Genomic DNA, 143,517 nt, shown 5'->3' on the forward strand with positions numbered 1-143,517 from the left:
CCTTATTTCTGCAGAATCAGGGGAATTTCTTTGGAAATCTATTTACTTTGAACCCTGCCAGGAGATGTAACGAGCCGTACTGAGGTGATGTTGACAGTTCAGGGTTAATAACTGTAGGAGTAAAGATCACGGTCCTTGAGCAAACAGTTACCATGTAAGACCGGTGATCTCTCAGGAACTCTCTCTTGCTTTGTGTGTGTCCAGCACGTGGCAGAATGGGCTCTTGGTTCTGACTGAGGTCTTTGGGGGCTCCTCTAATAGAAATAAATAAAAACAAACTCCAAACTTTGGGCCTGATCCTCCAGTCATTGAAATCAATAGGAGCTTTGCCATGGACTTCAGTGGGAATGGGAATGGTCCTCTGGGAGCAATGGGTCTTTTCTGCCCCTTTACATCTGTCACAAACCTGAGACACCAATAATTCAGCTTACTGCTATGTCTGCAAATTCCCATTGCCATAAAAATCCTTGTCCCCATAGGCCTGGGGTTTCCCGTGGATCCCTGGGATCTGCCAGGACTGGGGGCAGGCCCCGTGGGGTTTTCCATGGCACAAGACCCTCAACCTTCCACATCCCAGTGGGATCATGGGAGAGGATCATTCTTCAGGGACATCCCCTCCCCCTGGAGCCTCCCCCTGCTCCGAGCCTTATTGAAGGTGGATGTGTAATGATCTGGACCATTGTAAGCTCTTTGGGGCAGTGGATGTCGGCATTATGTACCAGTGACATTTACGGTGCTGTATACGTGATGAATAGTAATCATATAATCCTGCAAGCGCGTGGTCATCCCAGCAGCCAATGTGTTTTTGATTTGCAACTTTAATTTGAGATTGGCTGGCTCCAAGCACAGGCTATTTACATGCTGGTTCATAAGACTCTCTGCCATCTGCCCTGGCTGGTTCAAAGTACTGTGTGCAAGCATGGAGAGAGATTGATACCCCCTCCGGTCCCCATCCACGCCTCTCCCCACCCCAGCCCCCAGCCCAAACCTCTAAGGGAGTCTCTTATAGGAACTACGGCCTGGAAATGTAATTCCAGCTGTGTTCCTCATCTGCTGAAAACAGATTATTGCCGCTGAACGGTATGCGGGAGCTGGCTGTGCATTTTTAAACGCCATTATTTCTGTTAGTGGGGTATTTCCAGTCTCCCCTCTGCCACGCTGGTGTGTAAAAATAAGAGAACAAAGGGAGGTTATTGAAAAAGACATACACAAAAGGCAGCTCATGAAAAGGGGCAATCTCACAGCCATGGGAGGTTTTAATTAATCAGATGTAAATTGGGACACGTCTTAATGTAAGAACTACTCGCAGCCGCGGCATATCAGAGGGCTGATTCACATTTCTTAAGGGGAACAAGGATGTGATTTGTGACTTCTCGCTCCTGCTATGATCCTACTATCTTTGGTGGGGTAAACAAGCCACGAGCCACCTTGCCTTTGAAGGCAAACGGCTTACTAATAGAATACGCTGCTGTCATCCCTACATTTGATTCTATTGCAGAGTGAAGAACTGGATTGTAAGTCGCTTAGGGTACGTCTGCTGGAGATGTGATTTCCAGCTAGGGTAGACATGCCTGCCTGCAGCAGTGCAGACTCGCCCCTGCGGCGCCTCCTGCTGGTCTCTTCTGGGAATTAGCTCATCGACCCAGGAGCGCCCTCTGCAGGCCGGTGATCCGCCTTGCCGCTGGCCCCGTGTCCCTTCCACGACCCTGGTGCCCCTTTCTCTGGGTGCTGCCCCCTGGCAGTACCCCCACAGTTCTGGGTCTCCCCTCCCAGAGGAACCCCCACCCACTATCCCCACCTCGCCTCAGTATACGGCTACTGCCAGTCATCGTCTAGCCCCCGCGCCCTGGGGCAGACTGCAGTATCAGCCACTCATCCTTGGCACAGTTGGGTTTGGACCTGCTGCCTTGGCCTACCCCTGGGCTGCCTTCTGCAACCCCCAGTACCTGTTAGCCCAGTGCTAGGCCGCAGCCTGGGGCTTTCCAAGCTGGAGCTCCCCAGCTCCTCTGCCTTTCCCCAGCCCTGCTCCACTCAGGTACCCTGTCTCTAGCTCCCTGCAGCCAAGCCCTTCTCTCTCTGAACGCAGAGAGAGAGATTGGTTGGCCTCTGGCTCACAGCCTTTTTATACAGGCCGGATTGGGGCGTGGCCCAGCTGCCGTGGCTTCCCCAATCAGCCCAGCTTTTCCCCTGCCACAGCCCTCTCCCAGGCCTGTTGTTAACCCTTTCAGGCCAGGAGCGGGTGACCACCCCGCTACACTGCCCTACCCCAGACCGCGCTAGCGTGCTAAAAATAGCATGTAGCTATGGCTGCATAGGAGCCGGGAAACGCTAGCAGCCCCAAGTACGTACCTAGGATCTCCGACGGGATCAGACTTGGGGCGGCTAGCCCACCCTGCCACTAGGGTTGCCAACCCTCTGGGATTGGCCTGGAGTCTCCCGGCATCGGCATCAACCTCCCGGTGACTATTGAGAGCCATCCAGGAGATTTTAATGGGCTATTTTAAGAAAACGACATTATGTCATGTTGGGGGGAAAAAATCTCCCGGAATAGCTTCAGTCAGAGCTGGCAACCCTCCCTGCCACCCCCGCTGCTCTGGTTACACTGTTATTTTGAACATGGTAGGTCAGTCGGAGCTAGTGCGGGTACATCTACCTGAACTGCGAATTTCACGCCCAGCGCCAGTGTAGACATACCCTTAGATCCCACAAATCAGACCACTCCACCCAAGTGGCAACCTCAGTGACATGTGACAGCCCCTTAGCCCCCCAAAGTGATTGTTTTTTAAATAATACATTTGATTTGCCTGCTGGTTTCTGAGCGTTTAAGGCTGCGTTCAGGCCCCATTTTCAGTCTTTTCTCAACAACCAGAAGGGCTGGAAACTTTGAAACGAAAGCTGAGATTCTCACGGGCTCACGTGTCCCTAGCAACTGGGAGGTCCATGAGAACACAACTACAATGCAACTTTTGCTAAAGTTGTGCAAATTGGCAGCAGTGACTCAGCTGTGGGATTGTTAGTCACTTTGAGAGCCTGACGACGATCCAATAGATTATGACTCAGGAAATCAGGTGACTGTTTAAATGCTCAACAAACCAGGGGCAGGGCCGGCTGGAGGCGAGGGGGGAGCAGGCGGAGTCAGCACTGGTTGGGGGGAGAGCCCAGGGTTGGGGCAGCAGGGAGTGCGGGGGGTGGGGGGGGGAGAGCCCAGCGCTGGGGCGGCAGGGGGGTGCGGGTGGGGGGGGGAGAGCCCAGGGCTGGGGTGGGGGGCAGCTAAAAATGTTTTTGCTTGGTGTGGCAAAAAGCCTAGAGCCGGCCCTGCTTGGGGGTGATGACATACGATGCCTGCACAAAACCTAATGCTTGCGCAGTGACAGTTTGGCTGGGAGGAATTAAATGCTCAAAAAAAAAAAAAAAAAAAAAAAAAAAAAAAAAAGGTCTGCAAATTTACCCCTTCAGAGGCTGGGTGAAGTCTCTTTGAGAATGTAGCTTTCATGGTTACTGCGAGGTAAGTTTGGCTCTTTTTACAGTGGCTGATCTATTATTAGGGCCCTGCCAAATTCACGACTGTGAAAAACGTGCCACGGACCGTGAAATCTGGTCTTTTACCCTATACAGATTTCACGGGAGAGACCAGCATTCCTCAAACTTGGGGTCCTGCCGCAAAAGAGTGTTGGGGGGGGGGGGTCGCAAGATTATTGTAGGGGTGTCCTGCTATTGTCACCCTTACTTGTGCGCTGCCTTCAGAGCTGGGTAGCCAGAGAGCAGCAACTGCTGGTCAAGTGCCCAGCTCTAAAGGCAGCGCCCCACCACCAGCAGCGCAGAAGTAAAGGTGGCAATACCGTACCATGCCACCCTCACTTCTGAGCTCCTGCCTTCAGAGCTGGGTCAGGACTCCTACAGTTACACCACCATGAACTTTCAGATTTAAATATCTGAAATCATGAAATGTATGATTTTTGAAATCCTATGACCATGAAATTGACCAAAATGGACCGTGAATTTGGTAGGGCCCTATTTATTATTATTTATTATTTTTATTACCGTAGCGCCTAACACCCCTAGTCATGGACCAGGACCCCACTGCGCTAGGTGCTGTACAAACACAGACCAAAAAGACAGCCCCTGCCCCCAAGAGTTTACAATCAAGCATGGGAAAAATGCTACAAAATAACAACTTGCCTTGTAACCTACTGGGAAGTCCTGGTTTCTCCTGCATTCAGACGGGAGCGGAGTTTCTGGTGTCTTACTCTGCAGCGTTAAATTGAGAGCTCATGCTGGGAATCATCAATAAAACTCTCCCTGGGAGACCATTCACTGTGAAAGAGAAGGCAACATTTGGCTATTGCGTTCGATTGTTAACCGAGCTAATCACTGGAGCTTTCCTATAAGATCTGCAGCAGAGCCTGGAGCAGAGGTGTATGCTACCTTGTGGGTGGTTGCTTCATGTCTTACAGCAAAATGGTTCTGAAGAGGGACCTGCTGTGAGGAAACATTTTCATTTCAGAAGCTCTTCCAGAGCCTGCATCTTTCCAGTACTTTGCTACACTCTCTGTCACCAGTTCAAATCTGGCCTGGCTCCAACAGTGATGGTTGTTTGAGGCCTTGGGGTCAAGTGAGCGTGGTGGGTCTCACACCACAGCCCAGAAATCACCTCCAAAATGGGGCCTGGCTGTCCCTCTGGTTGGCAGTCCCATCAGAGAGGCCAAGGCCTGAATGAGCCATGAAGGCCAGACTCCTCTCTCCCTCCCTCCAGGGCAGGGCGGAAGGACGTTGGGCCTTGCCTACATTAGCCACCCCAGGGGAGCAGTTCTGTCAGTGGTAGCAGCAGTGGGTGGCGTTGCACAGACAAGGTGCAGGTATTTGTATGGCCGGGCCAGCCAACCCTGCTCAGAATAGGACCAGATGTCACAGTGGTAAATATGCCTGTGTCCCCATCTCCCCTCCCCGCAGTGCTACCAACCGGTGGAGCTGCCCCAGTGATAGCGCTGCAGTGGGAGATTTCCAGCAAAGGCCTGGAGGGAAGACACCTGTGGACCGCCACTGTGCCTTTTCTGTGCACAGAGCACTCCGGACTCCAGGGCTGCCAGTCAGGCACCTTCCCCCAACACGGAGTTAAAACAAAACCAGGCTCCCTCCTCGTCCCCCCAGCTGAGAGACACTTCCTTTGCCCATGGCCCAACACGCTGGCCCAGCACAGAATGGGGGCCCGACGACCTGTATCAGGGCGCTAACCGTCACTGCAGGCCCAAACCATCTGTCATTTCCGAAGGTGCCTCTTTGGCTGGACAGGGGTGGGAAATTAGGCAACTTAGCAATAGCGAGACCTCTGCATGCCGTCCCCCCCCCAACCCCAGCCTACCTGTCTTCCTTGGCTCCGGAGCAAATCCATCTCCTGGGGAGAGCGTAGGCCTGGAGAAGGGGCGATTAATTAGGGTTACCATATTTTGTGCCTCCCAAAGGAGGACACTCCACGGGGCCCCGGCCCCGCCCCCAGCCCCGCCCACGCCCCACGCCCCAACTCTGCCCCCTCCCCAAAGTCTCCGCCCCCTCCCCTGCTTCCTGCGAACATTTGAGTCGCGGGAAGCCTGAAGCAGGTAAGGGGGAGTGTGGGGGGAGGAGGCGCGGCCCAGGCTGGCCCCGGCCCCCGGGCCCCCGGCCGAGCACCCCCGGCCCCCAGCACCGCACTGCCGGTCCCCAGCCCGTCCCCTGGCACCGCCGGCCCGTCCCCCGAGACCCCGGCCTGGCACCGCCGGCCCGGCCCCCGAGTCCCCGGCCCAGCCCTGCCGGCCCCGCCGGAGCCCCCGAGCTCCCGGCCGAGCCCCCGAGCCCCTGGCCCGGCCCTGGAGCCCCCAGCCAGGCACCGCACTGCCGGCCCGGCCCCCAAGCCCGACCCCCGAGCACCCGCACAGCCGGCCCGGCATGTCCCGATTTTCCCGGACATGTCCGGCTTTTTGGGCTTTCCCCCCGGACGGGGATTTGGAGCCCAAAAAGCCGGACATGTCCGGGAAAATCCGGACGTATGGTAACCCTAAATCAATCGAGATGAGTAAAGCAAAGGCTTTGAAATACATCGGCCTGGGTGTCTTAATTTTAACGGGAGAGGAAATCCAGCAGCTGGGACGAGGCCCCAGAAAACCGAGGCAAAGTTGCATAGCGCCCTGCCGCTTTCCAAGCAGACCCAGACGGAGTGCTGCTAACCCAGCGCATTAACCCCAGCCTACAAGCTCTTGACAGTAAGTAATATCACTTGCATCAATTACCTAATTGCTACTTTGCACGTAACCCAGGCTGTGTGCAACACGGTGCCCTGTGCTCTCCAGGGTGTGATGGCTCAGCCCTGGAGTCAGACGCAAGAGACCACGCGGCTTCTTTCCCCAAACTGTTTATTTCCGACTCTGTGTGTGGTTTGCATTCACCCGTGGTTCCTGCCAGACCTGGCCCAAATTGAAGGTGTTGGGACCTGATCCTGAGCGGTGCGGAGTTCCTCTCTGCCCCTGCTTCAGTGGGGACTTGGGGGTGTTCAGCACCCTGCTTAGTAATTTCAGACCAGTTTCTTGTCTAGACGGATTTTCAGGCTTTCCTTTCCAGATGTGTTAATAGCGACAATGCACTTGGCTGGCTCCTTTCATCAGCAGATCTCCAAGTGCTGTGCAAAAATGGTGCCAATCACCCCGTCTAAATCCAAGCAACTTGTCCAAGGTCATGCAGCATGACAGCAGCAGATTGGGGAGCAGGACAGAGGTCTCCTGACCACGGTTCTCCTTCTCGAGCCACTGGCCATCTGTTCCTTCCCGTGTGTAGGCCTTTGCACTTGTGTAGTATCCACCCTGGTGGAAATGTCTGTGAAGAGCAATGTGGTGCTTTCACACACAGACCCTCTGGCTGATCAGTGTTGGCCTTTTGACATTTCTTTGTCAAATCAGGGGCTCTAATGCTCTCTATCGGCACCACAAGAACCTCTCTCGAAGAGCCACCGTCAGGTATAGGGCCGATCCCCTAGGTTGTCATTCTTGTCTTCTTAAAAGACCCATAGCCACGCTGGGAGGGACACCAGCTCAGTAAAGTCAGAAGAGGAACCCATGGTTCCAGAGGAAAGACTGACACCGCCAATAAAATCTAGGAGAATCTCAAGAATTTCTAGAATTGCAAGGAGGAAAAACAAAAATCCAGGGGAGTGAGGGTGAGGTTACAAAGCAATCTCAGAAAAAGGAGATGGTCGTAGGGTCTGAAAATAAGAGATCTCACCATGACGTAACTCCCTTTTCATCTCCTAAGTAATGCAGTTCAGATAGCCTAAGGATGGCCTGTGGTGCCTGCAGACCTAAGCAATCCTCTTTTATTTGGAAACACGACAGTGTGGTGGCATCCTGAAAGCTTGTGACTTTCACTACAAACAAAAGTACTGGCAGCAGTTGATGGAAATCCCAACTGAGAAGATTTTTTTTTTCCCACGGAGGCATTTGCTGTGTGCTCCCGGCATTAATCTCAGAGGAACTGACAGTGAGACAAGAGGCGAGGTTATACAGTGGTGCCTTGACACATCTACTGCTTGCTGCTTCCCATCACGCCGGCTCCACTCCTCTGCTGTGCAACGTTTCACCTGCAAATCTTCTGATAGCACGGCCAAAAAAATGGAAACCCAGAATCCATGGCCAAGATTGTGTGTGAGCGCATGCTCCATGTCCAATTGCAGACAAGGGCTGCTCTGGGCTGTCAAGGTTTTCCCCACTTTGGAAGACAAACATTTCTGAGCTTTGTGGAGGAAATAGGCCAAGAGGTGTTGCTATCTGTCAGGTGCCAGTCTCCCATCGAGAAGTCCCGTAAACTCCTACCTATGCCTCAGAAAATCTCTCCCTACACCATCTTCTAGGCTCTCTGCATTATCCTCAATAGGCAGGAGGCTGTGAACCCATGGTAGCCTATGAAACAACCTGGAACCATTTATATTATTATCTGTATTACTTTACAGAGCCCCAGACCATGCTAGGCAATTCACAGAGCAAACAGTGGGATGTGATCTCTGCCCCAAGAATCTCCCAACCTAATTTTAGAGTTGGTACGACGAGTGTGGTTAGCAAACTGTAAAGGAGGGTACAGGCGAAGATGAATGAGGTTATAACAAGACTGCATGGTTGCTTTGCTTAGGCAAGTACATGTATTGATGGTTCAGTTATCCTGTACTGTTAGTATTGACTCAATTCTAATGAGCAATGAGGCAGAAGTGAGTTGTAAGGAAGGGATTTTGGTGGGGAAAGGATGGTGGGGCAATAGCACGTTTCATCCAGAAAGATCTTCAGGAAATTACTTCACCCAGCACTGAAATGCAGCTGCCTCTGGGCTGGAACATGGCAGTGATTTGAGAATGAACAGCAACGGTAGATGACAACTCGGGAAGGATGTGAAAGAGACTGCTCTATTCCATTTGATAGGGCAGGGGGAATTTGGGCAAGCAGAATGTAATTAGCTGGGGCTGGAATTTAGTCATGATTCTGTGATTAACACCACTGTGCCATGGAATCTTTAAAATGACAACCGTTTGACCTTTCACCCAAAACACGGCACTTTCAGCAGCACAGGTCCTCTAACGGACACCGTGCTGGGGTCAAGAATCAAGCCTGGATCTCTTCCATGGTCATAAAGAACCATGGGACCAGTGGTCGTTAGTCAAGTGAAAGGGAATGAAGGGTTAAGTTTGTTCTATCATTTGTCACACCCCGTGCGCTTTGCTCATTGCAATACGTTCAGCATCGACTTCCCTGCAAACTTAGTCACGAACATATTTAGTTTGTAAAATGTGGCTTCCTGACTGCAGAGATGACATTAGCCATAAAACAGCTCAAATTGTCCCTTGGATTTAAATACGGCCTGCTGCATAAACCATCTTTTATGAATTTCACTTAAGGCTGACAAGTGTCCCTCCCCCTGTTCCCCCCACATCCTTTTAATAACATCAGCGATCTGCACAAAGCCCTTAACTGCTCTCCTTCGGGAAGCAAATAGCCTTAAGTGCACTTTTGTCATTATTACTTCTCACCACGCCGTTTAATAGGGGATTGTACTGCCGAGTTCTCAGGCTCTTGATACGTTCTTATCCTTTTTGGAAAGAGTCTCAGGGTTCCGTTTCCAACAGGTTTGGTGGAGGGGCACCAGTGCAGGAGACTTGTCCTTCAGATAGTGCTTGGGGCATCAGAGAGGATGTTGACCTTTTTTCATTCCACCCCATTGTCAACTTATGGTGAAATCGTTGCAGCAGCTGGGTCAGAAATCAGCAAACAGAGCTTCATCATGGGGAATTGAAGAAGAGCTCTGTGTAAGCTCAAGAGCTTGATTCTCTCACCAACAGAAGTTGGTCCAATAAAAAAATGTTACCTCACCTTGTCAGGGTGACCAAAGACGTTTATAACATAGGAGAGTCAGCCGTGCAAGCTTCTCCCACACACGGGGCCTTCAACCTTGGAGCCGCCCCTGGGGAATTGAGGGCGGGCAGGGATTTACAGACTAGGCAGAAACACCTCCCCCTACATACACCTGAGCCCCAAACAAACCAGAACCCAGCCATTTGGAGCCATTGGTTACATCAGTGGGTGCCAACCTCTTGCATAGCGTCATCAAAATTCCTTGCACTGGTAATGATCCCAGTTCAGCTGGTGCCATGCTCTTTATGACGGGGCATGGTCAGTGAATTCCACCAGGGAAGATGCTGAGCGTAGAAGAGACCCGTGCAAAGTTTTGAAATGTGTTAGGTAATCATTTGTAGTAACAACTGCAATAACACTAATGGCTTGCCGTGCCCGTCTCCAAATAGCGATCAACCCAAAGTGATTTACGGTCAGACTGACAAGCCGTAGAGAAATAGCTTCTCCCTGCCACAGAGATCCAATGACTCTGGTAGCTGTTTAGGACAGGAAGGGAAGAAGCTGACCGTAGCAATTTGAAACGGCAGGAGGAATTAAGGGAGACAAAATACAGTTACCCAAATGGGGGCCTGGAAAGAGCCAGCTCGTACTGAAAGAGCCTTGGCCTGGGACTCAGGAGACCTGGGTTACTTTTCTGGCTCTGCCACTGGCCTGCTGGGTGACCTTGGGCATGTCATTTCACTGCTCTGTGTCTCAGTTTCCCCATCTGTAAAATGCAGAGAATGCTATTTTGCAGAGCACTTTGAGGTCTACTGAGGAGTGTACTGTCAGGGCTTGGTATTAGTAAGTCATCAGACATAACATCGATTAACATTTCAGAGTGGTAGCCGTGTTAGTCTGTATCAGCAAAAAGAACAAGGAGTCCCTGTGGCACCTTAGAGACTAATACATTTATTTGGGCATAAGCTTTCGTGGGCTGAAACCCCCTTCACCGGATGCCTGTATCTTCACGTATCTCCCCCTGAAGACATCACGTTATCTCCAGTTGCACGGCACCATGCTGGGACATCAGGTTGGAACCAACTCAAAGGCAAAATGTGCTGCTAGTGCCTGGAGGGGGGAGGAGGCTCCTTTGGGAGTCTCCCTTCCAAGTACAGACCTTGCGAGAGCTGACTTGAGCACAGCATCATCCGTACTGCCAACAACAATAACTGCTGAGTTCATTGCCCCGTCGGAGCACCAACCTGCTCATCGCCAGGTCTGCAAACTTCTGCGTCACCTGGCCGCTCAACTGAAGCTGTCTCTCAGCAGCTGTTGCCGTGTGACGGGAGGAGATGATGGAAGTGGCAGGGAGCTTTTTTTATACTCAAACTCTTGGAGTTTTTACAAACCTCATTATTTTAAAACTCCATCAAAAATGTACCAGAAAATCTGTATTGCCTGCTGTTCAGTTAAAAGGTTCCCATCTTGTCATTAGCTGTGAGAAGTTGGTTTATCAGAAAAATTGTGCATCTGTAGAACAATTGCTTTCATCGTAATGCCCCTGGGCTCTCAGCCAGAAGCTCAGTCAACATTTGGCCATCTGTGCCCTCCCCCCACCCCGAGCATTAATATTTCTGGCAGCCCTTTCTCTAAGACGATTATGAGGTTGCAGCCTTCAGCGCCCGAATGGGAGAAGTGGGTTCTGAGATCCCAGCGGTGCGTCACTAGTTTGGAGTCTCAGGCCCCAGCTTTGCGGTTGCAACCACGGTCTGAGCTACCTTCGGCATCAAAGCCAGGGAGAAACATGGTTCTCTGGGCCCTACCCTCCTGCAAAGGTGCTGAGTCAATGGGATCTTGAAGTCAATGGGTGTTTGACACCTCCCAGGAGGAGGCCTGGAGGGCACATACACTGCCGCTGGGTGGTGTGATTCCCGGCACAGGTAGACAGTTTCACGCTAGCTCAGCTGGAGTCAGGGCACTGCAAAGAGCAAGGTGGCTGCTGTGGCACTGGCGATGGCTTGGACTAGCCACCCCAGTCCAAGCCCACCTCGCCCCCGGCTAACCAGAGCAACTGCCAGCGTCACAACTTCCCTGCTGCTATTTTTAGCACGCTAGTTAGTGTGAGTCTGTCTTCCGGGCCTGGGAATCCCACCTCCCAGCTGCATTGTAGATGTGCCCTGTGTGACAGCCTGATCCGGTTTGATTGGTTTTTGTTCACTGCCAGGAGCCCGCATGGCAGCTGTGCGCGGGGGAGGGATCTCTCCCCTGGAGGGAGGGGATTGGCTGGATGCTGGGTACCAGGTGTAGCTGTTAATTGGATACAGAGTGTGACCCTACGAAGCTTTGAGGAGGGTCGCGGGTCAAGGTGATTTTGAGGTCTCGAGGGGATAAAAAGGGAGCCGAGCCGCAGGGGGAAAGAAGGCAGATCCTTCTGGAATGGGAAAAGGCTGGCGGAAGGGAGTTCAAACAGCTCTTTCCAGAGGGAGGCGACCCTTTTAAACTATCAGACCTCCGGCTATTGTCCCAGAGTCACAGAAGAATGATTCCATCAATATCTCCCGCCTCGTGCTCACTTGATCTCTCTCTCCTCACCAGTGTCCTATAGGAGTGTGTTAGCCTGGCAGCGACTGGACAAACCAGGGGCTACTGAACTGCTAGACGCAGACAACGCAGTTTCGACATACTGCCCACCATTCACTGCTGCAAATGAAATACATCCACAATGAGAGGCCAGCGGACTAGCTCAGAGCTATCTGTTTTTGGATGGGGCTGCAGCTCTGTAGGAGAAGCAGGCTAGCCAATCAGTTCTCTGTTCTTATCCCCTTTTCAGGTAGAATTTTAATATCTCTGTAGGTCTTTTCTGCTATAGCCAATGTCAATCTGCCCCTCTCCAGTTTAAATTAGCACCCCCTGTTGATCACTCGGGAGGTGCAGATTCAACACAGCAGGAGCAAGAGACAGACAGATTGAAGTTAGCACCAGCTGCAGTGGCAAAATGGACCGATGGATGCTTTTAATAACTGCAAATGCTGATAGATGGTGCTGATAGAAAAGGAGTTAACATGAAGCAAAGAGAGCACTTACTTCCCATCCATGCTTGCCTGCTGCCCACTGGCTCTGCTCCTGATCACACTACTAATGCATAGCGATATCCCACTCTTTAGCTGGAAGAACTGAAATATACAAATCGCTTGATTTACCAGCTGGACTATTGTAGCATTGCTTTGAGGTTGCTACCATTAAGAGTTAGTTAACGACCAAGGGTTTAAACCTGGTAAAAAAACCCAGCCAACTCAGACACAATGAGCCAGCTAAAAACAGAGTATATTTGTTATGCCATTCAGTAAAAAACACTTTTAATGGCTCACATGGCATTTTAGAACAGCTCAAACTGAGAGAAGGTGAATTTTGCAAATGCAAAATCTTATTCATGGATTGGTGTGTTCCTAGTCTTCGAAAAATCTGTATATCAAATGTATAGCCATTTTGACAGATGGGGAAACAGGTATAGAGGGATGATGTAACTTAGCTTGGCCGGGGCAGAATAGAATCAAGCTGATGGTTAAAGATTTCTATTGTGGTAGCAACGAATCAGGACTAGGGCCCCATTGTGTTGGGTGCTGTACAGAGAGAGAGAGAGACAGTCCCTGCACTAGAGGACTAACCATCTGAAAGCATCTCCAGCCTCTAGTTCCTAGACCTTGACCCCGCCAAGATATGTAAAACTAGTTGGGTTGAGTCTATTATTCCTTAAGGTTCCATCCAAAGCCCACTCAAATCAAGGGAAGTCCTTCTGCTGAAGAGATTGGATGGACAGGGGATCAGGTCTTAGGAAAGGAGCTCTTCAATTTGCATTGAAAAGGGTAAGTCCAGTGCTCCATTTCCACCACACCCTGCTCACTCCAGAACCAGCCACGAGGGCGGGGAAAACGGGGTGTTTAACCTGCATTAACTAAAGGATGTTAAAATCCTGGGGTAGACATAGCAAGTTGCGGTTGTAGTGGGCTCCCCCTGGGATTTGCCGCCTTGAATGTTAGTTAATGCATTAAAAATACACCTTTTCCCCTAGTGTCGACATGGCCTTCTAGAGGACGGGGCAACTCAGACTTCCTGGTTCTTACCATTCTGTTTCTCTGCTTTACAAGTGTGACAAAGTGGGGTTTCATTCCTCTTGTTATGCTGCATGGGAGTCTTACTATCCTATACTAATACTGTGTGTACCTCCGTTTCCCTGTGTACTGCACCAATATTTTGGGGGTGGGAATTGGGGGTGTGATTTTTGCTGAGGCCCTGGGGGCAGGTGAGGCTGCCCAGATGTCTGCATGTAGCTATGGCTGGTGCCCTTCCTAACCTGAGACCCAGGACGGGGGGTGCGACCAGGTGACACCTTTTGCCCTGGAAGCAGGACAAAGAGGAGGAGGAGCAACCGGGGTGTCGGAGGTCGGATGGCTGGGAGCTTGGCAGTCTGCTTGCGGGGACAGGAAGAGGGGGAATCCAGGCCGTCTGGCCCAGAACTCCCCAAGGTGGACTTGGCTGAAAGTCACTGATTTCTGTGATAGCAAGCTCTGTTCTACTGAGGCCCTGTAATAAACCCTTCTGTTCTATATGTTGGCTGAGAGTCACTGCTGACTCCAGGAGCTGGGGTGCAGGGCCCTCCGACTCCCCCTGGAGTCCCGCCTGGGCGGACTTGCTGCGGGAAGCACACGGGGAGGAAGGGGCTGCTGAATGCTCCGAGGTCGGACCCAGGAAGATGGAAGCTGTGTGAGCTTCTTGCCCTGGTGACAATCTGCTCCGAGAGAGGAGGCTCCCCCAGAGTGCTGACTGGCTTTGTATGGAGTAGTTCCAGAGCCCAGTAACTCTGGGACAAGCTTTTCATATTTGCATTCATGTCAGCACTGTCTAGTCTTAAAACTACCACTTATCTCATTTCCTCGATCACCTGAGCCCTCTTTATTATATTCAGCCCTCTTGCCAACCTTAGCTGTTGTTTCCTCTCTTCCTACTCTAACCCTTTTCGGGCTGGGACCAGCACTCCTTGCACACCCCAGAACCCCCAGGGATCAGGGGCTGGGCTATGGGATTTAGGACCCAGATCCAGCGGTGCTAATACCCTGCACAGAGGCGCAGCAGGCACTATTCCAGTCGATAGGCTGGAGGGAAGGCTGCATGGTAGACCTGGTCCCTTTCCCCAGGTTCATGTGTCCGTTTCATCCCCACCCTGGCAAGTCGCTCACTCCCTGTGGCTGTAGAATGCAGCCCTCTTCCCCACCCAGAGGGCAGGGATCGCTTTATTTATTTTAAAGCGGTAATTTGCGTGTGGAACATTTAACACCTCCTAAAGACGAGGAGACACTGTCACTGCCTGTGCTTCCATGGCAACCGCCGTTTGGATGTGTTTCTCAGGGCTGTTTCATAATAATTAATACAGCATGTCCATTCACACGACCCATGTTGGGCGTGCGTGGAGCAGCCACGCTGGGGATTTACCTGGGTCACATGGAAATATTCATGCTAATGAATTAGCAGCAAGAACTTTTTGGGTGGGTTCTGGTGGCTGTGACAAGGCGGGGACACGGCCTGTGACAGGCCCATGGCAGCAGTCCAGCTGTCCCTAGTGTTCAGCCATTGAAGCAAACTGGGTGCGAACCTATTTGATATCTGGGATTGGTGGGCGGAGCCTGGCAAAGCAACAAAAGCCCCACCCACTCAGGTGAGGGAGGGGTCGCAGAACCCAGAAATCAACCAATTACAGGGGGACACAAAATGAGGAAACAGAGATGGGGGTGCAGGTCCCAGGGTCGAAACAAGGGACACACAGCCCAGGAGACAGAAATGCTGCATTTTGCTGGTGAGCATTGAAGCGTGAGAAGAAACTTGTGTCTCCATAACCCATTCAGCCCTGGGCCTCTCAGCTTGGACTGAAAATTGCAGCAATGGGTATGGATGTCAGTGGGCACAGGCCAGAAATGGGACCGTTTCTGGAGCTGGGAGAATAATATGGAACAGATTTATAAACAACCCTCCCCCAAAAATCACAAAACCAAAAACCCCTTTTTTCTCTGGCAGTTGGTATGTACCGGGTTCCTGATTGGATGAGTCTAACTCTTAGAAGCAGGTGTCCTGATTGCAAATTCAAATATTGATGATTTGTGTGAATATTCAACTATTCAGGGACCATACCCAATGTGCATTATATGAAAAAAATATCCTTATGGACAAACTCTGCCTTCATATATTCCTATTCAGGCTGGAATTTGGTCTATAATGATTAGGAAGAAGCACCATAGAGATGACAAACTTCTTGTCAGTATTCACACCCTTATCTTAAAATGGGCCATTTGACTTTCAGCCAGGAACTCCTACTCAGAGGTCAGCAAATTTTGAACTTCAGTGGGAGTAGAGGCTGTTCATCGTTGACAGGATTGGGCCCTACATTAATTGTTTGCAACATAGGCCAGAAAGAAGCTGTCATGTTAATCTCCAAATGGGGATAAGACAGCATAACCATCACACTCAGGATCAGATTCCAAAACTGTTGTCTAGGGCCAACAGATTTATTCTATATCCATTGCTTTGTTATTGGTCTAAGGCAGGACACAGAGAGTAACCTGCACGTCCGACCACCCGCCGTCCCTTCCCCACCACCAGAGTCTGTCAGGGAACAACGTTCCACTTCTCTTGGGCGAAGTGGATCAAAGTTCCAGCTGCCTTCTAGCTGCAATTGCAATGATAAAGGCAAAGGTATAATAAGAGCCTACAGCCATACCACCTCAGGCTGTGATCGGATCAACTTTCATATGCTAAACAGGAGCAGGCTGTCAGTACTTGGATGGGAGACCACAGAGGAAAACCCAGATGCTGCAGGTTGCGGTGTTAAGAGAAAGTGGAGGGGAGGGGAGGGGAGAGGAGGGGGCTTTGCCTTCTGAGCCATGGCCCCAGAGTGGGGCGAGGGGCATTGGCCTTTCAGAGGAGACAAAATCCAAGGATTAAACCCATTTCAGTCATTGACAGTCCCATGGTACTGCTCACAAGCGGAGTGCGAGCAGCGGTCCCCTGGCCAAATTCCAATTTGGGTAATTACGTTCTGCCAACCTTGATTCCCCTGCTGTCTCGATTGGCTACGGCTTTCAGAGGCAATTCTCTGCCTAGACATTTTTCTGGCCTTTTTTCCCCCTGCTGACTAAACTCAGAAAAGAAATCTGGCTGTGAAGAATGGCTCAGGATCAGCCTGAAAAGCCCCGAAAAAAGGAACCCTTCAGAAGTAAACTCCGGGGGGGAGGGAGCGTAGTCTTGCGGCTGAAGCACTACAATGGGAGGCAGGAGTTCTGGGTTCGGTTCCAAGCTCTGTCCCACACGGAGGCGCCTTGGGCAAGCCACTGCAGCTCTTTGTGACTCATTTCCCCATTCATGAAGGATTGTGTGTTTATTTTATATTGCGCTTAGCATCTCCCGGCTGGCCCCCGATGCGCTAGGCGCTGTACGAACCCATTACAAATGGTAAAGAGTGTATAATCCAAAATAGCGACCGACTTCACGGAGTGTTGTAAATAGGGTGACCAGACAGCAAGTGTGAAAAATCGGGACGGGGATGAGGGGGGTAATAGGAGCCTATATAAGAAAAAGACCCCAAAATCGGGACTGTCCCTATAAAATCGGGACATCTGGTCACCCTAGTTGTAAAGTCCGTTGAGATCCACAAAGGACAGGCCTCTCTGCAGGGCAAAGAATTACTGATGTGCCAGCCAAGAGCTCTGCCTCCCCTTCCTGACCCAACTGCCTCATGCTGAGTGAAATGGTTGAGTCCAGGATGCTGGGTGATCAATGGCCAACGTAAATTAGATCGGAGAGAGGGGGAGAAAGACAAGAACCTGGAGCTGTGCCTTGGTAATAATTTGAAGAGGGCTGATAGAGCCTAAAAACAAACCTAAGCAATGGAAGGACCAGGCGTTATACTTGGCTCCCAAGCTCAGGAAAAAGAAACCCACCCCCCTCCAGCTCAGGGAGTCAACTGGTTTTCCAGTGCCTGATAATGCCATTGCAACGGAACCATTCCCATGTGCCTATGAATTTTTGCAAGAAGAGTGCGGATAAATCTCAATCAGGCTGCATTTACTGTGTGTATTTTTAATTAAAAACTGCCACGACTTCCATTTATGGTGTGGGCAAGATCATGCCACAGGGAGGATGCCGTTTTGAAGACCAGGACACTCCACCCCATCGCCATGACCTTGCACACGCGGTGTGTGCCAGGGTCACACCGGGGGGGAGGAGGCAGGACGCACTTCAAAACGGTGTGGTCCTTGTGTGATACCGGGCAACGCCACAGTCAGGTTTGTCTCGGTACTGGACAGAGGGCAAGCCAGAAAAAAACAGGACTGTCCGGCTTAAAACCAGACAAATGGCCTACATCCATTCTAGCTGCCAGAATCCGTCTGGACGTTTCAATTGATCTAAGACGGGAACCTTGGATTCTATGTGATTATTCTTTGCTGTCTAGGTTAAAGTCATGGAATGAGAAGAGGTTAGAGCTGCCTGGTAGAGCCTTCTTACGAACCGCCAAAAGGTTAATCGAAGAGATCCCCAAAGGTTTTCAAACAATTTCACTGGCAATCCATCAAGGGCAGAAGCATTCCTCGGCTGAAGGGAGTTTTCATTCTGTCCCCGCTGAACGATCTCTCCCGGATTGATGCAGCGTCGTCTAATGTCACCTGTCAAAGGAGATGGGTCAGGCAGCTTCATCTGCTCTCTCCTGGGGCGCACTGTTTCCATACTGAGAGCTTGGGAGGACCTTATTGGTTTTGATTGGTGGGATAATAGCATCGCCGTGCTTTTATTGGCAGACTTCCCTCTTTGTCAGCAAAGCTGTCCCTTGCACCCCTTTCTGATTCAGGCTCCTACACGGAGTATCCTGCTTAGGGCAAGAAAAAGATCAAACCACTGAATTCCTCCATGATTATTCGTATTGCCACAGTGCCAGGGGTGAAAGTAACTTAAAGGACTTACTGGTATGCTGGAGTCCTGAGCAGGGGGTGTGGCCTCATCCGGAAGAGGCGGGGCCTTTAAATACCCAGGCCCTTTAAATCAAGATTTAAAGGCCCCGGGGCTCCAGCTGCGGCTTTAAAATCACCCCCAGAGGCTGCAGAGGTGGCTGGGAGCCCTGGGGCTCAGGGGCGATTTAAAGGGCCCGGAGCTCCGCTGCAGTAGCAGCAGCTGGAGCCCCGGGCCCTTTAAATCACCGCCGGAGTCCTGCCGCTGCTACCCCGGGGCTCCGGTCGCTGCAGGGAGCCCCGGGCCCTTTAAATCACCAGCCTGGGGAAGCTGGTCCAGTCCAGCACGGCGTACTGGCTCTTGCTGGTATGCTGTACCGTACCGGCTTACTTTCACCTCTGGCTAGTGCCTTGGAGACCCGTTGTGCTAGGCGCTGTACAAAGACAGAACAAAAAGACAGCTCCTCCCCCAAAGAGCTTCCAATCTTATTTCATTGCGATAATTCACATTCCTCCCGCACCTCTCCTCCTACGCTCTCAATGTGCGTTACAAGCATTGGTGGGTTAAAGCCTCCTTCCACCTGTGTCGTTCACATTTTACATCCGGGGATATTGAGGCAGAGACTCCTGCCTCCCAGGACAACAGCAGCAGCAATACGTTAGACAGTAGAGGTCCATAGCGCCGCATGCCGTGACCACGTTGTACGGCTTTATTCCGGGCATCTAAGAGCGCCATGGATTTATTCCTGAGCTGGTGGAGCCAGGTGAATCACATGTCACTGCTGCCAGTACTCGAATGGGCACTGTCCCCACCAGTCTTCGCAGCTCGATGTGCCGGCTGGCCGTGACCAGTGATGACTTCAGTGCTCTCAAGGCCAGATCTCACTAGCCTCCCAGGCTAGCGCGTTAAAGCACAAGACCCACCTTTCCACTGTAGGCAGTCATTCTCCGCAGCATGGGTCATTCTTGTCCAGGAAAGTGGAAACATCAGTAGCTGAAATTTAGACCCTCTCCTTTGAATTCTTCCAGTAGGAGCAAAGTTTGTCCTTTATGGAAGTGGTTAAGCCTTCCCCACCTCCCCCATAACCCACAGATATCCAGGCCTCAATTCGGAGGGCCCTTGCCATGCCACTCCTAGACAACATAGCTCCTCCAGGAATTTGAACAACCTGTGGCTTCCCTGATCACAACTCCCTGAGGCCAGGTTTTTCGGATGATGGAGAGGGAGTTGGTTGATCTGCCTTAAATTTAGGCTGCTGATCCTGGTGCGTTTACGGCTGGGGAGATGAGCAGAATCTGGTGATGCCCGGCTGATCCGCTCCTGGAACTGGAACCCCATTTTCAGGTCCCCCTTTACCCAGAGCTGTGGCGAGGATCAGTATCCGGGCTGGCACATGCCCCTTTCCTTTCAGAAGCAGCTCCTCCCATCCCCTTACTGACAGCAGACTCTCACCTCTTGAAGTCCATTCTATTATTAGACTTCCTCCCGCAAAACACTGCGCTGGCTTCATCCCTCAGCTAAAATTAACATAATTTGGGCTGTTCTTGCAAGAGTTTGTAAGATCGTTAACACCTAAAACCAAGCAGTTAAATGCAACTCTCTGCTCTGTTGTGAGGAATCAGGGAGATAAACAGCTGTTGTTGGGAGCAGGGGAACACCACCAGGACTTGGAAGCTTTAGAATAAAGCCTTTCCTGAAAGGATCTCAGAATGCTCTCCCCAGGGTGCCACGTTTACACAGCAGACAGTTAAAGCAGGGGAAATTAAGTGACTTGCCAGAAACCAGGCAGTGAGTGAGTGGCAGAGGCAGGAGTAGAACCCAGGTGACCATCCACCATGCTCTAGCTGCTAGGGGCACCAACTGTTGTCGCAGGAAAATAAAAACTTTGAGCTAGCTTCTTGCTAGGTCGAAAGGCCCTTTCAATTCAGCTTCAATAAAAGAAAATAGTCAAAGAAGAGTTTAAGATGGCCTGCTAAACCCAGGGTTGTGAGTTCAGTCCTTGAGGGTGCCGTTTAGGGATCTGGGACAAAATTCTGTCTGGGGATTGGTTTTGCTTTGAGCAGGGAGTTGGACTAGATGACCTCCTGAGGTCCCTTCCAACCCTGATATTCTATGATTCTATATTGAAGTACTATCATGAACTGATGGCTAGTCTGTATTTGTACCCTGCCCTCCACAGGACGGAATCATACCAGCTTAACTACGTTATCGGCCCATAATGTTAACAGAGGAGATTCTCCTTTAGCTGAGGTGTTAGGCACCTGGACTTTTGGAGGAGGATTCCTGCTGTTGCCATGACGTTCTGAATGACCACAGCATGCAGCATGGTGACAAACATCAAATTCCTAGGTGGGCAGATGTCGGTCTAGGTTTTTATACCAGACTCATCACCATAGCAGAGGAGGGCCTGGATTTGTTACAACATATAGAGAAAACTGCAAGGCTTTGGTTGTTTCCGCACAGATCCTGGCTGCGAAACGTGACATCTGCTTGTGTCTTCTTCACTTCTGCCGTGTGTTAAATCAAGTTCTTTGGAAGTCGCGTGCTTTGCAGCCATTCAGGGACGCTGCTGCAGCCGCCCTCGGCTCGCGGTTCATTTCCAGGTAGGAATGCAGAATGAGGCCGCCACTGCTGCAGGAGGCACATAAGCAGATGTAATTGTGCCCACCTAATTAAAAGGGTGACCTTTCTAGTTGCAGCTGTCTTGTGGCAGAACAGCTCTCTTTCGGAGAGATCATTGTTTCGGAAGGTAGATGTTCAGGAGACCGGGGAACCCTGTGAGAGGAACCAGCAGGCCGCACGAGGAGAAGGTAATTGTGCTCTCCCCTGTTAGCACAGAAACAGTTTTTCTATTCAAGCTTGCAAATGACCTTCTCCAATCAAACATTAACTTTGCAGCAACACAATCATTAGGGAGAGTTTGTAGTCTTTAATAATTGACGCTTTTATTAATCCACAAGCTCCATTTTCAATCACAAGTCTCTCAAATTAATTTCATTGCCATTTCTGATCCGTCGGGGAGAAGCCATTTCAAGATGGAGAAGGGAGGGGGGGCAGCGATAGCCCATTGCGTTTCCTAAAGGGACTGGATTCGCTCCTAGAACTGTAATTGTGTAGCTCATTAACTGAACCGCCAAACATAAGGGCAAGGATTTCTGAAGCAGAAACTCAGAGAAAGGATTACTGGCAGCCACGCCGGCCAAAATCCAGATCAAGAAAGGCCACAAACTTTCAGAGATCCGACGCTTCAGCAGTCGCTTATTATCGGTGAAAGAAAGGGAAACAGAGGGGGACATCAGCACCTGGGGGACTAATTAGCTCCTTTAGGAAGAAGGGTCATCTTCTTTACAGAGCAAACCGAGAGTGGAGAGAGAAATACCCAAATGTATACTGTGCACACGTGGCACAGGTAAGTCCTACCTGCAGGGTGGCAGATAGCCTGAACTAAGCAAGAAAAGGATTTCACTACTTAGATTGCAAGTGTTTTCAAGCAGGGACTTTTTTGTTCTGTGTTTGTACAGCGCCTGGCACGACGGGCCCCTGGTCTGTGACGAGGGGTCCTAAAGGTGGCTGCAATACAAATGTAAAAGCAGTTTAATGAGCTTGTAGAGAGGGAGTCACTTAGTCCTCCCTCCTTGGAGCTGGGATTGGGCAACAAATCTCCACCAGTCTCCCATGCGCTAGACCTCTTCACCATCTCCCATAGGGTAGCCTATAAAAGGCCCCTTTTTCTCTCACTAAGACAGACCAGCAGCAGGGACAAGTCGCCTCCCCCCGCTCCCAGCAACAGGGCCACTAGCAGCCCCTCCAGAATCACACTGTCTGGTGCACATCAGTAGTTGCCAGGTGGTGGCCAACAACAGGGCCTTGTGCTCCCTTCCCCACCGAGGTGAAGGCAGACTCGGCTAGCTGCAGCACGCCCCAGTGACGGCAGCAGAACCTGGCTTCACCGAACAGCTGCTGTGCATTTTGCAGTGGGCTTGGGAGCAGGCAGGATAAGCAAGGACCAGGCAGAATGCAGCTGAGCTCATCTTCCCTGCCTACGGCTCTGACCTCACTGCACCATCTTGCTCTTCTTGAACCCGTCCACTGGTTCCCGGTTCTCCACCGCATCAGGTCCAAGCTCCTTGACATCCGCCCAGGACCATCAAAATTCTGTCCCTCCCCACTTATCACCCCCTCTTCCTGCCCCAGGCGCTTGGCTGCCCCACTTGAGTCTTCTACGTTAGTCCCTGCATATGGAACACGCTGCTCGTACTGACCTGCGAGGCCGCTCGCCCCCGGCTCACCTTTTCCACAATGCCCACAAAAAACTGGCGAATAAAAAGAGTAGGTGGAGGGGCCTTGTTATTGGAAGTGGAAGCCTGTGGAGTGGGAAAGCCATCCGTTGAAAATTCTCCCTCGTGGTTTCCTGCCGCTGCCAGGTAGAGCTGAGGTGTGTTTAACAACAACAAAGCCAAAACATAAATGGTGAATATAAAAACCGGGCACGATTCAATGTATCCACTTCCCCCCACCCTGTGTTGCTTGTCACTTAAAGATATATCAACACCGCAGTCAACCAGGGGTCTGACTGCAGCACCTGCAGACGTAGCAAGCTCAGAGCTAGATTGGCTAATCAAATAACCATAGCAGGGAATCAGGACAGCCCGGGCTCGCCCCTCGAGTGGATACCCAAAGTCTTCGGCAGCCCTCGCTGCCATGGCTTCACTGCTATTGTTATCGGAGCCAGCTAGATCAAAGCTAGCGAGGACATGTCTATGCGTGCTGCGGTCAGACCTCGGATTGCAGGGGAGACGTTCCCTTAGATTGGAAGCCATTCAGGGCTTGGCTGTGTGCACTTCATAGATTCTAGGACTGGAAGGGACCTCGAGAGGCATATTGTGGCACTGCCAGAATACAAATAATAGGCTAGAGATTGCTACGCAAATTGACAGGTGAGGTGAATAACAGGGTAAGCAGCAGTGGTTAATGGAGGTTAAATAACTATTAAACATCAGAGGGGTAGCCGTGTTAGTCTGAATCTGTAAAAAGCAACAGAGGGTCCTGTGGCACCTTTGAGACTAACAGAAGTAGTAGACTAACTTCTGTTAGTTTCAAAGGTGCCACAGGACCCTCTGTTCCTTTTAACTATTAAACGTGGATTAGACTGAAAAAAGAAACAAGGAAAAAAGTTCTATTGTATCCGTGCCCTTCCTTCATTGGTCTTTTTAGATTATAGACTGCAGGGCAGGGATCTGTCTTCCTGTTATCTGTCTGTAAAGTGCTTAGCACAGCAAGTCACAGTGACAGAAGTAAAAATGGCACCTACATCGCAGGACTTTGCAGACCTATACTTTAGCCCCTAGATAATTCTGCGTTTTTAGTATGAAAGTTGATTGGGAACATGCCCAATAATTATTGAGCAGAAACTCCCTCAGCAGCGACTAACCTTTGCCTTTGTGTTGAGAAACATTTTGTCTTTCTAAGTATTGTTGCCATTTAGAATCACAGCGTGAGAATCAGATTGGTAATGCATTACTTCATGCCATAAAAACGTAGTCACTCATGGTTTCAATTCCTCCAGCTTCTCCCCTGTCAGTACCTAAGTGGGACTCCCGCTGCTCTCCATCACATTGCTGCATTTCCTTCCCTCCTTCTTTTGAGCTATCGTAAATCAAAAACAAATTAAAATAGAGGCACCAGAAGGCATCAAACTCTTTTGCTAATATATACATTTAGTTTTTTTCTTCTCAGTAAATTTTTTGCTGCTGCGGGCAAGTCAAGTCACATCACATGGGAAAGCCAAATAGTCTTCAAGGGAGATAAATTCCCTCATGTAGACTAGTATACAATCCCTCATGCCTGGTTCAGTAGAATACCCCCTCATTAATACTTAGCACTTACCCAGGGTTCTGCACCTTTAAGGCGCTGGACAAAAACATTAACTGATCTTCCTAACATCCCCAGCATCCCCTTCCCGCCCCCCACATGAAAGGCAGGTAAGTAGATGGGGAAACAGATACAGAAAGGTTCAGTGGCTTCCCTGAGATCACCCAGCAGTCAGTGAGGGAGCTGGGATTAGACTTCAGAAGTTCCTGGCTCCTAGTTCTTATTGAATGTTGGACTCAACGCTCTGCAGCCCAATATGTAACAAAGGAATTGTAACAAATCCAGAACAGATTGGACATCATAAAAATGGATTTTTAATTATAAGTCTATAGGATGAGACGATAGAATGCTAAGGACTAGATTCCTGTTAGCTGAACCACTCAGTTCAACAATTACAAAGGATTCTTTTAATATATATTTATAAACAAGGCCCTATTTCAAACACCTGTGTTATGTAGCTATGCAAAAGGCAGGCAGATCCCCTTTATCTACACATTTGTAGTGCGTCTGGATACCATGGTGACTGGCACCCTAGAAATCTATAGGTTTATATCTACACACAGACTAATGACCCTTGACTGCATTCTGCATAGCTGAACAACATGCACTTGAAAAACGTTCTCACTGAAAACTAGCAGAGCTGCTTGTATTTATTACGCCAGCTTTGCCCAAATAGAGTGAACTTTAAGGCCTCACCTTGTTAGTTCTATACAACACAAGGTTGGGGCTCGGAGATTTTTGCAAACGTAAGTCAGTCAAGTTTTTACATATGTACACACTCTGCTATGCAGAACATTTAACAGCAGGACGGCTGGACAATGGTGAAACATGCTACTAAACCCAGCTCTGCCACAGACTTCCTATGTGAATCTGGGCAAGTCACTTAAGGCCAGATTTTCAGAAGAACTCCGCTTACATCCAGGCACCCAAAGAGATGCTGAGGCTCTTCTGACAATCAGACCACCATGGTAGCAATTTTGTGCGGAGCTCTTTAGAAAAATCTGGCCGTGTCTCAGTACCTCAATTCCCAATCTGTCAAATGGGAATTACTATTGCTTCTTTTGTGTGTCTTTTCAGACTGTTTTACTCTTCAACGCAGGGGCCGCTCTTCTTTCTGTGTACATACAACACTTAGCACAAAGGGGCCCCGATTTTGGTTGAGTCCTAATCTCACATGCACTGCTGTGTTGGTGTTGCACTGAAAAGGTTTTAAAGGCCTGAGTTTTGCACGATTGCACTGGAGAAGCCAGGAGTGAGCAGATGTAGATCACCCCCATAAATGCCAATAAAACCATCATACAAGAAGAACTTTGTGTATTTTTAATGCTATGGAGGGAGACTATTTTTGAATTGTTTTTTTTTTTTAAATCTCTGTACTTTTTGGCTACTCCACCTTGAAAGCTGATCATCTTCATTAGCATGAGTCCAACTGGTACAGACCTTGTAGGAAGAAAATTAATTAACCATGACAAATATTTGAAATGGATCTAAAATAGCTTTTCTGTATAAATATGATTAAACTCAATTATCCCTCAAAGCTAGAAAAAGTGCTGTATCCCATTGCAAATGGAGGAGATTCCCAGCTCCTTTCCACCTGTTTCTAGCCCTCATGATGCATGAGCTATTGGGTCTTAAAACTAGTCACTGATCCCGGATTAAATATTGCCCATTTGCACTTCTGAACAGTAACTTCCTTCTGGGGAAGGGGCCACATTTTGATGGAAACAGCAATAAGGCTGGTGGGTTTCAAAATAGCCACAGCTCTTTGAAGGCTGCCTCTGACTAGGGGGTTTGTAATGCTACAAGTTGTCCTGAGGGAGATAGATAATGGGCAGAGTGCAGCTGAAAAGGGCAGAGGTGCAAAATAAATGTGATTTATCATATGGATACTACCACTATGTATGGGAGACGTGTTTGAAATTCATCATATACAGCAATAGAATTACCAGCATTAACTATTAACTCTTCAAACAAGAGTCTATATTTGTTTCCATTGCTTTAAAAGAAAGTTTCTGACTATACAGGGGGAAGCAGTTTTTAAATCAGTACACAGCCTCATTCATAAAGGAAAATGTACTTATAACAAAGGTATAATCTATACACAAATCAAGGCATGGATTTACCGGACTGAATTTGACACTCCGTCACCTCAAAAGTTTCTGTGAAATAAAATGTTGAGATGCCGGTTTAAAAAAGAAGGGAGTTTTAAAAATATTTTAGCTATTGAATAAGTGTTCATGATTCACATTTTAATCAGACGGTCTCATCTACGATAGATGTTATGGGCCCTCTTGTGGTTATTTCTGCAACTTACAATTTCCAGTAAAATCCCAGGTTGTTTCCATGATACATGACAATCAGAGATAGGTACAAACAGCAACATTTAGATCCAGATCCAAATGTACTCCAAGTTCAGAGGTGTTCAGATCTGGGGTTTTGGTTTGTGCTAATCTCTGATAACCACCTACTACTACTGAGAGCTTCTATAACATTTTAAATCAGAAAATCTCAAAGTGTTTTACAGACAACTAAGCCTCAGAATACCCCTATAAGGTAAAGCAGTATTAGACTCATTTTACAGATAGGGAAACTGAAGCAGAGAATTTAAATGACCTACCCTAGGACTCACAGGGAATCAGAAGGGAACACAGGAGTCCTGAATCCCCACAGGTGGATATAACCACGAGGCAAACAGTCCTTTAGTATCAACATCAGTTTCAACTTTTCCCAAAAGCAGTGACTCCCTAAAACACAGGGTACAAAACCAAACTTTATAAGACATCTCCTTTTCCTCCTTCCATCTTCGAAAATGTGTGTGGGTCCAACTGGACAGGAGAACTCACTGAAGCAAGATCTACAGGTAAATTTATCCTGCTCTTACTTCTGCTTAGTTTTGACCCTTCAAAATTTGATAAGCAATTAGATATTGGTTGGGATTAGGTCCAAGTATAATACCCTTCCTTCCCACTGAAATAATCTACCAATTCCCATGAAAGAAACAGAGTAACGTTTGAGTAAAAGTGTTAGAGTTCCATATGGTAGCTGTAGGCTCTAAATGTTGAATGTACACTGGATGTATCAACATTTTCTGGAAGCAGAACCTTTCTTTAGTCATGGGAATAAGTCTCTGTAAGGTGTTCTACCTAGTCAATTTGGTAAGCTCTTTTAAAGTCTGCTTGTAATTGCAGATATCAAAGTCTTTTAATGCTAAAATTGTTTCCAACCATTCTATATTGGATTAAATTCTTTTGGAGGAGAATCTAAGTAGAAACAAAGGTATTTAGAAGGAATTATGGATCAGGAAATGCTTGGAAAATTAAGATGCACCTAAAGAGTCTAAAAATTGGAAAGACTGCCTGAAAAGAAGAGCATAAAGAGATCAATTGTTGAATTAAGATTATTGAAAATTAGGACACAGTAGCAAATATGGCAGAAAATACAGCCCGGTTTAAGGCAGCGGTTATAAAAAGAATGGGAGGTTTTGAAAGTGCTAATTAATGTACTTGTAAGAATCCTTTTGCTTCATTATGGTGTTGAAGGAGGTGATCTGGTGAATTTGAAAGGCTTCCTAGACATTTGCCATAGGAACCATCAGAATTGGACTTTGCCCCAATAGACTGATACTCAGGAGAAAGCACAAGAGAATTAATCTGGATCTTTCTGTGAGACCAAGGCAGTTGATCATGTCAAAGTCGGTTTGTTGGGTAAGAAAGATACGTTTATTAGACACAAGAGGCTTAGGTTTATACTTCAGGGTACTACATGGAAACCTGAATTCATGGTAAAAAAATAATATTCTTGGAGCATTTCCAGATACCTAAAGGGAGAAGAAAGCATTTATCTACCTGAAGCTTTTATTTTGTGTAATAGAGCCGTCATTACCCAAACCCAGATAAATTGTAAGGGAAGTAACTGTATTTTAATTATACAAGAAGGATCGTAGACACAATTTAAAGAGAAAAGGAATTTTCTGTAAGCAGTAATGAGGATTTCCAGAACACGACAACATGCCCCTATAACTGAGTCCAAGTGCCACACACAGGGAAAATTATACATAAACGAGCCACTTAACTTCCAATTTGATTGGATAGAGTTCTCTCCTTCCCCCTCCTTTATTAGAAATGATTTGCTTGAATGCTTTTGTGGCATTGCTACAGTATATTATAGCAGCTCTGATTCAATTAAGATACAAGACATCTCAGATTCCCTTTTTGTAATCTATTATACATTAATTAGTATTACAATTTGCTTAAGTTCTCTCTCTTTTTTTTTGGCTTTGATTCTAGAAATACTAATAAAAAGCAAGTGCAGTCTTCAAGGAAAAGAGCCGCTTCCTCTCCCACGCACTAGGCAAGAAGCACTTCTAGGTGATCAACTCTGACACGGTTTTGATAATGAACTTCAGCAGTCGGTTCATACCTGCTAGTCATAGTCCTGAAGGTATGAAGCTACGTGCTGCCAGGCTATGCCACTGGAATGCTGGCAGTATGCAAGCCCACACGGGCGATGTCAAATGAGGTGGGGGTTTTTGGTGTAAGAACGTCTTCCACCCTATAGTGACTCCCTATAAAGTTTAAGGGTGCTAGTCCTAATCTTGGAAAGTCTCATTCTCCAGAGCAATCACAATAAAATAATAATAATAAAAGGCACTACAGTATTGAGTACAGGAACCTTGGGTTAAACTTCGAGGCCAGTGGAAGGCCTTCTGGGGAACTCCTTACTAACTGAGATCTGAATGAGCCCAACTCTTATCATCTTGAAGCCAAAAGCCCCATCTCCGCATACACCTTTCGCCAATAGTGGCAAATATAGGAGAGCCTGCTGCCAGAGATGATCAACAACAATGCCATTGCAGAAAGCAGTTTAATGAGGAATGGTTGGAAAGTATGGTCCTTTTGGCTTTAAAAACTGTCTTGAACCTAGATATTAATGTGATTGGCCCCTTAGAATTGCCCAGATCAAGTGTCAGAGACTAAGTAACTTTCCAACCTGCTTTGACCATCAGAAGAAACCCCAGTTTTTTAACATTAAATATTTTCATTGAGGCACTGACATTAAGTTGGATAGAAAAGTTTGCTTACAGCCATACACTGAAGTTCCATACTGCCAGGCTCACAAATTAAGTCCCATTTTCAGCTGCCCATAAACGGTGGTTCAGCCGAACCAATAGCTTTTATTCCTCATATTCCTCAGGGTAAGCTGTTTAAGGCAGTAAACTGGAATTCACTATGCCTAATTCCAAAAGAGTTTTAAAAAGGGAGCTATAATTTATCCTAATAAAATTAGTACAATGGCATCTATGAATCAAGGAGGATAATTTCTTTCAATATACAGTATAAAATTATGTATGTTGTTCAGATTTCATTTAAAAATTCAATCAATGAGGTGCTCATCCAATCCTGAAGTACTTAATTAAATGTTACAAATAAGGTTGATAGTGATTCTTTCTTCACATGATTTGGTTTCCAAGTACAGGTAAAGTTTTGTTTGGAAGTGGTTAGTGGTTTTGGAGAAATATTACATTTTACTTTGGTAAATACATTTAAAGAGATCTGTTAAGTGCAATTTCCAACTGACTTGTCAGAATCTAAGCCCCTTCTCTAGTCTTAGTTTCTTAAATCCACTGCACATTAGCACGTTGGTCTTACAAATAGAATTTATGATCAACCATTAAGCTATTCTCCACTTCAAGCAGTTAAATATTTACAGCTCAAAGGCTGGTCAATGTAAGTTTTGACTGTTTAAATGATCTCATTTCACTCACATCGCTTATCTTGGTTAAATGATATAGCTGGCAGACTTCTGCAAACAATTTCACCTTTCTTAAGTAATTGGAACAATGCAAATTATCCTTCCCAATCATCCAGAGAGAGATAGTGGAGAATTCAACTTCCACTGCAGTGCAATGTGATTTTTATCATCACAAGTTTATCTAGAGTTTATTTATAAACTTATTTTCTTTGCACACTTTGGTGGAAAAAGCCCTAAAGGAATGACACATCCCCTAGCAGATGAAAAGGAAAATGGATCAGAATTCCCCCCCCGGAATAAGGGGGGTGTATTGGCATTGCAGAATGTAAAGGAGCAAGGCAAGTCTCTCTGAGGAGACCTAACTGCTGAGAATCAAAATGGGACCAAGAGCGGGAGCTCAAAGTTTGAGGGGCCTAAGAAGAATTTCCAAACTAGGACCACCTACAACAGCAGCCAAAACAAGAAGATGTACTTGACAGGCAGCTAGCTTTCCTAAAAGAAACTAACAAAGGCAGATGAAGAGGTCTCAGTATAGAAGAAGCTAGTCGATGGGTGAAAGCAACTGAAGATCCAATAGTAAAGGAACCCCTCAGGCAGATACAGCCAAAAGCTGGTTGTCTTTCATATCTTGTCCTAGACAAGGACGATGATTATACTTCAAAGTTTTCTCCATGTGTTTGAGATCAGGGAAGGAAAAGGACTATAACAGCAAGGGCTTGGATCTGCCACCCAACCTCACAGAACATGTTGTTATGATTCTAAAAAGAGATAATGGTAAAAAACCCTCCACACACAGAAATGACCTGCTGGGTTTATACAGCATATCAGGATACAAGAAACATATGCTCTTCTTTCTGCTTCATAAGAGTGAAGTCATACTGCCCAGATGACTTCTTACCTGGAGTAGCAGAGAAATAATGTGCAAAAAGATTAATCTAAAATTGGTAACTAAACAAAATGCACTCCTCATATCCAGCTAATCAGGTCAGTTAAAAAGGCAAAGTTTTTTTTTTTTTTTATCTGCAAGAAAATGTTTATTCTTTGTAAACCCCACAGAAAAAATAATGCAGCCAAGACCAAGTATTTAACGAAAGTAGTGCCAAAAAGGCAGCAAAATGGGGGAACCTCAACACAAAAAGGCAGTGACAATATTTCATGTTTTGCACAAAGATGAAAAACCTATGACATTTCTGAGTAACACTTTCATGGTGACAATTACACAAGATGATTCAAAAATGCAAAATGACAGCAACATGCACACCTGGCTAAAGCTAGAAGTTTTATCCCAAAATAATATCTGTGATTAAAATGATGAATCTTTAATACTTCTATTTGATTGATTTTCTTGTCCTACTTCATTTTTTAAATGAGGCATACATGCCAATTAATATGAAACCTTTAATTTTTTTTTTATTTTTTTTTTTAAATAGAAGAACTTTGTCCTTCCAGAGTCCACTGCAGGTTTGCAAAATCATGTTTGGTTTGTAATTTTGCTAGTTCCCAATACAATTTTTCTTCCTCCCCCCACCCTCCCCAATCTTAAACACTTCAGAAGTTGCCAGTGCAAACACTTTCTACCAATGTATAATATACATTTTTACTTAAATCTTTGTGCAATTTATGAGTTGCTTTTAAAAACTCTTAAAAACTCCTTGGCACAACAGCTGAGAAATATTCAACTCCATTTAAATTGTCAAATACAAGATGTTGTAAATATAAATCACAGCTGAATAAAATAAAAAAAACCCAGAACTGCAGATTTATTAGCCAGCTTTGCAGTCTCTTGTATACAATACGTTGCACAATTCCGCCTTCACAATAACGCTTCCTATATTAATATTGTGCCTTCTCTGATGTATTATAATCAAGGCAAGTTACAGAACACTGCTGATTTTGTATCAAAATAAACAGAAGATGTAACCGTGGTTTGTAATGAACATCCAAATTACCATGAACAATTTGCAGTAGACTCTGTAATGAGCTTGATATATAAGCTAGATGACAGCGAAGGGGGAAAAAATAGTTTAACTATCAAGTTTCCTCTTGAAATGTCTTCTCCCAAGGCACTGTGAACAAGACTGTTAGCAATTCTCAATGACTAAAAACACCAATGGGAATATTTATATTTCACACAACAACCACCATCACATCATCTATTCTCGTTACTTATCCTTTTCCTTAAATGATGCCCCTTAAATTTGTTTGGTCCTTTGAGGGGTAATTAAATTATTTTCTGCAACATTACATACCTTTATTTAATATAGCTATAAATCAAAGCTTTGTTAGATTATTTAACCCTTTCACTCTAAAAACGAAAGATTTTCATCATTATCCCTTATGACTCCGATTTGCAATTTTAGCTTGATTATTTAAAAAAAAAGAAAGGGTTCAGAATCAAGCAAAGCCCTGTGTTTTTCAAGAGGAAACCATGCAAGAGTACATAAAAAGGCAAAATCGGCTACTTGAAAACCAAGAGTTGTTTTTAATGCATTGGCCAAGAAAAATAAATTGCAAAGTTCTGTGAGGTTTTCTAAAAATTTACAAGAAAAACCGATGGGCAGTTCTAGTCAAATATTGATGTTCTTTTTTTCCCCCCTTTCTGTTTTAAATGACAAATACAGTCTCACACAATACAATTTTATCTTGACTGCAAGAGATACTCCTGTGCGATGCCTTCGGTCGGACAAAACTGTTGGGCAAAAAGAAAGTTGGCATTCATTTTTTCAAGGGTTGATAAACGGAGGCATTGGGATCAAGTCCAGAAGGGCTGGTCTCCACAAATTTGGAAGAGTAATGTGGGGAAACAGGACTCAGGGTGCTGGTGGCTGCATTGTATGTTATGCTGGGCATCACTGCCATAACTTCTGCTATCCTCTGTTTTAGGTCCTTGATTTCCTGGTCTTTTTGAATGATTTGCCCTGGAACAGCAAGGAGTGTCACTTAGAACAAGCAGCACATTTTCATCCACCACTGGCAGTCCCCCCCAGGCTATAGTTTGAGAAAAGCGGAGACAGAGAAACTGACCGAGCAAAACAGTCAAAGGAAATTCACAGTTCTCTTCATCTTGGCAATCCACACAAATACTGGTTTATTACAATTGAACAAAAGTTAATGTAGATTTGTACTCCTCCATAACTACTGTCAGAGTTTAAACTATTAGAATTCAGTAGCAGAAATAATCTTTCAGCACAACGTTATTATCATCTTGATGTCCACACTTCCTAAGTTTGCACTTCACTAGCACCCAGATGGAACAAGAGTATCTACCTATTAAGACTGTATTTTACTTTTTATTTAAAAAACACTTTCCTATTTCCACTCTCCATTTTAATAAATCCATTTGAGAAATGCGAAGGTATTGTTTTTCCTATTTTAAGTGTAGAATATGTTTATGGATCCTTGCAAGACCATTCTGACTATTTATAAGCCCAGGCAAAAAAATAACCCCATGACAGAAACCTGACAAATATCTACCTTACTAGTAAAAAAAAATTTGCTGCAGGCAAGTAAACTTCTGCAAGGATGCTCTGAAGAATATTAAATGAAAAATCCTATTAATTTTTCTTCCTTGTTTGCACAGTAGAGACAAGTAGCTATTAGCACAGGTCTGGGAATGGGTTGGTTGGTTAATGTTTTGCTCCCTCTTCTGGCTGCAGGGGCAGACTACAACAGTGCACACATCCTAAAAAGTCTGTGTTCTTTCCCTCTCCTCAAAGATATCATGGTGGCCTTTTTTTTTTTTTAAATAACTAGAGAATATTTGCCACAGAGTTATTAAAATATTATGGTAATTAAGATGTGAGAACGGGGTATTAAAGTATTTGTTTATATTATAAAATTCGTTTATACTTTCTAACTTTTTTTTTTTTTTTTTTTACGAGAGAAGGTGGGCGAGCTCTCTTTCATTGGAGCAACTTCCGTTCATGAGAAGGAGACGCTTTCGAGCCACACAGAGCTCTTCTTCAGGTTTGGGTAATGACTTCTTTCGAAGAGTTCTGGGGTGCTCGAAAGTTCGTCTCTTTCACCAATGGAAGTTGCTCCAATAAAAGATATTAGCTCACCCACCTTGTCTCTCTAGTATCCTGGGACTGACACGACTACAACGACGCTGCATATAACTTTTTTCAAAGCTTTTCGTTGCTCTGGGTAGAGAGATTTCTACAGTATGAGGAACGTATGCATTCAGATATAACTAACAAACACCACTAACAGAGGATTTTATTGTCTTTGATTCAACAGTAGGGGGAAATCAGGTGAATCCTTTAGGACATCTAATCCATCCCTACAGTAACACAGGGTAATCCCTACAGTATATTTTTTTACTGTTTCAGTTAATAGTAGTAGGTGAATAAAACTACTGTACTTTACCTTGGGCAATCTCAAGCTGCCGTTTTGCATCTCCCAATGCAGAGAACAGATCCAACTTAATTCTTGTCTCTGCACTCAGGCTGTTCTCTAAGTGCTGTGTTTTATCTTGCATGGCTGAAAGTGCTGACATTAACACCTCAGTATCCTTCTCGTTTTCCTTGTATTTCCGCAGTTCCTGCAGAAGTAATTAAGACAAAAATGTTAGTCATGCAAACTTTAAGCATGAGATGTATAGACAGGTCTTTCTTTTTTCCCCTCAGCACACCACTGGGCCTAGTATGCTGGCAAATGGTAGTTAATTACTGCATGTGATATTATGATATTATGTACCCTTAATTACACATGGCTTTGTACAAGTGAATAATAATACTGTACAAATAATTCAATGATGTGAGAAAAACCCATTTACTTGCCCCACCCAATCCCTCAGCTCTATGTTACTGCAACCCTTGCTCTCTCTGGAGCTCACCACCACCCTTGGAGTGCCAGCTGGGGAAGTATGAGTTGCTGACTGTGGAACATGAACAACTGATGTTTGGGATGGGGAAACAGAACCCCCCAAATTGAATTTTATGTAAAGAACTTTAGATTGTTATCTTAACTGATGTAGTATAAATGGACAAGGGATCTGCTCCAACTGTATATCGTTTAAAGCAGTGGTTCTGTACACAGAGATCTTCCAGGGGTACATCAACTCATCTAGATATTTGCCTAGTTTTACAACTGACTAGTAAAGCAAGTACAAACTAAAATTTTATACAGACAATAACTTGTTTATACTGCTCTGTATACTATACACTGAAATGTATGTACAATATTTATATTCCAATTGATTTGTTTTATAATTATATGGTAAAAATGAGAAGGTAAGCAATTTTTCCCTAATAGCGTGCTGTTACACTTTTGTATTTTTATGTCTGATTTTGTAAGCAAGTTGTTTTTAAGTGAGGTGAAATTTGGGGGCGTAAGACAAATCAGACTCCAGAAAGGGGTACAGTCGTCTGAAAACCATGGGTTTAAAGTGACAATGAGTAAATGTGAAACACTGAGCTATTACAGTTGCTCAGGAAGAACCAAGATGTAACCACATTTCTAAATTCAGCTGGGGAGCGTTCTGGGCTTTCTAACTATTCCACAAATCCAGAACTCATTTAAAAGAAAAAAATAGTTACTTCGCACAAAGACAACCAACCAATAAGGCTGGAAATACAAATATTAATATTTCACAATTAAAAAAATATTAAAAAACTAGTATTTTTAAACAGAGAAACGTGTAAAATAAAATATAGTGGAGAAAGGCTCTGCAGAAAAGGTATTAATGCGACAACAAAACGAACATAGAGGTAACAGTTTGAAAAATGCAAAAAAAACCAAACCCCAGTCATGATTGGTAATGACAACCTATTTTCGAAACAAACATTCTTGTAAAACAGACTGTACTTGTTTTCAGAATACCTATTTTGGCAATCCCATGGAAAGCTGGGATATATGCGCTATTTGTAAAAACTCTCAGTCAGATCATGAAGATTAGAAAACGTGTCAGAAGACAGTACACAGTAAAAAATATCCACATATCGAAGTTAAGGATCAGACATACAAAATTCTCAGTTCACTATCTGACTGTGCCCTTAGAAGCGTGTTTTAAAGAAAAAAAACCTCACTCATTTGAATTTTACTACCTACTCTTGTTACAAGCAAGATAAATGAGCGTAATGAAAATGAAAGAAAAAGATATTATTTCAGTTTTACTTTGGCTGTACTGTGTCTAATCAGTGCAGTTTCACTGCTTCCCCTCTATAATCCATTTCTGTTTATGTGGGGCTTTCAAGCAGCGACAGGGGAGAGGAAAACATTTAAAAAATGGGAAACCATTAACTGCAAAACAACAGAAATACCAGGTAGGTTCAGGGACAGATGTAGCCTCAGGCTCTGCTTTCAAAGTTTTTTTAAAACTGAGTTGCTTTCAATCTGTTCCTTTCAACTTTTCCACTTTTACCAAAAGTTATTTAATGTTAGTAAGAACCTTATTCCTTATCAGGGAAGAGGAATCTTACAAGGGTTTCTGGGCTGACAATGTATTCCTACACAGGGGCATGCAGGGTTAGAATTTTGAGTTAACTTATCTGGATCAGATAGCTTAGGGGAAAAAAACCTACAAGTAAACAACAAGGTGGTGAGGATGTAAGAATCTATTAATCTTCCTCACCCGCAAACCCTAATGTTAGATGTGCACGACACATGTGAAGGGCTCAATTGTGCAAGATGCTAAAAGTCCCCTAGGAAGGTCCACCAACTTAACTGAGGGTTGAAACACTCAACACATTGCAGGTCTGAGCCTTGAGTGCCTTCTCATTACCTGAACTTTCATTTCTAGTTCTCGTATCTGGTCTTCTTTCAGCTTTATGTCAATTGTTAGCTTCTTGCATTCTGTCTCCAGCTCTCTGATACGATTCCGTAAAGTTTCAGTGCATTCTCCTCTGTGAAGGAAGTGTTAACAGAAAAGGGAGTGAAACAAAAATGACTCTTCTGTTATTGTCCCTGAAAGGTTCAGATCAGTCAAGTTACTATGAATATTGCTGAATAAAATGAGAAAGGAGAGTAATGGGTTTTTTTAAATGAGAGACTTTCCCTCATGAAGTTAAGACAAAAGGATGTAAAAACATTACCCAAGGTTATGCCTTAAACATTAGGAAGTTTGGGACATTTGTGAGCCATGTAGAAAAGAAACAGTAGGAATTAGTATTTCAGATATTTGGGGGCTTAATGGATTAAAGCCATCCTATGTTTATGCAGTGCCTTTCATTCTGAAGACTCCCCAAATGCTTTCCAACTATTCATCTATAGCATCACCAAAATGCAGTCACCTCTGGGCTGGAGAGTGGTAACCAGCCAGGGTACAACAATGGAGCTCTGAGGTAGAGAAGAAATTTTGTCCAAGGTTGCTGGGTCAAACCTTGATTCATATAAAAAGTACTTTGGTGTCTTTAATATCCATGCAGAACAACAGGTAGGGCCTTTGTTTTTTAAGGATGCACATAACACAAATAGTACAATGACTCTGCCTGAACCTGATCAATGTAAAGCATATACATGATCAGGATTCACCATCTCGTGAATTTACTATAGGTGGGTGCTAAGACTCAACACCCAGAACTACGCGAGGAAACATTTCCTACTTCCTCCCACTGTTTTTATGCAAAAAATTACATAAACTAAGATTCTATCCCATGATAGGTCTTTGATTCCCCTCCCACACAAAAGCGAAGTCAGCTCCCTGCAAACTCCCCCTTTATGTAGGGAAGAAGAAAGGCATTTCAGTGGCAACAGCTATAACTCAACTATATTCTACAATATATCATTAACAGGGCTTGTTTTCAAGCCTTAGATAGTTTGATTAATTCTCTAGAATCATGAAAAATGTAGACTTTAAAGGCTGTTTCCTAGTATGGGTGAAGACAAATTACATAGAGGATGCCAATATAACTGCTTTGTCTTAAAATTTTATTTCACCCATTAAAACGTTAGCTTTGTGTTAGGGATGAAAGTCGAAGTTACTGTGAGAAGGATTTTTATGATACCCATTTTCATATGCTTATATCGCACACAAAGTAATTTATTTCTAGACACTTGAATTCACTAAGACATGTCTATTGGATAGTTACCAGAATGATAAAAACAGAGTTGCTGAAATTTATGATTCTGTTTTATGGTACAAACTAATAATTTTGTGCTAGTAGCTCAAGTCAGTATCAGAAATTCAAATTAAGGCAAAACTCCTCTTGTGGAGTCCCCCAGATTTGACTTTTGCCTCTAAAGAGTCTCTTGTATCAATGATCTTTCAGGTATACCCAGTTGCCCTGAAGCACTTCACTAACTTCAGGATTCTCCTTGCAGGTAGCCTGGAAGGAGTAGACCAGGTGGCCGCTCTCAAAGATGCTATCAATACCATTTCATGGCAGCAAATGGTTATATGATACTGTCAGCATCTCCCTTGACAACATAATCCAGCGCTGGACACCTAAATCCTTCAGTGGGCCCTACAGGATCAGGCCCTTAGAGACTAAGTGCATTATCTCAGTGACTCACTCAATTGCCACCAACCCAGAGAGCAGAAGTCCCAAGTGATCAAAGATTTACTTTTAGCTCATCTCAAAGAATCTGCCAATATACTACCACTTCTTTCCTCCCACTCATCCATCCCTACATGACAGATCACTACACAACACATTTTCTATATTTTAAGTGAAGATGGAGTAGCCCATGCAATTTCAGTCAATTGCTTTGGGAATTACCCTATTCACACCAAACTTTTCTTGGACATTTAGCAAGCTAGAGGCCAGTTTCTATTTAGCAAGATAGTTCTTCAAAAAACTAATGGGAGCACAAGTAGAGCACCACTGAACCCCTGACCAATGGTGCGTTCTTGAATGTGTGCCACAATTCCCTTTGCTTTTTTTCTGAAGGTAAAAAAAAACAAAAAAACCCCACAATTTCCCAATTAAATACTCTATTAACATATGCCAAAGGTCAATATGTAAATTACTTTTTAAATACAAACCAAAACTCATAAGAGTTATATTAAGATAGTATGTTTTATAGATGTTTAGAGTACTAAGATGAAAATAAGTGAAAACACGGTGGAGTTTACTTAAAATATTTTAATTGTTTTCAGAATCCATTTACAAAAACAAATATTCTTCCTTTCATAAACTATATAAATCCTAAAACAAAATATGTTCCCTTCAAAGAAAATATAGTGATAAGCTAGCAAGTTTGTTATGTTTTGCAACTTAAAGGGGCACCATCAACAAGAAATCTGGTCTATTTAAAAACAGCTAAAAAAGTCAGTTTTTACATCCATCATCACACATGCCAAGTCCCCTGGTCATCTTCTGTCACATCACATTTTCCTATTTTTAATTATGTATTTCTCTTCCCTTTTGCTGTGTGACAGGGCCCACAACTGACAGGGCAAACTGTATATTCAGAGAAAACTGTAAAAATGCTCACACGCAAGTGCTGTTCAATGCACCACATAAACAAAACAAATAAATCAGGTGAAATATTTTGCTCTTTAATCTTGCAATTGTAGGAATCTTTGGCCCCAATCTTGCAAGTCGCCCTACATGGGTGGACCCCTGTGCCTACATAGAGGCTCACTGATTTCATTCTCCATGTATTTGCAGGGATCTGCGGTGCAAACCAGTTGCAGGATTGGGGCCTTAGACATTACTTTTAACTTTAGCCACTGCTGAAAAAAAGCACACAAAGTGAGATCTTTAAGTTGATGGTGTCTCTTTAATATTTGTCTGACTCTCTATCAAAGGACAACACCTTGCTTTTGCAAGTGGAATAGATAATGATCGAAAGCCATTTCAGTTTCTACAATCCCAAAGAAAAGGCTATTAAAGCAAAAATGTAGGGCAGGTCTACACTACGAGGCTAAGTCGACCTAAGTTATGCAACTCCAGCTACGTGAATAACATAGCTGGATTCAACGTACCTTAGGTCGAATTATTGCAGTGGCTACACTGTGCTGGGTTTCTCCCGTCGACTTACCTTATGCTTCTTGTTCCGGTGGAGTACCGGAGTCAATGGGAGAACGATCTGCAATCGATTTAGTGGGTCTTCTCTAGACCCACTAAAAATCGACCCCCGATGGATCAATCGCCGCAGTGTAGATCCACAGTAAGTGGAGACAAGCCCAGAGAATAAAACCGAGGTAAGTACCTGGTAGCAGCAGCAAATGCAACAGCACGTGCAGCAGTTGCTTCTTCCAACTTCTTTCTTTTCTTTTCCTCCATCAACTGTTTTTCTACAAAGGCTCGTGCCTCTTGCTCTGCCTTCAGTTTTTTCTCCAACTGGCTGATGGTTTGCTTGTCTTTCTGTTTCATTTGTACGGCGTTATGTAATCTGAGGAGTAATAGGGACATGCTTTTTTAATAGCTTCTGGACACTTCTTTATTTTAAAGTGTGAAAAGATTCTTCCATCGTTTAGGCCACAAATTTGTCTTTCTGGACTGTGCTCTCCAGACTTCAAATGGTCTTTTAAAAACAATATAGCCCTTTGCCAAAATGTAATGAAACAGCACCTGAAGATTCCCAAGGCAACACCACAGTGCTGAGAACGATCTCCATGGTCTCTACGGCAGCAAACATTGGGCCCTATCTTAGGGGGTGCTCTGTGTCTGTCGGCAGATCCTGAGCATCCTAAACTCCTATTGGCGGGAGTGCTGGAATAATTTTTGATAGTGGAGTGCTGAAAGCATAAACTATGTATTTGGTTGTTATTACTACTTCAGTAAAAGGGCTGCTGCCGCCAAACTTGTCAATGACAAAATTTCCATTGACTTGAATAGATGCATGATTGGACCCAATAATAGCAGTACAAAAATCAAGGAAGAAAAAGGTCTGTTTGATTTCACCACCACTTGGGGGGGGGGGGAGGGAAGGGGGGAAAAAGGAGAATTCTTATTTGATAAATAAAGATATCATCTGTATGGAAAAGTTTTCAGACTTCTAAGAGGCTATTACAAAAGATGAAGTAAAATGAGTTGTATGACCTTTAAAGCAATCTCTTAAGACATTTTTGTACATATATTTTCAATGGTGAAGGCAAAATTAAGCTCTAATTCTTTAGAAAACTCATGTAACCTATGTTGCTTGCAAAGAGCTTGAAATACCCTTTAAGGTGAGGGCAAGAAATGTTCATATGATGGCCAATTTTTAACAGTATAAAAACTTGACTTCTTGGTTGAGTGTGGGTTTTATTTTTTTAAAACTTACTTTATGTTGAAAGGCTATTTTAACATGAGGGGGCACAGCAGGGAAGACATGTCACCAATTTCACTGAGGAAAAAGTTTTGATAGAGAGTTTATAGGAGTTTTAGAAATGTGTCACCTTCAACTAGAATTGAAAATGATTAGGCTACATTTGGAAAGCCACATTTCAACTTACTAATAAAATTGCCCTACGATTATTTAATCGGATGCCTTGAAGGTAAAAGGGACAAATCCGGCTTGCCTTATTCTGAATCATTTATGAACCATGGGACCACCTGTGAGAAAGTGAGGTAAATAGGATTTGCCCCAGTATCCAGGTTAGTATGCTGCCAGCCTTTAACAAAACATGCTGCATTTGCTCAGTTCATAGTCTATACACAGTTCTGTGGCAAAACATACTTGTTCTGAAGCAGCTCATTTTCTTGTCGGAGCTGTCCAATTTCAGATCGAATTCCCCGCTCCGTGCTAGTCAGAGAACTGATCTGACTACGTAGCTCCTGTTCAGTTTGCCTGCTTGCCTGCAGGTCAGCCTTTAACTTTTTAATATCTTGTTCCAACCTAAGATAAGGAGAAGCATTTAAAAAAAAAAGAATTTCAACTGTAACTCCCCAACCTTCCCAAGGCCCAAATTTTTATATTAAGTTTTTTACACATTTAAAAAAAAAAAAAGGAAAAAAAAAGAAACACAGTAAACATACCTCCTGATATTCCATTGTGTGAAACCCTTGTCCCGCCATACCCTCTCTTCCCTATCCTTTGTCATCCCTTGCTATTTTATGTGTAATTTAGGTTGCAAGCAAGAATCTGTCAATTTTATTTTCCTATAAACCACCATTGCACACCTATGATACCGAACAAAAATATAAGTATCCTTATTAAGTATAGTCCACATACTACATTACAGGGGTATTGTATGACATTTTTACATTGATCGATACAGAGGACCATGCTCAGGAATTACATCTTCAAAATGCACTGTAATAAATAAACCTATTTTTTTCAAAATAAACAAATCTCCTTTTCCCTTCCCAAACAGTATAAACATTCATAACTTTTTCAATTTTATATTTATCCTGCAAAAAAAGTAGCATGTATATTCTAGTTTCCTCATATTACGACGCTATAACATAAATCTTATGGAATTATGATTTCTCACAGCAGAACTGAAACATACAAGTTTGAAAAGTTTAAACACTGAGATGTACAAATAAACCAATGTTTAACCTTTTTGCCAAGGTAAGAGTTCGCTTTGAAGTTACCAATGGCTCAAACTATGGCATATTAGTACTTTTCATCTAAAAATTAATTTCTTCTTAAATCATGTAAACTGTAGAACCAAAATACAAGACGTATTTAATAAAGGCTTTATACAAAGAATAGTTTCACATCCCAACTGTTCCATTAGAAAGAGTGCCTGGAATATCTACTCGAAATCTGGTAAAGGATAAAAATACTAATCTGCATTCCAGATAAAGTAATTCAGCTTTATATTTTTCTGTGCATGTAATCACTGAAAATACACACAAAGAGATATACAGGGGTTGTGAAATCAGAAATTTACTTTTAATCCTTCCTGACCAGAGACCTTCTGCGATACATTTTATGTTTATAAATAGTATTTGATAAGGAATTGCCCAAACTGTAATTAAAGCATTTGAAAAAAAATAAAAATTGTCTAATAATCACACACATTAGGTTAATATGAATGAAGCATCAGATTATGGATTTAAATTTATTCAGATTTAAAAAAATCCTTTGTGTTTAAGACAATAGCAGCATATTGCATAGATAAATAAAAGATCATCTCTTACAAGTATAAGCATTACATACCAGTTAAGATGGAGCCAAATATGATTTTTAGTTACACACACGTAATTTCCATGTGCTCGGTGACACTCCATGGCTAGTTTAAAAAAAACTTTAAACAAGGCCGATCAAAACAGTGTATTATAGGTGGTTTCAATAAAAGTTGTGTGCAGAATTAATGGAAGTTCAAGTATTTAGAGGTAGAAAAGTCAATAGCTTGTTAAATGAAAACTGAAGCAAACAGACCCACTATACAGACTAAAAGTAATAATAGCCATTTGTTTTCATGTTTTCATTTGAACCCTTTGGGGCAATAAGTGTTCAAAAAATCCAGACCTAAGTGCCAATGCAAAATTTACTGGTGGGAAGCATAAGAAAAGATTGATTCAAGGTGTTAGGAGGCTAATGGAGAATCCTGAAATGTATTCATGGAAAGTTATAAAAAATGTTAACAGAGGCTGAAACTGAGCCCAAGCGGTTTGTTGGTAAATTAATAGCAAATCACATGCTACAAGAAAGTGTGGGATCTACCGTACACATGTATTCATTTCAGAGATAATCCATTCAAAGACTCAGCCCCCCCACTTTTTTTTAGATGCACTGAGCTAAACTCCTGGCTGCATTTGGTATTGTACTAAGACGAACTTACTTGTTGATTAAATCAACCCAATCATAGTTTAACAACAAAGAACAAAAACAACCCCCTCACCCAGATAAACACATGCGCACACACTCCCCAATCTGACCTGCCCGCTTACTACCAGCCTATCACAAACCCACACAGTATTAAATGGACAGGACGTTCGCATTGGAGACCACAAATTATTTCAGCATCCTGTACTGGTTTAAAAAACAAAACCAAACCTCAAACATAGAAACTGAAAGATTGGCCAATTAATGGCTTATTCAGTGCAGGATTGTTATTTAAAGCACAGTTAAAGTCAGACTGGACAAAACACTACAAAATGGTTTTGTTACATGGGCATTTTTATTATGTCTAATATAATATTAGCTAGTAGACTTGAACTGCGGCACTGGTATTTCACCCTCCTCCTCTGCTGTCCTATGATCAGCTTTGGATTTAACTATCAGAGATGAACAATGTGACAAGCAGGAGACAACAGAGATTAACAGGCTATAGTATACCAACACTTAACTGGTTTTGACAGATGTTTTATTTTAACCTGAACAGTGGTTGATGGAGTAAGGTATGGGAAGAGATTGCGTATATAATGAATCAAATTCACAGGCTTTACATTGATAAGTACCCAAAGTAATTCCATTAGAGCTCTCAAAAGCAAGCAATAATCATGAAAACAATACTTGGTCAGGGACTGCTTTAATCTGCATACAAGTATTTTCAGAAAGATTTTTTTCATAAATGAAACTCCTCTGCTTAACTTGTTCCAACAAGATAGACTGTACTGTCTCCTCTTTTAGGAGTTTGTAATAAGTACACAATTTTTTTTGTAAATATCCAAGAGAGAAAGTGAAAATAGAGCACATAAATCCTGAATAAGGACCCCAGAGCCATTCCAAATATGATAACTTTAGAGACATTAAGCCATTCCTATTAGTTTCCTAAAATCATATGCATTGAGAATGCCTCAACTGAGTTGTATTAAGTTTTTTTGTGTTTACTATGGTTGCTTAGAAGGTGAAAACATCCAAAAATAAACACGCTGCACTGATTACTTGATAAAACTGTATTACAAAGTCCCGTCTGTCACTCTCCCATAATTTGTTAAACTACAAAATGCAAACAAGTTAGTTTTAACCAATGAAAAGAGTAAATTAGAAGTGAAAGACATTTCAAGACTTCCATCCTATTTTCTCAGCCGATCTTTTGATGCCTATACTAAACTAGATATCTAAATATATTCAGGATTTTTAACTGAAGATGTGAAATGAATGATGCAGACAAATTAATGGTTGGGTAAATCCGGTAAATCCCACTTGGAAAACACCTTAATGATTGGATAATTATTAGAGCAGAAAAAAATTCAGTAAAAATTCTGATCAGCCATCTTCCTCTATTACTGCTTTGAAGTTATTAGAGGAACAGACTGGTATGCAATACACCAGCCTCTAAAAGCAGCAATTATGAACCCTGAAATAATCTCACTGTCTTTACTTCGTATACATTTGTAAGCAAATTTGTTCATTATACCAGAACAACATTAAGAGTTCATCTTAACCACAACTGTATTAAAAATCAAGAAATTCATAGCAAATATGAAATCCCATCTTTAACACCTCTTGGACTAGTAATAGGGTATACCAACTCTCCCCAAGAACTGATGATATAGCACTTCACTTATTGAAAGCACTAACATTAAGCTTCACAATGCCCTCGTAAGGTGAAGCATTAATACACCCCATTTTACAGATAGCTTTGTTGTGAAAGGTTAACTGACTTATCCAATGACACAAATGGAATCAAAGTCACAACTGGAATTAGAACTTGAAATTTTTAAACTTTCTGTTTGGTCCTAAGACAATGCCTTAAATCTGGAATGCCTCCTTAACTGTGGATTTCTTGGTTTTCGCATGCTATTTTTTTTTTTGGGGGGGGGGGGGGAAGAGTACTTCATCCATCAACTGTTCCAAATGCCCACAGGAGTGTGTCTGTAACCTTGATTCTCAGATAGATAGGACTGGTCTGGTTAAGTGTGAATGAGCAAGAGGTCACAGTACTTTAGTTTTACAGCGACAGAGTATTGACATTAGGCCCAATTCCTAAAGCCGTCTATAAATGGAAAGCCCCCTGGCTGCAATGGAAGTTCCACATGTGGAGAGCTTGCAGGGCTGGGTCCAAATTGAGCTGTAAAGAAAGCTGTAGGCTGCAGGACCACTACAGAACACATACAAAGTGGGCCAAAAGGAAGGAAGGGAGGGAATGTAAACAGATCTGAAGACTTCCTGCTTAGGAGATGGTGAGTGTGTCAGTTTTTCAAGCCCCATGACCTTTAATATCTAAACCTATTAACTGGAACCGTTCTATTATTGAAGGAGGTAGAAATGTCCATCCAGAGATGGAACCACATTCATGGACTCTTGTGGGAATGTATTTTTTTTTAAAATTGGGAGTATGAACCAGAGTTCCACATATACACACCCGTGAGTCAAGCTCTTACTTCAAACTGGACACAAGGACATACCCATAAAGATCTCATCACTTCTGTGTGTTTCAGGAGGAGGATGTTTGTAGCATAACCTTTTTGGAGCCAGGAACTTAACAGTTAAGTTTTACAAGTGGGCTCCAAAGTCTCAAAAACAGTTCCTTTTATCCTGAAGGAGCTTAAAGGTCTTGGGGTAATTCTTGAGATCTGACAGAAGTCTGCCCTTCATTAAGCTATTCATTATCAGCCACCAAGCTGGTGAGCTTAAGCTTCAGAGAAACAAAATTTTGATCCAACTCTGGGAGTCCCCATTGCCTAAGAAAGGTCTGTAAGGCCCACTGAGGTGAAACAGAGTCCAATGAACTACGTTCCAGTAGAATATTAGTGTTTAAAAGCGGATGGTGCTGCTTGGATTCACTATATTTATAGAATTGAGTTTCTTACTCGGCAAAATTGCTTCCTCTCTCAGCAATCACAAAACCCAGCCTACTCAGAAACCTTACTGCTACTGAGAATCTGAAGGAGCCAAGAACTTTTGACCATGAAACCTTTCCATATGAAAACTTAAACCATTAGTGATGTGTCAGTGGATAAGGTTAAATCTTTCACCAGAAGGGTGACCAAATAATTAGATTAGATGATTGACCTCCCCCACTCTGATGGAGTCAAATTAAAATATTTTTATTGTCTTGAGCGCCCACCATCTGTGGTTCAAACAGTTTAAACAACTAAGTCATGTAAATTCCATGTAAGCCAATTAGATTATTAAACCCATTTTACAGTTGGAAAGTTGAAGCACAAAGGGTTCAATGACTTGCCAGACATAGCTCATTGAGCCTATGGTATTGTCAGGAATAGAATCTAGGAGTCCTAAACTCTCAGTTTCTACTCTAACCAAGAGACTTAAAATGCTTCTGAAAAATGGCCTCATTATGTGTTTTTAATGTAATGGATTGCCATGTAATGGCAACCTCTGAGCACAAATTAGGACTTCCAGAAAGCTATGGAGAGTATTCATTCATGAAACAGAATTATCAATATTGAAAACATTACTCTGATCAAAGCATCCAAAGGTCATGGCCACAGACTTGAAACATGGCAGATAAAAATCAGTAATGCAGGAACTTGGAATGGTTAGAACAAAACAATACAAAGAGGAATGCAAGCTTCTTTAAAAATCAATGGCTGATAAAATCCCAGGGGAATGCATCTATAGCAAAAAAAAAAAAAAAAAAATTGATTGAAAAAAATATTTAAAAAAATAATCTGGGCAACATTTTAAAAAACAGATTTCAATTATCCCCTTTCATTATACTGTATTTTTTTGTAACCTCAGCTCTAGTTTTAAAAACTAAGAAAGCTCTATTAATGCAATTTATAGAGAAAATAAAAACTTGCTATAGCAGTCACAATAGCATCTAAAACGTACAATTACAAAAATCTCATTACAATGGAAAGTTAATATCTTGTCACAATGTGAAAAAACCACCATACTAAAATCTGGATACCACATTTCCTGAAATATTAAAACCAACCTCAGTATAAAAGAAAAACGGTTTCATTTTTAAAAATTATCAGTTGAATATTTAGCTACCAGATCACCTCCCTCCCCCCCCATATATATATTCCTTGTTTTCACTGCATCAGCTGTGGGCCTATCCATCTTACAAAAGTTTAGTCAAACAAACATTTCTAGCTTAGAGATTTTCTCATGTAGAGAGCCAGTATATAAAGTTCTTCCCTATGTACAGGGGGAATAAAACATTTTCAGGGGAATACAAGATTTTAAAAATTCTCCCTCCGCTACCCCATCCCCAAAATAAAACACATTATCAAGGTAAACCAGGGCAATAGCAGAGAGGTATTTTTGCTGTTAGACGTGCGACTTGTGCTCTGTCTCTATTCCCCAAAGTACTTTGTATTATTGTTACAATGATGAATGACCCAATAAGGCAACATTATTTTTCCTACTACACTAGTTTCTGCTTAGGTCCCCTGCACTTTTCCCCCCCTCTACTGTGTTTTCCCAGTAAACCAGGAAATCAACAAGAAAAAAAAAAAAAAAAAAAAAGACTTATAGAGCACAATTCCTTTTGTTGCTGTACAAGCAGCAAATAGTCTTGAAACATAATTACTTTTAAAATAAGGGCTTAATTGAAGATTGTTTACCACTCTGGGTTCCTTGTCTGAGGCCTGATCCTGCAAGATACAATTTCTTGATCCCACAGACTAAAACAAGATTGGATATATCTTTCCATACTTATTTCAGATAAAAGAGGATGATCTGAAAAATAACACTGTTTCAGACAAAGGCTCCTGGATATTTACACCCATTTAGTGCATAAAATCCCTCCTTGCTTAGTTTATTTACTCGCTTTACACATTATCAAAATCTCCAAGCACCTGGGCATCTTACCCTAATTAACACTATGTAAAAAATAAAGTCTTCAAAACAAAAAACAAAAAACAAAAAACTCTGAAATGCTCTTCTAGCTAATGTTACGAGACTTCATTCTGTTCCTTTTCTTGCCTAACCTGTCGTCATAAATATCCCCTGCAGTGATGCTATCACTTGAAAACAACCAAATGTGATTACACTAAATTGAAGTTCCCCCATTACAAGTAATACGCTGTCATAAGTGGTTTCTTTGAGCATTTTCTATATGCCAAAAAGTTCCAGAGATAGAAACCTTAGTTCTGACTTAACCTTTTGAATTGCTGACCACTTAGAGCAATTCTGTTTCGAACAAAAGGTGTGTTGTTTTTGAATAGTCCAAGGGCTGCACTGACCCTAAGAAATGGTTTGGCAGAAGGAGCGTCAAGGAAGTTGTATAAAGGATCCTAGGAATACCTTTAATAAAAAAAAAAAACCCTCAGCTAGTCAGCCAAGCTAAGATATTATGCATAAAATGTAATCCAAAAGTGAAATTTGTTACCAAACCATCTTTGGACTGTTAAATGGATTTTTAAAATTAAATATTTAAATGTAATATTTATGAACAAATACAGACAGATTTTTTAACTGTGTTGTATGTTAGCCAAAAGGTTGAAATTACTATCAAGAATCTGTCAGGTTTCTTGATGTGGAACAGTCTGCTAGGATTTGTCTTCCTTTCCCAAGTGGTGTGTGAAAACACACACACACACACACACACAGACACACACCCCTTTAACTTCATCATGGCTTATTCCCTGCCTAACTCTTTAAGACTGACAAATCCGGAGTAAGTGCAAATGATCAAGTATTCAAAATGTCGGGCAAGAATGACAACACTTCAGCACTATACTGTGTATTTAATATATTAAGATGTGGAAAGAAGTTCCCTCATGCCTTCCTATCTATCTATTCCCTCCCACCCCTACTCTTTTCTGCCTCTGTATGAACTCACACAGCTGTCTCCCATTCCCATATTTGTCTTCTCAAAATGTGGAAGAATTCTATTTCTGAGCTAACACAGACCATCCCATTAGCACTGAACCCATCTGTTTCCCCAAACCTACAAAACCTAAAGTCTTTTTGTAAATCTATTTGTCAAATTCAAGTTTAGTCTTCAACGGAATCTTCTTCAGGATTTCTCACAACTGAGAATCTGTATTATCAGTAAAAGCTCCGCTCCAATACCAGTTTGAGTAAAGGAGGTCATTAAAAAAAAGAGAGGAAGAGGCAATAATAGCCCTCTTCCTTTACCTATGGCAGGGATTCTCAAACTGCGGGTCGGGACCCCAAAGTGGGTCAGGACCCCATTTTAATGGGGTCGCCAAGGCTGGTGTTGGCCCTGGATCCCAGCAAGTCTGAAGCCCAAGCCCAACCTCCTGGGGCTGAAGCCGAAGCCCGAGTCCCACCACCCAGGGCTAAGATTACGTGCCCCCGCCCAGGGCAGAAGCCCTTGGGCTTCAGCTTTGGCCCCCGCCCAGGGAAGTAGGGCTCAGTCTTTGATCCCCCCTACTGTAGTCATGTAGTAAATTTTGTTATCAGAAGGGAGTCACGGTGCAATGAAGTTTGAGAACTGCGGACCTATGGCATTGTTAGATGGTTTTGACCTATTTTATTTATGTTAGGACAGTCCACTCCCAAATATAAAAAGACTACAGGACCAAGTGGGTCAAATCCCATTTTGGGGGGAGAAACTGAGCATATTGCAGTAACTTGTAAAAATGGAAAGGCAGGAAGGCAACGTTAGGTGGATAAACACAGTTTTAGGTCCATCACAGGATCCACACCATCCCTCTGGCTACAACATTTGAACATATGGGAGTTGAAAGGAAAGGGTGACACAGCTGTAAACAGCTTGTGTGTCAGCCAGCACCTGGCTCCACAAATGTGGCTACCTAACACTTGGACCCCTTCTTTATGTTGCCCCCGACTCTACTCCCAGCTATGAACTCTTCAGCTTATTCCAGATCGAATTACCTCCTTCCATTCCCTGATTTCCGATGTATGTTCCCAGAGCTTCTGAGCCGGTTTATTTTTCTTGCTTGCCTTAGTCCTATTATACCTCAGTAGGCTTTGAGGATGTCCCCTACTGTAACTGATGGGATAAAAGCCTTCTGGGTTACGTTAAAGCTACTTCAGACAGGCAGCAGATTGCAAAAATAGGCTCCGGTGCTCTGGGGACATTAGTGTGCTATAGAAAATGGAAAATAACTAGAGCTAAAATACAGGAAAATATATTTACCGTAACACTTTCAAGTTTTGCTCTGAAAGTAACCCCAAGTCTTGTGAGAGCAGGGAGGAAGAAAGGGCATGAGCCATGCCCTGCTCCACAAATATTCCCCTATGTACAAATGTAGCCCAATTTCTGAAGAATTCAAAGATATCCACAAGGATAACTAACGCAAGAGTAAGCTGCTTCTCTGGGTCAATACTCCATAAGCCAGGAAACGGCACTTCGGTGGATGTCAACACTTTTGTCAAGCTGTGCTTTTAGATGCTCTTTTGGCATGCAAATAGCCAACAGCAAGTTGGGATCATTACAAAGCGGCATCTTGCTGTGGGAAAACCCAGCTTTTCTGGTACTTTTTGCACTACAGAAGAACGAAAGCTTTATGATCGTGATTTGTACTTGTAACACAGTCCAAATCCATAAAATGGAAAGAAAACCTGCCAGTCCCCTCGAATGGATAGTGAGAGGCTACAGGATGCCAAACTAGCTTGCTCTGGTAGCCGTTAGGAAATGATCTGAGTCTATGATGTGTAGAGAGGTACCAGATTTGGTATCTCCATTGGCCTGATGAATAGAACGATGTAAAATGAACAGTCTGGATGAAAGCTGCTACAGAAATACAAAAATCTCAAATGCTTTTACAAACAGAAAACAGGTCTCAACATCCATGAGAGGTTGGGAATATCTCCATTTTACTAATGGAGGCAGAGAGAGGTCTGTATCGCAGAGCTGACAATTGCCACTGCCAGGATTAAACCCCCAGAATCCCTCTGCTGTAGCCAGCTGAACCACAACCACTCCCTTTCATTAGCCAAGAAAATGTTAATTGCAACACCCAACGGCACATTTTTAAGAAAAGGGAACAACTCTAACTCCTTATCCAGAAAATTACAAGTATTGAAATAGTTAACAGTGAAGACCACCATGTCTGTAGTCTCATACAATAAGTTTCACATACATAAATTAAAACTGAAAACCTTCCTTATAAGAACAAAACACAACCACCATTTTTGGAAGATGGACATTAGGTTCTACATTTCAGTATTGTATTTGAGCTTTGGCTCGCTTATGTACTAAAGTGAATTATTTGAAATCAAGTTGTTTCTTTGGGAACAAGAACTGAAGTGTTAACAAATCCATTAGTTATTTTTGTCAGTTTTCAGAGAAGTTAGGGCAAACTGTCTTTAAGAGAAGTGAAACTCTCCTTTTTTAAGTAATGTGACACTTTCAGTTCCATGTCAACACGTGACCTACTTAAACATTATTTTAACTAGATAAAATCTTCCAAATTTATTAACTGCTTTCCCCACATCTTTTTATTAACTTAAGACACCACAGAATAAAAAAATGTCCTGCCTTCAGAGAGGGGTAACAATATGCATAAAAAAAATGAGCTACTAAAAAAATTACTTTTAAATGTTGTAGCATACTATGTAATATCAACTTAGAGAAAATATTAAAGAGCATGTGGTAGTAGTTTTACTCAGAAAAGTAAATCTAAAAATGGCATTTTAGGGATTCATATTTATTGTATCTGAATAACCACCAATAATTCATAGCCACCATAAGAGGAACTTTAACTCCATCTAATACTGCTTAGTTAGTTCAGGGCCATATTTGTGAACAAAAAAGAACACAACCTGGCTTAGAGATCCCAGGGTGAGTTTGAAAGTTATGAAAAGCATCTTTTTATTTGAAAACAGAACAGAGCAGTCATTGAGACAAACAGGGATCCTCACACTGCATTTTTTTTTTATAGTTGCTTTTTAGACTAGAGTCACAATTTAACCACAAAAGTTAGAAGTTTAGTCATTAATGCCACTTAAAGTGGAGAAAACAATGAATAAAAGCTTTACAATATAGGAACAAGGGCACGGTCAAGAGAAAATAAACAGCTTGACTAATTTAAATTAAACTGTCTCTCAACATGGAAATTTTTTTCAAAACAAAGATTTTTTATATATATTTAAAGACACACATTACACTGGGTCTCTGACTAAACTAGGAGTTACACACGGATAGTCTAAACAGAAGCAATAACTGACGCATTGTTCCAGTTATTTACATTGGTAATAAATAATATCAAGCAGCAGCAGCAGACAGGAAATTAGTATTTTAAAACCTCAATGTAATCACAATGACAACTTGATGCAAACTAACATCTGTGGCCCTGTATACAAGAGTCTCAACATATATTTAAGCACACTAAAGTATTTTGGATCTTAAATCTGGTCCCTCATGGACACATACAGAATAAAATATTTTCATACACAGGCTGGAAGGCCATATTATAATGTGGAGAATTGGTACCACTCTTTTTTCTTGGTCCCTATGATCAGTTCATTGGTGAATTGTGACTAGAGCCGGGCAACATTTTTTCAGCAAATACCACCTCTACCCCGATATAACGCGACCCAATATAACACGAATTCAGATATAACGCGGTAAAACAGCGCTCCGGCGGATCAAAACAAGTTCAATATAGCGCGGTTTCACCTGTAACACGGTAAGATTTTTTGGCTCCAGAGGACAGCGTTATATAGGGGGTAGAGGTGTAGTAAATATGCAAAAAAAAAAAAAAAACAACAACAAAAAAAAAACCCTGCATTTTTGTGGCATTGAAATTATTTGCAAATTTGGGTTGAATTTTGGCCAACCTCTCTCCCAGAAAAATAACAATTTCAGAAGCGTCAAAGTGAAATGTTTCAAAACAGTTCAAATCAACATTTGAAATGTTTCATTTGACCCTAGCAAATTTTTTTCAGTGTTTTTAATTCAGCAAGGAAAAAAACAAACGATTATTCACTCAACTCTAATTGTGACATTCGGGACACTGACCAGCTCTCTTCTTTTCCTCAGAGAGCAGAAGAGGAAACTTATCTTTGTCTGGACTATATAGGCACAACTTCTACTGATGGCATTGCCATCTGCATCCCATTAACACAAGGCTGAATTTGGTTTCCAGGTAAGGTTAAGCAAGCTAGAAGCTAGCTAGTTCATTCAGTTATTCTGCGGATACTGTAAGTGAGAATTGAACTGAATATTTCAAGTAAAGAAATGAGAAGAAGCCATATGAATTGGCAGAAGGTATGCCAATTAGTGGATATAATCATTATCAGAAGTGAAAAGGGTATTTTCATATAAGTAATTGTATCCACATTCAGTGTATCTTCAGAGACAAACTAGAGTCAAAATTCCAATTACCTAAAGGTTCCTGCAGCGAAAGTGTGAGCCTGACTTGCCAATTAAATTACCCAACAAGGACTTGCTGAAGTTAGACCAGTGAACATGCAACACTACAGAAAAGAAAAAGGAGATGCTAATAGTGAGACGGGGGGGAGGGGAGGGCAAGGGAGAAGGCATAAAGGTGCTACAGACTTATTCTAACAGGTCCCTATCCCTGTTCCATCCCAATTACATGCTGTTTTCCTTCCTTCAGATGGATCTGCAGTGGCACACAGAGCTCGCACAAGGAACTTTGATTTTCTTATTTGCTAACAAGGCAGCAAAAATATGATATTTAGATGGATTTCCTACAGAAGCTACATAGAGAGGGTCTTCTGGCACTAATCTTTTACCACAAAGCATTCAGTGTTTGAAGAGGAGTCACTTACTACTCTTTTGTCTACTACAGGATACCAAATTTGCTGCTCTCTGCTTGTTTTGGCTTAATTACAACTGACAGTTATTCTAGGCCTCGGTGCTTAAACATGATATGGAAAGAGTTTGCAGCAGGTGTTATCTTTACATTAGGTTTTGGTCTTTTTCTTTTTGTTTATTTTTTAAGGTCTTTGTTGTTCAATAGTAGGATATCACTTTTTACAGATCAACAGTAAGCATGGACCTCTTGCTGTTTTTTCCCCCTAGAAGTGTTCTGATAAACAGCACAAAAGAAGTAATTGATATGTCTGCAAATATAGCAACAACATGACTCAGCTATGGTTGATATCAAATAGGCAGTGTGTGTAGCAGTGGGACCCAACTGTAGCAGTTCACTTTTTTTAACATTCACTTTTTCCATTATATTTTACAGCAGCGATTCCTGAACTGTGCTCCATGGATCACCAGTGGTTTGCAAGGCACTTGCTGTCTTTCCTTGTTCCAGCTGTTAAATCGCATTAAAAACTAAAAATACATTAAATGCTCTCCTAATATTACTTTTCCATGTTGACAACTGTCAGAGATGTTATTCGACTGCAAATCGGAAAGGAACAGTCTATCCATGAGACAATTACTGTATTCAAATATACTTCATGCTATGAAAGTCTGAGAACCCCTGTAGTATGGTTAGACTTAGTTATTTCCCCAGACTGTTAGTCAGGTGGGTGGAAACAGAAAACATCAGTGAAAACATACACACGGGCAAAACACAACTTCAGTTCTGTTATTAGCTTGTATCACTGTGTAGTAAAATAGAATCTTTGATCAAAGACAGCATTATGCCATTTACCATGCACATTCTTGAAAGGTACACACAGATACTCCAGTAGAAAATACCACCACCAGGCTGCACAATGTTAACTGCTGACGAGCCATTTTCCCCCTTTGAGGCAGGAATTGGAGAGGTTCACTTTCATTTTCTATGAAGTTTGCAGCTTCCCATTTCTACCCCAACTGACAGCACTGTAAGTACCCAACAGCTTTCCATCTTTATTTAACTCTCAGATTAGCAACCATAAGGACATGTGACTTTTCAAATCATTATAGTCCATAACACAGTGAAATTAAATGTCTGTGTACTATATCCAGACCAACAAGGTAAAACAGACTTGCAGGTGGAGTGTGAATATATTCCTTCGATAATGTAGCAGCTCATGACTTGCATTCAAACCTGTGAACTGAAGATTATTATTTTTTTTTTTAAAAGCAAGCATTTCCAATATTAGACTTTCAAGTACCATGCCACCCTTTCTGCACTGGAGAAGTAAAAGCCATATGGGGCAGAACTTGATTAAAAGTGTTCAATAAATTTGTAATGTTACTTTGTACTTCTATAGTGCCTTTAATCAAAGGATTGTTAAAACACTTTATTATGCCTCACAACAACCCTGTGAGGTAGGTAAGTATACCCATTTTACAGATGGATAAACTGAGGCATGGCACGGTAAAGTGATTTGCTTACGCTCACATAGGAAATCTGCAGCAGAATTAGCAACAGAAACAAGATACCCACCTCCCAGTCCATTCTTCTAATCACTAGGCCATGCTGCCTTTCTAACAAAGCCATAAATTGGTTTGTTAATGGTTCCTAAAAAAAGGATTCCTAATCTACTGAAAAAACAAGCATGATGAGAGAAAGAGGTTGTTAGGCAATGAACATATCAAACTTACCTTACCAGTGCATCTGGTTTGCTTAGCTGGTTATTAGGAATACAGTTTTCCATTAAGTCCTTGTGTGTGCTTGGGCTCTTGCTAGTGCATTTCTGTTTTTTCTCATTTTTAGTAGATGAGGAAGGGATGCTCCCATTAGTTGCACTGTGACTGCGAGGTGAGGAGTTCACAACTCCACTGGCATTTTTGTAATTTTTGGATGAGGCAGTGCATGAGTCCTCTTTTAAGAGATTTTCTGTACTTCCAACAAGATCATTATTTAATCTTTTACTATTGATATGGTTTTCCATATATTCAATTTCTTGTATTTTAGAGTCTACTGGTTGTAAAATATTGTTATTTATTCCAAGGTTGTGTTTCTTGGCATCCTTGTCCTTTTCTTTCCCCTTTTCTCTATATTCTAGCTCCGGCAATGTTGTGGATAATTTTTTATTGGCTGGAATGCCTCCATTGTGTTGCAAAAGTACTGAGGAATCCATATCAGGTAATCCTTTGGCTGCTGCAATAGCAAGAAACCGAGATTATTAAATCAATCTGTTCTCTGGCTTCAAGAAACTGGGTATCTATTTTTTAAATAAATAAATAAGTAAATGGCAAACCGTTTTAGTGACAACCACCATCAAGATTATATTTAGGAAAAAACATATCAAATACACTTAGATATTTAAAAGTGTAATTTTAACAAACTCACTAATTTTTGGGTACAGACATAATTCTATAAGAACAAGTTCAATTGTAGATACTTACTCTAAAGGGTAGAGAATAAGGGCTTGGCTACACTCAAAACTCCAAAGTGCTGCTGTGGGAGCACTCCCGCGGCAGCGCTTTGAAGTGCGAGTGTGGTCGGAGGGGGGTGTTTTTTCACACCCCTGAGCAAGAAAGTTGTAGTGCTGTAAAGTGCCAGTGTAGCCAAGGCCTAAATACTACTAACGGAGCAGATTATAAAAGTTGCTAATTAACTGATGAACGTTAAGAGGCTATATTTAGAGAGATAATTAACTTGAAATCTAATCAATTTTAAAAGACCTGTGGTATCTAAACCTACGGTACTTTTAATTCCTCTGCCTTCAAATCCCCTCCAACCCCGCTACTTTGTGTGGTTTTACAAAATTTTTATAATTTTAAAGTATTTCTGTCCTTTGTTACTGTGTGAAAGACCTACACAATCAACAGGGGAAACTGCAAAACTGACTACACATAAAGTGCTGTCAAAAGCACAAAGATTTCCCCCCAATTTTACTTGTTACTCGTAATGATGCCAGGTAAAAAAAAGAGTCAGACAGGAGTCTGAAAGTTAATAGACTTGTTTTTAAAAAGAGGACAAGATTTTAATCTTTATCTAGGAAAAGGGGGATTTTACCAACATATTTTAAGAATATGAAATGTCTACAGATCTCCAGAGCTTTAAGATGAACGTTTATGGTCATATCCAAGTCTAACATTCCCAGTAAGTATACTGGTCTAATTGATCTCCATTTTATTACAGCAGTTAGACAGCCCAGGAAGTGTATTTCAGTATGATAGTTATTCTTGGTGGTTAGAAACTCTGTTCTACTTCATACCCAATACCATCAACATAGTCAGGCAATGGATACTCACTAATGTAATACACCTTTTGTACATAAAGCTTCTAGACCAATATACAAAACACAAAATAAAAAAGGTGAAACTTCATGTGGAGGCTTTCTTAAAAAAATGGTTATAAAATTGTTTTTTCCATTTTGTAAAATTAGTTTCACATTGTTTTTGGTAAAGGTTAGGGCCCTACCAAATTCATGGCCATGAAAAACGCATCATGGACCGTGAAATCTGGCCTTTTGTGTGCTTTTACCCTATACTATACAGATTTACAGGGGGACACCAGTGTTTTTTAAAACTGGGGGTCCTGACCCAAAAGGGAATTGCAGGGGGGTTGCAAGGATATATTAGGGGGGTCACAGTATTTCCACCCTTACTTCTGCACTGCCTTCAGAGCTGGGTGGCTGGAGAGTGGCGGATGTCGGCGAAGCGCCGAGCTCTGAAGGCAGCGCCCCATCAGCAGCAGTGCAAAAGTAAGGGTGGCAATACCATACCATGCCATCCTTACTTCTGCACTGCTGCTGACAGTGGTGCTACCTTCAGAGCTGGGCAGCTGGAGAGCGATGGCTGCTGGCCAGGATCCCAGCTCTGAAGGCAAAGCTGCCGCCAACAGCAGTGCAGAAGTAAGGCTAGAGGTACTACAACACCCCCCACAATAACCTTCCGACCCCTCCACAACTTCTTTTTGGGTCAAGACCCTTACAATTACAACACCGTGAAATTTCAGATTTAGATAGCTGAAATCATAGGATTTAAATTATAAATTTTATGACCACGAAATTGATCAAGATGGACCGTGAATTTGTTACATTTCACCTGGTGTTTTGTCATGAACATTTATGTTTAAAAACATAATAAAAAAGTAACTGTTGCCATTGTAAGGTTATTCTAAGCAAGCTAATCAGAGAGGAAAGGCCAAGTTTTAAACGTCTACATTTACCAGAAGAGAAAAGACCAGGTATATGAGAAATATTATTTAACTATTTCTAAAATTGAGACCCCTTTTTTCTCTACTAGGCAATGATGCAAGTGTTTTAAATAAACACAGAAAGACTTTGCTAATTCTGATTAATGTCAGAGAGACCTGTTTTTTGTTTTTTTCTTTTTAAATCTCTTTGGGGAATTAGCAAGTAAATTAAAAGAGCAAGGATAATTATCACAAAATGTACTTTATTTCACCATTTTTTCAATTGTAATTAATAGCTCTTCATATTGTACTAGTACTTCTATTATAGTCTATTTGGTAAAAATAATGAAATCTGAGTAATACACTCACTATAGCATATTGTTATTAAATCTGAAGTGGGAAGAGTCTGGGATTTTTGGTGTGAATTATAGAAATTATGTGGACTAGTGAAGGTCTGCTTTAGCATGCACAATGTAATAGAAAGAGAGCCTGAGACATATGGGGCCTAAGGCCCAAACTAAAATCAGGCCCTGCTGATACAAAGCAGAGTCAACAAGAGTCAGGCTATGAGCAAAAGTCAGGCCCGGTTACAAAACAAATGCCTGCTTGCAGGTTCACTGCCCAGTATATAAACTTGGCAAGAACATGCTGGTGTTGCAAAAACACAGACACTTGTAACAGGTACTAGGCATTATGTATTCACATAAGCAGATTCCAGAAGACCCCGATACGAAGTTATGGTATAAACACACTGCCCAAAGATGGTACAGGGACACACTGACCCCTCCTAGATAAGGTCAGGAAGATAGGATCATGGATGGAGAGGTTTCGATCAAACCAGCAGTTATAAGGTATAGGTATATAACCACGTCAGAGGGGTAAATACATAACTTGTTTGTAGCAGTGTATAAAGGAGGAGTAAGCAGGATGAGTGTCTTTTTCTGGCCGGGAGAACGGAAAGTCCCACCACTCACTGAGCTGATCCATTGTCACAGGCATACATGTATTAAGTGTACAAGTAGCACATATAGGGGACTAATACTGTATTTTGTTGGCAGGAAACCTGGCCAAGTGCCTTCGCCACTAAACTGAGTCTGTGGTCTTCTTGGGAAGTTCGATCGAAGTCTGCTGTATGGGCTATCTGGCCGAGCCAGTGCAACATACAGAGAGCACACACACGCAGCCAACAACTGACAACACACAGTATTTCTTTTAATTACTGATGGTGGCAGCAAAATACTATGCAGTCAGTATAACCTACCTTCCTCTGCCTCTCTCTCTTGCCTTTGTAGCATCTGTTGCTCTGGGGGTAGAGCTTGCTGGAGAAGCTGCATGTAAAATTCATTCTCTTTCTGCACTTCTTTTTGTTTTCTTAATCGCATTTTGTAGCTGACATAACTTTTGAAGCCAAAGCCCAAAGTCACAACAGGATAGCCAATACTAGAAAGAAGACCATGTTACCAAGTTAATAAGATATCCAGCATGCTATAAATATATCTGGATTACACCTGTTACAAAAGACATGATCTACAATAGTAAAAAGTCTTTTGTCATACTGATATTCATCATTAAAGATGTAATGACTTATTTATTTAGGTAGGCAAAGACACCTTTTAGACAACTGTCAGACAGGGTAACATACATCACTTAAGGAGATAAGAGAGACAACATGATCTAGAGGATTGAGCCTGGGGCTATGAGCCAGGAACTTCAGATTTCTAAACCTAGCTCTCCACTTATTTTATATATGGGCTCTGGCACATTATTTCATGCTTCAGTGCACACATCGGTAAAATGGAGATACTACTACTTACATATCCTTGGGGTAAAGCATGCAAGACCTAAATATTGTTATTAGCTAACAGGAATTTGAGCAATACAGAACGCTAGCAGATCATGCCATTAACTGTGCTAATAAGACACTTAACCAGTGGGAAATTGTCCATTGGCACGAGTATACGCCAAATGTGTTCATTTTAATTTGAGAATGGAAAAAAGGTCTCATCCACTAGCAAAAAAAGGAACCTGCTAGCAAATAAAACCGTATTAAATTGATTTAGGCTAATACTCTGCCAGAGAGGTCTTGACGAATGTGTAGACGCATGCCCATATCTATAACTGGGCTGATCAAGGCTGATAAACTAGATTCATACAAGTTTTTATATTTACAGGATTTCTAATATTTGTTTTAGGCTTCCCATCAATTTTCTTTATCCCAGTGTAAGTACTTAACGGACCCTGAAATAGAGCTACCAGAAATGATATGGCACTGATGACTTCCTAGGATTAAACATACATTCACTAGGAACTCAGCTTTTTACATGCTTCAGGTGTCCTAGATCAGAAACAAATTCAGTTGCAGCAGGTGACTTAACCATTATACAATATTTTCATTTTCTGCTTAGTAATGACACACTATGTAAATAAATTTGAGTTGCAAACATACTGCCAGAATGCATTGATTATTTGCATAAGTATTTGATGTTATCTTTGCTAATGTTTCTTTTGTGATACTGTGTAAATCTATCTGTAGCTACATTTCTAAAACTCTGACGACAAGCTGGAATGTTTTAATCCAGTTCACAAGAGGGAAAAAACTTCTCAAGAATTTCTGTAACCCAGGAGCAGTGGAAGCTCCCTAAAAGTGTGTGTGGGGGGGGGGAAGGGGAGGGCCCACCCGCATCTGAATCATGGCCCCCACCCCCGTGCTGCTCCTTCCTCCTGAGGCCCCATCCTCTGCATCCTTACCAGTGTGCAGCAAAAGGACGACAAAGGTCTACATGGAAGTTTTTGAGATCTTTAAATCGAATTGCTGCTTCAATATAAACAAAAAGTATCCACAGCGATACTGTTGGCAAACACACACCCCTCTCTATGGAGAAAAGACAAATACAAGCATCAGCAATACATTAAAGGCAGCAAGTACTTTAAGTTATTCTTTTAGAAGACTCAAATAAAAGGAAGTTAGTCAAGTCAGGGGTAAATATGGAATGAAATAAAGACTAGCTCTTGCAAAACAAAAAAACTAAAGATGTTTTAATTAAGAGTTTAGCTCTAAAGCTCTGCTTTATCATCTAGACTCAAATGCTAGGTATCTCAGAAAAATAAAACAGAAAGAGACATATCTGATGAGATACCTTTGCCCAAACCTCTACAATATGGATGAGCCCAAGCGGGAGAAACTGCAGAACTTTGGGGCCACGTTATAGTTTATGATCTTTGTATCAAGGAAAGGTTATTAAATTAGATTGAACTAGTAATACCCATTTAGGTACCTCTTAGTACCTGATGTGAATATGGCTAAAATAATACAAGTGGGTAAGCAGAACACTGGTTACCCAATAGACCAAGCTCCTTCCCCAAATGCAGGCAACAGTCTCCTCGACACACATTTTAGATTAGTTGAGCATTTGGGAGCCCATGCGGACTTTTTTCTGCACTATTCTCATACTCTTTCATTCGTGCAATTAGGAGTCATACAAAGGGAGGGAGAGAACTTTCCTTGGACAGCAGAAAACAGAATTGGCCACTTGTCAATGTTATTAATCTGATATGTAGTAATTATATTATAGGCCAATTTAAGTTGTAATTGGTTACCTTAAATAATAGCTTTGTTCTTTGTCGTCCATCCATATCATCCAGCAGCAGTTTACTACACAACTTTCCATCTACATGAATGCAACTTTAGGGCATGGATTCTCAACCTGACGGTCATGAACTTCCAGGGAGTTGTCACCACCCTGCCTGCCCACACTGCTAAATGTGAAGGGAATTCCAGCTAGATTTCAACAGCGAAGAGCCACTACTTTAGGGTTATCCAGACCTGCTGAATACAGCAGTATTTGATGGACGGTCTGACTCAGCAATCACCAGTAGGAATGCTAATGATTTATTCTGCTGCATGGGATTTAACCACAGAATTCCCATTGACTTTGCGAGTGTTTTATGAATTAATTCCACACAACTCTTGGAACATTTTAAATGATCTCAATAGGGAAAGCTAACACTATCCTTTAAGTTACTGCTTTAGGGTTCCCAAGTCTGCTGGCAGAGGCAACCATCTTCCTGAAAAGTGACATCATTTGACAAGAAAAACTTTGGGCAATCATTTTAAATCCTAGAGTTATTTTAGGATTGTTTAAAACATTATTAAAAATGAGCAGCAACTGATTCTCAGTTTCTTCCACTGCGCTCCCACATGCTACATTAGCTAATTACAAATGATTAAAACTGTTGGCAAGATGCTGCCTCCACCAGTGGGCTGAGAAATGCTCATTGCAGTGTTGCTAACTTGTGATTTTATGACATCTTGTGCTATTTGGTGTTTTTCTTAAAGCCCCAGCTTTTTGAGGTATGTGATTAGGTGAGAATCTCCACTTTCATTAAAAAAAAGTGTAGAGAAAATTTTGAAAACATAACTTGAGTGCACCCTAAAGGATTAGAAGCCAAATACCCCCTCCCCCCCAAAATGTATTTTTAAAATATTCTTAGGATTTTTAAACCAAATCATGATTTTTTTCAGTCTGACACTTTTTTAAATGCTTGGAGTCAGCAACACTGTCCTTGCAATAAAAATAGTTATTGTGACAAGTGCTTTAACCTGTAAATATCCATGATGCTAGCTAAAGTAATCTTTTAAATAAAGAGGTACACAGCATGTTCTGGTAAGCATTTTTTTTTAAACCAGTGGAAGGGGGGAAAAAACATTTGCTTCATCATTAATCTCTCAGTTAAACAACTCTAACCCAAATAGAAAGAACAGTGCTAGTATTGTGTCACAAAACTCCAGTTCTTTTTGTATTAGTGCTCCAAATTTCCTGATTTAAAAACAGTTATGCAGCCAGGTCAGGCATTCATAGCTAGTTTTTGCTGTTCTGGGGAGTCCCCTAGATACACTTTTCATGCCACTAGTTAAGGTGTCTTACTGTTTACAAAAAAAGTGCATACAAAGAAATCTCAAATACAAATCATTGGGTTAAGGTTATTTTGAAACTACATTAATTCATTCCCATAAAAAAGGGACCACAAAACAGATCTGTGAAACAAACGGAAGGCACAACTCTAGCTGAAAAAACAAGTTTTAATAAATCACAGAAACTATATTTCTGAATTTTGCTATGCAATGGTAAGATTTATATTTAACTAATAAGTTGTAACTAAAAGAATGTTGACCTACCTGTGTGCCAGACATACTGTACCCATACATACGTGCTGGCAGCAAAAAATAGCCATTGTATTGGTATGAAGAGCAGACATATTATATTGGATGTGAATGCTACACAAACAAAAAATACTGAAAAGGCCTGAGAAAAGGGAAAAAAGAAAGCATCTTAATGGTTCAATTATATTCCAGAGGAAACTACCGCTTTACATGCTAAATATGAAGTACAGCGTAGATGACATCAGGATTATATCAACATTAAAAGGTTACTACTATTTATAACAATTTGATTGGCTAATGAAGGTTCTAACCGATACATTTACGCAACAAACAGCACACAACTCAGAACTGTGCAGGTTCTATCCACTCTGCCAGCAGGTCTTCCAACAAAATCACTGTGTGTGAACACAGCTGCAGGTAAGACTTCAGCTGTACTGTTGACAGGCCTTGGCATTACTATATTATCCTCTTGATGTCAACAATGCCATTTTGTGATAACACACTTACAAAAAAGGATTAGGTATGTAAACGGATGAGAACATCCAGATTATATTAATGGGATAAAAATATATAAGGATATAAATCCTGATGCTTCAGCACATAAGCCAAATCACTGACAGCAGTTCTGAAGAAACTTTCCTTGTTTCCACTGCTAGATAGGACACTGGCCTAGATGGACCACTAGTCTGATATTGGTATGATGCTTCCCGTGTTCCGGGGCTCAGAATTGTGAGATCATTCCTATTCTGAGGTGCTGGAGACACTTGGCTTTTGACTTCATGCCTCATTACAGTTGATGTGTGCAGTTATTTGACTACAACTGCAAGGCCAGCAAGATTTTGTTTCTCACGTAAACTAGCAAAAACCCTTGTTAGTACTTTGGGAAAGAAAGATGTTAAAGTCATTAAGTGATTTATAAATACCAGATTATAATTTAAAGGAATATATTCTCTTCCCATGGGCATAACTGCCCCTTTAACAGGTGCTGTGGGCATTTAAAAAGGTGAAATATACGCCTAAGATTTTTGAGATAAAGATTAACCAGTATTGAGTAACAATTTGCATTAAAAGAATAGTTTTCAGCTACTTTTAAAATATATAATCCTTAGTAAAAAACCCCACCAATCTTTATAACTTTTGTTCACATAAAAACATATTATACTTCATAATTATTTCCCTTACTTTCAACTATGAGTTAATGTTATTAGTGGGTGGCTATTACTTATTTTTAATAATTGTGATTAAAATCCTTCATATTGTTATACTTTTCCTGTTAGGGAAGGTCAAGTAAAGTAAAACCTGGATTTTGAGCCAATTTAATTTAAAGGGACAGTGTCAAGTTAGGAGCCATGTCTGGGATTTCCCAGGGAGTTAGCGCCCAAATTTTATTGGAATTCATTAGCGCTGGGCACTTAACTCCATAAGGCGTCTTGTAAAACCCTAGCCCATATTTTTAAACACCACATTCCTTACACAAGGAACATCCCAGATTATTTAAACAAAGAATTTAGGTTTCAGTATTTATTTTCAATTTTTAAATGGCTGCCAGATTCCTACAACAAAGGAATAAACTTGAGGCAGTTGCAGCACAATTACAAGGCCTGCAACTTTTCAGGTAGGGGATAGGGAGGAGGAGGAGTGAGAGAGAGACAGAAAGTACAAAACAAAAGACTAGCCACACATTAAATCTAAATACTGTATCATTTTAACATAAAGCTAACTTTCACTCTACTACCAGTATCTAAAAGCTATTTCCAATAAACTGAGCTTCTTTGTTGTTTTCTTGTTGGCACCCACCAGTATTACTAATTTAAAAGACAAGAGGATCATTTTCTTTTTTTTGGTATTGGCCCCCATTACCATGGTACCTGAGGGCCTCACAATCTTTTTAATGCACTTACACTCGCAACACCCCTGTGAGGTAGGAAAGCACTATTATTCTCATTTTACTGATGGGAAACTGAGGCACTGAGAGGCTAAATGTTTTGCCCAAGGCCAAATATAAAGTCTGTGGCAAAGAAGGAACCTGAATCCAGGTCTCTGAAGTCCTATGCTCGCGCCCTACCGGCTGGACCATTGTTTCTCTCAAAAGCAATGATCAGTAAACACATGCTGAATTGGTTGTATGAGGGTACTATAAACCCTGGAACTTTTCCATTGCTATGAGCCCTAGATCTCCGCCACCGTTACAGGTATTTGCTATCACAACCAGAAAAATCAGTTTTCAAGTGTTTTCTTTTATACTTACCAAACCCTGGTATCTGAACGAATCGTAAACGCTCCTGATGAAAAGCCAAAACGGCCACAGATATTCAAATCTGAACTCCAGGACAAAGTCTGCCAGCAATACTAGTGCCCACACCACCAAGAATTTCAGGTACAGAAATGTACTGGAAAGAAAAAGACAACTGACATTAATTTCAACGCTTCTGGTGAAGAGAGGGATGCCAACAAGAGAACATATTGTTCTGATCAAAAGAAATGTACCATATGCTTTTTTCTTATAATGGTTTTCCTGTAATGAGTTTGATCACCTATAACACAAAATAGAGGCTTGTTCAAACACAAGCTGGCTTGGGCTAATGGAATCTTTAAAATTACACAAAATGCTTTTGAATTTTTGTTTTTACGAAGTGGCGGAAAAGGAAACTTTTATTGCTGTTACAAAATGCTTTAGGCCAACCTCTTTCTTTATCACTCTATCATATTTTTTATAAAGTGAAGTTTTGTAAGCAGCTCGTTTATCATTCAAATATACGTGGTCATGGCTGAAAGGCTCCAGATTTTTTCTCTCTCTCTCTCTCATATTTGCTTGCAAAGGCCATGTAGTTTTCTGTGTTTTCCCCAAGAAAGTGCTGCAGAAGTTTGGTTCTCTCTCTCTCTCACGCACACACACAGTTATAATGTTAGCAACTTAGAACTCACATGGCATCATACAAATTAAAGACAGGCAACCAATAAGGAAGTCTGTTGCAATTTCAAACTGCCAAAGTGTTGTTTTTCATAATACTCTTTAAAGTAAAAATGTCCATTTTAAAAATGGGAATATGGAGGCACAATCCTACAGGCTCTGGAAGAGCCAGAAAAAGAAACCATATTTCCTGACTCTCAGTCCAACACTTTAAGTACTGGACAACTCAGGTCTCAAAATATTGAGACAAACACTGAGTGGTCTCTCAAGTGCTTATTTAGGTCATTCTTACAAGTGTTACCATGTTAATTAATATGTTCTGCTACATCAATGAAGCTGGCAGAAGGAAAGGTGAAGAGTACCAGAGGCAAAGAAAATCAGAGCTCCATTATCTTGCTTCATTACCTCAAAATATGACCTCTTACTGCATTATGTTAACTTGTGTAATTATTTTATGTATATTTATACAAACAACGTAACCATTTTTTTAAACCAAGAGTTGCTCCACCATGATCTCCTCAAGCAGTCACTTTCTCTGTATCACACGGTCAACAAGCTCAATGGAACTTTGCCCTGGGATGTCTACTGACAAACTGCCAAGAATTAACATGTGCAATGTTGTGTAGCACCGTCTGTCTCAAGTTTCTGTACTGTGCATAGCCATCCATATTATCTGGGAAGTTACATAAGTCTTGATAAAAGATACAGAGAAGAAAGCTTCTGCGAAGAACAAATTTACACATAAGCAGTGGTTTACAAGCAACTGAATACCGGTTAGCCTTGAAGAGTTAGTGGTGGAAATTACTAAGCGTGTTGCCTATCAGATAGATCACTTCATTCCATTTCATTAAAATTCAGCAATGTTCTTATCTCAGGGTGATGAAGCAAATTATCACAGAAAGAGAAGCCATTATCGCTTACCAATTCTCTGAGAATTATTCTTTTCTAGAGCAAGGCACCACCTACGGTTTTTACTGGGCGAATTACTGAGCAATTGCACACCTTTTTGCTACGTACATCAAAGAGGATGATGCTCTGGACGCCCTCTATTAGCAACTATTTTAAACAAGACAGTCCTCCATGCATCTCGGAAACCTCCAACCTGAAACCATTTCAGTAATTCTTTAAATAGCAACGCTGAAGTTTCAGATGTATGCAGCCGCGGAATGACTGTGGTGTGGAGGCAGAGTGGCACTTTATTTTTAATCTACTAACCACAACAAAAATGCTAATGTATTTTGGAAGTGATTATAGTAGTACTGGTAGGAAATGCTAGCTTGCAAACAGGTATGCAGTAATCACATTCCCACATCCATACACTCACACTTGTCTGTAAAGTGCCTAGTACTCAGCTGGTACTATACAAAGAAATACATGATGTAATTCATCCCCTTTATATGAATGAAGAGATGGATTCTCTGCACTATGAATGAGTGTAAAGATACTGCAGTAGTAAGTTAGTGCAAGTTACAAGAGGAATACTCCCTTTTGTACCCATGGGGTCCAAATGAGTTAAAGCAGGGATGGGCAAACTACGGCTCGTTGGCCACATCCAGCCCATCAGACCTTTTAATCCGGCCCTCGAGCACCATTGCCCTGGTCTGGCGCTCCCACCAGGGAGCAGAGTTAGGGGCTTGCCCTGCTCCACCCAGTGCTCCCGCGTGTTCAGGACCTGTGTGACGGGCGTGAAGGCATGCATGTTACTCCAGCTGCATAACCCAAACACGCCTCACACGTCATCAGAGCCTGGAACATCCTAGTGTGGAAAGGGGGTTAATTTGGTTTAATTATTGTAATACATTGTTATGATGGTATATTTATAATAGTAAGTAAGGTTTTATGTTTAATTCCACTAAAATGTATCTTTATTAAATACTTTTTTTGGAATATCTCTGAATTGTTAATTTCATGAGCACTCGTGGCCCGCCATACAATTTTCATGCCCAGATGTGGCCCTCAGGCCAAAAAGTTTTCCCACCCCTGAGTTAAAGTGAAAGATGTCAGGAACGGATACGTACATTGTGCATTCCTGTGAAACATAATACAATCTATCTATACAATTAGGTCAGATTCCAAGATTTAAGACTAGGAAAACCCCATACTTCCACCTTAATTTCTTGTCATGGTTGGGTTCATACGGTTAAATCAAATCACTATATGGGATGAGAAAGTGACATTTGTGGACCCTCACGGTCTTTTCTGTTTCACTCCCCTGTCCTTGGAGAGCAGAGGAACAGTGGATATTCCCTTCTCACCTAACGTGTTACTAGATTACCTACTAAAAGTCCAGTTCTGCAACCCTTACTCACTGTGACTAGTCCCATTCAAGCGAATTAACAAGAGATTTATAAACAAGGTATATAAGAAATCTAATAGGCAATGAGGTAAGAAGCTTCATGACCTGAAACATTGTCTACCCCGGACTAAGTCAATTTGCAATGCGACTTTGCTTTTAAAATATTGTTTTTATAGTACAATTTCAAAAACATTTTCCCGTATCTATGGTTGAAGTGTTTACACAACAGAATTAAAATATTTGCATACATTTTAACTACAACTATAAAAAGATCCTAATAAAGTAATCAGAAATGCTAGTGCATTAACCTAGGAGATTAACATTTCTTAGGTGATTGCAGCATTGCCAATAGCCTTGCACTCAAATAATGCCCTCAGAGGATAGCAAAACAGCAGCATGACCGTAAAAATCTTATAACTTCAACTTTAAAAAAAAAAAAAAAAAGTATGTGGTAAGATGGGTTTTGGTTGTATACTATGTTTTAATCTTTTTGGGTTAAATTCAGCCTTTGAGATAGGACCTGTACAAAGACCCTCCATGACATAGAACCTCTGCAATACTCAGGTATGAGGGGGGACAGGTGTTGTGGTTGTGTAGTAGAACCTCTAAACTTTACGTGGCAGGGAAGCAGATTCCATCCATGTCAGTTCTGAATACACCAATTGATTTGCACATAAGCAGATCCAACATCCAGGAACCGTGATGCAGATGTTATTATAGCTCCTAGGCTGGAAAAACAGCTGTGGCAGGCATGGGGGTGTGTGTGTGTGTGTGTGTGTGTGTGTATGTGTGTTAATTGCTCAGGTTAAGTGTGTTATTTGAGAATTCCATCCCTGGATACTTTTATTTTTCCGTCAAGAAAGATAATGATATACAAAAATATCCATTGCCAATCCACATGTACCTGACTGCCCCATCATAGCATTGTTTGGGAAACAAAGACATTTGAACCAGTCTGTACTTTTCTGCAGCTGAAGTCCATAATAACGGACATGTTCTCTAACAAATTAGTTTTGCCAAATGCAATGCAAATCTAATAATTATTTAGTGTCTCTTTTAAAAAGGGGACACTATACACTTGTATGGGCCTCAAGAAGTACCTGCCTAATCCTATTTTTGACACTGGTGATTTCTTCCAGTTAGTAGGCCAGATGGTAGTGATTCTTAGGAGTAAGAAGAGAGTACCTGAACCCTTGCATGCCCTTGTTCCACCCAGATATGGTGTACCGATGTTTGCTATTCCTGACAAATTCTATTGTCTACGTTAACAGTTTTTGTCACCCAAATCAGAGGGGCTAAATAGACAAACAGTGCTCTCCCCTATGCTGATGTGCCCGTACACTTTAAACATTTCAAATAGCTATGGATGTACATGTAAAATTAAGCTCCATTAGAAAAAAATACGCGATGACCTCTTGTTCTGGTAGGCGAATCACAATTCTGTTCGCTTGTTCTTTATGACAAAAATAATATTCCATGATGGCGTTATTAACAATATTTCTCAATTGCTCTTTTCTTTTCCTTGGCTTTGTACTATTTCCCTCTACTGCCTTAACGTTTGTACTCTTCAAGCTCTGATATTTTCTGGACACTATTCTTCTTTACATTCTCTCACTGTTTTAGTCACTATCCCTACTGTGCCCCACCTCCAATATGCTCATCCTGCAATGCAAACAGCTGGTATTCCTTTGGTGTCTAGCATCAGCCATTTATTATCCATGATCCTCTCATATTCTATTGATCTTTCTAAGCACATCCACACGTCTCTCCAATTTTGATAGCTGTGTCAGTATCCTCGCTTACAGATAATATTTATCACACAGAAAAATGCTCTCTCACCTTAGACTCAAATGCATCACCCTGCACCCATTTTAATTCCCCAAGTTAGTTCTTAATATAGAAGAGAAAAACCCTCATGCTCAAATTGGTTTTAGATAATTACCCTGCATTTTAGATATTAAATTTTCTGGTCTGTTACATCATACAAAAATCTGAAATCAGTGATTTGCCCAAGAACTGACAAGGGCAGGACTTTCCTATAAAAGTGACATAGGGTCTAATTATACAGTGGAAGGCCGGAGGGGGTAAAGACAAAAGATGGAAGTGTTGACCAGAAAGGACCAGTGACTTGATCCAGTATAGCAAACCCAATAAAAAAGGTTGATTACTAGTATACTCATACAATGAACATGCAATTTTACTCCAAACCCCACATTCATTGTCTCTCCCCCTTTGGATTTTTGAAAGGAAAAAATGCAGAAGAATTAACCTAAGTGCCAGAGCTGCTCCCTTATTTGCTCATTCTTTATTTTCTCCTTACTACTCTACACCACTGCATTGTGTGGGTGCTGCAAGGTAAAAAATGTCCAAAATAATTGGTGAGAATTATATTACAATCTGCAGTGCACACAAAGTCCAAACCAGTAGCAAGCTACACTGGTACTCTATTCCTTCATGATCTGTGAGTCCCAAAGGCGGCAAAGTGAATCTTACCAGAATTGATAGCATGTTTCATTTTGCAGTCTGACACACAACACAATGGACTGGAAGGCATCTTGAGACTGGCAAAGTGCCAAATGTAGAGGTAGGCTTCAGAGAGGTGAAGTGTAGCACCTATGCAGAATTACTACAGAGCTCAGAGTCAGTCAGCAAGATCTCAAGCCTGTCTAGCTGAGTCCAGCCAAAATATTTTGCATAGTTAGAGAATATGAATGGAGATTCTCAGATGAAAAAGGTGCTTTATATGTGCAAAGGTGATTTGGGGAGAGAAAGGATGCAGAATGGGGAGGGACAAGATGCGTATAAGCAGAACAGTAGGTAAACAAGAATACAGGACAGAATACATATAAATGGCATGAAGTAAACAGAATGAGGCGAATATGGAAAATATTTTACAATAAGGAAGAGATATTTGAAGAATCCAGAGAGATTTGCCCTGGTACTAAATCAGTGCATCATATGGAGAAAGTCTGTGTATAACAAGAATTAGAGTAAGGTAAGATGAAATGGAAAAGTTACATATATTTTACAGAAATTCTGGAAGCAAATGTTATACAATGGCTTAACTGGAGGCATGCATTCAGCAATGAGTATGATCTTATTGGAAAAACAGGTACAGTCAGACCCACAAAATAACTTAGCTGAAAATACCAAAGTACAGAACAGGTAAAAGTAAAGCAGGCAGAGGAACGGCAATGTGTGCAGAATGAGACACATATGCAGAGGGAAGTAATATTACCTGTAGTATTGGGGATGACAAAGTAGAACATTTAAATTTAAGCCAAATTATATTTGAGACCTGGATTTGAGTTAAGTAAAAAAAGGTAGTACTGTTGGTTTGTTACAGACCTCCAGGGCAGCTGGAGAAGGGTGAGCAGAAAATGTTTTTCCTGTTAAAGGAAGACGATTAAAAAGTGCTAGATTAAATCATCATTGGGAAGAATCTTTATGGATTTAAAAAGAGACCATATTCCTTGAGTTAGAATGTACCATTTTTCCTTATAGTTTATTGAGCTGTCAGCATAGTCAAAGGCTTAACACTTGGATATAAGCCAAATCAGAAGTTAGGTAGAACACAGAATCTAGTGACTATTTTATCAAAAAGTGATCATACCACCAAGAAAAGCAGCACAAAAGTATTGGACAATCAGAGGCACATACTGTCCTCACTCCACATGTGGAGCTCTCAATACTCACTTGAAGATTTCAGACATATACACATCCTCCTAAGCATTCCTTTGGCTGGCAGCCCAGGGAAATGCCTGTGATTGAGGGCAATATATGGTGTTAAAAAAAGCCAACATTGAATGCAAACAAAATGCTTTAGGGAAAGTTGTTTTGAATTCCATGATATGTAAGGAAAGTCAACTGAAGAGGAAGTTAAACCAGTCGTAGAGTGCATTTGGAATTCATCTCAAATCTTAACCAGCTATAAAACTGGCATCAAGCGTCAACATGATTAAGTAGCGATATAATGAGCAGTATCAGCAATAAAGCTGAAAGATTTTAAACAGATCAAGTAAGAATGAGGCTTGGGAGGACTACTAAAAACCAAGAAACAGCAAGCTACAGAAAAAAACTTGAGAGGTAAAAAGAGTTAGTGTCAAATTGCAATGAGTACTTTGATTAATAAAGAAGATTTTAATATATGCATGGTACAAAGGGTAAAAGACCTGATCTATTCAAGAAAGATTGTGAAATAGGGAATAGGTAATTAAAAAAAAATGGAAATGCAGACTTTTGACTGTATTTCATAGAAAAATAAAAGAGCAAGTGCTTCTCTAGAAAGTTGACCGGAAGATTTAGGGGAAACACAGTACACTTAAATTGTAGTGAAGTTCTTTTAAAATGTACAGTAAATCCTGCAATACAGCACAGAACTATCACACTTGCACATAGTACTGACGGAGTCCTAGCCTATCCAGGTAATCACAATACTTCAGAAGCAATGATCATTTTAGACTGTGAGATTGCACCATTGGCATCTGAAGCTTCATTTGCAGTACACAAGCACAAAGCTGCCAGCAACTGTGCCAGCACGCCACGCTACACAGCACTTAATCATGGCCTGAAGTAGCTTCAAATTGACATGAGGAACCAAACTAAATGGGAGAAAAAGGGGAAAAGAAGGAAAATTAAAAGGAAGAAGCAGGAGAGCAACTGCTGAAAATTGGGGAGAGGGAAAAAACAAGAGGAGACCAGCTCAAAGACCGAGAGTTTAATGGCCCTTTCTTGAAGGCCTGAGGCACAAATAGCTGATTTAATGCATGGAATGAACACTAGAAAAAGCACTGTATGTAGTACAGTTACATATCACTAATTCCATATTTTAAAGGTCTTAAACATTGAAATTAATTAGTTAAGTAAAAGAATATTGCACAAGTTTTAGAGTGCAAACATAGTATTCAGTCAATGAGACAGGAAGTTTACATTTTCACATGTAAGTTACAATTTGACAGTTCTGATGGTCTGTTCTACAAGGTAATGATGCAGAAATAAATTCCTTTCCTGTTGCCTAAAATATATTGATTGTGGGGCTCCACAACATCTGTAAAACTGAGAAACAGTCACTGCGGAGAGATGAGAGACTCACTAAATTTTAATTGTTCCAACTGTCTAGCATGTACTCACTAAACTTTACAGCTTCCAATCAGTACCTTAAACTACCTGAAATTTAGGTACGTATAAGTACTAACCACCATGTCCTCTTCAGAAATTTGGAAGGATAAATAGCATCATTTCATGTTAAATCTTTAACAAAAATTCAAATGCATTCCAGATGAAATTTCATATTGAAATCTAATACCTGTCTGAGTGTTATCATAAAAGGTTGGGTTTATCTGAATATTTTTATAAAAACAAACACAGGGACCATTGTACCCATCTCCTCAAAACTAGCTTACAGTCCTTCCTTTGATGTATTCAAAACTTTCCATTTGACCATTACTTAATTTTACTTTTAGTTTAGACTTCTCCAATTTCATCCCAGATATTTAACAGTTAGGTATTATTATTAATGTTCAACCACCAAATCCAGGAATAACCATAGGCTATCATGGTTTGTTTTTGGTAACGTCTAGCACCGAGGGGTCCTGACCCTGGCGGGGAGCCTTCAGATGCCACTGGTACAATAAATTAAAAAATAGTGCAAGGCACATTCCAAACTACCAAGATAGAGTACTGTCTCAAATAACTCAGTCTAACAGATACAGACAGTGGTTAGTGAAAGGGGAACAACAAATAGAGATTTTTAATAAAAGTCAACTAGATTCAGCATAGGCAGCAGGGCAGAAGTGGGTCTTTAAGGGGAACTTAAGTATGAACACAGTAAGGGGCCTTGCCAATGAGCTCAGAGAGGTTAAACCACGAACAGGAGCCAAATGGAGAAATATTCATAGTGTGCAACAATTGCTAAATTCATTAATCATTTTGCAAAATCTTGGGTTGGTGAACTGGTGTAGACATAGTCAAACAGATTAAAAGCAACAATTTTTCCTTTTCAACAGTAATGGCCTCTCTTCTTCCTTTGTGTATGTTCTCTTTGCATACAAGGGTAAACTTCACTTTACCAAAAATGCTGCTCTGAGCACTTAGGTGAGCAGGAGTCTCATAAACGTCACTTGGTTGCCATACAAAATTGAGGAGACAACATTGCGTTATGGAAGTTTTTTGTTTTTAATAGAGTCAGGATGCATTCAGTGGTCTGTTTGTTTCACCTATCGGCTTTGGGGGCTTCATTTCATCAAACACAAAACCTACTAAGTTATCATCCGGATATTATAAAATGATTATTGCCATTTTTTAGGTGGGTAACAGATATTGCTTATCAATCTTGAAAGTTTAAGAACCCTGTCAAATCACATCAGAGACTACTTACATAATATCATGATATACTGAACTATGAGTGAAAATGGTAACAGGGAAGGGAGACAAGAGAAGGGATGAGGAAAAAGGAAAGACATTCCATATAAAGCACCTCTTGCTGATTAGGTTACCAAAGAAGCAAATCCCCCACACTAGCTTACCCTACCTCTTCCTGGAATAGCACATTGAAGCTGTCTGAATTTTCAGAACAGAAAATGTCAATATGAAATGAAAACCCTAAGTGTAAAACAAAGAATTCCACGAGAAACAATTACTACAAGAAATGTGATGCTCCGTATTGGAGATATACCTACAGCGAGCATAGCTGTGTACGATTCTTTGGAAAAGGAACCACCCACCTAATAATCCATCCCACCTCCCCTGCCCCAAATCTGTTCAGATGTAAGAGAAGGTATATAATGTTGAATCTCTATTTAAAAGCAACTGATCGTAGGATTCCAGAAGGGTCTGCCTACATATAACTATTTTCCAAGTGACTGTGCTCCCTAAATATTATCTTATAAACAGAAGATGAAATTACTTTGTAACTTCCAAATGGTATTTTGCTTAAGAATAGACACTCTGAAGCAATTAATAAATATTTTGTTATTCTACTACATTTAACATTGTCTTTAGATTTTCCATCAATTTGACATGAACAAGAGACTAAACAGAGAAGTAAGCAGTAACAAATCTATATTTTTCTGAAAAATTTGTTTAAGAAATTATTAAATTAGCAAACAAGTGCCAGTATTTTATTTGTAAATAAGATTTATAGGTAAGGGATTTCAGATATCAGCCAAATATAGAAATACAAAGGAAGCCTTTTCTAGTTACACTATTTCTCACAGAACAACTTTATTTTAAGCAGAGGGTCACTATAATCAGAATCACAATTTGCATATTGAAATTAAGTAAAACTCTGTGGGAATTTCATTATATCAGAGTTCACTATGAATTGATTCCCTTTTGTAAAGCTAATGTTAATATTATGCACATTTTCTCAGATCTTCAACCTACTGCATATACAGACCTCAACTGAACTAGAAATAGAAGTGAGATATTATCACAGCTCATGATTTTCAACAATCAGTGTTTCAAGACTATCAATTTCTCTCTTACTCAAGAATTGTATAATTACTGTGTACCTGAATTTGACAGCCCTCTCTTACTAGCTCAAAAACGTTGTTTTCTCCTAATTGTTTAGGGCTTTAGTTGACAGTCTCTTGTCCACTAAGGAAGCTACCAAGTTTAATACTCAAATAAAGTATACCTTAAATTAACTGTGCTCTTTAAAATACTCTTAAGATTAAAACATGTTTTTACAAAACAGCTGTTCAAAAAGATGATCTATGGTGTTTTGATGTGTACCATATATGGAACATGTCAATGAATGCAGTTATTTCACACAACATAAAAGTCAGGTACCTTTTGCCAGCTAAGTAGTACAGATATTCTTGTAATTTCCATCTTTATAAATGAATTATTATTTAAAGTTAAAGTTTAAAATAAAACTACTGCCATTTATTTAACAAGTCAAGACTCATACCATTATATGGAATGCAAGCATATTCAGAACCATTCTTGACCAAATTATCTACTTTATTTGTTTAGCAAGTCTTTCTCTTAGAGTTTCTCACTGTTTCAGCTCCACAGTCAGAAGTTCTAATGTGGACAAGGTGCTGGCAGCTGCTGGCATTTTTTACCACCAAGTCATCTAGATTTACTCTGAGCAGTAATTACATGACTCCATATGAAAAACGTTCCAATCTTTTCTACTAGTGGTGCAGCTCCACAATTTTAATAAAAAATTTAATAAAAAAGTTCTGTGCAGACACAGCTCTTTAGTATATACGGGTTATGCCAAAGGAGGGCAAACGCACCCTTATCAGGGAGGAAGGGGGACCAATACATAATTTGTGGGGGAGGAGGAAGTACCATGGGCAAAAAATACCTCCTGACAACCCCCTCACCCTCTAAAAAGAGTGTCCAGCAGTTACTCCAAACCACCAAAATATCTAATACTCTAACCAAATTCTCCGGTCATTCAATTTTTGCCCAAATATATTGATAGTACTTGACTCTATCTCAAGTGGAAACCCATTCTACCTATTCACCATTCTCTGTAAAATCATATTTCTAGCACGCACACACACACACACACGAACAAAAGCCAAGATATGCTACTGTTTACAGTAAAACACCATCAACTGGTCTCTCAATCTGAGATTTTCTTGCTCTTGTTTTAATATATGACCCATGTTTATCACCAAAAAACTCTAGGAGTTTAAAGGGACACATGAACTTGCAATCTAGTAAATTTTTTAAAAATGAGTTAAAAGTCAGTGTCATGGACTGTACCTGAGGCTGCTGCCATTTTTTTTTTTATTTACCCAAGCATACCTTCTTATATTTTAAAAATGTCTATCACCCTGTTGTGAAAAAAACCCCACACAAACAGAAGAAACAGTGAAACTGACTATAAAAGCTTATCAAAAGCACAAATAAGCTGAAAAAGAAAAATATTTCTCATCTTTTTAGTTACACTAAACTTAGGTGTTTCTTATAAGATTTCATACAGAATTAGGTTTTTAAATTTACAGTCACTTTAAAGAAAACAATTTGCACTAATTCTGATTAAAATAAGCCAATTTACTCTTCAAAATGCTTCTTTAAAAGTTCTATAAACTTCTCTGAGTATAAGATTATCATAGTAGGTGATATGTCAATTTCACTTCTTTCTAGCTGAGGTTTTATACCCTACATAAAAACCTAACTCCTTAACCTTGCTAACGTGTTAGATGCTGCTGTCCGCCAAAACTTTGCATCCACAATGCCACTTATGCAAATTCATGCTGTCAAATTGCTATGGCAAGTTATCTACAATGTTACACTTCTTGAAGTCACATTATTCTGCTCTGTTTGAGGTATGTGGAGAACTCTCCCAAATTGTTATTTCTGAACCGGGCAGTCCTCAAGATATGCACATTATGCTAAGCCCCTCACTACATCATGTAATGCAGGAGTTCTCAAACTGGAGGTTGGGACCCCTCAGGGTGTTGCGAGCTGTCAGCCTCCACCCCAATCCCTGCTTCGCCTCCAGTATTTATAATGGTGTTAAATATATAAAAATGTGTTTTTAATTTATAAGGGGGGGTCACACTCAGAGGCTTGCTATGTGAAAGGGGTCACCAGTACAAAAGTTTGAGAACCACGGATGTAATGTTCTGGAAGAATAAATGTGAGGGAAAGGAGTCGAAAAACTCTGAACAAATCTCCTTCCCCAAGTTGCTTCCTTCAATTAGCACCAACAGGACCTTGGCCAGCAGCTCCCACCCACCCTCACCCCGGTTTATACAAAAAGGATAGGGTGTGAGGAACCACTACACAGAAACAAAACAGCATCTCAACTAAGTCTGTAGAAGGACAGGGGGAGGGTAAAGGTCTCAGGCAGCTGTTGAGGAAGGGAAAGGGGGTCAGACCCTGAACAGGAAGAAGAGGCAATACGAGGGGGACTTTGAGGGGAAGGGAACCTCTGAGAGGAAGCATTGGGGGTGCTCTAACAAGGGTCTATGTGTGGGGAGTTATGAGAGGTAAGGGGACAATGTGAGTAGAGAGAAAGGCCCTGAAGGGAGGAGCGTGGCTCTGAGAGGAGACAATGTGTGAGGGGGGTGGGCATGAAGAGACAATGTGTATGTGTGGGGGCTGGGAGGAGGTGAAGTATGAAAACCCCTGAAAGGAGGCGATGGGGGAGGGCTGAGAGGAGGCGGGGGGGGGGGGGGGCTGAGAGGAGGCGATGGGGGGAAGGCAGTGGGGGGGGTGGCCCTGAAGGGAAGCAATGGGGGAGGTCTGAAGGGAGGCAATGGGGGCGGAGGCAGTGGGGGGGGGGGGCCCTGAAGGGATGCGGCGATGGGGGGCCCTGAAGGAAGAAGGCAGTGGGGGAGAGCTGGGAGGAGGAGGCAGTGGGGGAGAGCTGGGAGGCGATGGGGGAGGAGGCAGTGGGGGGGGGGCCCTGAAGGGATGCGATGCGGGGCTCGCAGGAGACATTGGGCGGGAGGGCTCAGCGGTGGGATGCGAGGCGGAGTCATTGGGGCTCGGCATGGGGCAGGAGCGCCAGGAAACCAACCGGCCGGGCCCAGCGTGCGGCCTAGCGGCGGTTGCCGACCCGGCCGGGCCCCAGCTGAGGCCGGGGGGTGCGAGGCGCCGCGAGCCGGGCGGACGGAGGGGCTGTTCCGTCCTGACAGGCCGCGTCCCTCGGGTGGGTGGGGAGCGAGCTGCCAGGGGGAGGGGCGGACACTGACAGGCCGGGAATGGGGATCCCGAGGGGCGGGGGAGCGAGCGAGCGGCGCTGGGGCCGGAGCAGCCGGGCCGGGGGAAGGGTCCGGCCGGGGCTAGTCGGCGCGGGGCGGGAGGGGCCGCGAAGGGGCGGCGGGGTAGGCGCACCCGCGGCAGGGGAGCGGGGATCCGGCCGGTACCTGCCGTAGATGCCCTCGGTGATGCGGTTCCGCTTTAGCGGCCGCCGGAGTTTACTGCAGTCCGCGCTCCGCCGCTTCATCCTCCCGCCGCCGCCGCCGCGCGCCCCGGCCCCGCGCTCGCTCGGACCCGCCTGGCTCACGGCGCCACCATTCGAGGCCGGGGAGATTTTTTTTTTTCCGCTTCCCCCCCTCCCCTTGGAAACAAAGAAATAAAAATAATTTCAGGGCCGTCCCTCCCCGCCGCGTCCCCGCGCGCTGACGCCGCGCCCCCGCCCCGCCTCTTCCGACCACATCCAATCCGAGGATGACCGAATGGGATCGACGGGAGGTCAAACCAATCAACGACCGCGAGGGTCGGACGGACGGGCAAGAGAGCCGATCAAAAAGTTTGTCCCGCCCCCTCCCACGACGTTCTGGTCGCAGGCCCGCCCCCAACTCTGAGTGACGTCTCGCGGAGAGAAAGAAGGGTGAATTGACAGCACACCCTCCAATGACTTGAAGAGATTTTGTTCTCACCCCACCCACCCGGGCGTTCGCACCAGGCACGCGCCCCACATTATGAGTAATAGCAAGGTTGACCAATCAGAGATAGAAACAAGAGTGGGCGGGACATTATCCGTTCGGAAACGGACAAAAAGAGGGATTATTCTATCTCTGACTGACATTATAGTCCCCCCCACACACGTTTTGATTGACAGCCTCACTGACTACTAGGCTATCAGGAACGCGAGAGCGAAGTCCCAGTGTCCAAAGGTAAGAGGACACAAGGTCCTTTGTCCCGCTCCGTCTGTCTCATAACGCAGACGCCCAGGACGCCGCGTAGCCCTGCCTCTAGAGTGACTGACCGACAGCTTGACCAATCAGCGAGAAGAGAAATCACTGGCGAATGGCAGCTGAGCCGCCCAATCCCTGAGCAGGGAAGGGGGCCCGTCCAGCCCTTCCAACCGTTGGACCAAAGAGGGGACCGTGGCTTATAACAGGCCAATCAAAAAGGGACGGGGACCAGGGCCTGGCCAATCAGAGGTTACCTCCCTTGGCTTGTTGGGCCATAGGACGAGCCTTGAAAGGGTGGCAATTGTCTGGCCAATGGGAGGTCGGCAGGAGTAGGCCTGGCACTAGGGTGGTCTCGTAGGCCTGCCCGGCCAGTAGCGCCACCAGTGTCAGGTGTCAGCTGCTCCTGGGCACCCAGGGGAGCTCGATGCCGGTGCTGAGGGACCCCACCAGCCTGGGGAAGCAGATCAAGGGGGGGCCTCTTGCTCAGTGGTTTGAGCCTTGGCCTGCTCAACCCAGGGTTGTGAGTTCAATCCTTGAGGGGGCCACTTGGGGATCTGGGGCAAAATCAGTACTTGGTCCTGCTAGTGAAGGCAGGGGGCTGGACTTGATGACTTATCAAGGTCCCTTCCAGTTCTAGGAGATAGGATATCTCCATTTATTTATTTATTTAAAACCCGCAGGGGACCTTTCCATTTGTTTGTCTCTTTTTTGAACCTCCTTTCTCTGTCCGGGCAGATTTACAATATCCAGAAGAACTGGACGTGTGGTAACCCTATCCATGGACGTGCCGGGAGCTGAGGGAACCCCCCTTTGGGGGCACTGGGCGTCAGGGCCGGCTTTAGGAAGTGCGGGGCCCGATTCGAACAGTTTTGACGGGGCCCCGACAGGGATGACTAAAAAAAAAAAAAACACGTTAAAAAAAACACGTGGGGCTTGTACTCACCGGCCCGCGCTCCTAGTCTTTGGCGGGTCCTTCACTCACTCCGGGTCTTCGGCGGCACTGAAGGACCCGCTGCCAAAGTGCCGCCAAAGACCCGGAGCGAGTGAAGGACCCGCTGCCAAAGACCTGGAGCGCCGCCGGGTGAGTAAAAATTAAAAAGGTGCCTCTAGCCAGGGAAGGGATTCTCTGCCACTTGCCCCCACTCTGGGCAACCCTGCCACTGGGTGCGGGGCCCTCTTAAGCGCGGGGCCCGATTCGGGGGAATTGGTGGAATTGGCCTAAGGCCGGCCCTGCTGGGCGTGGCAGAGTCAGGCTCGTGCTGAGGCTGGAGATGCTCCGATAATGGTGACAGGCCAAGCGAATAGAGCAATATGGTGTCCCCTGGGATGGGCCTGGCCCACATACTCCTGTTATCTATATGGAGACAAGGTGGGGTAATTACCTTGCCTATTTTATCTCTCTAATATTCTGGGACTGGCACGGCTACACCTTATTTGTACAAGCGTTTCTAGTGCTCCCTAACTGTAACATCTGTGCACCACAATACCCTGATTTCTTTGCAGGATTTGGAAATCACCGGGACTTTCCCAGGATTTACGCTGGGCTGCTCGCATATTGAGACAGGATGTGGGGAGTTCACTAGCAGCTTGGGTAGTATGTCTATATTGAATAAAGAATGAGATGAGAAGGAAGTTATACCAGCATGTAGGATGTGATGCATTAGTTTTCAGATGGGTAAATTCCCAGTCCCCTTTGCTTAGTGCATATGTCTTTCCCTCTTGGCCATTCCATTGTTAACAAGTGTCAAAGATACTAGCAAATCTCTTTTTGCTCTAACCAAACAGACTGGGAGTTGGGATTACTGGGTTCTGTTCCTTGGTCTGGGTCCAATTCTAAGGCCTTGACTGTGAAGTAAGAATGGACTTAAATTCAATTGATACAAAAGACTTCTAAAGCAAAATAAGTGTCCACACAAGCGGGTGTATCAATTTAACTAAATCAGTCTCTAATCTCACAACTTTCTCGTGCAGTCAAGACCTAATTGAAGTCCAGATGCTGCCCTGAGATCTGTCTGGGCAGGTGGCTGGGTGAAGGCGGCTCTCTCTATGGAGCTCCTTGCAGGACTGGGGCTGTACTGTGCATTTTGGGTGAAACTCTTAAATGTTGTGCCTCCGTTTCTCCATCACTAAAATGGAGATGATAATAACATTTGCCTAAGCACTCAGGCATGTTGACTTTGACATCCTTGCGAGAGAAGTGCAAAGTATCACCTTCCCTGTGAGCCTTTCAGTGATCAGTATACAATGTGAGCTCAGTCTGCAGAGAGACTGTCCCCTCCTTCTCCTTTGAGCTGGGAACATTTTCACATAATAGCCAAATCAATTTTAAATCATACATTCAAAATGTTGCCTTTCCTTCCCCCTTGCTTGTCTTTCCCTTCCTGTTCTTCACTTTTACATTCTAGATACTTTACTTTTCTGATTTGACCTCTCCACATCTTTTTCTCTTCACTGTTTTGTTTTGTTTTTTTGTATTCTTTGTCCTTTCTTCTCATCTCTCCCTGCTGCCACTTCTACTCCCATTCTGTTTTGATGGGTCTAGAGTGTGCATGGATCCTCTGTCCTGGTAAAGGTGGCTGATGAGAGCACTTTGGGAGGATTTATGGATGTCAGTGAATTTGCCTGGCTCACCTGCCAAATGTGGGTCAGGTGGTGGCTCTACCCCTGCTAGTTCCTAGTATTTACAATGTACATTTGCCTGCCTGGTATTTTTTTCTTTGCCAGTAGGTGGCTTTCTCCTCATTCATATACACTGCTTCTGTCTCTTGGGCATAGGTATGCAATATTATCACCTGCACCAATTTCACCAAAGAAGAACTTTACACACCTCCAAAATACCCTCAAGCTGCACACTTCCACTCCCCTTCGGAGATGCTATTCCAAGCTGATCTTTTCCGAAACTTTGCAGATTCCATTTTTGTGCTGCTCTTCAGTCTCTTTCAGCACCTCATGTGTAGCAATGAGATGCATAGAGTCTGATCTTGTAAGGTTCTGAGGGCTCTCAGTTCCTGGTGAAGTCTCAGTTTCTCTGATAGCTACTTCTCAAGGAATTGGGTCAAGTGTTAATGAAATTGTAAGATCTTTGTGGCAGGGACCATGTTTTTGTTCTGGGTTTGTACAGTGCGTAGCACAATAGGGTCCTAGTCTGGTCATCCTAATTATGTGGCTAAGAGGCATTGTCTGCTTAACTTTGATTGTAAAATCCTTGAGGTAGGGTCCATCTCATCCACCTCATTCTACAGCACTGAGCGCGTTGATGGCACTCAGTACATAATGTTGCTCCCCTGTTTGACCTGAGCAGTTAGCCAATATTAGGGGTCTTGCAGGTGGTTTCTGTTGGGAGAAGAAATTGATGACAGTATTTTTTTTTATGCACTCCCGATTATTTGTAAAGAGTGTACACTAAGTCCTATTTTCCTGATCAGAGTAAGAATCAAACAGGGAACCATTTCTTTGCTCACAGTTCCAAGCCCCTTTTCAGCAAGCACTTAACCTCAAAGCTCTCTTAGCTTTATCTCAGGGTCATGCTACAAGTGCTTCACTGCTGCCTTCTGTGGTGTTTCAGCTGCCTCTGTTACTCTCACACCCAGGGCCGGCTCTAGGCACCAGCAAAACAAGCTAGTGCTTGGGGCGGCACGTTTTTAGGGGCGGCATGGCCGGTGCCAGAATGCCGCCCCTAAAAATGTGCCCCGGCCGCCCTAGCTCACCTCCGCTGCTGCTGCCACGGCGCGCGAAACAGCTGATTCGCACGCCGCTACTCGCCCTCCCTCCCAGGCTCTCAAACCTGGGAGGGAGGGGGAGACTCCGAGTGGCCGCGGCGCCGCTTCTCCCCCTCCCTCCTAGGCTTGAGAGCCTGGCGGGAGGAGGCAGGGCTGGGGATTTGGGGAAGGGGCGGAGTTGAGGCGGGGCCGGGGGTGGGGTAATTAAATAAGAGGGGGGGCGGCCAAAATTGTTTTTGCTTTGGGCGGCAAAAATCCTAGAGCCGGCCCTGCTCACACCTCTCCAGCAAACAATATCTAGTCACCAGTGAAAAACTTCCACTCAGATAATTCACATTCCTCACTGGTTTTGCAGGTCATCTGTGTTTTGGGTAGTGGCTCCTATTGTTTCAACTATTCCATATGGGAGCTTAATTAATTAATTGTTGCTACCCACCAGCTTCAACATGGTTTCACCCAACCCCCAGCATAAGGGGTGTTAGCTCAGCCAAACTCCAACTTGGATAATTATCATGTTAAGTCTCCTTACATTCCCCTGCAGGACCATTGACTACTAGTATTGTTCTTCGCTTCCCACCCTAAGCTCTTGTGTAACATTGCTGTGCTCTGTTCAACCTTTGCATTTTAGTGGTGGGAGAATTGATTTGCATATGTGTGCCACTAGATTCTTAAGCAGTGTGTAAACCATGGTGGGATCATTTAGGATGAATGACAGTCAGTGGACTCACACCTGTGGAAGTCGTTATTTCACAGTGCATTATTACTATTGGCTCTTGGACTACTGCATAATAAGGTGCAGGTTACTGAAAGATGTGAAAAGCATGTTGCGATTCCAGACTAGTCGATTTGTCCATCCATCACACCCAAACAGTCTTCAACCAAGCAAGGTACAGTGCTCCTTTGTGAAAAAGAATATATTTAAAGTCGGTCGAGAGCTTATAGAAATTTTATTTCTAAAATAGGCAATAATGACCCTCATTTCTAAAGTATTCCTCTTTCCATAATAAATAAAAATAATTAATGGAGATATCCCATCTCTTAGAGCTGGAAAGGACCTTGAAAGGTCATTGAGTCCAGCGCCCTGCCTTTACTAGCAGGACCAAGTACTGATTTTGCCCCAGATCCCCAAGTGACCCCCTCAAGGATTGAGCTCACAACCTTAGGTTTAGCAGACCAACGCTCAAACCACTGAGCTATCCCTCCCCCTGATACTCCAATACTAACAGTGGCTTGTCGGTCTAGGGAAGGCAGTAAGCAAGTCCCTGGATAGAATCGGATCACAAAGCATAAGCGTTCTGGTAGTGACATGTCCTGCCTTTCAGCCAGCTGGTAAACACATCAATCAGGAGTGGTGTTTCGGGAGCAGAGGCTGAACAGATCTCGACATCTGGAGTCTGGCAAGCTTCCTCGTTCTGCTTATCTGAGCCGAACTGCAGCGGGCAGAGGTAGAGCAGCAACAGTGTGTTGCTTTTGGAATGGCCTAGATTGCATAAAATGCTGTCTGCTAACCCTGGTGTTCTCCACCTGGGGGCCACTTTTCCTTGATATATTGCTAAAAGCGAAGGGGGTCCCAGCTAGATGGGAATGCAGGGGCTTTGAGGTGGTCCCACTGTGGAAAAGCAGTTGCAATATGAGAAACGTTACTCGGGTTGTAAGCATTTGGGGGCAGCAACCCTCTGTTTGTTCTCTGCCTTGCCCGATGAGATCCTGGTCCATGATGGGCTCCTAGGCACAATGGTCATAAAATAATAATAATCATTACAAAGGGCTGAAAAGCACTGTATTAGCCCATCTTTTCCCCAGGATAGGGTTTTATATCTCCTGTGAAGGGAGGGTGCATTTCATCTCTTTCCTAACTGTTTTTTTAATGGCCTAATTTTTGTAAGGTTTCATGTAAAGCTTTGTATGTGGGAATTTAGCAGTCGAGCCCTGAAGTCCTTCATGTATCTGTCCCCAGAGAGGGGTACTTCATAAACAACATCGGGGGAAGCTTCCCCCACATGGCCCTGCCACTATGCCTTTAAAGACCACTCTCTTCCTCTAGGGACAGAAAGGGAGCTAGGAATCCAAGACCTCTTTTCTACGACTACATCAGGCCCAGTCGTGCAAGGCATTGAGCACTCCTGCCTTGAGGCGTATTTAAGCCAATTCGCATCTAGCGCTGGATCCAGACTGAATCTGAATTTCCAAAAGATCCGTCGTGTTTGGATCTGGGATTTGGACCTAGATCTGAGGTCAGATTCTCAGCTGCGCCCTAGGCTACAGCTGTGGGAGGGTGGCGGGGGTAGTTCGGGGCTGGCCTGGTTCCTGGCATAGATTACATAGGCACATGACTGCTCTAAATGATGCTAGCTCTGCCAAAGGCTTCCAGCAGCTGGGGATCACCAGGGTTTAGAGATGCTCCAGGCATGTCCCCCTTTCCACAGCCACGCTCTGTACGGTCCAGGAGAGGAGGATGGCATAAGAGGCGCTATGGTAGCTCTACACCACCACAGATTCCCATTCGCTGGTTAGATCCACCAGCTTTTAAGGAGGCTGTTTGCTGGAATATTGGCACAAAGCAACCCTAACTGACTCACAAACTAGGCTCCTGGATCAGAATACTTCCTTCCTCAATATGGGGAGGGGTTCAGATTCAAGGTGACATCCTGGCTCTATTGAAATCAATGGCAAAACTCCCACGTTCCAGTTCATGCCTGTCTTTAATTATAACCCAGCTAACCAATAAGGCCCACCAGCAGTTGGTGTAGCTGGTGAAGCGGGCTCTGACACGCCAGAATTTTACCATTTAAATATACATACTTTTGCACGTCACAGATCTACTTGACTTAACTGATGTTCGTCGCTGCGGGCTTGCACTCCTGACCTGCCTTAGATAAGGAGCTATTCCTTGCTAACGCCTCTTGGGCTTTCTTATCGCATTGAAGTTTTTATTCCCTCCTCACCCCCCACCTTCTTTTGGTTTGAGGTTGGTGGAACGTTCTTATAGAAGAAAAATATTCATGTGTATGTGTTTAACACTAGCGCTAACGTACAATGGGTTCTGACTATCCTCCCAGTCTCCGATGTGGTCTGCCGGGGCTCATACTCTCTTTGGAAACTGCCTTTATCCTCATATTTTGGTTTTGCTTTTCAAGTGAAAGTGGAAGTACGCCAAAAGACCGTGACATCTATCCTGGTAAGTTCGCAAGCCTGTTGTTAAAGGTAGGATTCAGGGTGTGCTTTTATTTGGGTGCATTTGAGCTTGTTTTGAACAGTGCTGTACATCTGACAAATATTATGGGTACTTCCCTTTAAATTAGGGTGACCAGACAGCAAGTGTGAAAAATCGGGACAGGGGATGGGGGGTAATAGGAGCCTATGTAAGAAAAAGACCCAAAAATCGGGACTGTCCCTATAAAATCGGGACATCTGGTCACCCTACTTTAAATACTCTGTTGGCTTGCACCTTCTGCAGTCGTTTACACCAGACCAAAGTGGGTGTCAAATACTACTAAATTGTGTCCTTGTGCTCCCTCACTGGTCTGTATCCACTGTTGTGTCTCATCTTATATGTACATTGTAAGCTCTTTGAGGGGAAAAGACCATCCTGTTCTGTGTTAGTACAGTGCCTAGCACAATGGGTTCAGGTGCAAGACTGGGGATCTTGGAACTATGATCATACAAAAATCATACAAAATTGGGGAGGGATAGCTCAGTGGTTTGAGCATTGGCCTGCTAAACCCAGGGTTGTGAGTTCAATCCTTGAGGGGGCCATTTAGGGATCTGGGGCAAAAAAAAAAAAGTTGTGGATTAGTCCTGCTTTGAGCAGGGGGTTGGACTAGATACCTCCTGAGGTCCCTTCCAACCCTGATAGTCTATGATTCTATGATTGAAATAGTGTGACAGCTAGTAGGAATGGATTAAAATTAGTGGTGAGTCTGAGCAGTGAAGTTCAGAACTTAGATCCAACCTTCCCCAAGGATCTTGGGCTGTTCTAAGCTGGGTCTTGGTTTCTGCCCCTTACTAGGTGAAACTATTAAATAATGGGCTCCATATTAGGCCTTATATTTGTTATCAAATGTGTACTGGCAGGCAAAAGTAGCCCTTTTTCTTATTTAATAATACGCTGGGGATTGTCTTATGGTACCAGACTTTGCTTCTATGTTGTAAGCATTGAATCTTTTGTACACAATCCTGCATCTGAGAAATGTGTTTTTCTACATTTACTGAAGATATATATTAGCAATTATGATAAAACATATATAGCATGTAACCTGTCTAAAGTGGTGCACAAATATTAACCCATTAATCCTCATGACTTCCTTGTAAGGTAGATAGGTAAGTCTTACTACTCCCATTTTACAGATGGGGAAAACTGAAGTGCAGAAAGGGGATGTGACTTGCCCATGGTCATGCACTGAGTTGGGTTCATTTAATATTTTGTATGTGAGTTGCTCAAAAGCCAGAAACTTGCATCCCTCCCTATACGGTTGCTTTAATCCTTGCTATGAAGTGTAGAAACCTGTACATCGACATAAGAATGTACCTATTAGCACATATGCTGGGGCTACCAGGCCTAGGGATACAGAGATTTATACACCGGAGATCTCCTTCCACTTCTCCAGTGGTTCCAGCCTCAGTGTTCATTCTCTTCTCTAGCCATCCTACACATGGCCCATGCCCTTCACCAAACTACAACCTTCTGCTCATTCACAGTCCTTATGACTCACTTCTTCCTGGTGTTCACAATAAGCAAATCAATAATCATTAATAATTATTCGTTAAAAAAACATACACTTTCAATTCACTGCCCAGAAGATGCACATGCCATGTGCTCTTACTGCTGTTAGCTGTGACGCTCTGAGTACTTTTCCCAGGCATGAAGAAGACCTCTCTGTCATTTGAAAGCTCGTCTCTTTCGTCAACAGAAGTTAGTCCAATAAGATATTACCTCACCCACCTTGTCTCTCTAATATCCTGGGGCCAACACAGCCACAACACTCTTGTAACCCTAGTCCTTTTTCCCCTCCATGTTTGCTTCTCTCATTCACTCCGTCCCATCTAAAATCACATTGTAAGTTCTTCAGAGTAGGCACCATGTCTTTCTGGTGAAGTGCCTAGAAGGTTTTTGGATGCTGTAAAATTATGGCACAGAGAGAGCAATCTAAGGCCCAGGGGCGGCTATATGTTCTTTGCCGCCCCAAGCACGGCAGTCAGGCTGCCTTCGGTGGCGTTTCTGCGGGAGGGCCGCCGGTCACGTGGATTTGATGGCGGCTCTGTGGGTGATGTGCCGGTCCCGCGCCTTTGGCGTATCCGCCGCCGAATTATCGCCGAAGCCGTGGGACCAGCAGATCTTCTGGCATCCTCACGGCGACCGGCTTGCCGCCCCAGGCACGCGCTTGCTGCGCTGGTGCCTGGAGCCGCTGCTGCTAAAGCCTGATGCAGCAAACGTTTATGTGTCTGAGTAATTCAATGTATTGGCTTCGATGAAACTACTCATTTGTGTAAATGTCTGCAGAATCAAGGGTTTCAGAGCAGTAGCCGTGTTAGTCTGTATCAGCAAAAACAACGAGTCCTTGGCGCACCTTAGAGACTAACAAATCTTTTTTGTGAGGACCTTTCACCGGAATATTACAAATTCTATGGCATAACGTTTGGCCCCTTTTAGTAGTCACTTTGAATTTGTACATCAAAAAACAGGCTTGAGATGTTTCAGGGAAGACTAAGGGGGCTGGGTGTGTGTGGTTGGTGTGTGTATGTGTAAGGTGGGGTTTAAAATCAACAAGGAGCAGACACACTGCCTGTGCCTTGATAAGGGAACTCTGTTCCAAAGAAACATTTCTTAGCAGACAGAGTTGCAGTAGAGAGAAGTTCTGCTTAGCTGACTAATACAGCACTCCTCCTGTAATGGTGAAAATAGGGCAATCAGCCCACTTTGAAAAGGAGAGTGTCATTGCTTTCAAAATGAAGCGAGACAAGACTCTCTGCAGATCTCGGCCCAAATTGGTTCTCGGTTACTTCTGTGCCAATCCTGCTGATTTGGTTTTGTGTAACGGAGAACAGAATGTGGCCTTTTGGTTTTACTGACTGACTGCAAGGGATCATTTGAAAGCAATTACCAGTGCTCTCATAAACATATTACTGCCTCTGTCTTTCATTGTGCTTATAAACATCTTCACATTTTCGTAACACTTAGTTTGCAATCTAAATAGACAAGACAGAGAGAAGATGGGAGGGGAAACAGAGGCACAGAGCGGGGAAGTGGAAGCCTAAGGTCACACAGCAGGTCAAAGACAGTCAGGATTAAAACCCAGAATTCCCGAGTCCCAGTCCAGTGCCTCATTGTCTAGACCGTACTACCGCCCAGCCTCCGTTCCCAGCTCTTCTGATCTTGGGCAAGACACTAAACCTTCTTGTGCCTCACGTCCTCATTTGAAAAATTACGATAAGACCTCCCTTACAGAGGGTGGGGAGCAGTATGGATTAATTGCCCCCTGATAAATAGTGCTCTTGAAATGCACTGTTATTATTTTATATCTCCTTTCCTGTCCCAACTTGATGGTCTCTCCTCCATCCTTCAGTCCAGCACGGTCTTGCACCACCCTCCTTTTCCACCAGAATGTATGCGGATAACTCTGAGACAGTTATTAATTGTCAGCAGGTTTATTGACCACTGCTGTGGTGTTAACCTGGAGTCTGGTCTGCATTGATAACTTGACTGATTTATCGGTTTCTCTGCCATGCAGCATTTCAAGATGTCAACGTCCTGGTGATTTTTGGATTTGGCTTCCTCCTGTCCTTCACGAAAAGATATGGATTTAGCAGCACTGGATTCAACCTGCTAATTGCCGCACTTGGAGTTCAGTGGGCTATGCTCGTGGAAGGATTTTTGTTTAGTTCCACAGCAGCAAAAGTGAAAATCAGCCTGCACAGGTAATTCATACATCCTAGAATGGATCATTTACTCTTAATGTAGCATCTCTGAGTGCTGTGGCTAAGGTAATTTTTCCTGTTTTTTTGGTATATTTACCCAGCAGCACCGTCACACTGGCAGGACTTTTTGTTATTTCATGGTTGGCTTTGTAATTTTAACTGCATTTTGCCATCTGTTGATCTAGTTACCTTTCTTCTATGGCTCCATTACCATAGCATCTGAGTGCCTCAGAGTCTTTAACCTCACAACGCCCCTGTGAGGTAGAGAGGTGTGGCTTTATCCCCATTTTATGGCTGGGGAACTGAAGCTCAGAGTGAGTGTATCAAATCATAGACTATCAGGGTTGGAAGGGACCTCAGGAGGTCATCTAGTCCAACCCCCTGCTCAAAACAGGGCCAATCCCCAGACAGATTTTTGCCCCAGATCCCTTAATGGCCCCCTCAAGGATAGAGCTCATAACCCTGGGTTTAACAGGCCAATGCTCAAACCACCAAGCTATGCCTCTCCATTGGTCTATCTGGCTTGTTATCCAACTTCCTGTCCTACCCATAAGCAATCACACAGCTTGTCCATATACTCCATTGTCTTACCTCTAGCAGTGGCCAATACCATCATACTGCACATTGTACATTCAAGGGAAATATTCCTCCCAGTTCCTTGAGGAGCTCAATTTATATTGCTATCATTGTTTTAACTTGTAGCTACATATGTTGTTAATGGTCATAGAATTCATGACCTTTGCTCTTTTCTTAATGGATATCCTCTACCTTTTCCTCCCCCTCCCCCAAACAAAACAAAATCCGGCATCCATTAGCTAGTTATTGAGCATTGATTGAATTGTGGAATACTACTGCTGTTTATAGTATATGGCAGGGGTGGCCAACCTGTGACTCTGGAGCCACATGTGGCTCTTCAGAAGTTAATATGCGGCTCCTTGTATAGGCACCGACTCCGGGGCTGGAGGTACAGGTGCCAACTTTCCAATGTGCCGGGGGGCCCATCTGCTCAACCCCTGGCTCTGCCACAGGCCCTGCCCCCACTCCACCCCTTACCATGCCCTCCCCTGAGCCTGCAGTACCCTCGCTTCTCCCCCTCCCCTCAGTGCCTCCTGCATGCCACGAAACAGCAGATCAGGAGGTGCGGGGAGGGGCTGATCAGTGGGACTGCTGGTGGGCGGGAGGCGCTGGGAGTGGGGGGGGGAAGCTGATGGTGGGGGCTGCTGACGTATTACTGTGGCTTTTTACCAATGTACGTTGCCAAATTCTGGCTCCTCCTCAGGCTGGCCACCCCGGTATATGGCAAAGGCATTTACAGTTCCAACATCTCATCTACTGTTAAGTGTAAGAAGACTCCATTGGCAATCACAACACATGGCCAGGATACAAGCAAAATGTCAGCTACTAACTGGTACTGATTGGGTAGTATAACTATGGAACTACAGGTAGCTACCTCTCTCCCTCTTTCCTAGACAGGAAAGGAATGGTTTTGTGCCAGAGTCACCCAATTGGGAGTCAGGAGATTTGTGGTTCATCCCCCCATTTCTGCCCCAACCATTCTGTGTGATCCCGAGCAAATCATTTACCCTCCCCCCCGTGCCTCAGTTTCCCCATCTATACCCAACTCAGTTGGGAGGCTTAATTCATGAATGTTTGTAAAAAACTTTGCGGTCTTAGGATGGAATGTGCTGTAGAAGAGGCAAGCATAAATATATTCCTTCTGCTGCTGCAGCCAAATTCATTGAGTGTTGTTAGGACATCAGAGGTAAATCACCACCTCCATTCTGCTTTTTAAAAGCCTTTAAGTGTTCTTGTCATAGATTCATTTCTTGTTATATCCTTTACAGCCTTAATAATTTTGTTACGTGTATCTAAAAATGTGAAGGCACTGGGAGCAGCACAACAAACTGCCGAGACCTTTCCTAACTGTTCTCATTTGCTCAATGCCTTCGTCTTGATTTTTGGCTTTGTTGAATTACAGCCCCGTTATTAGATATGTAGCAATAACTACTGTTTGGCAGTACAGCAAGAGTTTCTGACAGGCGCTAACTAAAGTGGGATTTTGCGGGCTATGACCTGTTGGAAGATCTTGCAGGAAGTTGGCCAAAAGGTGTCATCACAAGACTCATGCTGATGGCTCAGGGGATTGGTTCACAAGATAAGGAATCCTGAAGTGCTAGGCTGGTGGGGATTTTTTCAACAATTGGGAGGGGGAGAGGGGGGGTTGGTGAAAAATGCAGATTTGTCAAAAACAAAGCTGTTCGCAAAACAGGGCTAAGTTGGATGAATTTTCTGACTTAAAAAAAGGTTGGGGAATTTTTTTCCTAACTCATCAAAATTTAAAAATTCTTGTTTTTTTGCCCTGAAATGACTTTTTTCATTTAGAAATTCAAGCTAATTTGACTGAAAAAAAGAAGAAAATGTTCAAATGGAAACAAAATGTTTCACAATTATCACAACAAAATGTTCTGCTTGACCTGAAATGGGGCGGGGGCAGGAGGGTGGGAGAAGGGGGGTTTTCAGTTCATGACTATCTTGAGCTTTTGACCTTGCCCCAGTTTGAGACAGGACTTTTTTTTCTTTTTTCTTTTTTGAACTATTGAAAATATTTGCAGGATGAGAAAACCGTTTCCCAGCCAGCTCTGGCCTAGGTCTGTAGCGACTGAAGTTGTTATCATGTGACAGTCATTTTGGGGTCCCCGGGTGAAATGAGACTGGTAGTTTGAGAGGAGTCTACAGTCACAAAAGTCATCCTCATAAATGACAACTTTAATGGCAGACCCAGAAGAGAGACCAAGGCCACAGAGACTGAATTCCCCATAATCCCTACAAGTGACCTCTTCTGGTCAGGGTTAAGACACGTTGGCAGGGCGATGTGAAAGCAACTGGATTGCTAGACAGTCTGGTCTGCGCAGCTCCCAGGCCAGTACCTTTCAGAAGCACTATGTTTCCTTAAATAAAAATCATCTCCTGCCCCAGCTGTGCGTGCTGCACACACAAGAAAATTGTCTGCAACTACAGAGCAATATGCTCGTAGATGATTTTTCCATCAGAAGTAAGACAAAATCTTTACCTTTGCAGGGACAATTTTTAGGATTTTCAGCACGTTCTTTCTCATGGCAAGAGGCAGGAGAAGCAGCTAATTGAAATTCCAGAATATTGTAAAGGTCAAGAACAGCCCAGAACACATCTATAAATTACAGTGTGTCTGAGTCATTAACATCCCTTGTTTCCTTGATAGAAACTGCAAGGAGGACAAAATGGTGGACAGCCTTTTAGGAAGTGGGGAAAGGGAAAGAATTCATTCTGTGTGAGGACTGTAGGGACCTCAGAATGCCTTGTGCAGAGAGACCGGTGTGATCTAGTGGTTGGGGCACAGGTTGGGGAGCCAGAAATTCCAGAGCTCCAATCCTAGCTCTGACATTAGCTCCCTTTGTGGCTTTCAACAAGCCACTAAGGCCACATTTTCCAAAAGTGACTTCTGATGTAGGGTGTCTCAGTTCAGCTTGAGGCACCTTGGGGTTGGTGGTCAGTAGTGCTGAGCTTCTGTTGACTTCAGTCGGAGTTCTGTGTGCTTAGTACTTTTGAAAATTGGGCCCAGAGTATCTCATGTTGACACCCCAAATGGGAGGCCACTTTTGAAAATGCTGCCCTTCAATCTCTGTGTCTTGGTTTACCCAGCTGTAAAATGGGGATCAGTCTGGAACAGTGCTGCCTACTAATGACTCTTGTTTGGTTCAATTAGTTTCACAATTAACTTTCTCCTTTTTTTAAAGCGTATTAAAGGCCAGTATAAGTGTAACTGCTGTTTTAATCTCAGCTGGAGCTCTTCTGGGCAAAGCTAACCCTATTCAGTTGATTTGGATGGCGATGGTGGAGGTGGCAGCTTTCAGTACGAGCAGATGGATCAATGTAAAATTCCTGAAGGTAGGTAACCACATTATCATATGCGTGGGAAAAGGCTTTGGGGGGTTTAAACAAACCTTTGTTTTCCTTTGGAAACATTCCCCTTTGCTGGTCTGATATTGACGCTAGACTGATAGTCAGATCTAGGCTGGTTTGCTTTGGGCCTGATCCTGCAGTTTATTGCATGCATGCAGCTGCCACTGAAATGAATGGGAGTTTGCATGTGGAAGGGCTACGTGGCTGGGGATTCTACTTGTGTCTCACTCTGTTTACAGCACCTTCTCTCTGGCCTTCTGCACCTCACCTCTTCTCCTCTCTATCCCAGCCAACACGCTCCTGCTTTCTTTCCTGCTGCTCTGATCACATCTTCTTCCAGTCTCTTCAGTGGCTTCTTTCCTTTTGCATTAAGTTAAAGCTCCTTCAAGGCTCTGCCCCAACTTCCACGTGGCCCGTCTTACTCCCACTTCAGGTTCCTGCCTAGCCCTCCCTTTGGTTCCTTCACCCATCAAATAAATAATAGTAATCATAATAATGAATTGTCCCCTTTGCTCCCTCATTCATGCTGCCCACCATGCTTGGAGCAGCCTTCCACACCCCATCCACCAATCCCTTCTTCCTTCTAACCATCTGCTTCTGGGAAGCATTTTTCCAGCCTGAGGGTATCTACACATCTCCTTGCATTAGAACTGGTACCAGTGTATTTTATTTGTCTGAATTAGACTGCAGGTTCCTTGGAGCAGGGACCATGTATTTTTCTGAGCTGCAAAAAGTACTGTGTGTACTAAGTTCTCATGAACATTATATATGAGGGTGCCTATGAAGGACACTATATAAGTAACTGAGCTACAAGTCTCTGTACGCATCAAGGGGACCCAATGACATCTTGATACCCAGGAATGGAATATCTTTGTTGGCTGCAGGTTGAGGAACACACAAGCTTGATGCATGTTCACATATTTGGAACCTACTTTGGCTTGGCAGTCTCCTGGTGGCTGTACCATTCTTCACTGAGTGAAAGGGTTGAAAAGGAAAAGTCTAATCCGATATCTGATTTGTTTTCAATGCTGGGTAAGACATTTACTTGAACGTCTCAGTCTGTGGTGGCCAGTGGGATGAATGACTTTGGGGACTGGGAAGGGGGCATAGAATCTTTTACTGCAAAGTTGAAAGTTCGAATACAGCCCAGTGACCAAAAGTTGTTACCATCAGATGGTAATGAGTTGGTGAGTCTCAGCTCCGTTCTTAGGCTGATGGACCCCATCATGTAAACCACCAGTGCAGTGGCACTGAGCGGGTCTCTTCTTGGCAGATGCAGCAGAAAGGCCAAGGCAGGTAAACTGTTCTCTCACCTCTACAGGTGGCCGTTTTGCACTGATTTAACCATATTGGCAGGGGCAGTGTCATTATTAATATTTATATTGCCGCAGGGCCCAGAGGCCCCAAGCAGGATCAAGGCCGCATTGTCCTAGGTACTGTATAAACACTTACAAAGACTAGAATCAAAAGAGAAGAAGCAGATAAAGGGTGGGGGGAAAAGATACATCACACATGCAAAATGCTCAGGGTAAGGAGCATTTTCTTCTTCTTTTTTTTAAAGAAATGATATTTGTTTCCATATTATTTTGATTTATATTACAAAGCTGGTCCTGCCATGATCTGTGCTGTGCCCTTGTCTCCACGGAGAATGTAAGTTCCCAGGTCTGTCAATTTGGCATCTTGTGCCAGCACTAAATTAATTTAATAGTTAAAAGAAACAACATTGAAATAGAGGCATTGATTTCTGTGGCTAAAATCAAGTGAATACTTATCTAACCTATCACTGTGACGTGTGAGCGCCCGAGTCCTTTATTAGGAGCTATGTTCTGCCCGAATGGAGTGAATGTTCTATGCCGAATGTCTCCTCTGATCCCAGTAGATGGCATTGGTTCTAGCGCTCGCTACTTTTGGCTGTACACCCCAAGATCTGCTGTCAGTGGGAGGGGCTGATTCTGGGTGTTTGCTGGAACCTCACCAGGGCTCGTTGGCACATGTCTAATGAAACCTGGCAGCCTTCACCCAATGTAAAAAAGGAAAAATTAAATGCTCGTCTTGCTGAGTCCCCAGAGCTCTGGCTCTGCTGTATAATTCAAAGCAATTGGTATTTTAATCTAACTCATCAAGACACTGTTAAGTCTTCATTATGATTTTAGTGCCAGCTCGCTACCCCCAAGTGCTCGCTATCTAAAGTAATTATGTCTTCATGAATAATTCCTGAAAGCAACTCGGAGGTAGTGCAGACGCTCACAAATGAACCACCAAACAAGCAATTTCATAATGTGTCCAAGGCTACCCAGTGCCTAGATCCTCCCAGAAATTCAGGGCTGAATTATGAACACTTACAACTCATAAGAATAGCCTCATTGCAGTTATTGGGATTACTCTTGCAAGTAACTACTTTGCCAGTGGGAATAAGGGATTCACAATCTGGATCCTTCTTTCCAGCCCCACTCCTGCCATAGACCATGAATTGCCATAGTGCGAAATACCTCTAGTCCTGTGTCTTGTCTATCACAGTGACTTGTGATAGATCCGTCTAAGGAAGATGTAAAACCTCCTATTGCGCAACATTGCGCCATGCTGGAAAAGGACGTTTGTTTCTTCCTGAGCCCCAACTGGTGGTTAATTTATACCCTGAAGCATGAAGACTAATAATCTTTATCCTTGACAGTGTATCTGCAGATATGATTCGTATATGAATGAAATTCAACCCTCCATAAGACCTCTACACCACCTAAGTTTCACATAAGCTTTCAAAATAGAGCTTAAGTGGGACATAAACGTTGTAGGTTGTGTGCTGCACAAGAGTGAATGTCACACACATGTGATTTGCTTCTGTAATAATACAGTACTTTGTTTTCAAAACACAGTAGAAATATTAACCAATCTCCTGCAGTTGTGAGTTCCATAGGTAAATGATATGAGTATTGCCACCTAGGGTGGCATGGGGAGAATGGAGGGAGCAGCCTTGAAGGCGTAATATCCCTCTAAACATTTACGTTATTTACTGTTGCCTGGAGAACAGAAAAGTGGGAAGGGGGAAAGATACAAATGGGAGGAGAGAGGGAGGGATAAATAATTGGGACGGAGGAACTTGGGACCTTTTGGACACAGACTATCCAATAACAACCTTGAGCGAGACTCTAGTTATTTCATGGGCATAAGGGTGACTGTTGCCTAGTCTCTGCTGACTTCACTTCAGAGATAATCTTGCCAGTCTTTTGCATGCAGGCTGTAGCAGATTATAAGTGCCCCAGCACCTGTCGTCTCTGAGAAATCGAGTACTGGGATGTGAGATAAAGTAACGCATCCACTTGACTCCAAATGTTAGTTACCAGTGGGTGACTGACGGCATCCCAAATGTGTTTTTAGGGATGTGCTCAAAGCACAGACTGTAACAAACTGCAACCATCATCTGCCTTGCTGCTTGTACAAGGGGAAGGTTCCAGGGCTCAAGATTAAGGGCAAAAAGTCATCCTGCAACTGACAGCCCTTGCTGTCATTTTCTTCCAGAAAATGAAAGAAACATGTCCTGACTCTACAGAATAGACTAGACCAGGAGGTCTCCGTAGGGATGAACTCTGTGATAAGTGCAGCTTATGTCAGTTTCCCAAGGGATATGCCAAATGGAAATTATACTGCGCTTATGGAAAAGAAGCAGCTTGGAACATGATCTGCCCAGATAATATCACTTTGTTGGGAAGCCTGTTAGTTTTTCAGAGCATATCAAGGTCACTGTGCCTGAAATCCTCTGTGTGCGCCATGGGATCATCCTTTCAGTCATTCAACAGGCAGGAGGACCTAAAGTGAGCAGCAAAAGCATCTAGGGACTTTAAAGAGCCTCAACCCTGGAGACCCAAGCTCATGCAAAGGTGACTGCTGTCAGCAGAGACTAACTAGCGTGTTTTCACAGGGACATACCGCACCCTGGAAACCTGCGTGTTTTAGTTATTGATTTTAATGAGAGCGCTTGAAGTTTTGCTATGAGGTGAATAGCATGTGGAATTAACTCTATATAATTCAAGCACACAGTAGAACATTAATTATCGAGTCTGCCTCAGAGTCCCCTCGGCAGTAGAGGTGGGGGAAGAGAAGATAAATCATAGCTTATCTTTAATACAGCCTATATCCCTAAATAGTCCAGCATAGATACAAAACTCCTGGGAGCAAAGCTGTGCCCTGAAATGTTCAATATATAAACTAGTGTGAATGCACCTGCTGCCCTCTACTGGATGGATTCAGATCTGTATGTGTATGAGAGAGAGAGAGAGAGAGGTTATGTTGTCCTCTGGTGGCTGGCCCACAGAGGGTAAGAGCCTTATTTGCTGGTGACTGGGGCCTGTTATTTACTCCTGGGGGAATTCTGCACCAGAATTTAAAAATTCTGCACACAATATTTTAAAGTTCTGCAAAATTCAGTATATTTTGTCAAAATAGCACAATATAATCATGCTCCTGCTGAGAGCCGCAGCTGCCCGGGGCTGACGGTGGGAGCCCCAGTTGCCCGTGCCAGGCGTGGGCTGGAATGCTGGGGGAAATCACAAATTCTGCAGGGAAAAAAATAAAATTCTGTGGGAAACATAAATTCTGCATTGCGCACCAGCACAGAATTCCCGCAGGAGTAGTTTATTGGAGCAGAAGGACCCAATGTTTAGTCTCACTATTTACTGAAAAGTCTGTGGCCATGGTATTTTTCCAGGTCCACACTGTTTAACAGGAATGCTAATTGCTCTACTAGATCCACTTACTAGAATGGTGGATATTCAAAAAAAAATAAGTCTCAAGTCTTTTATCTAAAACAAAACAGAAACCCCATTTCTCCACCAAGCGGACAAAGCAAGACAACAGAAGTGCAAGCTTCTTTGTGCTAGCCTAGAAGAACCACCACCACTGGGGGGAGAGGGGAGTTCAGGCTCCATGGTTCAGGTAGTTCTCTGCATCTCTGCTGAACCTGTCAGGAAGGGAGCCAGCTAGTATCAGTTGTGCTGGTGTTCTGATACCCCTACATGAAAGACATTCTGAACATAGCCATGTTCTTTATTTTGGTCAGTACCACATCAGCTGTGTGACCAGCATGCGGTACAGCAGTAAGAGGACTTGGGAGGTTTTGGCCAAGGACGTCAGTGCAAATCCCTGCTGTTTCAGCAAAGGCCCTGGACCCTTTTGGGCCTCATGTTCAGAGGTGCTGAATGCTCCCATTGACTTCACTGTAGTTGTGGTTACTGTGTACTTCAGAAACCAGGCCCCTAATGCCCATGCAAAACAGACAGGGTGCTGGTTTTAAAGGTCTCACCTGAAAGGACCATGCACAGTAAATTGCCTGCTGCACAAACATACTTCTTCCGGATGAAAGGCAGAATCATTCCCATTGATATTAGAATCTGTGTTTCCAGGGAGCACAGGTATTGCAAAGCTGATGCTTAAGGACCATGAGAGATGATGAGCATCTCCTGCATTGAGGGCCCTCAGCTCTTCTCAGGAGGCTCTTGGCTCTTTGAAGGATCAGGCCCTTCCCAGCTAAGTCCCCCGTCTGGGTGCATGTTTATTCCATGGTTACTGTTGAGATGTGCAATGCAGGACTGCTGGGGAGGCTCCAACTGTAGTGACGGTTGGGGGCTGTCAGAATGGTGGAGTCCCATCAGCTGGTTCCCAATGTGGGTATTGCAGTGGATGCACTCTGTGTGATTTAGAACCCGCCAGCAGAAACAGCATGGGGTGGACCCACTGGGTTTGTGAGCATTCTAATGAGGACTGCGTCTCTTTGTCTGCCAGGCACTCTCTTTCTGTGGATGTTCTGGCCAAGTTTCAACTCTGTGCTAATCGTGGATCTGAAGGAAAAGCGGAACGCGATCTGCAACACGTACTATGCCATCGCTGTGAGTGCTGTGGCTGCTTTTGCACTGTCATCCTTGAGCAGCAGGAATGGAAAAATCAGGATGGTAAGAGGAGAGCAAAGATCGCTTTGCTGAGAGACCTAGATTTTTGTTAATCTCTTTAGCAATATATTGAAAGTAAAACGGCTAATAAGCTAAAACAACACTAGCTCCTCAACAGGTTGATGATCTCTTGTCCCCGAGCAAATAGGATTGAAGATGTTAACTGGCTATCGTGCTGCAAGGGTGAAATTCACCCCCTATGCAGAGGGCCAGTTATACTCCAATTAGATCCCACTTAAGCCCTCAAAGTAGGTCTTAAGTAGTGCATGGATGTTCTGTTGCAGCAGGGTGAATTTAATCCAGTGGGTGCCATATCACTGTGTGTGTGAATTGACTTTGGTGATGTTAATCCACAGATCCACATCCATCATGCAGCACTAGCAGGAGGGGTTGCTCTTGGTTTCTCAGCTCCCATTATTCCACATCCGTGTATTGCCATGATTTTGGGTCTGCTTGCCAGCATGGTCGCAGTACTGGGATCTCACTGTTTACAGGTAATGTCCGAAACCCCAAATCCTGTCACGCACATTTGTGTGAGGTTTTACACGCTAAGAAATAGCACATGTAGAGAGTTTATAGCCAGGACTCCTGGGTTCTGTTGCCTAGTATGTGGGACTGAGAGCGAGGAGACCTGCATTCTATTTTGGGATGTGTGGCTGAAGAACTTTTCTGCTCAGTAAATACGTTCATCTCTGTATTTCTAAAACGTTTCCCTCCCCAGACATATTTGAACTCGGTGCTCAAGATTCATGACACCTGTGGCGTCCATTACACTTTTGGGTTGCCTGGATTGCTTGGAGCGATAGTCCATGTCATTCTCTTCATAATAATCAAGAGGGCCAGTTTATCAAGGTAGGTTGATCCTTTTTAGTAAGTATCATGTTTAGCTAATTGTTAATGTATTGTGCTAGAACTCAGTTTTAGATCACACATGCAGTATGCAGATAGCTCTGCATGGCCACTGTAGATTAACCCCCTTAATAACAATCAAGGACCAGATCCCAAAGCCCATTAAAGTCAATGGAAAGGCTCTCGTTGACTTCAGTGGGCTTTGGCTCAGGCCCTCAACAATTAATTTTGAGTGCTGGATTGCTAAGTGGGTGATGTAGACTGCATTGGGGGCGCGGAAATGAGAGCAGAGATTAAGTGGAAGTGAGACTGAACTGGGATCTGAAGGTGAGCCAGGAACAGCTTTGAATTGATGATAAAGACAGGAAGCCATTGAAGAGGTCTGAGGGTTCAGGTGATGTGAATCCTTCCAAATGGCGACTTTTGATTGACACTGCATATGTCAGGGAATCTTGCATATTAAAACTGGCAGTAAAAGGCAAAATATTTTTTTAAAGAGGTAATACATATATGTGGGTGCTCAGCACCTCTCCGGATCAGGCTGTGACTGCTGTGTAGTAGACCCACATCAGAGGAGAGGGTGCCAATTCAGGGGTAAAACTAGACAGGACAGAGTGCTGGAGAACGTACTTGGTGGACCACTTTGCACTAGTAGGGGGAGTGAGGGGAGGACTAAATGTCCCAGTAGCTCTTTTAGATCTGATCCACAATTGATCCAGTCAGACAGACCTTTATTCCTTCAGAGTCCACTGACTTCATTAGGACGCTGTGTGGGTAGATCAGATTACAGGATTGGGGTTGTACATGGTCAAATTCTGCCCTCTAATGTACGCACTCAACTTCTATTCAAGTTGCTGGGCTTTGCAAGCATGTAGCGGGCAAAATTTGGCCTTAGGTTTCTGTATTAGTCTTTGGTCCGGTAGGGTGTGTTGAACCTTTCAAATGAAACTGTACAATAATGTAATGATTAAAAACAAGTTTGAATTATGTGATTCTTCAGTTAGCGAAAAGTTGCCATGATGCATATATTCAAGCAGACACATGCATAACCTTACTGTGTAACTCGGAGTCTGTAAGTGGCAAAAATTCTAGGAATATTTTTCACTACAGTCCCTTGCTTTGTGTGAAAGGTTTTTGTTTTTCATTTTCAGCCTGGGTTATCTAGCCTTGATTGAAGTTGGCTCTTTCATGTTGACGACTGCTATAGGTTTGGGAACAGGTTTCATTACAGGTCAGTATGGGAAAGCTCTTTGCAATAGCTTCGTTCTGATCGTTGTAAGAGTAGGTGGTATGCGATTCTATTACATCAGCTGTCACATCAGTGTTCACTGGCTTATTGCATCTCTTGGCACCTAGATACTGTGGTGACTGATGTACTAAAAATATACATGTAGGTAGATGACTTGCTACTGTAGAAAAAGCTGTAGGAAGTACTGAGTGATGAAGCTTCTTTCAGTTGCAGCAGAAAGGGGTATGTTCAGCAGGACCAAAACAATAGCATCATTCCTATGCTTGCCAAGGTTATTTTTAACTGATGCTTCACCAGCAGCCTCCAGGTTTCAGATAGGAGAAGGGCTAGGATGGACATCTTTATATGCGGAATATTGCCTTAGTGACAGTAAAAATATATGGAGACTGTTTTCCACTCACTGAGTAAGATGCTGATTTACAGCAGCTGAGGATAGCTCCCCTGAAGGTAATAGTAGATTTTTACACCAGTTGAGGATCTAGTCATCTGGTTCTAGATCCTGGATCATCTCTCTCTCTGGTGGGATTATGGCAGTTGCAATATTTTCTACAGCTATTTGCTCCTGCTTCAGTTCAGTGAAAGAAACTGCATATTGGAACCTCTGTTCCAGTACCGTTCTCTAAAATGAGTGTTTCAGCCTATAATTAATATGTAACTCCTGTGCATGCTCAAATGTAATTACGAGGTTGGGCTAATCAAGCAAACTTTTAAGTATCTACTTCATCTCACTGAAAGACATGGGGAAAAAACATAAACAAACATTCTGTGTTGATCCAATCATTTAATGAGCTGGGTGTTTACATCTGAAATCTCAAGTTAACAGTGCTCATAAGACTGTTTGCTTAATGTGTCTGGGTAGCTTTTCATATGAAAAGTTAATGATCATTTAGTTTATCCTGAAAATCTGGCACGCTGTTCACTTGGCTTTAATACATAAGTGTTAATTTTTAATAATTAAGGCCTCACTTCTGCAGGCAGAATCTTTTGCCCCCATGGAGGTCACCTGAAATTCAAAGGGGCTCTGTATTTGTAGGGTCAGCCCAGACTAATCAGCTTGCAGGATCAGGACCTAAGACATTTTTTACATGCTTTGCTTTGGATCTCATGCGTTCACTGTTTGAAGATGACTGAAGGCTGGGGAAGGGTCCAGGTAATCCTACAGAGAGAAAGTAATAGCTGGCTTTTCTGGAAACATGGTTTTCTCCCCAAATTATGTCAATCTTAAAGTATCTGCTGGCTAAACTACAATGCTGCATGATGGATTTAGAATCAAATATATTGCTTGTGAGGAACATTGTCTCACCTCCATGTGCTAAAGAGCGAAAAATATTCTGCGGAACATTTTATAATTTGTACAGGATTAGGAAATCTTTCTAGATTGTTTGGAATTGTGTATCAAATTATTCTGAACCGGGTATGTCCTGTATAGAGATGCACACAAACCCCACATTCAAATCCAGACCTGAGTATCTCCAAAGTTTGTGGGTTGGTTTCCAACCCAAGGTTTTGGTTAGGCCCATTATATGTATTAGAGACAGCAGCAAGGCTGGAGGACAATCCAGATAATTCTATTTTGCCAATATATTTTAGTCTATTAATTAGCAACATAAAGGGGTTCAAAAGCGTTTAAAAATAAGACAAGTGGTATTATCTTTATCTGACATTCACCCCTGCAGAAAGATTTCCACACAGGAAAGATTTGTGGGGGCATGGTTGTGATTCTGATTTCATATTTAGCTCTGCATTATATTGTGATATGTGGCTAATAAATATAATATTTACAAACAGCCCCTCCCACCCACATGTATCATTTTTAAACACAGGTTTCATTTTAAATTTCAAACTATGGAAGACGCTGCCTGCATCAAAGTACTTTGATGACCAAGCTTTTTGGGAGGTAAGATTTCAATTTAAAGGGTGTGTGTGTGTGTGTGTGTGTGTGTGTGTGTGTGTACGTACAGCCCATGCCACCATGAAGCTCTGATCTTGGTATGGATTTCTAGGTGCTAAAACAATACCAAGAATAACCATATTTCATGATAGTTTTTGAATGTCCTGGTCTAAATAGATTAACTATTTTGAGACTGGACGGTATAAATATATACCGACTTTGGATAGAATTTCAAAGTTCCTAAGGAAACTGGGTGTCCAAATAGCCTAGGTGGCTTTGAAAATCCTAACCTTTGCTTTTGTGCAGAACTCCCACAGAGATCAATGAGAGCAGGGTCAGCTCCTATATGCGTTTGGCATTAAATAAGAAAAGCTCTTAAGCATATGCTTACATCAATCCCTATTCAGGACAGCACCTAAACATAGGACCAACTTTAAGCATGTGATTAAATGCTGTCTGGAATAAAATTGCTTTCCTGAATCTGGTTCCTAAAGGAGAGCCGGCTAGAATATGGTTTCACATTGTTTTATATAGCCTTTATTTATTTATTTATTTATTTATTTTGCGTAAGATGTTCTGTTACAGAAATATTTCTGCATTCACAGTTTCCCCATTTGGCTTACGGATTTTGAACAGAGGGACCAGACCAAAATTACAGAAGATTAGACCAAGATAAAGAAAACATTTCCTATTCTCTGCTATAGAAAATTAATTGGCATGAGGGGGAAGAAAAGGTTAAATATCACTCCTGAATTTCAAAATGAAGAAACATTATTGCATTAGGCTGCTTTCAAGTCTTATTAAACGATACAGTATGTAAAGTCACAGGTAAAATAGTTCATTCAGCTTTTCTGCAAAGTCTTGCCTTCAACATTTTCTTTGGTAAATTACATACAATGGATCCATCCAGCTTTGACAGCTTATCCTTTTAAGATGCTTCCCGATTTTAATGAAGGGAGATATTTGTAACTCCTATTTTGAAAGTCAAAAAATAATCATGAACATTAAGGGCTTGATTCTGCAGGCGCTGAGCATGCTGGTTCTGATCCAGCAAAACACTTCAGCATGCGCGTATTTTTAAGCACAAGGAATCCCACTGAGGTTCATGTTCAGGAGATGCTTGAGTGCTTTGCTGGATTGGGGCCAGCATGCTCAGCACCTTGCAGGCTCAAAACCTCAATTAGTTGATTAATTAAAGAAAATCCGTAGCTGCTTTGGTTTAGGCCAGCTGCTCTGACAATTCAAATGGTAAGAAACTGAAGTGTGAAGTGGAATTGAAAATAAAAGGCTTGACCCTGCAACTCCAACTCATGTGAGCAGTGCCCCTGAAGCCAATGGCATTACTTGTGCAGGGTTGCAGCAGCTGACCCAGAGTACTCAATCCTGAGAAGTGGGGAGTTCTAAGTACTCAGCTCTTCAAAGGGTCAGGTCCACCGTGGATATTTGAGCAGCACTCTTTACTGTACTGAAGTGACTAAGTGCCTCTTGTTCACGTTAGTAGTCCCATTGAGCTGAATGGGGCTAATTATGTGAGTAAGGGGCTTGAAACATAGTGCCCATAATGTGTAACACAGACAGGATTGGTCACAGGCTTAATTAATTATAAACCAGTTTCTAAATGGCTTTATCCTGGTTGAATGTTATTTAAATCTTACTATTTGAATAATGTTTTACCTTTAAACACTTGTTTAAGGAAACAATGTAAAAAACCTGGCGCTGTGGGAGTGAATATTAATGAACAAACTTTATTTTGTATTTTAAAGGGCCACAGTCAATATGAAAAAAATCAGTTGGTCTGAAAATGTTGTATATACTATAATTAAAAGTAATGCTTAATAGTATTGCCATCTGATGGCATTTAAAGCCCTAGTTCTGCAGAGACTTCAGTAGGTCACCACAAGGGCCTGCCTGCATGGAACTCAGGATCAGGGTCTTAGTATATAGTTAGCCCTAATGCTGTAAGGGACTCTGTGCAAGCAGATTCCTGTACCCACATGGAGCTCCTTGTAGGATTGAGGCCTTAGTCACTGATCTCTAGATCCTTAGAAGGTGTTTAGGCATGTGCCCACCCTGGATTTCAATGAGTGAGGCAACTAGATACCTTTTAAGCATCTGGGCAGAGTTTCTCCTTCATTTCAGAATGTTTGTCTCACTCACAGCTTTTCAATTGCCTACGTTAATAAAGAAATTGCAAGTATCGGTTGTCTTTAATCAGAGTACACTTGCTTGAAAATAAAGCAAACGGGCAATAATCTGCCATAACAGATGATCTTCTTTGATACAAGAAGAAACTTATCCTGTCCTTGATCCATTAGTTCTAAAGGGAAATGGAGTGTTACTTTTCTCATTACGCCATTGGCAATATCAAAAGAGTTTCTGGGAGAGGAAGTGCTATTGTTCTATATTTCTGAGTCACGAGATGATCGCTGACCTGCTTATTTCTAGAGCCCGGCCCGCCTACAGAAATTTGGCTCTGGATCGGAGCTGCAATCTGCAAAGATGGTAAACAATACAGCCACATCTGTGTCTCTGCATGTAGATAGCTGTGGATATTTGCAGGGCTCTAATTCCATCAAATGTTCACAGACCTCCCCTTAAAACAGAGAGGAGCTGAATCTATGCAATTACTTGAGTCCATGAAGCTTAGTATGGGACCAGAACATAGAGCATGTATAGAATATAACCAATATAGTTGCCTCATCTCAGTGTTACCTAGCAGTTATACTTATTTCCCTCCTAATAAGTGTCCAAGATTCCAGTTTAAGCGCAATCTGTTTTTAATTTTCCAGCAGGGGGTTGAACCTGGTGCAGTCAGTATTAATTTTTTTTTAAAGTGACACTTTTTAAAATGTTACTTCACATCTTACACTAACCCAAATTTTCAGATGTTTTTCCCCATTGCTCAACCAATAGTCCTAACCTTAAATACTGAAGGGAAAAGGGCTGCTCGTATATCTGCATGCGTTAGGACTTGGGCCGTGAATAGTTATGGAATAAAAGTTCTACATGTGGTCCACTGTTCCAAGAGAATGGAAAGCATAGCCAGAGAGCCAGGGGCTGAATCTGAAGGGGGATGCTTGAAAGAAAGAGGAGCCATTTAAGTGGCTTCTGCTATGCAGTAAGTGCTGGGAGGAATCACTTAACCTAGTTCTGTGCCTGAGACTAGTGTACAGCACAAGGTAACATAGGGGCCATAGTGGTAAGTGGGGGGGCAAATGGGCAGAATTTGCAGTCTAGCCCTCAAAGGATTTTGACTCCCCCAGCTAAAGGCACATTCAAACCAAAATTACTTAGACTGTCCTGATTTATGCAGAGGGCTTGTCTGGTTCCCCACATATATGGTTCTGGTGGAGAGGAGCGAGAATAGAGCCCACTAAAGGGAAGAGTAGATTTTAGAACTGTGGAAAATACAAAGGGGCCAAATTCATCCTTACTACAGCTCCATGAACTTTAAAACTTGGCCTGTTGTCTTTAAGTATTCAATAACTAAACCTTTTAAAGAGCCATTAGAGTATAAGATCAAGCAGTTATCTTTTTACAAGATAAATACATTAGTTCACCATTTCAATGATAATCTTAATTCTTGATTAAATTTGGATTATAACCTAAATCCATTTATAAATGTTTCTCATCTCTGAAGGAATTAAGGTTAACAGACTTAGTCCTATACAGACAGGGCATTTAATTCTCTCAGTGCTTCTAATAGATATTAGGAGCCATAGGAGGTATTGAGGAACCACCCTGAGAAGTTAGTGACAAATTAACAGTCTTTGTATAGTAGAGTTAGGGGAGAGAACTATATACACTCTTACTCAATGGAGTAACTTAACCAAGTACAACTTAGTTAGTGGATGGAGAACTGCTAAGGCTTCTTTTTACACCATAAAGAAAAATGTGGCAGTTTCTTTCCTTGAAAGCCCCTGTTAGTGTAGCCCAGGGGTAGGTAACCTATGGTGAGCTGATTTTCAGTGGCACTCACACTGTCCGGATCCTGGCCACCGGTCCGGGGGGCTCTGCATTTTAATTTAATTTTAAATGAAACTTCTTAAACATTTTAAAAACCGTATTTACTTTACATAGTATAGTTTAGTTATATTATAGACTTATAGAAAGAGACCTTCTTAAAATGTATTACTGACACGCAAAACCTTAAATTAGAGTGAATAAATGAAGACTCGGCACACCATGTCTGAAAGGTTGCCGACCGCTGGTGTAGCCTATTTCTTCCAGCCTCCCGCCTCTTCAACCTCACAGCTGCACTAGATCAGCATTTCTCAGTTATTCCTTGGGGCATTGCTTCTGTTTGGTTTATTGATAGTGGATTAAGAATACATGAATACTCATGGCTCAAAGCATTTGACAGCCTCCATCCTGGTTCACTCAGGAACATTATGAAGTGTAATGATATGCCAACAAAAATAGCATCATCAGGGCTTTATGTCAAGGTATGACTTGGCCAGCTAAAGTAAATGCAGACTTGAGTGAATGGTTTAACAAACACTCATGTTAAACAAGAATGCATTCTCTCACCTGTTTGGCATTGTAATTATGAGGAAAAAGTATTAAACTAAGTGATGCCTGACTGACTATAGCAGTATACTAGAAGAATTAGATTTTGCTGATGATATTGCATCAGTTGAGCTATCATTTCAAAAAGCTAAGACCAAAAGATTGTTCAGCATTATAAGGAAGTTAAGGTAAAAAATCAGTTATGAAAAAATAAATCAGAACCCCAGAAAAACTCTGGTATTACATTAGAAGGCAAAGGAATACAAGAGGTGAGTCAGTTCACATACCTTGACAGGAACTAAGACAAACTGGCAAGGCAGCAGGTACATTTACCAACTTTAATCATAGATTTTTGGTCTTAAACAAGATTTGGTCATCAAACTATGTGAATATTCAACTGAAACGTTATTTTCACCTTAACATATATATGTGAAAGCTAGAAAACCACCAGAACTATAGGCAGATATCTAAATGTTTGTGACTCATGAAAATAGTAGGTATTAAATGGAATGAATTTATAACAAATGTTGAGATTCATCAGAAAGTTCAACAACCTGTTAGCCCAGAATTATATAGAAAGGAAGATGGAAGCATCTGGTATAGGTGGTAAAAATCAAGCCAGAGCATTTGCCACAGCAGGCCTGCCCCTGGGCAGCTGGAGGAACATGTCATAGGGACCAACCACTAGAATCCCTTGATCAAACAATACTTAAAGGGAGAATTTATGGTACTTAACACAGAAAACACACAAAAGTAGCCTAGGATAGACAGGGATGGTGGAGCCTTGTTTGTGCCCTAAACAACATCTGAGGGCACCAGAAAGATTCAGAAACACCTGCACAGCCTAAGGGAACCATAAAGCAAGAATTGGGTCAGATAATGGGTTCCCTACTGCTTGACAAACCTCCCCCTGAAGGACGTGCTTGGGCTGTTTGAAAAGCTATTGTGTTTGAGAGTACTAGTAGGCATTTTACTGTACTTCCTTGCATGGTAAATTGTAGCTTATATTGTGTTTCGTGGACTAGTTATGCATCACTTAACAGCGCTAGGCAAAATTTCAAATAGTTTATTTGCCAAAAAAAAATGCAGTTTGTAGCCCTGAAACGATTTGTGAATTTGACACAAATTTGCCAAATAAATAGTTTTGGCCAAAAGGAAAGTTGAGGAAGTGGTTGCAGCTGCCTCCCTTATAACTTTTAGCCCAAGTTTTAGGCTACTCACCTGGAATGTTGGCAATGCAGGTTCATTTCCCCCTTAGGTGGAGCAGGGATTTGAACTTCTCTCCCACCTATCAGGAGAGTGTCCTGGCCAAGCCCCTGGATATGGATATCCTGGGGCAAGTCTCGCCTGTTGGAGCTGTTGTACTTTTTATAAATAAATAGTCATAGGAGCAGGGACTTAAAACTGAGGTCTCTCCAGTCTCAGGTGCCTGTCCTAATCACCCAGATACAGAGTCATTCACTCTCTTCTTTCCCTATCCTAAAGACATTTTGATTTTTCAGAAATGACCTTGAACCAAACCCAACCCCCCCACCCTCAACCACTTATTGGTCCAGCTCCTGTTTAACACGAGGACTTAAAAAGCAAGTATCAATATTAACTATAACAGCACAGAGAGTACTGCTGCTAGAATAATGTGCATCTCTATGAACTCTTACACACCCATAACTTTTTATTGTAAATTTTTGAACAGTCTCAGTATGACTAGTCCAATATTTTCATATAAAAACAAACGAGGCAGTGTAATATACACTGTGAAAAAGTGCCACGCAGTTCTGAAATCCAGGATATGTTTATATTGTTCAATATCAGATACAAGAAATACCATATTGTAATAAATAAGTATAAAAATGTTTTAAAGTACTTTTTATTGCAGTTTTAGAGCTCAGATACAGTGCAGAACACTGGGTTAAATACAGCCATTATTCCTCTATATTATTTATTTGTAACTATCATTCCACAAGAGTGTCTTCCATTGTTACACTTTCCCTATTAGTTTTACATTTCAGTCAAATACGCTTGAACACAAAGTCAACATCTAAGAACAGTAAAAAAAAGTTTAACAGAACAGAAAATGGAAATTTTATTGCCTCCTGATTTTATATTTTACTTTTTATCCTCAGAAATAATTCAAGAGCTAGCATTTACAAAATCGTATTACCAAAAAAAAATAAAATAAAATCAGGTGTGTGTCGTAAAAAAATCATAGGGCTTGACTCACTTCTGCGGACACATTCACTGCCACAAGTCTTCAGTGCGGCCAAATTTAAAGACCAGCCCTCTGTTTAAAAATAAACCAAACAGGAATAAATACATAAGCTTATTGCAAAGAATACAAGGGCCATCAACTTCAAAGAAAGCAGGCTCAGATTTCCCAGTTTCGGGAGATAAAATTTCAGATAAACCAGACTTTTGTAATCAGTAAATTTTGGTTCTGATCCTGCAAGCAGATCCCTATAGGCAGATCCCTGATCCCCACTGACTTCACTGGAGGTCTGTCCATATGCGCATCATTAAAAGATTTGAGGGTGGGGGTTGTCTTAGAAATAACAGGGAATTATGAATAGATTAGATATAAAATTAATGTTCAATATGGGCCATTAAAACTAACTAGATTTAGTTTAAAGCAGTTGTTTTCAAACTTTTTAGGCTGCATGCCCCTTTCCAAATAATGTAGTTTACTGCATAACTCCATGTGAGATAGGCAGAGGCGACACGTGAGGGGTGGAGTGCACATGGGGTTACGTGACCCCCCCCCCAGATTTCTGCCCTCCATTTAGTAACAGCGTCTAGGTTTTCAAATGGGGGGGTGTGTGTGCAAAAGAATGTTCAGGGGGGAGAGTGCGGGAAGGGAGTGCCATCTCTACTCCCACTGCGCAAGGATGGCATCACCGCTCACCCTCCCGAACGTTACTGCGTGCCCCACAGTTTGAAAACCTCTGATTCTGAGTCACACAACAGAAAGGAAATGTATACCAATGCGGCTGCAGTTTTAATCGAAAGGAGATTATAAATTGATTAGATTGCCAAATCTTACTAAATAGAATGTGTTGTCCACTGTTACAGGATTGTTCTCACATACCACAGTTTGAAAACCACAAGTTTAGAAGGATAAACAAAGGAAAACAGGCTTACCCAAAAAAGATAAATGCATTCTGGAAAAAGACAGCTATTCCTGGGTACACTAGTGGTTTTTCTGACAAAAGAAAAAAATTTCCATCAGATTTTCAGAACTATTTTCTCAACAAAATCCTTTTTCTCTCTTTCTGATATTTCAGAGACACCCAACTCCAGTATCATGTTCACAAACATTATCAGTTCAGTGCAGGAAAAGCATGTTTGGAGAGACCTGGATTAGGTTTTGTCAAATAACTTTAAGGAACCAGTTGAGTTTGATAGGAAAGCACTTATTAGAACTGAACACTAAAATACACACTAGATGATGCAAACTAACAGGAAAAGAAATATACTTGGGGGAAAATTAATAAGGACTGCAAAATTATAATGTGGCAGTTAACATTGTAAATACCTGGAAAAAATAGTTGGAAAAAAAGGTGTAGAAAATATTTTATAGCTTAATAGCAGTAGGATGAACAGGATTCCATATCCAAGCCAACAGAGCACAGTGTGGTCTTGAGGGCATTGTTGTCATTGCAGTCTCACTTAGGCATGTTTGCTATTATCTCATGACATTAGATGGAAGTTTGTCTCAGTGTATCCATTTCTATCTTTGCTAACATGATGAACCTCCACCCCACCATCTGTCAGTTGCATGCAACAGAAGAGAAAGCATAAGGTCCAACCCACTGGCAACTTCACACAAGATATACAGTAGCCTTCTGTTCAGAAAAAACATTTCGTTTACCAGCTCAGACGTACCTCGCTTTCTAGACCAAAACATGTATCACAAATACAATGACCCCATGGGACTATCGTCAACTGATTATTCAGCACCTTAAATGTATACAGTGGCATACAAAAATGGCACTGTGCTGAACAAATAACATTGTCCCTGCCTCAAATACCTTAGAGGAATAAATCAGTACAATACACAACAGAACCAAAAGAGTTAGGAATGGTCTTACAGCTTAAGGCTGAGTTTTCAAATGTGCTTAAGGAAGTTGGCTAGCTAACTCCCCTAGGCTCCTTCAGAAATCCCAGCCTAAATGATTCATGGAGCAGATGGGTGACCACTACCATAGAAGAAGAGAATATAAAGGTTCACTTAACAGAAGATCACTCATCTGTTGTTACTCTAACTACTGTGATGCGGAAGTTTGGAATTACCTTCACCTCTGCTATTCCTGCCTGAAACTGGCTCATGCTTTTATTTGTTTATATTTTATAAAATGATCTTTTCTCCATATAAGACCCAAACAGTATCATTTTCCAATTCCCACAGGTTTCTCTACATGAGAAGTTATATCAAGTAAAGTGTAAATTTAAAATGATCATAGTTATATTGGTATAACTCCCTGTGCAGACACACCTATTCTGGCATAAGAGTGCCTTTTTCTAGTTTCATTTATGTCACTTTGGAAGTGGTTTAAGCTATGCTGGAAAAAGCTACTCTTACACTGGAATAAGAGTATCCTCACAGGGAGTTATACCAGCATGACTACACCAGTATAACTTCCTTTGTAGACACGCCCTCAGTTCTTAATGATGCCAATTGAAGGCTTAATGACACAGAAGACATTTTAACAGTAACATACACTTTAAAAAAAAAAACAAAAAACTGGAACTGACTCTTTGAAAAGGTTATCTCCTAAAATATTACCATTGGGAAAAGTTGTGTGAAAAAGGAAGAGAAATAGAGTTGCAAGAGGAAAAAGGAATTCAGAAAAGAGAAAAATAGAATAGGATAAATACTGAAAGAAACACGGATGATAAGGAGGAGGACAGGAAAAGAGAAGCCAGAAAGAGGATAAAGTACAGATAGTATGGGATGGGCCTGTTCCAGTTAGTCTGCTTAGGGCACCAAATAGACCTTCTTGGAGCTGATCCAGAAAGAAGTCACTCACTCACCCATTCATTCATTATCCATTTAAAATATTATTACAGTAAACCATCAAAGCAGGATGATATTAAGATCTGTATTGTATCTTACCTTTAACAACATAGCCTCCAAAGAGGATCCACATGGAAGCAATCAGAGATCCAAAAGCCATCATAAAACCAATGAACAGCCAGATGCGAGCACCTTATAAATACACATGTATATTATGTGACTTTCAATCTGCTCTTGTTTCAAAACACTTTATACAGTATATCACATCTTTGAAGACTGAGACTAGCATTGTGTACAATATATAAATATACATCTTAAATCCATATTAAAAGAGAGGTTGCACGCAACAATTCTATCTGCTCTCATGCACGAGACAGCATAAATTACTACCATTGACATTTCAAAGAGCTATTAACATTATCTATAAAAATCTCATCTCTAAACTAAACTCTAATGGCAAGATACTCCCACCACTGCACAACCTGACCTAACAGGCTTTGTGACAGAGAGGTCCTAGTTACCCAGGGCTGGCGATGTAAAGAAATCCTCCCTGCAGACTGCAGAATAGCAGTGGAATCACACTGAGGCCACTATTGTATCTCCAGGGCTGCACGTACTCATATGAGTGCTGTGCTCCCCTCCACAGGAAATATTTGGTCAGTGGTGCCAGGGCCTTGTGCTTATCCTCTACAACGGGTGAAATTCACTCACAATGCATATACAGAATGTTAGAATAGCTGTTTATGGCATCGAGAGTATTTTAATTTGGATGCCATGTAAACTTACACTAAAGTCCTGGGCAGCAGGAGTCAAGAATTACACAGTGATTATTTGGAAAATAGCCAATTATTAACTTGTACACAAAAGCCAAAATAATTACTGTTTGGTTATAAATGATTATTGGATTGTGTCAGCTGGCAGAAGAATGAAACCAAACACTATTACCATTCCTGCAAATTATGTGGTAAAGATACAGTTATGTGAGTGACAGGCAAAACCAGTTGTGGAAACCAAGAGTACAGATTTAACAGGACCATGTAAAAAAGGCTAGTTGTTCTCACACATCTCAAAAAATAAGTTCACTGAAGTTTACACCTGGTAAAAATGCTTACCAGTAGCACAAGAAACATACAAATGTTACACTTTTAAATTTGCATTATAAATTAAACTATATCAATGCATTGTATTATAGCACAAACTATACAGCTATAGCTCTATGTATAATGCTATTTATAACATTTTTACCTGTTTGCCCAAGACAGCCTTCACTGTAACTGTCACCACGGACTTGTCCATTGGATACTGCATTGATCCTGCATGAATAAAACAGAATACAATTGACAAATACAGGTGAAACTATACAGAAAATTCACACTTCTGAGTAATTTCTTCTATTTTCATGTACGGAAATGGTGACATCTTATTACTCTATAAATATTTTCTCCAACTGTTGCTCTGAAAAGGAGGGATAGTTAATTTAGCAGTTCAAAGTTGAAAAAAGAATGAAAGCATTTTTGAAAATATGAAGAATAATTAAATCTACCCAATTAAAAAAAGCCATACCATTTAAAAAGAGGTCAACAGGGTCCCATGTGAATATGGGGATCTTCCTATGTGTAAATTTATATCTGGGTGGTTCTCAATGTTGATTTGTGGTCTAAATCACTTGAAATGGCCAAAAAAATACTCCACACTGTAATCCATAACAACCTCTCACCCTTCAACACAGCAGAAATAATGTTCAATTAACTGATGAACATAGTCCTATTTTATAGTCATAGGCCTGTGGCAGTTTAGAATAAAAGTCTGCACTTAAAAATTAACTGCATGATGCAAGTTCTATAAAGTATGTTGGTTGTACTGGTAAAGAAATTACACCTACATTAGGAATGCAATAGTTGCTATAACTCCACAAGCATGGTATGAATGGTTGAAGTCTTCCATCTGAGGATATTTAACAGCTGCATCTATGATAATCCACCAGCCTGTAAAAAACTATTTAAAATACAACTTAAAATACAGACATGATTACGTGCAACATCATTACAACGTTGTCTAGTAAAAATTAACATTAGTACCCTATATGAAAACTATATGGGGCCAATTTAGTTTTCATTAAAGTCAGTGGTGGTCATCTTATTATACATGCAGCACTAAATTGGAAGAAACTGAAAAAACCGAAGTAGCACATACTTACAATTTCTACAGAAAGATCATTTCAAAATAGCCTCTTTAAAATGTGGGGTGGTCTGATATATCAGCTAGTCTAAAGTATGTCATTGTAATTCACTTAAATGAAGCCCTGCTGTAAACTAGCTTTGTGGTGCATCAGAAGTTCCTTGCATGGGGTAGATAAAGAATGAAGTATGACACGGCAGTGACTAAAGACCAGGCATATTGTGATAAGGCATCTGCTAACTGATCAGCTCGTAGGGCTTTCTACAGTACCAAGAACTACCGAAAAATTGTGTTTTATACTGTCGGATGGTGTTACAAAATGGTCTTACATATGTAGAAGAGACCAAACTGAATTTTAGCATTGATCTTCACAGGACTGTAACATTATTTGGTCCTGCAGACCATTTCCTTAAGTAAACTAATCCTCTTCAGGATAACTTACTTTGAAGACAACCACACAATATCCAATATGAGCTGCCAGTGTGTAATACATTCACAATGTGCCCTAACAGGTTGTTCTTTTTGTGTCCTAAGCAGTGATTTTCAGTGCAGTACTGACTTGTTGCATACAGGCCAAAAGCACATATGCAATATAAAAATGGTTAGTTATACACACCAGCACACCAGCAGCAACTGATGCAATTGTATTTCGCTTTTCTCCCCAGTCAACACACTCTGAGCATCTCATGGTCTCAAGAAATCCAGACATTTTTCAGCTCTCTGAAAAACTAGAAGATGAAGCAATTTTTATTTTGTCCCCCACAAAGAGCATCTTCTCATATGTCTATGAAACAAATGCAATGCGACATGGAGTTGCTATAAAGATTATGAAGATTGTTAAAAGAGCTAGAAATCATCAGCATGTCAAAAACTGTCTTCTCACTAACCATGGCAATGGCCCTACACACAGTTGAACAAGGCAGGAGACACAATGCAACTCTTCAGGGCAAAAGAGCAATTGCCCAAAATTGCGCTCTAGGGTCTTTCTGAGGGATAAGAATGAAACCACTATCAGGCAGACCAGTCTACTCCTTCAAGGATTTGCAGTCAGGTTAACAAAACCTATCAACAGTATCAGAGACAGCTGACAAAATTCAGCATGGATCCCTGATCCTTATCCATTGACAGAAGATCATCTACCAATACAAACATTAGTACTGTTCCTGAACTGATAGAAGACAGGGATCTGACACACCTAGATAGGCAGAGCTTGCCACACATTCTTAGATACTGGATGGGAAGATTATCAGTAATTATTTTAGATTATCAGCAACAAGTGATGTTTTTCTGAGTGATGATTGGGCCTCAGCTTCCTTTGTTCACCAGGAAGTACTTGACTCCCAAGCCCAGGCTACAGCATGGCGCTTTCTGCATTCTGTGGATGCCCATCGCTTTAGGAACTGGGGGTTAAACTGTCCCTAGACAGTGCTCTGCAGAAGGAGGGTGAGCTGTGGTAGGGCCTGCTGGCTCGCCTCACCTTCCCCTGCACAGCTGGAGAGAGGTAGCAGTGACCTGGGGCGTTGGCTCACATGGCCACAAAGCTCTGAGCCACAATGACAATCCTTCCCCCGCCCCAAGTTAATGTAGAGAATCATGCCAGTGTCAATGGTGGCCAGCTGCCCCAGGCAGACCCAGTGTCCATCAGCATCGCTCCTGATGCAGCCAATGGATGATAGTACAATATGCCAGTGTCTGGTGACAGAATATGGTTCTCCCCCCCACTCCTGCCAACCACTATCTACATGGGGATGACCAATGGCCAGCGCCAGCACCCCTCTGGCAGCCAATAGGATGAGAAGGCCAATGACGTATAACCCCCAGGGAACCAATGGCTAATGGCATGCGGGGGGCAGCCAGTTGCTTGCCTCCCCCAAGTAGTCAGTGACCAACAGCACAGCCCTTAGAGTAGCCAATGGCGAGCAAGCAGCCTATGGGCTCCCCCAGGACTCCCTCTCAGCCCCCAGGCTCCCAGCCCCGGAGGGAGGGGTGTCTATGGGGCTCTCTGCGGTCCCCACTTACCTCAGCGCGTGGGCAGGAAGAAGGTACAGCCGTTGGGTTAGCGGCTGGCAGCGCGCGCTCTTGTCTCCCTCAGCGGAGACCCGCTGCCGCCCCCCTCAGCGCAATAAACAAACAACCCGAGGGACCCGGATGGAGGAGAACCTAGAAAGACGTCACAGCGCCCCGACCGCCATCACACCGCGCATGCGCACCCGCCAGCCCCGATCAGCTGTGTGACCATCACAAGCTCAGCAGGGGGAGGAACAGGAACTCCGTATGCTGCCCCGCCCTCCACTCCCCGCATGCGCTGTAAAAGCTAGCAAGGCGAGGAGATTTTTCTTGCGCATGCGCCCCCAGGATATGGTACGTAGAAGGGTCGGGGAAAGCAGCCCTCCCAATGCGCGGGCGTTTCTAGTTGGCGCATGCGCTTCAGGTTCTTCTGGCCTGGGTGGGGGAGAAAGTTCTCGTCCCGCCCGCGCATGCGCCCCACTCTCCAGGTTACATAACTGGGTGGTGGTTCTCGAACCTTCTCAGTGTGGGTTAGGCTGGCAGTTCGTTAGTTGCTGTTGAGACTCCCGCGCGCGGGGTGACTGGTCCGGAGCGGCTCGCGCGCGCTCTCTCTGTGCTCGAGCTGAGAGGCGGCTGAAAGCGGGTCGGGTTTGTGCCCCTGAGGGGAGGCTGCGCCGCGAAAAGCAGTTCGGGTTCCCAGCTCCCGGTGTGGGGAGGCGGCTCGGTGGCTGCTGTGCCGGTCCGGCGACCGCTCTACTCCCGCTATGGCGGTGACCCATGAGACAGGGCTGTCCCCACAGGCGCCGCCACAGGCCCAGGGTCCGTGTGGGGGAGACCAGGCCACCTGGAGCCAGTGAGTTACCGAAGGAGGGGCGGCGTTGAAGGGATGTTTGTGCCTGGGGTGGTGGTGGTGGTGGTGGGGAATGGGAAGGGGGCTCGGCGGCGGGTATGGGGCGGCGGCTGGTGTGGTGGTGGTGGGGGGGGGAATGGGGCGGTGGCAGCAGGAGAAGGGGGCTCGGCTCGCTGCGGTATGGGGGGGGGAGTCGGGTCAGTTTGCGCCGGGGGGGCGGCGGGTATGGGGGGGGGGTCGGGTCGGCTCGCGGCGAGTATGGGGGGGATGGATGGGGCGGCAACAGGAGAAGGGGGCTCGGCTCGCGGCGGGAATGGGGGTGGGGGGGAAGAGTCGGGTCGGCTCGCGCTCGGGGGGCGGCGGGTATAGGGGTGTGTGTGTTGCGGAGGGGGAGGGGGCTCGGCCCGCGCCGGGGGATGACGAATGTCCGTGTGTCCGTTGACACTCCCGTCTCTTGCAGGAGCCCCCGGGTGGTGCCCCAGAGGAGCCAGGAGCAGGGGAGTCCCGCGGCCCCCAGCGGTAAGTGTCTGTGTACGGCGTCTTCAGGAAATCGTCTCCTTTCACCTTGTAGTTAGCTAGGCTTGTTTCCTGGTCCGTAATGCCTTTGTTCTCTCTCCACGCACCAGCGTCTGTCGTTTCACCGGCTGTGACTGTGCCCAGTTTGGGACAGCGCTGGTACCTGGCTCCTTGCCAATGGAAGCACCCAAGTCAGGCAGTGGAGCAGGTCCGCTTTCCTGGCAGGTGCGCTGTGCCTGTGTTCTGTACAATGCAGAGAACTTGTTGGCACTTGAAAGATACGCCGTTCTCTGTAGACAGCACTCAGCACAGAGATAGCTGTCATTGCAGGCTTCCTGTTTTAGGTGTGTCCTGTTCTGGGACTTGTGAGCTTGGCATTTATTTAAAGGTAAGGTGGGATATGCAAACTCAATTTTTCATCTCTATATTGACAGTAAAGGAAATAAATGTAATTGACATTAAAAATTTCATACTGATCTGTAATGCGTTCCAGAAAGTCGTAAGATTTGCTGGATAACTTCTGTATTCAGTGAACACTAAATACAAATGCCAGGCTTGAATGGAGTTCCTTTAATCAGAAGACTGTGGCACAGTCATAGCAAAGCCAAGAGGGGATTTGAAAGGTGGTGATAGGGAAGTATTTATTCCCTAGAATGCAGTACCATTTTAATAACTAGAACTAAAATGGCTGCTGGTATATGATGGCGGCCATCTTAGCTATTCGTATTTAGTATTTTAAATTTTCAAATACAAATACGTTAAAATTTCTGGTATTTGGCATATGAATTGATCTGTTCCCTGGCATTACGTTCATGACAGTACAATTCACTGTAGTCAACTTTCTTTCAGAGGAAACTATTTCACAACAGAAATGCTTTTCTTTCATTTAAAATGGTCCCTTGTAAACTGAAAATAGTTTGTTGGAACATCTGTACAAGTCATACAGTGAAAATCGACACCTCATTAGCCTTAATGCCATGTAATTGTCTGCATGTGCAAATATATCTGCATATTAGCAGTATGCTTTTGAGAGAGAATTTGGCCACATTCTGAAACCATTAATTTATGGGAAATGTGTTTGATAAAGCCAGGAAGAAATTAACTAAAGAGAAAAAGTTAAAGCAGTAAATAGAACTGTCTAGGGCAGAAGGTAAAACTGCAAAATAGCTCTTGACCTTTTCACTTGTAGCTACCGTAAGTTTTGTGAGTATAGTAGACTCAAGTTGACATTGGTTTGTTGGCAAAGAATAAATCTTAAACCAAATTTTTTTCTAAACAGGAACTGAAACTGGATGTTCTAGAACATCATTCAAAACAGATACAATTTCTAAAGGCACTGTCACAGAAAAACTGCAGGCAAACAAAAAGACAGAGGATATGACAAATTACATGGATGATTTAACTCTAAGCTCACCAAAAGAGAGAGATTCTCGCTCAAAGTCCAAAACTAGTCGGGGCAGATCATCTTCAAGATCATCTAGCAGATCATCTTGCAGTTCACGATCTAGTTCAAGCACTTCAACTTCCTCAAGGAGTTGGAGCAGGTCTAGAAGCAGATCAAGATCACGAGCTAGAAGAAATGGTTCCAGAAGGTATAGAAGATATTCAAGATCATATTCCAGAAGTCGGTCAAGATCACGTAGCCTTCGATACAGAGGAAGGTACCATCCTAGAACCTACAGGAGATACCACCGTTCTCCTCCTCCAAGGTATAGATCACGCAGCAGGTCCCGGTCTCATGGAAGATCATGGTCTCGTGGAAGACCATATTATAGAAGATCCTTCTCAAGAAGCAGATCACGATCAAGAGGCCGAAGATACTATGGATTTGGGAGAACCATATATCCTGAGGCTTACAGAAGTTGGAGAAGCAGATCACGAACAAGATCTCGTAGCAGAACACCTCTGCGCTTAAGTGAAAAAGGTATTTGCGTTCAGCGAGTAGCAGCATACCTGCTTCATAACATGGGTGGGAAGGAATAGAACTCAAGACTGAGTCATTTGTAGACTTTTCCTGTTGCTAGATTTATATAGAATTTTAATATTTGGGGCTGTAGTTCTGTCCTAGAACGTCAACTGAAAATCTGATTTGGATTGCTTACCCCTGTTTTATGTTCTCTTTGGAATTGCCATCTTTATAAACACTACAGTTTAAAGGGGGTGGTATCTTATAAATTTACATTAGTTTGGGAACATACTTTTTCCAGGGTAAACTGACTTTGCACTGGACTCAGTGTTTCTTTTTGGGTGAGTCAGTACGCTATGATTACCCTTACAGAAGATGTTTCTTCTTTCCTATGTAGATAGGAGGGAACTCTTAGAAATTGCAAAGGCTAATGCTGCAAAAGCCCTGGGAACAGATAACATAGTCTTGCCAGCTAGCTTGAGAGTCTACAGCCTATCCAAAGAGACAAATGGTGGAAAATACAGAAGTGAAGATTCTGTGGAGTCCACTGAGGTAATTATAAACTGGAGTAATCTTGATTTTAAAGGTAAACTTTTTTCAAAACTACACTACTGATACGACATGCATGAAAAGCTGTGCTAGTCTTAATTTTTCATTGCGAAGTACCTTTAAATTTTCAAAAACTAATTTTATTATGAAATGAAACATCCAAGTTTTTAAACTTATCAAGATGTTGAAAACCTTTGTAGGCCTGCTAAAGCTGGAAGAGTACCTTGGAATCTTAGATGGTTGCTCTCATTATTTGCCTACCGACTTTCCACTAGTGATGTGTGAGGAAGGAGAGAGAATTTTCAAACCCAATAGGGAAGTGCCCATTATGTTGGCTGATCTGTTTTTTTTGCCCAAAAACAATTAAAGGCTTATTTGCCATAGCCTATTTAATAGGCGTTTGTAAAGATTAATCTTTGTGTTTGATAACTGTCATATAGCCTTTTCATATGCATCAGATTGTTCCCAGAAATCCCATGCCCAGACCCCAAATGCATTTTACATACTGTATTTCTGTCTTATAGAAATCATGAATATGGTCTCCAGACATTGATGAAGAAAATCTGGTGGTAATTAAGGAACTTGTGGGCTCTAGCTGCTGTGAATTAGGGGAGGGAAAAGAGAACTTAATCAAGTTAAACTAGTTTTGCACTAGAAAGCTGTTAATGTTCGTTGCATCTGGTCAGATGCACACCTACAATCGTAACTACGTAGCAGTAGCTTATACCAAACTTGTATTTCAAAATTAAAGAAAGTAAACTTAGTAAGGGTTTCCTGGACAACTAAATAAATGGCACAGGTGTCCCTTTCATAATGTATGTAATATATTCCAGATGTTGAGAGATTACAGAAGAAGAGGCCTGCATCACTTGCAGATAAGTTTATTGTCCTTCTCCAAAGCTCTGCAGGGTGGATATGCAGAGTTTATGCACAACTTGCTGTAACATTCCATTTCAATTTATGAAGTCCATGCTTGCAGTACATTCCCTAGTTAAAGCTAAAACATGAGCATGGATATAAGGTTGTACATTGACACAATTATGTTGATAGAAATACTAAACATTTCCCATTTGAGTTTTCAACACTGATCTGTATGTGCATTCTAATACTTTACAGTTTAAAGCCACTATTGATCTCAATAGTTGAGACAAAACTTACACTAGAATATTCATACTCTAATGAGTTTCCTTAATTCACATAGAATATGTGACCCTGTTTAAACTCTGTGCCTTCTCCTTTAGCAATCCAGAAGACTAACAGAAGATGTAACCAAAAGTGGAACTGAGAGCTCTCCCGCAGTGAAAGGCTTATCTTTCATCCCTAATGTAAGTGCATATTTCTAAGATAGGAAATATTGATTTCCAGCTTATTCTTTCACATATGTAGTACATTCTATCTAACCTTGGAAGTCAGTTGGGTTCAACTTACTACCTTCTTTAATAGCCCTCCATGTATAATATAGTTGGGTAATTCAAGAGAAATGTGGAGTGTAGGGATATAATTACGGAGGCCTGGTCTACACTAGGGAGGGGGATCGACCTAAGATACTTGGACTTCAGCTATGCTATTCTCATAGCTGAAGTTGCATGTCTTAAGTTGACTTACCTCGCGTCCTCATGGCGCGCGGTCGACTGCCACCGCTCCCGCCTCTCGCCGCAGTGGAGTACAGGAGTCGATGGTAGAGTGATCGGGGATTGATTTATCGCGTATACATTTTATCACTAGATGTGATAAATCAATCCCTGATGGATCGATTACTACCCGCCAGTCTGGCGGGTAGGAAGACTGAGATTAGGCTCTCCGGAGGCAAAAGCATTTAGAAGTAAGCCATAGATTTGTAAGCTGTAGTGTTGTGGACCTTTCAACTTGTACAACTGGTCACTCAAGTTAACCAGAAGTTAGGGAAAAGCAAATTTGGCTTCGTTAAATCTGGATTATATAGCAAGCATCATTCTCATCTTCATAAATACAAAGTTGTGCTATGGCAATTTAAAATTACAAATGCAAGCTTCAGTGAAGCTTTTATTTTTCATTTCTTTACCTGTGTGTATTGAGTTCAGTATTCCTGGATTCATTCTAAAAAAAAAAACTGGCTTTCATAAACTACAAATAGTTGTCTAAAGCTGTAGGTAACAATTGTGGACACTTTTCACCTTACCTTTTTCTTTTCTTAAAAAAAAAAAAAATATTCTAACTTTTTTTTTTTTTTCTCCTCCAGAACACAATGGCAAAGCCAGTACTCCAGAAACCAGCAAGTCTCTCTGTTAAAGAGACAGCAGTATCCTTGGGAAAAGAAGATACAAAGAGAAATCCCTATGGGCAATGGGCTCCAATGAAGGAGGAAAACAGCTTATTTAACCTTTCACCTAAAAGCGCACCCTTCCGAGCACGCTAGCCCCTTTCACTCACTGCCCTGTGAACTATTGGCATTATGCATTACTTCCAGAAGCGAGGTCTGAAATTCTCTTATCCAGTTGAATATTTTTGTTAATAAGTATTTAAAGAGGTTAATTTTGACATGTTAGATTTTTTTTTTTCCAGATCTGAAAACACAGCACAATGACCCAGAAACTACAAGTGGGAATCTTAGGTATATATTTGTAAATACTTTTTTGTATCACTAGAATGGAGTAGAAATTACAGGTGGGTAACTTCTTCTCAATGTTACTGTAGCAGCCACTGTTCTGAACATTTGTAATGCATTATTTAAGTAAAACGTCTGTTTTGTTCTTTAGGGCCCATGTAGTAATTCAGTTGAACTGTGAAGTTGCCCTCTGTTTCTAGTCTGAGCTCTGTAGGTGGAAATTGGCCTTACGTAATTAGCTTTGAGTGAATGGTGAAGTACTAAAGAGCAAATAGGAAATAATCAGATGGTCTCAATAGACTTCAGATGTTGGAGCAACTTGATTTCAAGTTGAAAATGTTAAATGCGTATCCTACACTTCCTTAAATCTCTCTGCAGATGGGGTTTGCATTATGATTGTCGTGCAGGAATCCTTACTCAGTTATGGCCCAGTTGTGCATGTTTAATCTTAAGGAATCAGAGTCCCACTATATGTTGCTTTCTATTTGGACTTCTAAAACTGACACTTAAAACTTAATCACAGTTCTTCTTGTTGGTGATAAGTCTTAGTTCAAGGCTTGTTTTTAAATCATCACTACTCAGATCTAAAATGGTAATCATAAAATTTACTCAGATCCCCTGGACTTCAAAGCAGTAAGGATATATTGATGTGAGGAAGTTTACATTATCCTAATTTGTTTCCAGTCCTGATCCTATACCAGTGATCTACACATGCCAGCTTGACATTTGAAGCATTGATGTATAAAGTGTGAGATCAAGTAATACTTCCTTAGGGCTTCATAACATTTACTGTGGTTTTTTTTGGGGGGGGGGGGGCGCGAGACTGACTAAACTTGAATTCATGTAAAGGGTTTGCACAATAAAACTTTTATTGAATATTCTGGTGTGGAAACTTTTTTAAAAAAGTGTAATGTACTCTTTCCCTAACTAGTAGCTGTTGCTTTATCGAGGCAGTGCAAACAAGTAGTCTTAGTTGCATTTCCCTTGGCTCACCAACTCTTAGTCTGTGGGGAAAACTAGTGTTATACAAGGAGAAATATCCCAGTGCTGTTGTCTTGGTTGGGGAAGAAATATCTTCAACAAAAAATACCAGTTCAATATGGAATAAAACAAGATGCTGTCACTCACATTCTACAATGAATAGCCAGAGGAAAGAATGCTTAACTTTTGAATACAGTGTGGGGAGGAGCAGCTTTACTGCACCTCCCACCTGTGGAAGCCACAGAAATAGAAAATTCATAATGTAGAACAATGGCAAAATCAGTCATTGCTTTAAACTAGTGCAACTTAATACAGGCTATAATCTTTTCTAGGAGGTCAGACTAGGTAATTTTGGCCTCCAGTCTGAATTTTTAAAAGAAGCAAAAGTAGTAAGGTGAATGGCAAAAAGGCAGGTTAACTTCTTGTTCAGCCTACCTACTGCTGTGAAGGCAGAACTAATCCTTCCTTTAAAAAAAAAAAAAAAAAAAAAAAAAGCATGCTTAGCCAGTGCTGCAGTGTAAACATGTCTGTATTGTTTGCACAGGGGCAACTTAAAGGTCCCCCAAGTTCACATCTTTAGTGTCCACAGGGGGATTTGAGCATAGTACTAGTGAGCACTGCAGTGTAACCTAAAGCTTGTATGACTAGCAGTGCTCACTAAAGTGCTGAACTGTAACTCCCCCTGTGAGTGCTAAAGATGTGAACTTAAAGTGACCTTCAAATTCATACCTCCATTGTTTGTGCAGGGGGGGCTTTAGTGCAGCAGTTGGGGGAGCACTGCTATTCACACCCCTTAGGCCAGGGCTAGTCTATTTTTTGGTAAGGTCCAAATTCCAGAGAAACTACTACAGTACTGTGTAGATGTGTCCATGATCTATGCTGTAGGTATGTGCAAAAAAAAAAAAAACCCCTCAAGAGCACCACTTAAACAGAGGCTCCTGTTCTAGAGGTATGTTTTCACTGATCACCCTCAAACTTTAAGGGTTTTTCTCCCCCCTCCCCCCCTTGTGGGAACTGTAGTCAGCAGCAAAGAGGAAAGGCTGTCAAAGTGGGTGGATTGCTCAACTGCTGTTGTGTAGTAGCAAGCTTATAATGATAAATGATGCAGCATCTGGAAACAGTTCAGTTCCTCATAAGGGTTACTGTAGTCATACTCCACTTCCCTTTATTTTTTGGGGGTGTGTGTGAAGAGAAGCTAGGGTCTCCTGTGATTGCAGCTAGAGGTATAAGGTCTGCAGCTGATGCTCTGCCCTAGAAGCATCCACTGAGGAATGTAGCAGCTGCAAGTGACCCAGGCACCCACAGGCCTTGTCTAGACTAGAAAGGTATTGCCTGCTTATACCAACAGTTATTTTTGCTCCATAACTTAAACCAGTTCCCTATACAAAAGCTATGTAAGCAAAAGATCTTTCTGGGATATAACTGCACAGAAAGGGGCTGATAGTAAAACTTTAAGCACAGAGCAACCATAAGGGCTCAACCAGCCTTTTGCCAATTAATGCAGGTATTTTCTCAAGCCCTCTGTTCCATCTTCCACTACAGGTTCCTCAACACTAAGGTTAGGGTTTAGGTTCTCACAGGCCTACAGAGGTGAATTTCCCATACCATAGACCCACATTCCCCAAACTTTGCCCCTTCATGTTTGCAAGAACAGCATCCAAAAGGTAATTTGAGTGTAAATCAGCATCTCAGGTTACAGACCACCTGAGACTGGTCAAACCTGCAACATATTGAAACAAACATTACTGTACAATTGCTTTTATACAATACAAACTTAAAATGGAGTTTTGTCTGAAACAGCCACTCTGTCAAGTAGTAGATTTCCAGTATCTTGTTGCAGAGTAGTCTTACCTTGAGAGTTGCCCTCCCCTTATCAAATTATTTCCAAGGAGAATTGGACAAGAAGTCTGTTGAGCCAACAAGTCAAAAGAAACAGCCATCTCCCCCATAAAGATGTGAAGTCTTGCTGCTTTAGCAGCCTGCAGAGGTTTATACCTAGCTGAAGAGCTTTCTATATACACAGCACATGCTCCCACGTTTTAATTATAGCATGGTAGGTGAGAAGATACAATTGTAATTAGCTTTGCTCTTATAAAGATGGGGAAAATTGCAGCAAAGTTAAACTTGCCCAGTGTCACACAGGAAAATGGGGAAATCTCAATTTTAATGCAACTGTTGAGTAAAAAGAACAGGAGTATTTGTGGCACCTTAGACACTAACATTTATTTGAGTGTAAACTTTCATGGGCTACATCCCACTTCTGATGCCACAAGTATTCCTGTTCTTTTTGTGGATACAGACTAACACAGCTGCTACTCTGAAATCTGTTCAGTAAGACTACCAAAATTCAAGGTTACATATTTGCTCCACAATAAGGATATCAGTCATCTGGTTTTTACTCTGCCCACTTCTCCATTCCCCCCAAAACAAAACCACTAAACAAACTTCCACACATTTACTACTAGGGTGGAAGAAACAAAAAAAAGTCAGGCATGTAGTTCTGTGTTTAATAGTCACAACTACTTTACAAAAGCTGAATCAAACAAACAAAAACCACATTTATGTAACTGCAGGGTATGATCTGAGTACCAACCCTTTTGAGGTTTGCTAAATGTACAAAAACTAGCCACCATTGGAAGGGCAAGCTATGTACAGCTATGATACCCACTGTCATTCAAGCATTTGTGCAATACACATTATTGGATTTTAAAAAAAAGCTATTACAAGTATGGCAAAGTTTATATTTGCACAATTAGCATATTGATACAATTTAAGCCTTTCTGCAAAACATGCCTAGTTTGTACTGAACAATTTAGTTGTAGAACTGTGCCTCTCTTGGGATGTGAAAGATTAGACAGCTGTTCCTCTCTCCAAGTTCTGTTTAATTTCTGCTGTATATTTCCCATAGAACCTTTCTGCCTTCTTATTGAATTTGGCATTTCTCTCATTAATGTAATCAATATCCGCATCATCATTATAAGCACGTCGTCGACTGTATTTTTCACGTTTTTCAATTCTGTAAGAGAATTACATTATTTTCAGACCCCTGATGTACAGAAAACTAGTTATTAGAATTAATACATTCCTATATCTACAGTAAAACCCATCACTATTAAAACTAAGTGGAAATTACATACACCACTGGATGTATTTCTTCAGTGAAAGGTGATTGGTATTTGTATTGATTGCCTGTTTTGGTTACACTGGAAACTGCAGGTTAATAGCAGAATGGGGGTTAGATGTTGCTTATGCCTGTACATGAAATTTTTCCCCTTTGGGGTCTAATCCTGCAGGATGCTGAACACCCTCAACTCCTATTGTTGAGGGCACTCAGCACCTAACAGAATTGGGCCATGAATATCTATCCTTGAATTTTTACACTTGCAAAGCTATATACCCACACAATGTGAAATCGAAGCATAAGTACTCAGAAAAAAATTAAAACTTAAATTGCAGTTCTTAAAGTGAAATGAAGAGGAGAGTGCCTACTTCAGTCAGTCAATCTTACAAGAAATTTTAGAGGGTATCTTCAGATGAATTTTAGGTACTTGGTCAGAGAATATTAAAGTTGCTGTTGTTTTAAAGGAAATAAGTGGGGACACTGCTTTTTTCTATGATTAAGAGATGACAGGAGAAAAGTTAATGGGAAATAGCACTATTTTTTGTTCCCATTATGATGAGAAAAAACATTTTTATTACATTTTATTGGAATCTGATGTCCAGTAATTAGGGTAAATATACCAAGGCATTCCATTATCTTTTTAGTCTTATAAAGTACGATTATTGGACATCATTGATATTTTCTAACTGGCTACTGATTGGTGCCAGGATTTTGCTTCAAAATACTTTCTGATGTACCCAATGAAAATCAACATGTAAAATAAAATAGGCATGGGCATCTATTGTGCAGCAACAAGTTCTTTCAATGTGTACAGAATTGCATAAAAATCCTGTATCTAGAGACTAGTGTACAGATTCATAAATAGGGCAGGCTATACTGACCGTATACTTAAATACATGGCTTTATGCAGAAGCTACCAGACACAACAAGTTATGCTTGTACTACAGCAAACAAAATAGCAAAAGCACCGCATGTTATGAATGCAATGGTTTGATATAATTAGGACCATCTTATTACTTACTGTTTTTCAAGATCTGTAACCATTCTATCAACCCCTTCTTTACATGGTACATGAGTTCCATGAAGAAGACTGTTTGCTGTTGGATACAATTCTTCTCCACTGAATGAGAAAGAGGTAAACAGTAAAAAACAAACTTTGTCAAATTACTAATTTTTTGTACGTAACAACTGTTTTATCAAAATAGAACAGGGACAAGATAGAGAACACGGACTAGCATATTACAAGTTACACATCTACAGTATCATCCAGGATATAACTCTTATGGGACCTTGACAGAAGGCCATTTGTATTGCAATGCACATAAAAGAACAGACAAGATGAAATATGTTTGAATTACATGAACTAAAAAGAATTTTCAGCCTTTTTAGACACTAGTTCATCAAAACAATTCATATTTACAGGTAATGTCATTTTAAAAAATACATGGGTCTGCCAAAAAGAGAAACTTACTTTTCTTCTCTTAGCTTTTCATATTTTTCCATGTCAGGTTTGATCTGCTTGGTTAACCTCTGATACTGGCGCAACTGAGCAGCTGCATAATCTTTAGAATAAAATGGATTGCAATTAACAGAAGGCCTTTTCTGTGTGGCTCAAGTTTTAGTGAAAACATATTTTAAAAGATTAAATATTTGTATGCCCCTAGCCAAGCCCTGAAAAATAAAATTAAGTTGCTTACCTGAAAATCCTAGGTCTGGATTTTTTCTCTTCTTTTTCCTTTCCCATCTTTCTGCATCCTCAGCACTGATTTCTAACAACTTCACCCGCTCGTAGTCTTCTCCTTTAGAGGCACATTCCTAATATAAAAATACAAGCAATTCTTAAATTTTTAAAGCATAACAAAAAAGCAGTAGACAAGATTAGTAGATTAGAGATATTTTCCTAATTTTATTTACACTGTAAATTTGATAATACCAATCTCACCAAGGATCCTAGTCTGATGCTGGATGATTTTTTTTTTTTTTTTAATTTTTTTCTTTTTAATTTTTATATATAGCTACACACATCTAAGAAGATACAGTCCCTACCCAGGGGTACTAAACTGATCCTGCAGAGACTTATGGACATGCTTAATGTAATGTACTACTGGTAGTTGTACTGAAGTCAATGCAACTATTCACAGCACATAGCGTTAAAATCTTTGCAGGATAGTGTCCTAAAATGGAAGGTTATGGTTGCAATCAACATTTACATGTGTTATACCTTCTTCTTTTCCTCAACCTTCAGTTCCCATTCCAGTCGAGCCTTTTTTGCTTCCCAGTTTGCAGGCAACTTGAGTCTTTTATCTTCTTCCACAACTTCCTGGTGATTTAGCTTGCGAGCTTCATTCTAGGAGTAAAAGTTTGTCACTGAACTCACAGAAAATGGCAATATACAATCATAAAAGTCAGAAAGCAGAAGTAGCCTATTAAATAATTTAGTCCACCCACTTGCAGCGGCAGGTTCTCATATTCCCCCCACCACCACCGAAAATGCCTCAGTTATTAAAGTTAATGTTTAAAGTCAAATTTACACAAGTTAAAAGGGAAGGTACTGTACACCTGGGGTCAGACTTGGGTTATGAGGGATTAGAAGTTTCGGTTACAAGGTTCACAAGAAACATACAAGGCACATAACCATCATAGACCCAGACTGGGGTGCGGGAGTTCTTAAAACATCAGTGGATAAGTGGGCTCGGGTACGCCACCCATGGAATGTATTTAGAGTCCAAGTCAGTAGTGGTGTAGTGCATAAGTACATGGGTGGGGTGCGTCCCTTGGTTCATCAGGGAAGGAAGTGGGTTATTTCCCTGGCTGGCAGTCTAGATTACTTGATCCGGTACTGGCCGTGTATATGTCTGTGGACCATCTGATGGTGTCAGACACCATGAGCTGTCTCATGAGCTGGGTCTAGCACTGACTGACTCCGCACGCTCTCAGTACTGGCTCGTGGGGGTCTACTGCACATGATTTTAGCCAATAGGCTGGTAAGAGATTAATCTAAACATTGTGATTTCCACCCACTGATATTTAAATTAAGTCAAAGCAGTTATTTTAGGGGAGTTTGAAATTTCATCCCCGCCCCCCCCCAGTGAATTTTGTATAACAGAAAGTGACAAGATAAGTGTCCCATTGACCTTCTTGGCACACAGAAAAGGAACATTTAGAACATTCTGTAAAACTGTCTTAGGTCCTCTGACAAAAGCCTTTTTGTTTACCCTGAGAAAACCCTTATTGTCTCCCCCAATATAGGATTTCCCAGGTGAGAATTCAGAGGAATTAAATGCTAGAATTTATTTTTGTTTGTGGAATTTTGCATGGGGATGATTAGGATTCCCCCTCCCCTTTAAGGACCTGTTACCTTTTTTGGTTTTAAAGGTACCTTCAAATAATTGCTGCAAAAAGAAGTCTGTGGCTCAGATACCCCAAACTGCAAACAAAACCTGGCTATGAGCACGACTGGCCTACCGTCCTGGCCATTTGGCAGCACAGGCTATATTACCCTTTTCATATGGAGCTCTCTGAACTTCCTCAACCTCTCCTCCCTCTTCTGGGCAGCCAACTCCTCAGCCGCAGTGGGCGCAGATTCTTCGTCGGAGCTGGCAGAAGAGGCCTAGAACAACAAACGTGAAATGATTGTATTGGATTTAAAAGAGGGAGGTTTGCATCCATGGCTCGAGAGCACAATGTTTTGAACCAGGGTATTAGAGACGGTGCCACCATCTCCCTCCAACCTACCCCCAGACTCTATCCCACACCTACCCTGCCCCTTCACCATCCCACTCATCTCCCCAATACAGCCCCGACCCACAACAGCCTCCATCTCCAAAGATACCCCCCTCCTTCTCCAGACCCCTCCCCTTCCCTCTCCGCCCAGCCCAGCTCAGCTCTCTAGCCCCTAGGAAGCGCTGCCAGGCGCCTCACCCCTCCGTGCGGGGCTCCATCCCCCTGCGCCGCCATCCCCCTCGACGTAGTCAACACAAGCGGGCAGCCACTGCTTAACTTCCGGCTTTCTCAAGTCGCTTCCGGCCCACGCACCACCCACGGAGGAAGTGACGTTGATGCCCTGCCCGAGGGCTGCGTTAGAGCCCCCTGTCTGCGGCCAGAGCGCCCTCTGCAGCCAGGCGGGATTAAGGGCAGGGCAGGGGCTGGGAGGGCAGAGAAAGGCAGGGCCTGAAGCCAGGGATGGGAGGAGAGGAGGTGGTGGGAAGGGAGAACACACAGAGAAGGGGGGAGGGGAGGAGGCAGAGCAGGAAAGAACCTAGGGACAGGGGTGGGTGGGAGAATCCCTCCCATGCTGTTCATAATGGCTGGAAGAGCCGTCCCCTGTTGGAGGGGGTGACCCTGGCACTCCCAAACCAACCAGGGCGAGCCCCCCACATGTACGGGGGAAACACGCTGCCATTCAATCCCACGGCGCCCTGCGCTGCCCTTTGAAGCTGGGCGCACCTCAATGGCGGCCGTTGGAACCGCAGGCCACGCTTGGAAGTTTGGGCCTAGGAGACTTGTCCAAGGTCGCACAGCAAGGGAATGTGGGAGATCCAGGGCCAGAACTTGGCAATTCCTGCTCCAGCCCATTAGAGATGGAGTCTTGCTCGCAAGAGATGCAGTCAGCTGCCCAGACACGTCACACGTGAGGTCCTGCTGCCTTCTTGGGGAACAGTGACTTTTGCATCCCTGTCGGAGATGGCAAATCGGATGTAGTGCTGCACGTTTGCAGTTGGGTAACACTTTACAAACAAACAAGATGACCAGCCTTCTCTTCTGTGCAAGCTTTATCCAGGACAAATGACTTGAAACAACCTAAGTGACCTAATGAAAAAGTACTATTAAAATAGAATTGAATTCCACTTTGAACCATAAAAATGTCATTTCCAATAGTACCGAGAAAGCATCCATCCTTATAACTGCCTGCCTGATATTCTGAAGAGACTAAGTCCTGTAGCTTTTAAGGCTGTGAGGGAATCCATCAGCAAGCTTCCCCTTGACAGTACTCTACCAGGTATTAGTGACTAATTGATGTATTACAACTATAGACTTGCCCACAGGGGACAGTTGAGCAGACTGGTTGCATGGGATGAATTCTCTGCATGCCTCTGGAACCTTATGCATTTAGAGAGGGAGAATCAAGAGCCAGTTTCTGGAAATGACCTGTTTATTCAGGTTGATGAACATGCAGATGTGGGTGATATTATGGAAAAATCAGTGATGTTGGTTTTCCAACTTAAGGATTTTGCTGGAGACTGAAAACAATTATTAAACATTTTTTCCCATGCGAATTTTAATGCTCCTGAATAGTACTGGCTGAAAGTCTTGGAGAATGCAATCCTCTGTTTACCCATAGATCAGATACGGCAGTAATGCAAGTTTGCACTGTCCTGCCTTTGTGCCTTAACCCAACTATAGAAGTATCATATTTAAAGGTAAGCGCTTGTTTTCAGTCTTCATAGCCCATTCATTGGCCTTTCCCCTAAGAGTGCTAACAAGGGCACTAATCAATGCCAGTAGCAGAGGTGGATTCTGTGGCATAGACCCTTGTCTGCCTGAGACTAGGCTGAAGCCCATCAACTCATTAGACCCACAGAACAGCCACCACATAGTACCTACTTTTGTACCGGCAGCTCCAGTGAAAGCCTCTGTATCCCATTACAAACACTGCCTAATCCATCCCGGCTGTAAACATAAACAACACTGGATATAGTTACTCCGGCTTGTTTTGGCTTGCAACTCATCTAAAATGTAAACCTCTATTAAATACATAGGGCAAGATCCTCAACTGGTGGAGATCAATGTAGCTTCATTGATTTATAGCAGCTGAGACTCTGGCCCATAAATGCAAGACACTTTATGATAAGTAGTCAATAACTTAGAGAACTGTGCAAGTTTATAGAAAACAGAGAATAACCAGCACAAAGTTAGGGAGGAGAGAATGGTAGCTTAGATACGACAGTGATCAGCACAGTTATAAGAACCTAAAGAGAGAAATGGCCCATGTGAAAAAATATCGTAATATTCATAGTAATTGTTCCAGATTATCATTGCTAGAACAATACTTAGTTCTTGCAAAGGAGCTATATACTACTGTGAACTGTAGTGCTTATTGCAATCTGTAGATTAGCTTTATCAGGGAGGGGAGAAATGGACTCTAAAGCCAAGGTACAGGGTGAAGGAGGGAGTAGGGTGACCAGACAGCAAGTGTGAAAAATCGGGACAGTGGGGCGGGGGTAATAGGAGCCTATATAAGAAAAAGCCCGAAATATTAGGACTGTTCCTATAAAATCAGGATATCTGGTCACCTTAGGAGGGATAGCTCAGTGATTTGAGCAGTGGCCCACTACACCCAGGGTTGTGAGTTCAATCCTTGAGGGGGCCATTTAGGGATCTGGGGCAAAAAAAAAAAAAAAAAAAAAAAGGAAATAGTTGGGGATTGGCCCTGCTTTGAGCTGGGCGTTGGACTACATGACCTCCTGAGGTCCCTTCCAACCCTATGATTCTATGAAAAGATGGGTCATGGCAGTAGAAAGATGACAAAGTTGGGTACTAGCTAGGGTTACCATATTAAAACATTTAAAAGAGGACACTCCACGGAGCTCTGCCCCTTCCCCAGCCCCGCCCCATTCCAACCCCTTCTCCAAAGTCTTCGCCCCCTCGCCTGAGCGCCCCGCATTCCCCCTCCTCCTCCCTCCCAGCCATGCGAAACAGCTGCCCGAGCGCTACCGGCTTCACGGTTTGCCGGGCAGCCCCCATACCTCCGGACCCTGTGCCCCCGTCCAGGCACTTCCCCTCCTGGGCTCCAGGGGCACAGGGTCTGGAGGCTGCCCGAAGCCAGTAGCGCTCGGGCAGCTCGGCTCTTACAGAGCTGAGGAGTCAGGGAGCAGCAGCAGTCGCCGGAGCCCGCTCTAAGGTAACCCAGGGGTGCCGGCAAAGCTGGGAGTATTTTTCCCCAGACATGTTCGGCTTTTTGGAAATTTCCCCCGGACGGGGGTTTGATTACCAAAAAGCTGGACATGTCCAGGAAAAACCGGACATATGGTAACCCTAGTACTGGCAAGCAAAGAGAAATCCTTCAGTTTCCCACTAGTTTTAACAGAATTGTACAGTATTACTATTTAACAGCTGTTTTAGGCCCCTCTAGTGGTGGTTAGAGGCAAGAGCCACTTTCCAAGTCCCTGGTGGGGGAAAGTGACAAAAACTCACAGCAGCCTTTAATGCTAATTTTTATACAATGGCCTGACCTCGGCTATTCTGGAAGTGTTTGCTTCTTGTTAGTCTCCAGGTGCTGGCAATATTTTAACTCTGAAAATACAGCCCCAAAGAGATGTATTAATTCCTCTAGGGAACGGTTCTACCCCAAAGAAACCTGGACAAAAAGCTTTTCAAAATCAGATGGCTCATCCAATCAGCTCCACCTTCCTAAGGACTAGCAACAACTCGGTGCTGTATCAGCAGGGTCCAGACCCACGATCTGCTCAGCAGACACAGGCTTCAAACCAGCAGAGCCAGTTAATACCTAGCTACCCTTTATCTTTAGATAAACATCCTAGGCAACCCTTTAACAAGCCAGCATGCCAACTCCAGCACCCGCAAACAGCAATACGATAAATCAGCATGCACTGTCCAGCATACTAAAGAGTCTCACCACCAGTCAACGAGTGCATGCAGCTCACACAGAACTCTACAAAAGCCCAACATGCACAGCCCAGCGTTCAGGAGTAACCCTGCAAAAACAAATGAGTGTTACCTAACCAAAGGAGGGCAACGTTTAGCAAGGAAATAAGTGTCCGTTTAAAAATTACCCAGGCAACACATAAAGCGATCTTAAAAAAAGCCACCTCTCCCTGGGGAGTGATCTCTCACTGGGCGTTTGTTCAAAGTTGTGTGATAGTGAAGACTTTTCTCTCCACCATGTAAGCTCTTAGGAAAATAACTGAGTTTTAATAATTCACCTCTGTTGGTGTAGTTATTGCTCCAGTCACAGCAGGGAAGGCTTAAAAATACATTTCAATACTACTTAGCTTAGGTATAGTGCTTTACAACCACTCCATGAAACCCCTACTGCACTTGCTGGTGTGGGAAGCAAGCAATAGCATTTATCTCCATTTTACAGGTGGGGAAAGTCCAGGTACAGTTGGTAAAAGGCCAGTTTTTCAAAGGTATTTAAGCACCTAAAGATGCAGAGTGGTACCTAGTGGGATTTACAAAAGAGTTTAAGCACCTAAATCCTATTGGTTCCAATAGGAATTAGGCATCTACCCTCCTTAGGTAGATTTGAAAATCCAGATCAGCACCTGAATACTTTTGAAACTGGCCCAAAGTGCCCAGCCCAAGACCACACATCAAGTTAGCCCCAGCCCACTTACTCCCTTCACAAATCCTGTTAAATGAGCTGTGCCATGAGGTCTCCTATGCAGTAAATCACAGAAGACCTGCATGGTGCCAGAAAACCACTACAGCAGCTGCATCTCTTCCTGGAACAAGCCCCCTTGGAAAGTAAGTGATTGCAGCACGAGGTAGGGCTGAGAGAGAATGAGGGATTTGCTACAGGTGATTCCTGTTTGAGATGGATTGCTTTGGTCATGCTGTAATCAGAGAGCCACACGTGTCCTGGAAGATGACCACTAAGAATCATCCTCATGGAGGTGAGTAGCATAAAATAAGGACTGGGTGGAGAGGCTTGGCCTTACAGGGTAGAAATATTAGTCTGCTTAATTTAGTATTGGTGCCTGTGTGCTGTAGAGCCTATGGTGATAGGCTTATTAGGAATGCATGGCTAGATTGGGGGTAACTCTTCAGCTAGTGTAAATTGTTATTGCTTCATTGTCTTCAATGGGTCTGAACAGCTCCATAGTACCCGGGGAAGGTGTTCCCATATGTGGGTCCAGTTTAGCCTGTTATAGAGACCAGCCTGAGAAGAGAAGTTTAGACTGTTGTGAACATTCTCAATATCCAGGGGCATTGGTCAGGTTTGGGCCCATTTCTGTTCAAACCAGGACAATGCTGTCTTCCCCCCCGTGGATATGGTGAAGCTTACTTCATTTTTGTCAAGTGTTTTGTGATCCTTTGATGAAAAGCGCCAGTTAGTTTGTGAAATAGAGGGTATGTTTTCACTGCAGGGTGTACATGGGCACCTGTGCATGTTGGGGAGTCTATCCCATGGTGCTTTGGGTTGAGAGGCTCTAGGATTCTTTCTCAGTCAGTTGTGGGGAAAACTCACTGGCCTTTGGGGGAGTGGGAATTGTGGGATGGTATTGGAGGTCTATCAGCCCTTGAGATTTAGTCTGAGTCCTCACTGCAAAGGGGGTGGGTCCCAGCCCAAGTTAAAGCAGATCCTGGGTTCGAAGCCAGATTCCCTAGCCTAGGTTTAAAGCACTTCCATCTGAGGTTAAAGGTTTTTGTGTGTGGACAGGAGCAGGTGTGGGTAAGAGCCCAGGTTAACTTTGCAGTGAAGACATACCTAATTATATACACATTAAGCCTCACAACACCCCAGTGAATCTCCCTTAGCAGGCTAAGCGGAGCAGTTCTAAGTCTGTCCAATAGTGGGCAGTGTAACACGTCCACAGTGGCCAGTCCTTAACAGAAAACTGTGTATATAATATGGGGATTTTGGATGATTGGATGCAAACGCTTAGCTTATTGGAAGCTAGAACTGTATGCCACATGGTATGTCATTGCCTGGCTTGCTCGCTGGGGAGCCCCCTCTCCTCTGAGCATGCTACAAAGGGTGACCACATTTCTAAATACCTCTCCTCTTTTTGGCACAGTTCTGGTGTCCGTACTTGGTGTGAAAGCTTTTTCCATTACAAGGACAGTCCATATTTTACTGTACCACAATTCCAGAGGAGGCACTGTCTCATATTTCCAGTAATGCGCAATGCGAAGTCTAGCTGCTGACAATACAAAGTAAATTAATTTGTTGCTCTGTTTAAAATGTAGATGATTTAATGCTTCAGTAAATGAACAGGTCAGGGAGATCTCTAGGAAGCTGGCATTTTGTCCTCAAATGAATGTCTTAAATAATTTCCTCTCAAAACCATCTAATCCTGGACTCAACCACCACATGTGCAAGTATGTTCCCTCTTCCCTTCAACTCCTCCAGCAGAGCATCTCCTTAGTAGCAAAAATGCGATAGATCTTAACTGGAGTCAAAAGCCATCTATCCAGTAATTTATAAAAAAATGTCTTTGATCTACACAAATAGAAGATGTATAGTCCCTTTCCTGTATAGAGACCCACTCATCCAGTTCAATTCATTTGTCCAGATCCCTCTCCCATCTTTTAATCTGGGTTGTTTTCTTATCAACATCTTTTTCAGTCACAATTGTACATATTGGAGAAATCTTTTGTATGAGCTCGCTCCTGGGTCAACTCCTCAAATGTGGTTCAACGTCTAGCTAGGGCTGCCTTGTATCCATCTTTCACAATCAGATGTTTGACTTGTAAATACTGAAAGTACGGGAACATGATGTTATTTACATCAGTGGTTCTCAAGCAGGGGTACACGTACCCCTGGGGGTACACACAGGTCTTCCAGGGGGTGCATCAACTCATTGAGATATTTGCCTAGTTTTATAGCAGGCTACATAAAGCTCACTAGCAAAGTCAGTACAAGCTAAAACTTCATACAGACAATGACTTGTTTATACTGCTCTGTACACTGAAATGTAAGTACAATATTAATATTCCAATTTAATTATTTTATGATGATATGGTAAAAATGAGAAAGTCAGCAATTGTTCAGTAATAACGTGCTGTGACACTTGTGTAGTTTTATGTCTGATTTTATAAGCAAGTAGTTTTTGAAGTGAGGTGAAACTTGGGAGTATGGAAGACAAATCAGACTCCTGAAAGGGGTACAGTCGTCTGGAAAGCTTGAGAGCCATGGATTTACATTCTTTCATAGCTCTTGGCATAATTTCAAATCAAGACCCAGGAACGACTGTCCAAATGGAGTAATCACAGGTCTCACCCGCAACAAATAGCCACTTTGATATCCCTAGGGATAAGCTCCTGATTATTACTGAAAGTAGCTAAGGGAGAGGGCCTAGGTGAGAGGAATTTAAAAAACATGCCCAAAGCTGCTAAGTTGACCGTTCATCCAGACCAATTTTTATTTTTGGTGACCTACATTTCTTTTTAACTCGGCATTTACTCTGAATAGCTCTTTTTGGGCTCCAGTCTTTTGGCGTTTCCCCCAGTGTTTGGACGGTCTATTGTTAATCCAGTTGATCACATTGTTTAATTGTGATGCATAATAATAGGAAGTGCAGCCTTGCACAGAACTTTAGAACTCGCCTTTTGTTGCAGAGGAGATTCTACAGCAGAACCCTGGTTATCCAAAAGTCTCCCAGGGAGACTTGAAACCTTCATTAATCAGGGGCAGCCAGCCTGCAGCCTCTCTCCACCCCTTCCCTGGTGGTGGCTGGACATGGGGTCGCCAGGGGGCGGTAAAGCCTTGGGGAATATAACCAGGGTTTGGTTAGGGAGGTTGCACCATCTACTTGTCTTTAAAAAAGCACCGCGTCCAGCGAGCAGGCCCATGGTGTCTGAATAGCTGAATAATACTATGATGATCATTTTATTAGCAGCTCTTATTATTATTTGGTCTCTTACTGGAGCACATAGTTGGACTGATGTGGGAGAGGAGTTGTGTTTGAGGGACACCCATGCAGCCTGGCGTGAGGGAACTTGTGAGTGTGTTTGTGTGAGTGACTCGGCTGTTCTTGTGGGCACATCCAGCTCCATCGGTGCCGTTGCCAATACCCCTAATGCGCTGCATACGTTCCAGATGTTCCAGATGTGCTGGGAGCCAAGAGAGGCCGATCCCAGTGTGGAGATTGGATTACTGCACACAAATCACATTTTCTAAAGTCTGCTGCTTGCATGGAAAATAAATAGGGCACATGAACTGTGGATGCTGCGCCCAGGGGCAACGTCACGGGGAGATTGGGGGTGGGATTGTTCGCCTCTGACACGGTTCAAGGTTTTTGAACCCGTCCAGTGTGTTCTCCCCTGGGATCAAATGGATTAAAGGAGAGTCGAGGGTGGGGGATCTCCCCACAAAATATGGTGCATATTGTAAGGGCATCAGCATATCCCTTTGACACCCCATCTATGACTAGCACCTGGGATCAGTGACCTAATGCACTATAGCGGCATCTCCATTATCAGCCTCAGAGTTCATGGTCCATACAGTGTCTAAGCATGAAGTTCTACAGCTGATCAGAGTCTTGCGCACAGCAAGGAAAAAGAGAGAAATCCTTTAATTATTAGACACTAGTGTGGGGTTCACTGATTTTCGTTAGAGACATTATGTCACGAGCCAGTTAAAGAATATCCAGTCATTTCAGCAGAGCCACGTGTTGGCTGATTAGGGGAGATTCCCTGGCTGGGGACGAAAGAGATGCATTTTTGAACCACAGCACAGCACAGAGGGGAAAAAAGAGGCCCGCTAAGATCTGACAGACTAATTAGCTCTCAGCTGCATCACATCTGGAGATCAAATGTAAAATGCTAGTTTGTAAAATAATTCAATTTCCTTAATTACGATGCCTGTCATTCCCATTTTCCAGTCACAAAGTCGTTAATGATAATAACTTGCACTTATGAGGGGCCTTTGGAATCAAAGTACTTTACAATCTGTGTGGGGCTAGGATCTTTTCACCCTACTACAGCAATGGAGCCACCTCTGGGGTTAAACACAGTAGATGTTGAATGTAATATATATTAGAAGAATCACACACTAAACCCCTGCATCCCCAGGGCTTGTGAATCTGCTCAGGGAATCTAGGCAGAAAGGAGGTGTCCTTTTAAGGAGAACACATCTCAGTCTTTAAATAATGACCTTGCAGCAATATTTGCTCATTATTATGTTTCAAGTCATAAGAATTAAGGACCAGGAGAGCAATTATAAAAACGCTGCTACTAGATTAAGATCAATTCAACTACACAAGTAAGCAGGGAACAGATTGGAAACACCATCTACTCAAACTCCAATGTGGCTATTGGGTCATAAGCATTACATCATCAGAACTGATTCTGATTGGCGAATTATGCTTCCAGGGCAGGGCTCTGTAACTAGAACAGGGGTTCTCAAACTGACTCGGGACCCCTCAGGGGTCGCGAGGTTATTAGATAGGGGGTCACGAGCTGTCAGCCTCCACCCCAAACTCCGCTTTGCATCCAGCATTTATAATGGTGTTAAATATATAAAAAAGAGTTTTTATAAGGGGGGGTCGCACTTAGATGCTTGCTATGGGAAAGGGGTCACCAGTACAAAAGTTTGAAAACCACCGAACTAGAAACTTCTGGGGGGTTGATTGACCCTTTTATGCTGCTTAAATTGTGCCAGTGTCACATTTCTGATGTGAATTACACACTGGGGGAAAAAGTGAGATACCAATGGCAGCTCTGTGTGAGATGGAGGAGGGGTGATCTCATGGTTCAAGCGCAGGACTGGAAACCAGGGAAACTAGATAATATTCCTGGCTTTTGCTATTTAATCTTGGATAAGATACTGACTCTCTATATGCCTCAGTCATCCCAGTTGTAAAATGGGGTTAATTATTGCAACTTTCCAGTGGTGGTATGAAGTGAGTTCCTTTTTTGTCACATATTGTGAGATCCTAGGATGAAACCTGCTATGGTACTTTGGTGTCAATTTGGGGCTCATTTTTCGATGCACCTCTTAATCAGAGCCAGTTGGGAGCAGAGATTTTGCTATCAATTTAAAACATATTGCACTTGCAATCTGTTTCCTTTTGAAGTAGGAGCATTTCCAAGGTCACGTTTTAAAAAGATAATGGGATCCACATTACTGAAATTCACAAAAACATCAACGCAAGTTTAGGGGTATATATGGGATTAGTGATTTTACAGTGGGGATTCTTGTTCACTTTCACTAAGATGAACCAATCTCCAGATCAGGGAGGAATGTTCCCCCAGGGCATGTTAGCAAGAACCTTGGGTGTCTTCTTCCCTTTCTAGTCCTTCTGCACCATCCAAAAATGATCTGGGTGGTGGACATTTCCCAGCCACTCGATTGCCTGTGGTTGCTGGGGAGGAGACACTGGAGAGTTTTGCTATTTGTGTGTGTCATATTTTAGGTTTCTCTTCCCAAAATACAATGGACTCAAATGCAGTTTCTCAGTGAATCAAAATGGGAATGAACTAGATAACTTGGGACTTCTAAAATTTGTGAGAAAATGTGACTGTCAACTCATTGCACGTGTTTGATTTAGCCAGCAGATGGCAGTATGTATCCAGAGTCTTTTTTTTCCCATTTGTACTTAACTCAAGTGCGTGCAACTGAGTATAAAGATTG

General features: G+C 42.7%; 5 protein-coding genes across 7 annotated transcripts; 2 read left to right on the forward strand and 3 right to left on the reverse strand.

Annotated features, from left to right (window-relative positions):
• Positions 1 to 30,951: 30,951 nt before the first annotated feature.
• On the reverse strand, positions 30,952 to 79,989 carry MACO1 (macoilin 1). The gene is made up of 11 exons (XM_005302056.5): positions 79,714 to 79,989; positions 65,917 to 66,058; positions 63,684 to 63,810; positions 61,256 to 61,379; positions 59,769 to 59,947; positions 56,023 to 56,521; positions 41,499 to 41,657; positions 40,047 to 40,229; positions 36,673 to 36,793; positions 34,317 to 34,491; positions 30,952 to 32,866 (listed from the first exon to the last, which is right to left on the reverse strand). The coding sequence occupies exons 1-11, from the start codon at positions 79,791 to 79,793 to the stop codon at positions 32,664 to 32,666; spliced, it is 1,992 nt and encodes a 663-aa protein (XP_005302113.1). The 5' UTR covers positions 79,794 to 79,989; the 3' UTR covers positions 30,952 to 32,663.
• A 453-nt stretch (positions 79,990 to 80,442) lies between these two features.
• On the forward strand, positions 80,443 to 107,182 carry LOC101933723 (RH-like protein). Of its 2 annotated transcripts, none has more exons than XM_024107657.3 (10): positions 80,443 to 80,466; positions 90,935 to 91,121; positions 94,895 to 95,045; positions 95,945 to 96,092; positions 100,833 to 100,999; positions 101,353 to 101,490; positions 101,718 to 101,848; positions 102,997 to 103,076; positions 104,918 to 104,991; positions 105,591 to 107,182. In XM_024107657.3, the coding sequence occupies exons 2-10, from the start codon at positions 91,060 to 91,062 to the stop codon at positions 105,615 to 105,617; spliced, it is 978 nt and encodes a 325-aa protein (XP_023963425.2). In that variant the 5' UTR covers positions 80,443 to 80,466; positions 90,935 to 91,059; the 3' UTR covers positions 105,618 to 107,182. The 2 variants fall into 2 exon arrangements, with proteins under 2 accessions (XP_023963425.2, XP_005302114.2); XM_005302057.5 differs by lacking the exon at positions 80,443 to 80,466 and adding an exon at positions 87,112 to 87,384.
• A 4,163-nt stretch (positions 107,183 to 111,345) lies between these two features.
• On the reverse strand, positions 111,346 to 119,036 carry TMEM50A (transmembrane protein 50A). The gene is made up of 7 exons (XM_005302059.5): positions 118,703 to 119,036; positions 117,300 to 117,411; positions 116,388 to 116,500; positions 115,751 to 115,818; positions 114,605 to 114,697; positions 112,630 to 112,690; positions 111,346 to 111,775 (listed from the first exon to the last, which is right to left on the reverse strand). The coding sequence occupies exons 2-7, from the start codon at positions 117,390 to 117,392 to the stop codon at positions 111,730 to 111,732; spliced, it is 474 nt and encodes a 157-aa protein (XP_005302116.1). The 5' UTR covers positions 117,393 to 117,411; positions 118,703 to 119,036; the 3' UTR covers positions 111,346 to 111,729.
• Positions 119,037 to 119,147: 111 nt separating this feature from the next.
• Positions 119,148 to 125,971, forward strand: RSRP1 (arginine and serine rich protein 1). Of its 2 annotated transcripts, XR_010594668.1 has the most exons (7): positions 119,148 to 119,543; positions 120,001 to 120,059; positions 121,336 to 121,980; positions 122,360 to 122,514; positions 123,753 to 123,836; positions 124,730 to 124,964; positions 125,053 to 125,971. XR_010594668.1 is itself a non-coding variant. In XM_065577153.1 (6 exons), the coding sequence occupies exons 1-6, from the start codon at positions 119,455 to 119,457 to the stop codon at positions 124,904 to 124,906; spliced, it is 1,209 nt and encodes a 402-aa protein (XP_065433225.1). In that variant the 5' UTR covers positions 119,148 to 119,454; the 3' UTR covers positions 124,907 to 125,971. The 2 variants fall into 2 exon arrangements, 1 of the variants encoding a protein (XP_065433225.1); XM_065577153.1 differs by having other exon boundaries at positions 124,730 to 125,971.
• A 2,598-nt stretch (positions 125,972 to 128,569) lies between these two features.
• SYF2 (SYF2 pre-mRNA splicing factor) lies at positions 128,570 to 133,258 on the reverse strand. Its single transcript, XM_005302061.5, has 7 exons — positions 133,119 to 133,258; positions 132,697 to 132,807; positions 131,419 to 131,544; positions 130,895 to 131,012; positions 130,669 to 130,759; positions 130,219 to 130,317; positions 128,570 to 129,092 (listed from the first exon to the last, which is right to left on the reverse strand). The coding sequence occupies exons 1-7, from the start codon at positions 133,152 to 133,154 to the stop codon at positions 128,927 to 128,929; spliced, it is 747 nt and encodes a 248-aa protein (XP_005302118.2). The 5' UTR covers positions 133,155 to 133,258; the 3' UTR covers positions 128,570 to 128,926.
• Between the last annotated feature and the right edge of the window lie 10,259 nt (positions 133,259 to 143,517).

This window comes from Chrysemys picta, chromosome 23 (assembly GCF_011386835.1).
Source record: "Chrysemys picta bellii isolate R12L10 chromosome 23, ASM1138683v2, whole genome shotgun sequence".
Taxonomy (NCBI): domain Eukaryota; kingdom Metazoa; phylum Chordata; order Testudines; family Emydidae; genus Chrysemys; species Chrysemys picta.

What these genes read in the sequence shown, in the direction of transcription:
- RSRP1 (XM_065577153.1), top strand. Translation starts at nt 119,455, where the DNA reads ATGGCGGTGACCCATGAGACAGGGCTGTCCCCACAGGCGCCGCCACAG. An exon ending in GACCAGGCCACCTGGAGCCA is followed by an intron (nt 119,544 to 120,000) that starts GTGAGTTACCGA and finishes CGTCTCTTGCAG; the next exon opens with GAGCCCCCGGGTGGTGCCCC. An exon ending in GCTTATCTTTCATCCCTAAT is followed by an intron (nt 123,837 to 124,729) that starts GTAAGTGCATAT and finishes TTTCTCCTCCAG; the next exon opens with AACACAATGGCAAAGCCAGT.
- SYF2 (XM_005302061.5), bottom strand. Translation starts at nt 133,154, where the DNA reads ATGGCGGCGCAGGGGGATGGAGCCCCGCACGGAGGG. An exon ending in AGGTTGAGGAAAAGAAGAAG is followed by an intron (nt 131,013 to 131,418) that starts GTATAACACATG and finishes TTTTTATATTAG; the next exon opens with GAATGTGCCTCTAAAGGAGA. An exon ending in TCCAGACCTAGGATTTTCAG is followed by an intron (nt 130,760 to 130,894) that starts GTAAGCAACTTA and finishes TTTATTCTAAAG; the next exon opens with ATTATGCAGCTGCTCAGTTG.
- LOC101933723 (XM_005302057.5), top strand. Translation starts at nt 87,243, where the DNA reads ATGGGTTCTGACTATCCTCCCAGTCTCCGATGTGGTCTGCCGGGGCTC. An exon ending in TCAATGTAAAATTCCTGAAG is followed by an intron (nt 95,046 to 95,944) that starts GTAGGTAACCAC and finishes TGTTGGCTGCAG; the next exon opens with GTTGAGGAACACACAAGCTT. An exon ending in ATGACCAAGCTTTTTGGGAG is followed by an intron (nt 104,992 to 105,590) that starts GTAAGATTTCAA and finishes CTGCATTCACAG; the next exon opens with TTTCCCCATTTGGCTTACGG.
- TMEM50A (XM_005302059.5), bottom strand. Translation starts at nt 117,392, where the DNA reads ATGTCTGGATTTCTTGAGACCATGAGATGCTCAGAGTGTGTTGACTGG. An exon ending in AGGCTGTCTTGGGCAAACAG is followed by an intron (nt 114,698 to 115,750) that starts GTAAAAATGTTA and finishes TGTATTTATAAG; the next exon opens with GTGCTCGCATCTGGCTGTTC. An exon ending in AATGCATTTATCTTTTTTGG is followed by an intron (nt 111,776 to 112,629) that starts GTAAGCCTGTTT and finishes ATTTTTAAACAG; the next exon opens with AGGGCTGGTCTTTAAATTTG.
- MACO1 (XM_005302056.5), bottom strand. Translation starts at nt 79,793, where the DNA reads ATGAAGCGGCGGAGCGCGGACTGCAGTAAACTCCGGCGGCCGCTAAAG. An exon ending in CGTCCTTTTGCTGCACACTG is followed by an intron (nt 59,948 to 61,255) that starts GTAAGGATGCAG and finishes TCTTCTTTCTAG; the next exon opens with TATTGGCTATCCTGTTGTGA. An exon ending in AATGAGCTGCTTCAGAACAA is followed by an intron (nt 40,230 to 41,498) that starts GTATGTTTTGCC and finishes ATTACTCCTCAG; the next exon opens with ATTACATAACGCCGTACAAA.